A 144,179-nucleotide genomic window follows, 5' to 3' on the forward strand; every position below is an offset into this window, starting at 1 on the left:
TCTGTGCTGTAAATCTGTAACTGCATGGGTACATCTTTAAAAAATCTTTCTTTTAACCAGTTTTTGACTTTTTTTGACCAACTGAAAATTCCAATGCTTAATAATTTTTTTGTTGCACACATGTCTGGTGCTATCCAATAGTATTAAATCAGCCATTGGTTGGAAGAATCTTAATAGCTTATTAAGCACTCAATGAGCATTTAAAGCTGTATTAAACTGAAAATAGCCTTGTTGATTCAACCAATTTCAGTTAACTGCTGTGCTGAATGGACGCAGAAGAACAGAAATTATAGCTGCTTTTCTATTGATCTTTAGCTACCGGCTCATACACCAGGTGTCCTGCAGTCAGATGAACATAAAACTACTGCTAATTGTTTTTTAGGACCAGCAGCCAGGAAGATTTTTTTTTAAACTGTATCTTCCTAAATGCCATCAGTTGCCATGAGACCAGGTGGTAACATCATGGCCCACACCTGTGCCAGCATTGTCTTGGAATATCATGTAAGCAGTACTTTATTCTGGCCAGTCTGGGCCTGCACGGTACAGCCCGTTTATAGGAACACCTGTACATTCCGCTCACTCTCCCTATGTACCTGAGCTGCAAATTAAAAACAGCTTTACAGAGCATTCACGCTACAAGTTTAGAAAAGCTGTTTGGGCTTTGCACCAACATTATTGTTGGATGTCGTTAAATTTGTGAAGTATAAATTGGGTGTCAAGGCCCAAATTGAGTACGAAGTGAAGTGAGATTATCTCTTCCTTGGCCCCTCACTCGATTCATATTGCCGTTACACTAGAAACTGCATTTTCTGCTTTACAGCAACACTATAGTTACAGTGTGAATACATCATTAGGTATTAACTAAATACATGGATAATTTTGTAAAGTAGGTTCAGATAACTATTTTAGATTGTGGATGGCCACTGTACAGGAACCCCTTTTTAAAGCTCCCTTTGTTGTGAAAGCAGCAGTTTCTAGTTAAATTAGTGTCAGTACTGATAATGAGCTAATGTGAATCTGGTAGTCCAGTAATAAACTACCCAACTTCTGGTAGCAGTTGCTGTGTTGAGCTTCTGCTCTGACGATGCATGTGTTGGCTCCACTATGTCATGGACGTGACAGAACACAGGGTTAACAGAAATAAGGTTCCAAATAACCAAACCTGAAAGTTCAAAACACTTGCAAAGCAATTGCTACCTGCCCTTGGTCTCAATGATAATTTTCCAGCCCATAAATGTTAGTTTTTTTGGGAGGGGGGAAGGGTATGTGTTTTCAAAAGCAAGGAAGAGGTGAGGTGAGGCGAGGTAGTCATTTAACTTTTGGGAACATTACCAAATAGTGAAAATTCCATATCAGGATATTCTCGGCTCCTGTTGTTGGCACAGGGTTGTGGATAAGGAGCTGATGCATGGAGTGTGGAAAGGTGCATATCTCTTTGGGGTGGCAGAAGCAGAGTGAAAAGTGTGTCTCGGGTAGTGTTTCATTGCTGAACTCATCAGTCATGCCATACACACAGTTGAAAACTGCATTTTTGTAGTTGTATGACAACAACTTTCTATTGTGACTTCTTTAAAGTGTTTTTTCCCCCTTTGTCTGAAGCTTAGTTTTCACCAGTTCTAATTTTTATTTTTCCTAAATTAGCTGCTGGTTTGAATCCAAACAACAGTCTTTAATGTAGCAAAGCAGCCCAAGGCACTTCAAAGAGCGCTGGCAATCAAAATTTGACACCGAGCCACAGGGTGATCATCAGGGCAGATGATCAAAAGCTTGGTCAAAAAGTTAGGTTTTAAGGAGCATCACAAAGGAGGAGGTTTAGGGAGGGAATTCCAGAGCTTAGGATCTAGGCAGCTGAAAGCACAGCTGCCAAAGGTGGAACGATTAAAATTGGGGAAGCCCAAGAGGCCAGAATTGGAGCGCAGAGATCTCAAAGGCTTGTGGGGCTGGAGGTTACAGAGATAGGGAGGAAAGAGCCTATGGAGGAATTTGAAAACAAGGATGAGAATTTGAAAATTGAGCCGTTGTTGGACCGGGAGTCAATATGAGCACAGGGGTGATGGGTGAATGGGACTTGCTGCGAGTTAGAAAATGAGCAGCAGTGTTGGAGGGGCTCATGTTTATGTAGGGTGGAAGATGAGAGACTGGAAAGGAGAGCATTAAACACAAGAGCAATAACATTTCAATGTTACATCAAAGTCTCGACTCTTGTGTCCTCATGTTCATTTAAAGAACTTATACAGTACCTGCTTCTGGTTAACAAAGCAGGCAGGCACTAACCTGAAGTGTCTGGTTCTTTCAGTTGGTAGCAGTCTCATCTCTAAATCAGAAGGGTGTAGGCTCATCCCCTCTTCAGGACTTGAATGTGTAATCTAGGCTGAAATTTCAGTGCAGTACAAAGGGAGTGCTGCATTGCATGGTTATGGGGAAAAAGCTGGGGTGTGGGACTAAATTGGGCAGTTCTTTCAACGATCTGGCATAGGCACAACAGGCCGAATGACCTCCTCCTATGCTGTAAGATTCTATGATTGTTAGAGGTGTCTTTCAATGAAATGGTAAATGAGGCTCCATCAGCTTGTTTGGCCAGTTGGGATGAACATAAAAGATCCCATGACATTATTCAAAGAGGAGGATGGAGGCCAACACCTCCCTCCAAATAATCATCAAAAAACACATGAACTGGTCATTCGTTTCATTTTCTATTTGTTGGGATTGTGCTATGTACAAATTGCCTGCAGTGTTTGTCTATATAATAGTGTTGTATGGATTTGCCGAAGATGTTAAGATGCCGCACAAGAGATTTGTGTTACGGAAATTAAGGCAGGTGGCAATAAGGAATATATCCATATGGATAGAGTAATAGCTAGGGGAAAGAAAGCAAAGAGTGAGGGTCAATAGATGTTTTTCACTTTGGCAGGATCAAGGTTGTAATTTGTCCCTGAGGTTTGTGATGGGCCTCCTTTGTTTTCCATTCAAGTAAATAATTTTGACATAGGCGCAATAGAAGTGATATCAAATGCTTGCTGATATTAAATGAGGAAAAGGAAACTGTGAGGAAGAATGAAAGAAATTACAGGACACAGACAAGTTAGTAGAGTGGGAAGATGGAGTCTGGATGCAGAGAAATGAGAATTAGTACATTTTGGGAACAAACAGTGAGTGGAAGTATACCCTATCAGCGAGATTTAATGGTGCAGATATGTAGATCCTTTAAACGGTGGGTGTACTAGTAGAAAAGAACACAAAGGGCAACTGGGGTTCTGGGTTTTATACATGTGGCATTGAATATAAAAGCAAGAGAGTGATGCAGAATGTATACAGGGCGTTGGTCAGAGTGCTAATACAAAAGGCCACAAAACGACAAGATTGGAATCTGGGTTTCACAGGCTCGCCTGTATCTTCAGTAAATTACCAATATTCATGCGAGTCCTGATGGTGAGTGTCAACAAGCTAGTTACAGTTCAACCCAATGCTATCCTCACCAGCTATCTACACACATGCACATCCTGCAGGGTTGCTGGACAGCAATCAGAAGCAGAAACCTTAATTTCTCCTCCCTAACTCAACGATGAGGCCAATTGTAATTTTCTGTTGTTGGCCTTCTGAGATCAGCTAATTCAGCACAAACCAGTGACTGAACTTGGGACCTTCTGTGGTCTATATGGCTCAGCTACTCACTAGATAAAGTTACTATGCTGTTGGAGGAAGGGCCATCATTTGCAAAATTATTTTCCAAATCACCAACCATAAAATAGTAGCTAACTTGATGGGAAAAAAAAACACACACAAAACCCCACTTAGGTTTTTTTTTATTATCCTCTGCTCTGTGAACATTTAATAGTACAAAATGTGGACCTTTAGAAAACTCTTCTTAAACTTGCAGTACTTCTTCCCGGACCGTTTGCTAATCTACACTAATAAAGTCTAGAAAGTGCATTGTCGTAGTTTTAATACCTTCAATTTTTTTTCACCGGTTTTAAATATTCTGATTGAGCATTTACAGTTTTAGTGGACACTGTACTTCTTAATTAGGTGACTTCCTCTTGAAGAGGAATGTTGTTGCCTTAAAATGGGTCACTTTCCTGATAGAGTTGTAGGTTAAACAAAATCTTACTGGTTAATTTTACAGCTTATGTGTGCTATATTGCTAAACAAAGTGCAGTGATCTGTGCTTACAGTGCAAGTTTTCCCCTTCAAAATGAATACCATGCCTATAATCATTTAGGAAATTTAAAACAATTTTACTTTTTTTGGTGTCAATCGGTAAATTTAGCATAACGTACTAATCATCAAATTAAGTCTCCATATTTAAGCCAGTTAAGAGTGATAATAGAAAAATCACAATTTTACAATTCAATAAGACATAGTTCTTTTACATTTATACAAAATTTCACTGTAGTTCCATAGTATAAGGAAATGTGCTGTTCAGGCCTTAACCAAGGGATATGCATTTGGTAACATGCAACTGTTGCAAAAAAACCTCAAATAAAACCGCATTACTTTATTAATAGAAATATTACAAAATGCAACAAGAATCAACTGAAACCTCATATTACTGCACAATATATACTTTTAAAAATCTGTATAGTATTTAACTGAACCAGTGACGGGCACTGTGTAGTATTGTGGAACAGCATTGTGGGAATGCCAAGGACAGTTACTCTAAAGCTCAACTAAAGTACATAAAATTTCTCACAGATCACTATTTCACAGCTAACCCTAACCCTTTCTGAGAAAGGTAATAAGGATAACATGTGACAGCCAGAGAAATAAAGCATTTGTCAGTGTTCCTAAAAGATCCACCCCTATTTTCCAAATATATATAAAATATATGGTATTGCCTATTCACTCAATCTTAAAATTAAATTCAACATAAATTAAATTTAACACAAAATAGTTGCCAAAGTGTGAACCTGGAATAAATGGCTAAAGTCAATCTGGTACCTTATATCAAAATGTCCCACATTAGATCAGCTGTAATAATTAATGACATTTTGTAAATCCAGTTCAATAAATCCAACAGCATCAACCTACAGTATACAATGTTGCCCAATAGCCTAGTCAATCTCCAGTAGTGTATCAGAGTGTGAGGCTTATAAACTGTCCCAAACAAAGTATTTCATCACACTGTAAATCAGATACTTGGGATTTCATTAACTGCACAAAAGACAACCGTACACATTTTAAAACATGATTTGCTTCTGAAGAGTAGAGTACAGCATATTACTCAACTATAAAGCAAGTACTAATACAGGGGGAAAAAACTTTCTTCAACTTGTTTATCAAAAGCAGCAACTGCTTTCTTTGTAAGTTGTGACTTTATGAAAGATACATATCAGATCTCTTTGTATTAATGAAAAAAACATGGACAAGCTAATTAAGGTATGTTAACTCTCTCTCTACACACACATTTTATATATACATACATAGTACAAGGATGAAATGTATAAAATATAGAATACATAGTCCTTTACTTTCAAAAAATTATGGTTTTCAAATAAAAAGGCAAAGATATGGAGAAGAGTTAGTAAGCAATCTATTGCAGTTCAAAATCAAACTTAACACTGCTTTTTCTATTTTCCCTTATTAAATACTGCAGCAGGTGTAAGGTGAAAACTTCCATCACACTTGGGTTGAGCTGCCTAGAACAATTTTTACAAATTCATTTTCAGATTAATTTTTGCAGCGATCCCGAATCTTTTTACTATGTTACTGTGATTTTATTTTGTGCGTGTCACCTGCTGTTCTATGAATACAAATGCAACCTGATTAAAATTTTCATCTTCAATCTCAATATTCATGCTTCCGATTCCTTTTTCTTCTTCCCATCATCCCCTGTGTCACTGTCTTCCGACTGGCTACTGCCACCCAATGTCAGAAACTGGCCCTCACCACCGGTCTGGTTTGGTCGACTAGAAGCAGCTATTAGTCGGCTTTGTTCCTCTAAATCCTGAAAACAATATTGTTTCCATGCGATCAGTTTGACATTTATATAAAGTGGGGTATTTCTTTTTAAAAATGGTGTTTTGGTGCAAATGTGGAAACTCACATTTTACGAGGCTTTCAATTATTAACTAACTTGATCACGTTGGTAACAAAAAGATAACAGCTAAAAACAATCCAATGCTGTAGCTAACTTTATGATTTAATGCCTGTGAATAATATAAACTGATAATTAGCTGCCATATTTTTTTTTACATTTGTTGCACTCTGCAAATATAATAAGTGGGTTACTGACACGACACACTTTGTTCTGAAGCCATCTATAAAAGTGCAGATCAGTTCAAACCAGTATTAACGAGGTGCCCAAAGATATGTTACCAACCAAACTAAATGAGATCCAAGGTACTAAAAAGAATGATTTGAGTGTACGTTGAGTTGGTTTCTTTTTACCTTTTCAATCTGTTTTTGTTTATTAAGTTCCTTCAGTTGTCTTTCCTTTTCTCGATCAAGCTCTTTCTGTTTATCTGTGGTTTGACGATCCTAACCCAATAGATAACAAAGCATTTATTGCACTGTAAACAAGTTTGTAGATCTACAAGTGAGTTAAAGCAGGCAATCCAGACTTTTTTGGCCTAGATATTTGATAGCGTGTGCCCGTTTTTCAGGCGTCCAAGCCTCCAATATGGCAGGCAGGAAGCATGCAATCATTACACGCTGCAAGTACGACACCCACCATATTGGTAACAAAAAAAGGCATACAATGCACGTGCCTGAAACATGCCCTTTACATATTCAAATAAGGGTCTGTTTGAGGCTCCTTCAGCAATATTTTTTTGCCCTTTGGTAGATGGCGCTGGCTGTATTCAGTAAAAGCAGGTCTACAATTGGAAAACAAGTGATCCTTAAAGGCTGCCACCAAAAAAGTTTTAAATATTTACCTGAATGTAGAGTGGGGAGGTGTAGGAGTGCTACTCCCAACTCCACTACAGTCCTGCAGACCGTTACAGGCCACCAGTTGCCCCCCCTGTAGACTGTAAAGTTTAAAATATAAATGGATGACAGTTTGCTGCCATCACACTTACCTTTTCTAGCGTAGTGAGGTCATTAAACTGCTTCTTGTACTGGATGGGGGAGGGGTCGGGCAGAACCCTGTAGGTTAGGGAGTTGCCACTCACTGCCTATGTTGGCAGGTCTTTTGCCACCCACTCCCACAATTCCATCTATCTTAATTTCAGTCAGAACCATATTTATGTCAGTCTGAGAAGTCTGCTGCTCTCTTCTTACTTATATCTTTTGGAGCCGTGTGTTCACCTGCCTACATGCTGGTTCTATTTTAAGAACATTTCAGCTTTAAATAGTGCAGCTATGTACTTTAAAGTGCTTCCTCTGACCACTGCTCCACCAACCTCCGTATGGATTTTCCAAACCTCCCAAGCGCATCTTACCATTTGCTGACAGGACTTGTGACTTTGTCCTACCGAACAATATTTAAAGGAGCTGATCCTGTAGTTTCTGGCAGGGTCAACATCGGGGCCTTTAGGTAGGTGGTCCTGCCCCTGCTGCATTTCCTCAGTGGATTATGGGACTCAAAACTTCGGAGCTCTCGAGTTTATTATTCATATACTAGTTTCGAGCAGTATTAACCTTTTCCTGTATTTTGTGCATTCTGTATATTTGCTATATGTTATTGTATGTTCATTTTTAAAATGCAGCTTGTACATAATGGAAATTTCTTTGCCTTACCATTTCTGAATGGAAAGCAATCTGTTTGGCCAGTCCAACAGAATCACAGATCTAGAAAGAAAAGAAACAATATTCACAACGACTGAAATACACTGTTTTAATTTACAACTAAGAATTTATTTTAAAAATCAATTGTGTCACATTGTAAAACTGCGGTGTATCTAATACTACTTTTATTACTACAACTTCCATTTATATAACGCCTTTAAAGTAGAGAAACTTCCCACGGTCAAAATTCCGTTTGAGGGTTGAACAGGATACCAAGACTGTGAAAGATCTGGTCCAGCCGGGGAAGAGGACAGAATCAATGGCGAAGGGAGGGAATTTGTGCTGAGGGCCAAAGGCAATGGCTTTGGTATTCCCAATGTTTAGCTGAAAGAAACAGTGGCTCATCAAAGACTAGATGTTGGAGAAGCAAGCGGAAAGCACAGGAGTGGAGCGGTCAAGAGAGGCAGAGATGGGGGTCATTAGCTGGCCCCACATTTGCAGAAGAAGAGGAGGCCATTTGGGACTCTTAAGGTGATTGTATGGAGGGTAAGCAGAGAAGCCATTGCTGGAGATTCTCTGACTTGATTGGATATGTAAGAGGGGAACCAACTGAGGGCAGTCCCATCAAGCTGGACAACAGAAGAGAGACGTTGGAGAAGGATGGCATGGTTGACTGTGTTGAATGGGTTGAGGAGGGATAATACACTACAGTTACAGTCAGAGAGAATGTTATTCATGACTTTGGGTGGGGCTGGTCTGTTGCTGTGTGGGGGGTGGGGAGGCAGAAACATCATTGGATATAATTCAAATAGAGTTGCAGGAGAGATGAGGAAGAATGTGGGAGGCGGCAACATGTTCAAGGAGAGGAAAGGAAGCTTGGAGATGGGATAGTTAGCTAGGTCAAAGGGTTTGAGGGTGTTTGTTTTGAGAGGGCGATGACAGTACTTTCGTAAGGGAGGGGGACAATGCCTGAGGAGAGGGAACAATTTACACCATTCGCAATCATGGAAACGAAGAAGGGAAGTTCGGTGGTCAGTTTGGTAAGAGAGAGATGTTGGTGCGTCTATCCTCCCAGGGGATTTGCAGAATCTTGCGGAGACATCGTTGGTGTTATTTCTACAGCAATTTGAGGTGTCTGCTGTATATGGTCTACGTCTCTGAGCCAGACAAGAGGACGGGTATCACTACAGCCCTGTAGACCATAAGCTTAGTGCCAGATTTAATGGCCTGATCATTGAACACGCTCTTCCTCAGGCGACCTAAGGCTGCACTGGAGGCGGTATTGGATCTCATTGTCGATGTCTTCCCTTGCTGATAGTAGGCTCCCGAGGTATGGAAAATGGTCCACGTTGTCCAAGGCCGCGCCGTGGATTTTGATGACCGGGGGGCAGTGCTGTGTGGCGGGGTCAGGTTGGTAGAGGACTTTTGCTTTATGGATGTTTAGTGTAAGGCCCATGCTTTCGTATGCCACGGTGAAGATGTTGACGATCATTGTTCTCGATCAGGCCAACATCCCCAGATTCGAAGCACTGACCACACTCGACCAGCTCCGTTGGGTGGGCCACATTGTCCACATGCCCGACAAGACTCCCAAAGCAAGTGCTCTACTCGAAACTCCTACATGGCAAGCGAGCCTCAGGTGGACAGAGGAAACGTTTCAAGGGCACCCTCAAGGCCTCCTTGATAAAGTGCAACATCCCCACCGACACCTGGGAATCCCTGGCCAAAGACCGCCTTAAGTGGAGGAAGAACATCCGGGAGGGCGCTGAGCACCTCGAGTCTCATGGCCGAGAGCATGCAGAAACCAAGCGCAGGCAGCGGAAGGAGCGTGCGGAAAACAAGACTCCCCGCTCACCCTTTCCTTCAATGACTGTCTGTCCCACCTGTGACAGAGACTGTAATTCCCGTATTGGACTGTACAGTCACCTGAGAACTCACTTTTAGAGTGGAAGCAAGTCTTCCTCGATTTCGAGGGACTGCCTATGAAGAAGAGAGAGAGAGAAAGAGGAGTGAGGATCAGTTCAGCGCTAGGATAGGAGGGGTAATAGGAGATCGGTTTTGCTTGGTGAGAGAAAAAGGAAGTCGAAAGCACCAGAGGCAACTGATGTTTGTAAGCCTTGGACTTGGAGGGAGCGAAGTTGGGGCTGTACTAGGGGGAGGGGCGAACAAAGACCCGGATGGGAGACGAACTGTTGCTGGGGGTACGGCATCAAAGATGGAGATGAGGAAGTGATACAGAAAATCAACAGCTACAGAGGTATTGTGGTGAATCAACAGTTGGGAATCCAGGATACAAGAAAGTGTTCAAGGTGGTCTTGTTGACAATCAAAGACAAGAAGGTGGTCATGAATATGGGTAGCAGAGTTTTTATTAAGGAAGTGGTTTAGAGAGGACAGAGATGCAATTAATTCGGAGAGGAGACTAGAGCGATTGAGATTGAAGTTACTGAGGTTGAAGTGCAGAAGGAGGAGGAAAGAAGATTGATATCTCTGGGTGGGGGGGAGGCAACAAGAATTTTAAAAGGAGCAGCTAGAGGTATGGGCCAGGGTGAAGGTGCTTGAAAAACGAGGTGTCAAAGGAGTAGGGGCAACAGCAAAAGTATGACTTGGTGATGAGGGCCATGCTACCACTGCAGTTTAGGAAGGGCAGATGGTGGAAAATGTAGATGGGCCGGGGGCTTATATAAAGGGGCAAGTTGTCATCATTGTGAGCTAAATTTCAGTGAAAGCCAGGATATCAATACAATCATTCACAAAGTCCTGGCTGGCAAGGGTCTTGAGTGAATGGACATACTGGACAGAAATGTAGAGGGACAGTGATTATTGATCTGGTGGTGGGTGGTATGAATGGCACAGGAAGCAGGTCGGGGAGGTTAGCCCCCAATAGGTGTGTTGAGCAGGAAGGGCACAGAGAGGATGATGGAACAGGTGTGATTAACAGGCAGCAACTGGTGCCACACAAATGCAGAGAGCGGCACAGGGGGCAGTCAGTGGCTTACACAGGGTGATTCAATCCTGTTACAGTGGTAGGAGAGAATGAAGGTTGAGGAGTAGAGATGGGGGAGGGTGTTTGCGAGAGGAGAAATTAATATTTACAGGTCATGATTGGGTAAAGCAGAGAGGTTGTTGGAGCAGAGATTGGCATGAGACAGGCTGGAAAAGAGGAAGATAGGATTTTAAAATGTGTACTTGTATGGGCACAAAGGAAATTCTGGGTTACATAGGCATAGTGGAAATCAAATGAGACATATAGCAATCATAACCAGAGGGCAGGAAGGAGATATTCTATGGTCATACAACATATAAATCAAAAAACTAAGATCCAGTGATCTGATTGAATATGATTAGAATTGAAATTTGGTTTCACTGTCCAGTTGATATTGATTTGCTTTAAAGCAGAATAGGAAACACTATCACAAGGAATGTTCCTTCATACCTTTTCTCCCTCATTATTTGATTCAAACACATAGCAGACTGAGATTGGTCGTCCTTCTATCCTGTTTCCTCCTGTATGCAGCACAAACCCGAAGAGACGTTTGTTCTCTTTGTGAGTTGCACAAAGAACCACATTTTGCAAAGGGAACTGCAACAAAAAAAATCATAAGAATCAGGAGACCCAGTGAAGGCTTTGCAATGCAGGAGTAATGGGACTTCATCATACAGTAGAAACAAAAACAGAAATATCTTGGATATAAAACTTTTTTTTTATAAACTAGACATGAGCAAGCTTGAAAATAGTAACAGATTCATAAAACATCTTTCCCCAAAAATATTGAAAGTGACACTTAATTTTAGTACCTACCCTTAATCGTGTGACTTGAGTTTGAGGGTCAATCAACCTAAAATGTAAAGCAAACTGTAATCAGCCACATACATACTTTAATTTTTCAAACACAGCAAACAGTTCTGAGAACCAACAAAAAAGAACTTACTTCAAACAGTCACAGGTCACTAGTAAATGTGATTCGGTCATCCGAAAAATATTGTGTATGGCACGAGCTGCAAGGATCTGACGCATTGTTTCATAAATGACATCTGAGGTTTCATCTGTTTTTACTTCCATTGAACCAAGGAATCTCACGATAAACAACTGATGAAGAATAGATTCTGCAGCAGATATTAGAATAAAAACATCAGTCTGTTTTAATTGGTACAATTTATTTTTTGTTTTCTTTGTACATACATGGAATCATAAAGGATAAAACTAAAGGATATAGAATCAGTGACCAGCATCAAGTCATGTTAGGTCAGCAGCTGTAATCGGAGCCAAATGCATTACAGAGCCCGAACTACACTATCCCAAAAAGAATAGTGTGGACAGAGATTGGTAATGTATTACTGAGAAATACCAATCAATTATACCAGTGACATTTTAATTCACCGCATACTTTATTCTTATGACAAGAGAGTCGACTCTGCCAACCTTGAATTGTAATAGGTTAAAACACAATAGTCACTATCAAACTCATCACAAATAGAAATGTGTCTTAATCTACCTAAATGCTGTTAAACAAGTATACTCTAAATATGAACAGAGAAACTGTGACAATGGTAAACCGTAGAAATGCTTAAACATGATTCTTAGTTCTTACTGTTAAATGATGTGTAATGGGTAACCTGATTAGCACTAAATGTTAGATCTTGCAAACACACCAGTAACTAAATAACCTTTACACAGCAAAAAATGGCCATTCCAATGTATCTGTGGGATGATCCAGGCAGATGAGATGTGAATTTTCTAAAGCTTATCACGGAGTTCAATGAGGGGACGAACACTAACATTTTCAATAGTATAATTCTGATGTGTTTACATGCTTGTCCTTTTTTGCCGCACAAACATTCACCTTACCTTCAGATTCCTCTGATTTTAGCTCCCCAGATTCTCCAAATGGATTTGTTCGTCTAATGGAGGAATAACAAATGGCAAGGTGTTTGATTATTTTTAAATAAACCATTTTTTCTTCCTCTATTTCTGTCAGGTTCGGTTCCCTACTTTCCCTGAAGGCACATTTCTATGCCCACCACTTGAGGACATTTCCCCAATCTTCATTTGTGAGCCTAAATAGTGAGTAGCTGCAGGCTGGTCAACTGCAGAGGGCATCACAACAGATCTTATCCTCATCCAAAATTCACACGTTCACTTCAAGTTGAGATTGCCAGAGATCATGAGGTCAAATGTAGTGCCCCTAAGATTAGCTAACTCAGCTCAGCTTGAAGATCAAACCCGAGACCTTTGTTATCTGTTTGGCTGAGCTACTCCCTGCATGAAGAAGCTGGACTATACGAGAAACATTTCAAACCCAACAACAGAATGGAACTCTCAATATAGAAAGCATGAAGAATCCAGTGTGAAAAGCTTCCCTTGTGCCATGTGTCAAAGTATGGTTATTCCGGGAGGTTCTTAGTCCAATGCAGTAGTTGAAACATCCTGAACTAATCATGTTTCCACAATAAACAAGTAAGAAACATTTTCAAATTAAATACAAAGCCTTCAGCCGACTGAGCAGAATTACCCATTTATTTTTGATCTGCAAAAGTTCACCAACACTCAGTACATCTTGCATGTTTCTCTTACCTGGTACCTTGTCCTGAAGTCTTTGCTTGGTTAGACAGGTCCTCACTGACAGGGGAAATAATGTCAAACTGAATGGGTGTGTCTGGGGCAACTATTGAATCCAATGACGTTGCAGAAAGGGCGGCAGATTCGGATCCAAGGGAGCTGGAACTGTTAGTCCGAGAGGGGTGAGGTCTGCTGTGGCTGTTTGATGAAAATTGGTACAAAAAAAAAAGTTGGATTTTTTTTCCCCAGGTCGGTGGAAACAAATATGCATTTTGTTTGTGTTACATTCTCAACTTTTAAAAATAGTACCTAGGACACAATGCAGTAGGTGAAACTTGCCGATTGCTTGGCTTGATGCAGATGTGTGCCCATATTCCTGACAGGCTGTTACCTGGTCTCAGCTGTAATATTGTGACGAGGCTGCAAATGAGCCTCTTCTAGTAATTTAGAATCATAGGCCTGGAAATTGCCCTTCGCCCTGATTGGGCGGGGGGTAACCTTCTGGGACCGGGACATCCTGCGCCTGCCCGGAAGTCCCACCCCGACACGTAATTGGGCAGCCCTGCCTTCCTTTGAGGGGCGCTGCCGGGATGGGAGCGTGTGGAGGCCAGCGCTACGTGGATGCTCCACATAGCGCTAATGCACTACAACACCCCTCAACTTCCATTAAAGGGGAGGGCTGCTGCGCATGCTGCAGGCCCTTTGGTGGTCACCACTGGGCCTCTAGGGACATGATCGACCGGGCCAGCAGCCCAGCACCCAAAACGGAGTGCCGGGCTGCACGATGGCGGCCCGGTCGACGCAAAGGCCACCAATGATGAACGACAAATAAAGGAGGCGGCCCAGGACGCTAAAGGCCTCCTCTTTGAGAGACAACCTGGGGTCAGAAGTATCTAAGCCTTCGTGGAGTGCATATATACATCCTGTGAAGCTCCAAGGGTCCCATATAAATCCACATTTACCCATGAATTTACAAGTATCTCAAGCTACTTAAATAAACATATCTTCATGTATGCATAAGGCAAGTGGAAGTAGAAATTAAGCCTCTTCAGAATCCAGTTTCTGAATGAAACATTTATTGCCGTGTTCTATTGGAGAAAAGTTGTCGCAAAGCTGGCGATAACATCCGTCCAGGGCGAGCACCCACCAAACGTCCGGGGAAATTTCCCCGAAGGCAGTAGCACCCCCTCCCCCAGGCAAAAACGCCATTGTGCCCCGCTAGCACTCCCCGGAGACGCTAACAGGGCGATAAAAAGGGGCAATTTCGCCCCATAGAATCTTTTTTTAACCGCAGAGAAGAAAACTATTGGTTCCATCATCCCTGTGCTGACTCTTCTATCCACTTAGTTCCATTCCCTTGCTGCTTCACCCCACCCTTTCAAATACTTAAAAGTTAGGGTAGATTCCACTTCCACCACTATTCTGTTACGGCATGCCATGTCCTTACAACCCTCTACCTGTCTCTTCAATGGTTTGTCTTGTTTGAATTCCGTGGTCATGGTGGTTTGGAAGTTATTACTTTTAGTGCTATTGCCTCATTGTTTATTGGTGACTATTTTTCCTTAATAGAACACGGCAATAAATGTTTCATTCAGAAACTGGATTCTGAAGAGGCTTAATTTCTACTTCCACTTGCCTTATGCTTGCATGAAGATATGTTTATTTCAGTAGCTTGAGATACTTGTAAATTCATGGGTAAATGTGGATTTATATGGGACCCTTGGAGCTTCACAGGATGTATATATGCACTCCACAAAGGCGTAGCTATTTCTGGCTTAGTACTACACCAGGCAGGGCCTTTCCCGATTAAGCCATTAGGGGAGTCATACAATAATCTTTTGAACTCCGTCAACTCTTATATTACAATGCTTGTAATATACCATTCACAATATCTGCAGGTGAAATACCACACTCAATAGTGGCCAAAGTGGTTAAAAAAAACTGGTTACAAATCATACATGTTTATTTATATCAATTAAAGTACAATTTAGAAGTTTCAGAAACAGTTAAATCTGTGATTATTTTTCTCCAATAGAACACGGCAATAAATGTTTCATTCAGAAATTGGATTCTGAAGAGGCTTCATTTCTACTTACACTTGCCTTATGCTTTCATGCCTTTGTTGAAAAGAAGGAGAGGGTGTGACAGCCTCCAAAGCAGTCTGGTTTACTCGTGCAGCCAATTCCTGTAATAGGAACAAAGAATACTTTATTGTTTTATCCTTGAATGTTGCATATTTTCATAACTGCAAGCTCACCGATAACAGTGGACAATGGCAAGTGATGCCAGTAGGCAGCAGAATAACTACTGTATGCCAATAACACAGAACAAAGGAGAGAAAAAAGCAGGTGTAAAGATTATTTGCTTTTATAGTATTCAGTGACAAAGGTATAATAGTCGCTGCTAATTTCACATTATACAGCCAACCACAAACCTCAGGTTACAGAAATGATCAAGTGTTAAACAATGCTTGAAGCTAAATACTTTATAATTTGCTTTCAGCCATTTCTGTTGTCACTGGATCAACAAATGACTGCTGTGGCACTCAATTGTGTCAACATTCCTATACTATTTAATGCGATTTAATTTGTTTTAATGCACAAAGCAAATTATCCAATCGATAGGTCTATAACTGTGCTACCTTAGTAATTAATTATCCTGCTGATTATTGAAACTCTTCATTATATAGTCAGCACTTAGGGTTGTTTAGTAGCCCACTCAGCACCCTGATAAACTCATTTAATTTGCATTTTACAGCCAAAAGTCATTCGTCCCAAAAGGGCTAAAATATACCATTTGTGTGGAATGACGAAACAATCTTTTTGTGGTATAGGATACGAGCAAACTCAGTTGTATGTTCAATACTGCATCACATCCACATCAAATGGCTCCTTTTCCTTAATATTTTTATTGCTTTACATTTAGCAAAACTTGGCTTTCCTTCAATTATCTATTATGGGTCAACCTGCACTAATAATATTCCTGCTTGGACACAGATCAATTGCTGTTAGGTACGTAACAGTTTATTTTATATGGCATTCGCATTGGGAAAAGTCCTTTCAGACAGATGAAGCAGAATACTCCCAGAATAGTTTGGATTTCTGTTCTTTTAATCATTTTAATCTCATCAGGGTGACTGATATTAATGCTCTGAAAGGAAACACTTTTCCATATTTAGCAACCATTAGCAACACTGAGCATTCCTAAAATCAGCTGCATCACAAGCTGGATGCAATGCAGAGCTCCCTCTGCTTGCTGCAATGTGCCTTTACCCCAACTACAAAAGCACAGTATAATTGGTTTAGGTTCTGATTGTTTGCAGCACAATAGGAAACAAGACTGTAATTGTAAAAAAAAAAGACAAATCTGACCTCCCCAAAACCTAATGGCTCACTGGGTAAATGCATAACCCGGTGGTGTGCTGAGCCATATTGACCACGAAGATTTGAGGTTTGAGTGCAAGTTTTTAAGCTCATCTCAGAAATGCCAGTGGCAAAGCACTACAACTTGCCTTGGCACCCTTGGTCTAAAGAAAGGAAACAATCCTTTTGTTTCAAAAGGAAACATCCCCAGCATTGAAACACTGACCACATTTGATCAGCTCCGCTGGGCAGGCCACATTGTCCACATGCCAGACACGAGACTCCCAAAGCAAGCGCGCTACTCGGAACTCCTCCACGGCAAATGAGCCAAAGGTGGGCAGAGGAAATGTTACAAGGACACCCTCAAAGCCCCTGATAAAGTGCAATATCCCCACCGACACCTATGAGTCCCTGGTCAAAGACCGCCCTAAGTGGAGGAAGTGCATCCGGGAGGGCGCTGAGCACCTCGAGTCTTATCGACGAGAGCGTGCAGAAATCAAGCGCAGGCAGCGGAAAGGATGTGCGGCAAATCTGTCCCACCTGTGACGGGGACTGTGGCTCTCGCATTGGACTGTTCAGCCACCTAAGGACTCATTCTAAGAGTGGAAGCAAGTCTTCCTCGATTCCGAGGGACTGCCTATGATGATGATGATGACTATTCAGTGCCACCTGCTGGAAGATCCTCAAATGTGGATCCCTGATGCAGATATGGATATGATGCCTCTCAGATGAAGAATGGCCACCTGGGCGAGTAGCAGAGGGTTTTCAGGAGAGGAAAGGGGCAAAACAGGTGAATAAATTGGTAACTTTTTCCAGACTGGATAACAGAAAGGAAGGAAATGGAATAGAATCATAGAAACGTACAGCACAGAAGGAAGCCATATGGCCCCTTCTGCCTATGCTGGCTCTTTGAAAGAGTAGTCATGCTTAGTCTTACACAATAGTCCCTCTAATTTTTTGGGAGGGGCCGTGCAGCCCATTAAAAAATATGCACATGCACGGTTTTTGCATTTAAAAGCCGATGAGGTGGCTACGCGGAAGGTCCAGGAGCTGTTTGGCCTCTTAAAGCGGGGGTCCTGCACCCCTGCTTTTTTCTGTAGCCCTGTAAGTTCCTCATCCTAAAGTACCTCCAACTCCCTTTTCAAATTATTAATGCAATCAGCTTCCACCACATTTTCAGGTTGAGTGTCCCAGATCCTGACAACTATCTGAGTGAAAACATTTCTTATCTTCTCACCTCTAGGGGGCCAAAATTGAGCCCCGCCCCAAACGGGGCACACTTACCGACCTTTGAAGTCCGCCGAAATTCAGCACTGGGCGGGGCGGTGTTCCGTGCGGGTGCGGGGCGGAAGTGGCCTTCGGTCGGGTCGGCCGCCCCGCCCAGTCACAGCGTATTGCGCTGATGCGTCACAACGTCCCTCCCCTTCAGTTAAAGTGGAGAGCCGCTGCGAACTCTGCATACTTTTAAGTTGGGTTCACTGGGCCACCAGGGAGGGTTTCGGCCAGGCCAGTGGCCTGGCAACCACGAGGGGGTGCCGGGCCGCCATGGGCATCATTGTCAACCCGACCTAGCCGTCGGCCAACAAATAAAATAAAATGGCGTCCGCGGCAGTGCGCCACCCCCTTTAAGGGCGGACGTGCCGCCCAGGTACACACAGCTTCCCGCAGGGGAAAGCTGTCAGTGGCACCGACCAGCGGCGGTGTCGCTACTGCGGGGCAATTTCCCACACGGGGCGAAAAGGGGAGCGCCATCAGTTGGGGGAGGCCGTGAATGCCCGACGGGGCGGGAGCACAGTTGGAGCGATAGCGATTACCGCTGGAAAACCCAGGTAGGGCGATTTCAAAAAAAGTCTTTACTCCGCACTGACTAGGCGGAGTGTCATTACCGACCCGTGACTGCCTCTTCGGCTCTTAAAAAAGGGGCAATTTCAGCCCTCAGATCTTTTGCCAGCGATTTTAAATCTATGACCTCTTGTTCACTGACCCATTCACCAGATTACAATGGTAAGTAAAATTCATTTAATGAACTTTGTAAACATAACAGTTGTGACTTATTCCATCTATCTGTGTATTTTTGGTGTTCACTGATGAGAATATTACCTCACAGTTTCTATTATGCTACAGTTCCCCATAATACTGTTTTACACACACTTCTCACGTTTCCTTTTTTTTTAAAAAAAAGCTCATCTCCATATGAATTTGCTAAAATGGAAGTTTCCCAATAAAGAGCCATTTCTCAATAAACTCCAGTTTCTGCAGATTTTGAAATAGTTGTATCGGAATTATAGATCTGAATTAACAAAAGTAATGTTACGTAAATTGGAAGGAGATCCTGTGGCTTTATGAAATTTAACATCGTAACGCATGCTTTGAACTCAGAGCCTAATGGAACTTATTGATTCTTTCATTTAATAGGAAATTATCAGTCACGGTAACATGCAGTCTTACTTCTGGGTTCTCGCTGAGGTAGATACGTTTGGAAATGTTATTGATTGTTGTAATCCACTGCAAAAAAAAAAGCAATATTTTTATAATATGCATTATCTAGAAAATAACAAAGCACAGTATATTCTCTTCCCATAAGAATATAAGAAATAGGAGCAGGAGCAGGCCATTCAGCCCCTTGATCCTACTCCACCATTCAATAAGATCATGGCTGATCATCTATCTCAACTCCACTTTTCTGCGCTATCCCCATATCCTTTGATTTCCTTAATATCTAAAAATCAATCGATCTCTGTCTTGAATATACACACGCCTGAGCCATCACAGCCCCCGGGGTAGAGAATTCCAAAGACTCACCACCCTGAGTGATGAAATGTCTCCTCATCTCAGTCCTAAATGGCCGACCCTTATTCTGACACTGTGTTCTAGATGCCCCAGCCAGGGAAAACATCCTCTTTACATCTACCCTGTCTAGCCCTGTAAGAATTGTGTATGTTTCAATGAGATCACCTCTCAGTCTTCTGAGCACCAGAGAATTTATGCCTAGTCTACTCCCATCACACAACATGGACAGTCAGATATTCATGAAGACAACTCTTTAAAAAAAATATTTCCTATTACATGGATATTGTGCATCAACTGCTAAAATAAGCACATCTGTGTATTGGCTACTAACATAATGGTGGAATCAATATATGGCCCAGGAGACCGAAAAGGCAACTCAAAATGTTACTATTTATCAATTGTTTATTATATCAAAGTAAATAGCAGTGAGACAAGCTTAGAGCTTTAGATCTTAAGAACTCAGTGGAGCTCTCACTCATGGGGCCATCAACAGAACATCCTGATGGTTTTACATGGGTAACTGATCTCCTGTGGTGCTGTTTACAGTATGTTGGATAGAATGTTTTATAAGGACTAGGTATTGCACAATATTACTCTGCAGGCAAGATAAGTTCACTTTAAGTTCACAAAGTCTACTTATTGAGTAAACAAAGCCTCAGGTCATTCAGTTTAATTGTTGTTTGGTCAAGTAAATTTGCAAATTGGAAAGTGTCAGTTTCAGGGTTTGATTTAGAAGTGTACAGCATTTTGGAGTTTTCTCTATTTGTAACAAAGCGTGATGTCTGTGTGCACTGGTATACTGTTTTTAACACAGGGATATAGGTTTTGTATATGATTAACACACTGCAGTGTGTCATAAAGCATTATAACCGTAAGTGGTTCTGATAACATAATAGACTCCATGAGCAAAATTTGAACAATTTTTCAATGTTATCTTCACCTTTTTCCTTATTACTTCATCCATTATTTCCTTGGAACATAGTACAGGCTGCTTTGCTTTATAGTGCATACAATATCTTACATTTTTACTTTTGCTGGTATTAGCTTATTATCAATAAGCTACTAGCTCCCACGATTAATAATGATTTTTTTTATAAGTGATAAGGAGAGTATCACAGTATACACACACATATGCTATTGTAGGATTATATTTAAACAGTCATATCATCAAAAATACTCATACTGAGAAAGACTATCTTCAAACCGTACCTCTTCACACTCGTTTTTACTCTCTGCTTGTAAAATAACAGCTCTGGAATATTAGAAAGCAAGATCAGTTATTTTTTCCCAAATGGTTAAACATTTTTAAAAAGTGTGAGAATGTGTTAAATCATTTCATACAGCAATACAGTAAAAGGCTGAATTATCACAACCATGAGCTTTAGAGACAGCAGTACTTGATGTTAAAAAAAATCTCTAACCATCCTTTCCTACATGTTGTAAATTATTGGTTCTGGAAAAAGATACTTCTGCAAATTTGTTTTCATCTCATCACCATACCCCCTTAATGCTCCTCTGGTGACTTTGTGGCAGAGGCTGGTGTAATCTAAGCTATACAGAACAGGTGGCCCAAAGTTCAGTTCTCAGTCTGTACAGGTAAAACGCCCCGAATCCAGAATTCTAAAAACTGGAATTGTCTGAAAACCGGACATTTTTTACAAAAGCGCATTTCAGATCGAGTAGTCCGGAATCCAGAATCGTTGTCCAATAACCGGACATTTTTTTACAAAAGCGCATTTCAGATTGAGCAGTCCGGAATCTGGAATCATTGTCCGAAAACTGGACATTTTTTACAAAAGCGCATTTCAGATCGAATAGTCCAGCATACGATCGGTCCGAGCCTTGCCGAATGACCCTCGATCCTGACCCACATGTGCCCCGACCCGACGCAAGTACTCCCTCGACCCGGCCCGACTGGACTCATGCGCTGTTTTAATGTCTGACCCGAAATCTAGAAAAATCCGAAAACCGGCACGCCCTCAGCCCTGAGGTTGCCGGATTCGGGACGTTGTACCTGTACTAGGTAATTGACCTTGGCCAGGGCTGCATTTTGCTGCCACAATTGGCCTCAGCATTCTTGGGTTAGGAGAGAAAAATAACCCAGGATTCCTAATTCTGATCAACATCCAAGTCTGATTTTAACCCAACCCACCTCGCGGGACAGAGTGGGTTGGATGCTCATTTTACACACCAACCAATTTTCTCTTCAATGACTTCAAGGGAGAGTAAAATTAGACAGGGTGCAAAATGGAAACCCAACTTAAACCCGCTCCATTTCCCAGGCAGGTTGGGTTAAAATTGGGGCTCCACCAGTTACTCCTACTGGGAAGTGCTCATGTAGACATTTTATGAGAAAAGGATTCGTCCTTTAGAGATGCCATAGGAAGAAACTGCAGTCCCCACTATATCTGGCATCTCACACCACATTCCGTTAACTCGCTCAATCCCTCAAGCACCAACTTAGAAATAACCATTCTAGGTTGTTCATGAGAAGTAGATAGAATTGCTTGCTGTAGCAAACATTAATATCTGTGACTTACTTAATGCATCTATGCACAGCTGATTTTCAAATGTTTGTGTTATCCCAGTAGCAGCCTGGAATGTCAGTGACCGTGTGGTACATGGTTTGGAGGTGGGCTGTAAGTCCACTTGTAGCATGTGCCATTATTTAGTAACAGCTTCCTTAGTACAGCAAAGTCTCTGCAGGGACTGGTCCTTTGACAAACACAGGTATGTGCAACTCTGCCTGTATATTCTGGTGTGGGAGTAATGCTAGCTGGGTGCCGAACACCACTGCTCCCCCATTCAATAAGATCATGGCTGATCTGATCTTGGGCTCAGTTCCACTTCCCTGCCCGCTCCCCATAACCCTTATCGCTCAAAAATCTGTCTCTCTTCACTTTCTTCTCTTCTTCTGATCAGCAGATACAGGGGAAACTAATGGGAAATGCATTCTGTCCTGTGTGAAATGATGGTGATGGTGGTGGGGGAACGTCTTACAGCAAATGGGTCAACGGCAAATGTTAAGGCAGTTGGCAACAGAAAAACAACTATAAAAAACAAGTAAGAAATAAACTTTAAACTGATGCTGTCAAAGTTGATATTATGTGTATCAGATTCATTCAGGCATCATATCAGGAAAAGGCTTATGCAATCTTAGCCCAGATAACCCCGCAAAGTATTTCTCACTAATATCTGGGGACTGGTGTTCAAGTTGGTAGAATTGTCCCATAGACTAATCAAGTAACAGCTTGACAATGTTGAAGATTGTCCCCAAAAAAGAATAAATCTAATCTAGCCAATTTACGCCCTTCAAGTCTCCCCCAATTATCTGTATAGTGCCATTAAGTGACATCATTCACCAATAGCCTGCTTATCTATGCTCGGTTGGGATTCAACCAGAAGCACAATGTTCCAAAACTCATCGCAGCTCTGCTCCACACATGGAAAAAAAAGCTGAATGCCAGAGGAGAGGCAAGAGGCTGTCTTTGATATCAAGGCAGCATTCAACGAAGTGTTGCACTCTGACGTGCAAGTAAAATGGAGGTAAAATGGAGTCAAAAAGTAAATGTTTCAGTGGCTGGAGTTATACCTGACACAAAGCAAAATGGTCATGGTTGTTGTAGACCAGGGATGGGCAATTATTTGAGCTGGAGGGCCACTTAACAAGTTTTGGTGAACTGTTGAGGGCTGCCCAACAATGTTCCCCCGATAGCGTGTTCCTGTGCAGGCCGATCCACAGCTCCTGCCGCTGGAATAATGGCCGGCCGCGCAGCAAATTTAAAGGGACCATGTGTGAAAAAAATTAGAGGGTACATTGCAGAAACATAAACATTGCATAAACATAATTTCAGATAGCAGTCAGATGCTATTTTGCATATGCAACATGTATTCGATACTGCTTACATAAGAACATAAGAAATAGGAGCAGGAGTAGGCCATTTGGCCCCTCGAGCCTGCTTTGTCATTCAATAAGATCATGGTTGATCTGATCTTGGGCTCAGCTCCACTTCCCTGCCCGCTCCGCAGAACCCTTCACTCCCTTATCGCTCAAAAATCTATCTCCATCTTAAATATGTCCAATGACCGTGCCTCCACAGCTCTCTGGGGCAGAGAATTCCATAGATTTACAACCCTCAGAAGAAATTCCTCCTCATCTCAGTTTTAAATGGACAGCCCCTTCTTCTGAAACTATGGCCCTTGGTTCTAGATTCCCCAATGAGGGGAAACATTCTCTCTGCATCTACCTTGTCGAGCCCCCTCAATATACGTTTCAATAAGTTCACCTCTCAGTCTTCTAAACGCCAATGAGTATAGGCCCAACCTACTCAACCTTTCTTCATAAGTCAACCTCTTCATCTCAGGAATCAACTTAGTGAACCCTTCTCTGAACTGCCTCCAATGCAAGTAAATAAGGAGATTAAAGCTGTACACAATACTCTAGGTGTGGCCTCACCAATAACCTGTATAGTTGTAGCAGGACTTCTAAGCTTTTATATTCCATCCCCTTTGCAATAAAGGCCAACATTCCATTTGCCTTCCTGATTACTTGCTGTACCTGCATACTAACTTTTTGTGTTTCATGCACCCCCATGTCCCTCTGTACTGCAGCATTTTGTAATTTCTCTCCATTTAAATAATAATTTGCTTTTTTATTTTTTTCTGCCAAAGTGAATAACCTCACACTTTCCCACATTATACTCCATCTGCCAATTTTTAGCCCACTCACTTAGCCTGTCTATATCTCTTTGAAGATTTTTTGTGTCCCCCTCACAACTTGCTTTCCCACCCATCTTTGTATCATCAGCAAACTTAGCTACATTACACTTGATCCCTTCCATCAAATCATTAATATAGATTGTAAATAGTTGAGGCTCCAGCACCAATCCCTGTGGCACCCCACTAGTTACCGTTTGCCAGCCAGAAAAAGATCCATTTATCCTGACTCTGGCTAACAAACAGAAAACAATCCTCTATCCATGCTAATATTTTACCCCCAACCCAATGAACTTTTATCTTTTGCAGTAACCTTTTATGTGGCACCTTCTGGCAATCTTAAAACACCACATCCACTGGTTCCCCCTTATCTACCCTGCTCGCTGCATCCTCAAAGAACTCCAGCAGATTTGTCAAACATGATTTCCCTTTCATAAAACCATGCTGACTCTGCTTGATTGTATTATGTTTTTCCAAATGTCCTGCTACTGCTTCCTTAATAATGGAATCCAGCATTTTCCCAACAAAAGATTTTACGCTAACTGGTCTATAGTTTCCTGCTTTCTGTCTGCCTCCTTTTTTAAATAAGGGTGTTACATTTGCAGTTTTTCAATCCTCTGGGCCCTCACTAGAATCCATGGAATTTTGGTAAATTGCAACCAATGCATCCACTATCTCTGCAGCCACTTCTTTTAAGACCCTAGGATGCAAGTCATCAGGTCCAGGGGACTTGTCCACCTTTAGTCCCATTATTTTACCGAGTACTTTTTCTTTAGTGGTAGTGATAGCGATTGCTTTAAGTTCCTCCCTCCCAATAGCCCCTTGATTATCCATTCTTGGGATGTTTTTAGTGTCTTCACTGTGAAGACCAATACAAAATATTTGTTCAAAGTCTCTGCCATTTCCCTGTTTCCCATTATTAATTCCCCAGTCTCATCCTCTAAGGGACCAACATTTACTTTAGCTCTTCTCTTCCTTTTTATGTATCTGTAGAAACTCTCACTATTTGTTTTTTTTATTTCTTGCTAGTTAACTTTCATAATCTATCTTCCCTCTCTTTATTATTTTTTTAGTCGTCCTTCGCTGGTTTTTAAAAGTTTACCAACCCTTTGGCCTCCCACTAATCTTGGCTACTTTGTATGCCAATGTTTTCAATTTGATACCATCCTTTACTTCCTGAGTTAGCCACATATGGTTCTCCCTTCTCTTTAAGGGCTAGACTTTCCTGAGTCCCTCAACGCCTGATTGCCCGCTCAGAAAAACCGCTAACGTTTGGTGAGTAACGCTGGCAAGAATTTCCACTTTTATGTTAAAACTAATTGCCCGGCGAGGAAATGGGCGTTGCACCTTCATTCTCGGCGGTTTTCGGGAAACTAAGTAAAACAAGCAGTTTAGTCCAAGGCTGCGGTTGGGCTTAGGGAGGGGAGAAACTTTTTTAAAACATAGCAATTTAAAAAAAAATTTAAAAAGCATTCCCAAGACACTTTTACACCTAATCGTCATTTTAAAATTTAAAATAAATAAATAAAGAACCCTTAACTTACCTTTCTTTGCAGAGTACTCACCTACCGCCCTGTTTAAGCAGCTTTTACAGGGCGGTTCCCTCGGCGATCTGGACGGGCTTCCGTCAAGGCTAAACTTACGATCTGGTGATTTTCTCGGCGTTGCATGTCGGCAGTTTGGTCCCGGCGGGCGTTTTCAGATTTGGGCGATACCACTAAAAAACTAAGGGGGAAACTTTCGCCGGGTGGAAAAACAGCTGTACCGCCGAGAAAATCACCGCGAACCAGCCGAAAATGATAGGAGAGTCTAGCCCAAAGTCTTTCCTTCTCACTGGAATATATTTTTGTTGAGAGTTATGAAATATCTCCTTAAATGTCTGCCACTGCATATCAACCGTCTACACTTTAATCTATTTTCCCAGTATACTCTAGCCAACTCTGCCTTCATACCTTTGTCATCTCCATTATTTAAGATCAGGACACTGATCCAACTTTCTCACCATCCAACTGAATTTGAAATTCAACCATGTTATGGTCACTCATTCCTAGAGGATCCTTTACTATGAGATCATTTATTAATCCTGTCTCATTACACAGTAACAGATCTAAGACAGCCTGCTCCCTGGTTAGTTCCGCAATGTACTGTTCAAGGAAACCATCCCGGATACACTCTATGAACTCTTCCTCAAGGCTACTTTGGCCAATTTGATTTGTTCAATTAATATGAAGATTAAAATCGTCCATGATTATTGCCGTTCCTTTATTACAAGCCTCCATTATTTTTTGATTTATACTCCGTGCAACAATGTAGCTACTGTTAGGGGGGGCTATAGACTATGCTCACCAGTGACTTCTCCCCCTTATTATTTCTTATCTCCACCCAAACTGATTCTACATCTTGATCTTCTGAGCCAATATCATTCCTCAATACTGCACTGATCTCAACCTTTATTAACAGAGCTACCCCATCTCCTTTTCCTTTCTGTCTATCCTTCCGAATTGTCAAATACTTCTGAATATTCAGTTCTCAGCCTTGGTCACCTTGCAACCATGTCTCTGTAATGGCTATCAGATCATACCCATTTATATCTATTTGTACCGTCAACTCATCTATCTTGTTCCGAACGATGCGTGCTTTCAGATAATGAGCTTTTAATTGGTTTTTTACCATTTTTCCCTGCTTTGACCTCACTTTCTGATGCACTTCCTGTCACATTCTGGTTCTCATTTCCCCCACTGCTACCCGGCTCCATTGCCTTCTCCTTGCTCCTTGACCTTTTAAATTTCCACTCACGTGAACTCTCTTCCCCCCCCCATCCCCCACCCCCCACTATTTAGTTTAAAGCCCTCTCTACAGCCCTAGTTATTCGATTCGCCAGGACACTAGTCCCAGCATGGTTCAAGTGAAGCCCATCCCAACGGAACAGCTCCCTTGCTCCCTCTTGCCCCAGTACTGGTGCCAGTGCACCATGAACCAAAACCCATTTCTCCCACACCAGTCTTTGAGCCACGTGTTCATCTCTCTGATCTTATTTACCCTATGTAAATTTGCTTGTGGCTCAGGTAGTAATCCAGAGATTATTACCTTTGTGGTTCTGCTTTTTAATTAGCCCCTAGCTGCTCATACTCCCTCAGCAGAACCTCTTTCTTTGTTCTACCTATGTCGTTGAAACCTATGTGGACCATGACAACTGGATCTTCCCCCTCCCATTCTAAGTTCCTCTCCAGCCCAGATGTCCTTAACCCTGGCACTGGGCAGGCAACACAGCCTTCGGGACTCACGCTCTCGGCTGCAGAAAACAGTATCTATCCCCCTTAGAAATGAATCAAAGATAAAAGTTGGAAATGTTGTGGTATCTTCTGGTCTATGTAAATCAGTGCTGTGAAATAGAGTTGTATCAGCATCAATTTTGCATCTCAGTCATCCTTATGCCCCTCTGCAATGATTACTAATGCCGTCCCAATTGGTGCCAGATGAGAACTCCCCTGCCGTCATACTTTGGATACCGGGAGAGGAAAGATGCAGCGCCAGTCACTTTCTTTGATAAAGGATTTGTGGAGATGAGCAGCCATGACTCCACTCTCAAATGGATAGGGCATATTCGAGTACGCAGTGCATTCTGGGTATGGACATCCACTATTGGGGCCCAGAATCACGGAACGGATCCTTTTAAGATTGGGCCAGGGAAAATTGCTTTTGCGAATTATTAATTTGAATTACTAATTGATTACTATGTTTTTTTCCTAAAGTCCACATCCTACACCTACTGCATTTTCCCTATCTATCATGTTTGTTATCTCTTCAAAGAATGCTGTGAAGTTTGTCAAGCACGATTGTCCCGATGATGGCTATTTCTAACCTTTTTCTCTTTAGATAAGTGACAATTCCATCCTTAATTAAAAACTATTTAAAAAAAAGAAATTCCCTACCACAGATGTTAAGACAACTGACCTGTAATTATCTTGAATTACTCAGACCCCCACCTTTTTGGGTACTAAATTAACCATTCACCAGACCTCCAGTACACATCCGCACTCAGTAGAGCCCTGAAATATAATTGGTAGAGCCTCTACAATGTCTTCCCTCATCTCCCTTGGGATCCTAGGATGTATCCTATCAGACCCTGGTGCTTTGTCTTCCTTTAGCTTAACTAATATCAACCATTTTCCAAAATATGAACAGTATTTCTAAGATAAATGACAATACATTGCTTGAAGTTTTACGCAAGCAGTTAAACTCGTCATAAATTTGGGTCTCACTTACTTTTTCCCATCAAAGGCAGTGATTTGAAAGCAGTATCTTCGGTCTTCACAATCCACAGCCATAACGGTGCAATTGTCCAAGTCCATGACAAGACCTCCTGCAACATCCCCGCGAGCTTGCCGCATCAGGTTCCCACCCTGGGTAAAGTAGTAATGTCTTTCCCAAGTAGACGATACTAACCTGGTTTTACTGGAACCCAAATAAGGCAGATTATTAAAAGTACAACTGTCTGTTGCCTTGTATTTTTTAAACAGTTAGTATGACACCATATTGACACGACCACAGATTAGTTTGCAACCAACTTCACAATGGTCCTTTCTGGGGCTGCAAGCTTAAATGCACCACAGTTTTGTTTCACCTCTCGTTGTTTCCACGGCTAATTTTAGAAAAATTCACCCTAATGCAAATAATGCTAACAGAGTTAACCACTTGAAACACCTTAATGCACTGAATTAAGATATAGCACCACATTTATCATGTATAAACAGGAAACTCTGGTATAGTTCAAAGGATTGCCAAACTGCAAAGCGTATATAAAACTGCATCCACAAAAAAGTTAGAAAATGCATGGATTTTTTTTTTAGAAGGGGAAAAAGAAAGTGGATGAAAAGTCTACTGGAATGGATCAAACAATCAAGTAAATAACAGGCAGTGATCAAGGATTGAAAGAAGGTCGTCTGCTTGGGCTTGTGTGACACATGTTTCTTGAGTTAAGAAATATTGAGGCAAAGCAGAGGAAGCTTTACTCAATATCTTGTTATACCTCACTTGGGAATGCTTGATACAGATAATTGGTGCCAAAAGTGTTCTATTCTTCAGCACTATGTAACTTGCAGTTAACTCATTATAACATCAGAACACTGTGTTCTATCCACCCCAGGAAGACAGTGATTTAGAAAGCATAAGGAACATGCAGGAAGAATTTAAAGATCAGAGATACTGAGAGTGGAAACTCAAGGAGATTGGATGCAATGGAAGGTATAATGGAAAAAAAATCTAGCAAATCTTAGAATCCTGGAGGATACAGTTCATAATTTTAGCAGTCTATGACCTTTCACACATCCATATAATATACAACAATGGCAGAGGAAGATTGCTGCTCAGTGTGTAATTCAAAAAGCAACATATTAGGTCAAATTCCAATGTAGTACTACAGCAAAATTGTACCACAGCAAAATTGTACCACAGGAGACCTGAAGAAGTCCTACAAGAAATAGTTATGTCATTTTATGGTGAGCTGACAAATAAGACTGAAAAGAGACAAAGAATTGAGGGTTTTAACAACCTATGAGGTCTGGCTGTTTAAAGTAAACCAATCTTCCCTGAAGAGGTTAGAATAATCAACTGAGCAACTGCAAATTCGATATTATTATTTAAAGAAGCACTGTCGGAGGATAGAGTTGAAGTTGAAAATGAGAGACAGAAAGAAAAGTAAATATAAAGTGGTCTAAGAAATAGATGATGATAATAGATAAAATACACATTGTATTCTCATTGCTGCAGTTGAGATTATGTGAATTTATGGTTTACTAATGTCCTTTAGGGAAGGAAATCCGCCGTTCTTACCAAAGATGCCGTCTGGCCAATATATGACTTCAGTGTGGTTGACTCTTTACTGCCCTCTGAAATGGCCTAGAAAGCCACTCAGTTGTAACAAACCTCTACAAGAAAGAAGAAGAATAAAACCGGAAGGACTACCCAGCATCGACCTCTGCACCGGCTTCGGACACGACAACGGCACACCCAGCCCACTTGACCCTGCAAAGCCCTCCTCAATAACATCTGGGGACTTGTGCCACAATTAGGAGAGCTGTCCCACAGACTAGTGAAGAAATAGACCGACATAGTCATACTCACAGAATTATACCTTTCAGCCAATGTCCCAGATTCCTCCATTACCATCCCTGGGTATGCCCTGTCGCACCAGCAGGACAGATCCACCCGAGCTGGCGGCACAGTGGCATACAGGAGGGAGGGAATGGCCCTGGGAGTTCTCTACATTGATTCCGGACCACATGAAGTCTCATGGCTTCAGGTCAAGTATGGGAAAGGAAACCTCCTGCTGATTGACACCTACCGCCCTCCCTCAGCTGATGAATCAGTACTCCTCCATGTTGAAGGGTGGAAGATGCCTGTGCGTGAGTTCTTTTAATGTGGGGTGGCCGTTGCACACCGGCTACCACACGAGCTTAGCAGAGCGAGGTCTTGGTCCAGTGACAAGGGGGTCCAAGACGACTGGAGACCTGGCTCTACTGTCCGAGTCTAGTTGCCTATGGTGGGATGCGAGCCGTAAGCTCAGCGCTGAGCAGCGCCTTTCGGTGAGATGGTTAGAGATCAGAGGTGTGGAGAGTGGAGAGATTTGAGGTAGTGCTTCTCTCTTTCAGGTATTTAGCTCCTGGCTGAGGGCAGGCATTGAGATAGCCGGAGTTCCACTTCGTGGAAGGTGGAGAGGTCAGAATGGCGGCCGCCATTTTGCGCACCATGTGCTCGCCAGGGGCTCAGCAGTTGAGTGGAGCCAGCGACCGGAGAAAGGCTAGAACGACGCCGGAGGGAGGAAGGAAGGCCATGAAGTCCTGGCTTTCCTTCCTCCATGTTGAACACCACTTGGAAGAAGCATTGAGGGTAGCAAGGGCACAGAATGTGTCTGAGTGGAGGACTTCAATGTCCATCACCAAGAGTGGCTCGGTAGCACCACTACTGACCAAGCTGGCCGAGTCCTGAAAGACATAGCTGCCAGACTGGGCCTGCAGCAGGTGGTGAGAGAACCAACACGAGGGAAAAACTTACTTGATCTCGTCCTCACCAATCTACCTGTCGCAGATGTATCTGTCCATGACAGTATTGGTAGCAGTGATCACCGCACAGTCACTGCAGAGAATAAGTCCCATCTTCACACTGAGGGCACCCTCTATCGTGCTGTGTGGCATTACCACGATGCTAAATGGGATAGAATTAGAACAGGTCTAGCAGCTCAAAACTGGGCTTCCATGAGATGCTGTGGGCCATCAGCAGCAGCAGAATTGTACTCCACCACCATCTGTAATCTCACGGCCCGGCATATCGCTCACTCTACCATTACTATCGATGGAGCAGCGTGCGGCAGCCCTGTTGGGAAATCGGTGTGGTCCCGGCCTGCAAGACCATCAGCAGGCCGGGACCATTAGAGGGAGCAGCGTGCGGCGGCCCGGCCCAGAAATCGCCACGGTCTCGGCCTGCAAGACCATTAGCAGGCCGGGGCCATTAGAGGGAGTAGTGTGCGGTGGCATACCACTGCAGGGAGCAGCGCGTGCTGCTGCAGGAGGGCGACGGCTGCTTGCAGTGCGGGCAGGTACAGAAGGAGCGGTGAGGTCGGGGCGAAGGAGTGGCAAGAGTTCGTAGAGGGATGTGATCGGGGCCCAGGAGAGGCAAGAGTTTGGGGCCCAGAAGAGGCGAGGGCCCAGGGGCAGCACGGGCCAGTCCACACTGCGATATGTGTGCGCACTAAGTCCGTGCAGCAGAGCTGGTCTCCAGTCATCGTGGTTAATCCTTGCCACTGGACCAAGACCTAGCTCTGTCAAGCCCGTGTGGTGGCTGGTGTGCAACAGCCACCATACGTTAAAAAAATCCACGCACAGGCATCTTCCACCCTTCAAGATGTAGTTCGGGATCCAAAATATTAGGTCCTTCATTGAAACACCTGTGAACTCATCCCTTTTCGACGTGAAAGCAAGTCATCCTCGTTTTGAGGGACTGCCTATGATGATGATGACCATCAAGCCAGGGGACCAATCCTGCTTCAATGAGGAGTGCAGAAGAGTATGCCAGGAACAGCACCAGGCATACCTAAAATTGAGGTACCAACCTGGGGAAATTGAAACACAGGACTACATGCATACTCAGCAGCAGAAGCGGCATGCTTTAAACAGCTAAACGATCCCAGAATCAACGGATAAGATCAAAGCTCTGTAGTCCTACCACATCCAATCGAAAATGGTGGTGAACAATTAAACTAACGGGAGAAGGAGGCTTCATGAATATCCCAATCCTCAATGATGGTGGAGACCAGCTCGCAAGTGCAAAAGACAAGGCTGAAGCATTTGCAAACATCTTCAGCCAGAAGTGCTGAGTGGATGATCCATATCGGCCTCCTCCTGAGGTTCCCACCATCACAGAAGCCAGTCTTCAGCCAATTCGATTCACTCCACATGATATCAAGAAGCGGCTGAGTGCACTGGATACAGCAAAGGCTATGGGCCCCGACAACATCCCGGCTGTCGTGCTGAAGACGTGCCCCAGAACAAGCCACGCCTCTAGTCAAGCTGGTCCAGTACAGCTACAACACTGGCATCTACCCGACAATTTGGAAAACTGCCCAGGTATGTCCTGTCCACAAGAAGTAGGACAAATCCAATCTGGCCAATTACCACCCCATCAGTCTACTCTCAATCATCAGCAAATGACGGAAGGTGTCGTCGACAGTGCTATTAAACAGCATTTACTCACAAATAACCTGCTCACCGATGCTCAGTTTGGGTTCTGCCAGGACCACTCGGTTCCAGACCTTATTACAGCCTTGGTCCAAACATGGACAAAAGAGCTGAATTCTGAAGGTGAGCTGCGAGTGACTGCCCTTGACATAAAGGCAGCATTTGACAGAGTGTGGCATCAACAAGCCTAGTAAAACTGAAGTCAATGGGAATCAGGTGGAAAACTCACCACTGGTTGGAGTCATACCTAGCACAAAAGAAGATGGTTGTGGTTATTGGAGGTCAATCATCCCAGCCCCAGGTCATCACTGCAGGAGTTCGTCAGGGCAGTGTCCTTGGCCCAACCATCCTCAGCTGCTTCATCAATGACCTTCCCTCTATCATGTCAGAAGTGGGGATGTTCCATTCGCAGCTCCTCAGAAAATGAAGCAGTCCATGCCTGCGGCAGCAAGACCTGGACGGCATTCAGGATTGGGCTGATAAGTGGCAAGTAACATTCGCGCCACACAAGTTCCAGGCATCTCCAACAAGCTAACCAACTCCCCTTAATATTCAATGGCATAACCATCGCCGAATCCCCCACCATCAACATCCTGGGGAGGGTCACCATTGAGCAGAAACTTAACTGGACCAGCCACATAAATACTGTGACTGCAAGAGCAGGTCAGAGTCTGGGTATTCTGCGACGAGTGTCTCACCTCCTGACTCCCCAAAGCCTTTCCACCATCTACAAGGCACAAGTCAGGAGTGTAATGGAATACTCTCCACTTGCCTGGATGAGTGCAGCTCCAACAACACTCCAAGAAGCTCGACACCATCCAGGACAAAGCAGTCTGCTTGATTGGCACCTCATCCACCACCTTCAACAGTCACTCCTTCCACCACTGGCACATCGTTGCCGCAGTGTACCATGTATAAGATGCACTGCAGCAACTCACCATGGCTTCTTCGGCAGCAACTCCCAAACCAGCGACCTCTACCACCTAGAAGGACAAAGTCAGCAGGCGTATTTGATCACCATCACCTGCAAGTTCCCCTCCAAGTTACACACCATCCAAACTTGGAAATATATTGCTGTTCCTTCATCGTTGCTGGGTCAAAGTCCTGGAACTCCCTCCCTAACAGCACTGTGAGAGTACCTTCACCACAAGGACTGCAGCGGTTCAAGAAGACAACTCACCACCACCTTCTTAAGAGCAATTAGGGATGGACAATAAATGCTTGCCAGTGACGGCCACATCCCGAATGAATTTTAAAAACAGCAATCAAAAATTATCCGATGTACCAGAAAAATCAGATGTACTGATTGTGGTTAAAAAGAAATCAACTCAGGCTATAGATGTTAAAACACTAAGCAGATGGCAAGGAAGAATTTAACTGACATGCACAATTACACAAGACAAAATGGGATGTGATTATTCAACTGAAATGCAATTAAGCATGTCACCAGTAAAGATGAAGCAACTAAGTGCAGCAGTTCTTTATCTTCAATGGCTATCTACAAAGGACAAATGAGAAACTCTTTTAATGATTGTTGCAAAAATGCAAGTTCTCTTATTATTGAGGTAAGTTTTAGTACAACCTAATGTAAGAGACAAATAAAATTGAAACTGTTCTGTTAGTTAGAGGTAAAAGGGTCTGTTTAACCTTGCCTCCAATTTTTCTATTCTTGCTTCGAGGGAGGAAAGGGGAGTGGGGGGTTATTCAACAGTGAGGGTCAACTCATCTGAACCTAATCCTTTGCTTACCTGCTGTCCAGCCTGTGAACTCAAATTCTTGTATCAGACTGCTGCTGTGCCCGAGACATACTAATTAATCAAAGGAGCAATCAACGATTGCTTTAATTAAGAAAAAAAATAACCCATGTGGGAGTATATAGCCAAAAAAAGAACTGAATAAGTAACTGTTTAGATAGTTGCTTGAAAAATAATAAATAGAAAATTATCAAGAGTTAAATTATACTAGGTGGCTCATGTGGGAAAAACAAACACTGGCACAAACTCGATGGGCCAAACGACCTGTTTCTAGCATTTTCTGTTTTTATTTCAGATTTACAGCATCCGCAATATTTTGCTTTTGTGACCTGTTTCTATGTTGTTCTATGAATCCAAATTATTATCTGCTTGGCCACAGCTTCCTGGGTGTCTGTCAATATCTTCAGTTTGTTTAAAGTGAAATCCAATTCTAGCCATGGTTTCCATTGGTAACTTCATGTGATGGGATACCTATATGTATAATTGCTTTACAAATTGTGACTGTTCATTCTCGAGAACCCAAGAAAGAAAATTCGACGATAATGTTTTGGCACTTACTTTCTTGTATTCATATAACCAGTTTTTCTCGTTAGATTTCGGTTGATGTTAAACATTTTGGTGTCTGGGTCAGGCAGATACAATGAATCACTGGCTACTTCCAGGTCCTGAATGGTCTGATGCATGGTTTCCAGTTCAGTCTCCATTTCCCTACGGACACTAGAACAGAGACAAATAGAATGATTTTATTCTTTCACAAATATTTTAAACATGGATGTTTCTTAATGGTAGGGACTGTATCTAATATCCATACCAAATTACAGTCTTTAGTCATCCTGTTTTTAAAAATCCAGGTCACAATGGCAAATCTAACATTATTTGGATCAATAAATGATACATTGTAGTGTGACAAGATATCCTTTCTGTTACAAAGGTTTTCCAGAAATAATCTGCCCAATAATGTTTCAAATGTGGATTATTTAAATCACGTAAGCATCACAAAACTCCAGATGCAGTTACTTTTCTTCAGATAGAATCTAATTTTTTTGTTCTTTCTCTGCTCCTTGCTAGAGTACGGCTTCAAGGAAACCTCTTGCCCTTTGGAACGCACCAAATGACCATTCATGCACGAACCTTGGCTGGTTTTTCGACAGCAGAGGTAATCACAGTTTAGCCCAACCCACACCCAGGGGTCGTTGGAAAGCCTAATTGACCCCTCCCAAACCCAGAGAGAATGAGATCAACAAACTCGGTGCAAAAAAGACCCTCCTTGTCTGTATCACTCAGCTACACAGTGTTAACCAGCAGGGGTTTTTGCAAATCTAATTTTCATACTGCAAATACAGAGCTGAGTTATTATAATTCCCATTTTTAGTAACTCAAATCCAACTTTTATTAGCCAGCTGAAAGGGACATAACAAATATTAAGATTGGTTAAGTTACAAATTTATAACTGGAGCAGTTGCAAAGGCCAATTACTACTTACCCTTGCACACTGGTGCCAATATTGGTCAGAAATTCTTCCCACTGTTGAGTCATATGTTCAGAGCCCATCTTAAAGAAGTTTATCTGAAAGATACCAATTACCATTAAATTAGTGTAGCTAAGGAAAACCATCCAGCCACAGATTTGTATAATGATTTCTCTTTGTTTTATTGCATTATTAACATCTTGAAACAAGAACTTTACACTATCCTTTCATCCTGAAGCTGACTCAAATCTATCCTGGACTAATGAATGGATGTCTCCTTTATTGCTAGTGTTGAGTTGTACATAAAGTCAAGCAGTCCTGGGGTATGGAAACCCACAGCCTAAATCTAGCCACGATCATTGTGGCAAAATTAGCAATTTTGATCAGTTAACAAGGTGCAGTGTCGGGTGTTCTTCAGGCTGCAACTAAGGAATGCTGTTATATTGCAGTGTAGAGATTTTTCAACCTCTGTCTCACGCTATACATGACCAAGACATGCTCAATTGTGACACTAGGTGCAATAAGCATGACTGTTCTGTCCATCTGTACTGACTCCTTAATTGCATTTTTTAAGTGAAAGCACAAACCGACAAGAAATTTAACATTCTATTTGGAAAGTTAAGAACTTAAATAGGAACATGTATGAAAATAATTTTTAATGTCATGGTATTCTCAATGTGTGCTGTACCAACAGACCTGCGCTTGAATATAGCCTAGAAGAGGTTCTAGCAGAGCAATCTTTTTCTTGTACTGTAATGTGTTCAGTGCACAAAAATAGTGCATCATGGTCTGGTGCTGCTTCTTTCTGGATGTGTACAGATCTTCAGTTGCCTCTATTTTCATCTGTTCGGAAAATAGATAAAAAAATAAGCCTCGTTATTTTTAAACTTAACACATTGTCTAGACGCAGAATTAACTGTGCGAGTATTTTAAGATTTTATTGATACATTGCACTACAGTTGGTATAGTCAGATATCATAATGTTTTTCAATTAGTGATCCTAGGAATATAAAAATGTGGCTGCCATAAATGATGCAACTGAACATGGAAAATGCATTTTCTTTTTGAAATGGAACACCAAAGCGAGTACTCGAACCTTTTCATTTTCCCTCCGCTTAGATAGTCTACTGTATTTGTTAATAGCCATGTCATGATCTGTGGGACAGATAAATAGATCAGGATATTTCAGCTACATATAGATATATACACACACTTTATACAATAGAAAGTTGTAAATAAAAGTAAAAAGCCGCAATCAGTTTCATATTCAGGAATTACACAAGCTATTCAGTTAAATAATGTCTTATAGTGGTGTCCACAACAGTAATTTTCACATTTTATCAACTTTATACCAAACATAGTTCATCACTATGTATAAAAATCTAAATTTCCTGTCCTCTTTTCCCAATCCCATTGTAACAGCTGCACAATGGCCCAAATCAGCTATGATTGCTTATTGAGCAGACAGATTTTGGTAACCATTAGAAGGCTGAAACAAAGTAACTTTTATCATAGCAGTTTAGAATCATAGAAGTTTACAGCACAGAATGAGGCCATTCAGCCCATCATGTTTGTGCCGGCCAAAAGAGAGCTATCCAGCCTAATCCCGCTTTCCAGCCCTTGGTTCATAGTCTTGTAGTTTAAATGTGATGAGAGTTTCTGCCTCTACCACCCTTTCAATCAGTGAGTTCCAGAAGAAAAAAAAATTCTTCTCAACTTCCCTCTAATTTTTCTACCAATTACTTTAAATGCATGCCCCCTGGTTACTAACCTCTCTGCTAAGGGAAATAGGCCTTTCCAATCCACTCTATCTGTTCCTCTCATAATTTTATACACCTCAGTTAAATCTCCCCTCAACCTCATCTGATCCAAAGGAAACAACCCCAGCCTAGCCAATCTTTCCTCATAGCTAAAATTATTCAGTTCTCGTAAATCTCCTCTGTATCCTCTCTTCGGAGAGGCGAGAGTTCGGGCGGCAGTTCAGAGAGGTCTATAAAGGCCAGCGAGACCACGAGTCCGGGGAGTTCGGAGAGGTGGGAGTTCGGGCGGCAGTTCAGAGAGGCCTATAAAGGCCAGCCGGTGCAGTTGCAGTAGGGAGAGAAGGCAAAAAAGTAGAAAGAAATCGAAAGGTGACGTCACAGCCAAGGGGGTAAGTGATTGGCTGATGATTAGTAAGTAGTTTTTCTTTTTCTTTTCTATATCAGTAAGTAACCTTTAGTATTACTGTTGCCAATTTAAGTTTATCTAATGGTTAAGTCATGGCAGGACAGCTCGGACACGTGTTATGCTCCTCCTGTACTATGTGGGAAGTCAGGGACACTTCCAGTGTCCCTGACGACTACGTGTGCGGGAAGTGCATCCACTTGCAGCTCCTGACGGATCGCATTGCGGCACTGGAGCTGTGGGTGGATGAACTCTGGAGCATCCATGATGCTGAGAATGACGTGAATAGCACGTTTAGAGAGTTGGTCTTACCACAGGTAAAGGGTACACAGCCAGATAGGGAATGGATGACCAACAGGAAGAGCAGTGCAAGGAAGGTAGTTCAGGGGTCCCCTGCGGTCATCCCCCTGCAAAACAGATACACCGCTTTGGGTACTGTTGAGGAGGATGACTCATCAGGGGAGAGCAGCAACAGCCAAGTTCATGGCACCATGTGTGGCTCTGCTGCACAGGAGGGCAGGAAAAAGATTGGGAGAGCTATAGTGATAGGGGATTCAATTGTAAGGGGAACAGATCGACGTTTCTGCGGCCGCAACAGAGACTCCAGGATGGTATGTTGCCTCCTTGGTGCAAGGGCGAAAGATGTCTCAGTGCAGGTGCAGGGCATTCTGAAAAGGGAGGGTGGGCAGCCAGTTGTCGTGGTACCAACGATATAGGTAAAAATACGGGATGAGGTCTGACGAGACGAATTTAGAGAGCTAGGAGCTAAATTAAAAAGTAGGACCTCAAAAGTAGTAATCTCAGGATTGCTACCAGTGTCACGTGCTAGTCAGAGTAGGAATCGCAGGATAGCTCAGATGAATACGTGGCTTGAGGAGTGGTGCACAAGGGAGGGATTCAAATTCCTGGGACATTGGAACCGGTTCTGGGGGAGGTGGGACCAGTATAAACCGGACGGTCTGTATCTGTGCAGGACCGGAACCAATGTCCTAGGGGGAGTGTTTGTTAGTGCTGTTGGGGAGGAGTTAAACTAATATGGCAGGGGGATGGGAACCTATGCAGGGAGACAGAGGAAATAGAATGGGGGCAGAAGCAAAAGATAGAAAGAAGAAAAGTAAAAGTGGAGGGCAGAGAAACCTAAGGCAAGAAGCAAAAAGGGCCACGTTACACCAAAATTCTAAAGGGGCAAAGTGTGCTAGAAAGACAAGCCTGAAGGCTTTGTGCCTCAATGCTAGGAGTATTCAGAATAAGGTGGACGAATTAACTGCGCAGACAGAAACATAGAAACATAGAAAATAGGTGCAGTAGTAGGCCATTCGGCCATTCGAGCCTGCACCACCATTCAATAAGATCATGGCTGATCATTCCTTCAGTACCCCTTTCCTGCTTTCTCTCCATACGCCTTGATCCCCTTAGCCATAAGGGCCATATCTAACTCCCTCTTGAATATATCCAATGAACTGGCATCAACAACTCTCTGTGATAGGGAATTCCACAGGTTAACAACTCTCTGAGTGAAGAAGTTTCTCCTCATCTCAGTCCTAAATGGCCTACCCCTTATCCTAAGACTGTGTCCCCTGGTTCTGGACTTCCCCAACATCGGGAACAATCTACTCGCATCTAACCTGTCCCGTCTCATCAGAATCTTATACGTTTCTATGAGATCCCCTCTCATTCTTCTAAACTCCAGTGTATAAAGGCCCAGTTGATCCAGTCTCTCCTCATATGTCAGTCCAGCCATCCCGGGAATCAGTCTGGTGAACCTTCGCTGCACTCCCTCAATAGCAAGAACGTCCTTCCTCAGATTAGGAGACCAAAACTGAACACAATATTCCAGGTGAGGCATCACCAAGGCCCTGTACAACTGCAGTAAGAGCTCCCTGCTCCTATACTCAAATCCCCTAGCTATGAAGGCCAACATACCATTTGCCTTCTTTACCGCCTGCTATACCTGTATGCCCACTTTCAATAACTGATGTAGCATGACACCCAGATCACGTTGCACCTCCCCTTTTCCGAATCTGCCACCATTCAGATAATATTCTGTCTTCGCGTTTTTGCCCCCAAAATGGATAACCTCACATTTATCCACATTATACTGCATCTGCCATGCATTTGCCCACTCACCTAACCTGTCCAAGTCACCCTGCAGTCTGAGCATCCCCCTCGCAGCTCACACAGCCACCCAGTTTAGTGTCATCTGCAAACTTGGAGATATTACACTCAATTCCTTCATCCAAATCATTGATGTATATTGTAAAGAGCTGGGTCTTGCAGCACTCCACTAGTCACGGCCTGCCATTCTGAAAAGGACCCATTTATCTCGACTCTTTGCTTCTTGTCTGCCAACCAGTTCTCTATCCACGTCAGTATATTACCCCCAATACCATGTGCTTTGATTTTGCACACCAATCTCTTGTGTGGGACCTTGTCAAAAGCCTTTTGAAAGTCCAAATACACCACATCAACTGGTTCTCCCTTGTCCACTCTACTAGTTACATCCTCAAAAAATTCCAGAAGATTTGTCAAGCATGATTTCCCCTTCATAAATCCATGCTGACTTGGACTGATCCTGTCACTGCTTTCCAAATGCGCTGCTACTTCATCCTTAATAATTGATTCCAACATTTTCCCCACTACTGATGTTAGGCTAACCGGTCTATAATTACCCACTTTCTCCCTCCCTTTTTAAAAAGTAGTATTACATTAGCTACCCTCCAGTCAATAGGAACTGATCCAGAATTGATAGAATGTTGGAAAATGATCACCAATGCATCCACTATTTCTAGGGCCACTTCCTTAAGTACTCTGGGATGCAGACTATCAGGTCCCAGGGATTTATCGGCCTTCAAGCCCATCAATTTCCCTAACACAATTTCCCGTCTAATAAGGATATCCTTCAGTTCCTCCTTCTCACCAGACCCTCGGTGCCCTAGTACTTCCAGAAGGTTATTTGTGTCTTCCTTCGTGAAGACAGAACCAAAGTATTTGTCAATTGGTCTGCCATTTCTTTGTTCCCCATTATAAATTCACCTGAATCCTGATAGCAGTTAAAGGGTATGATGTAATTGGCATCACGGAGACATGGCACCAGGGTGACCAAGGCTGTGAACTCAACATCCAGGAGTATTTAACATTTAGGAAGGATAGACAGAAAGGAAAAGGAGGCGGGATGGCATTGCTGGTTAAAGAGGAAGTTAATGCAATTGTAAGAAAGGACATTAGCTTGGATGATGTGGAATCGGTATGGGTGGAGCTACGGAATACCAAGGGGCAGAAAACGATAGTGGGAGTTGTGTACTGACCAACAAACAGCAGTAGTGAGGTTGGGGACAGCATCAAACAAGAAATTACGGATGCATGCAATAAAGGTACATCAGTTATCATGGGTGACTTTAATCTACATATTGATTGGGCTAACCAAACTGGTAGCAATGCAGTGGAGGAGGATTTCCTGGATTGTATTAGGGATGGTTTTCGAGACCCTTGGCTCCAAGTTTCGTCCCGTGGCGAAAACGTCACACCTCCGAGCTGGGCGCCTGTTTTTCGCGCCGAAAACTGCGCCTAAAAAAAAGTCCGATATTCTCGAGCTCCTTGGAGCTCGATATCTGCTTGGCGCGGCGTGCTCTTCGCAGCAGGAGGCGGAGCCTAACACTCGCGCCAATTTTCTAAGTAGCGGGGGCGTGTACAATTTAAATTAGCCTTCGTGGTGCCGGCAACCGTGCACGTGCGCGTTGGAGCGTGCGCGCACGCGCAGTCTCACACAAACATTGGCACTCGGCCATTTTTAAAAATACTGCAGAAAAAGTGAAGATTTGTTGCTTGGACCCCTGCAAAGGCTTGTAATTTAATTTTTTTTGATATTTCTGTGTGTGAGGGAGTGCTTTTAGCAGCACTGCTGAATAAATCACCTGCTGAAATCAGTGAGTTCAGCTTTTCACTGCTAAACTTGCAGAACCGGTGCTGCATTGGTGCATGCAAATTAAGGACTGTGTGTTTGGAGAAATAAGAGTGCCAATTCAACTTTGCAATGGATCAACATCCACCAAGAACAAAGATGGCAAACCATTGCATAATACGTGGTGTTGACAATGCAACACCCATTCTGCAAATTTAAATATAAAACTGTCGATGTGGCTGCCTCTCCCTGTCCAAATGGCCTCAGTCCCCCTCACAGCTCGAAGGCTGCTGCTGTATCTTCGGCTGCCGTCGAGCCACTGACGCCGCCCCTAAAGCGTGGCCGAATGGCCTCAAGCACCATGAAGAGCTGCGTGTGTCAGGTGTTGATTCTTCGGCTGCCGGCCAGCCACTGACGCCGCTGATATCCTATGGCCGAATGGCCTCACGTCGGTCCGCTGCTGATTCTTCGGCTGCCGGCCAGCCACTGACATCTCATGGCTGAATGGCCTCGGGTCCGTCCGGTGCTGCTTCTTTGCGGCCAGCCACGAAGAGAATGAAGGCCTGCCTCAAGCACTGCAGCTCAGCTCGAAGCTTGCTGCCGCTGCCGTCGAGACACTGACACCACACCGCTGCCTGTCTCCAACATGAAAGGTCTGCCTGAAGCACAGCAGCTCGAAGGCTGATGCTATTTCACACAGGTAGGAACATGGTTTATTTAATCTTTTCTTTGCTTATAAATTTTTATTCAGGTTGGAGTTATTTGTATAATATTTGTATAAGTATAACTAAGGATTGATTGTAGAATTTAATGACTTCCCTTCCCCCCCTCCTCGTTCCCTACGCCTAGTTTGTAACCTACGCCTGATTTTCTAAAGTGTAGACAAGGTTTTTTCGAGCGTACAAAAATCTTCACTTACTCCATTCTAAGTTAGTTTGGAGTAAGTTTTCACTCACGAAACTTTGAAATCAGGCGTAAGTGGCCGGACACGCCCCCTTTTGAAAAAAAAATTCTGTTCCAAAGTGAAACTGTTCTAACTGACTAGAACTGGAGCAAACTAAATGACGAGAATTCCGATTTCTAAGATACTCCGTTCTACACCAGTTGCTCCTAAAAATCAGGAGCAAATCACGTGGAAACTTGGGGCCAATATGTCTAGAAAGGAGCTGGCCATCCTGGACTGGGTGATGTGCAATGAGAAAGGACTAATTAGCAATCTTGTTGTGCGAGGCCCCTTGGGGAAGAGTGACCATAACATAATAGAATTCTTTATTAAGATGGAGAGTGACACAGTTAATTCAGAAACTAGGGTCCTGAACTTAAGGAAAGGTAACTTTGATGGTTTGAGGCATGAATTGGCTAGAATACACTGGCAAATGATACTTAAAGGGTTGACGGTGGATAGGCAATGGCAAACATTTAAAGATCACATGGATGAACTTCAGCAATTGTACATCTCTGTCTGGAGAAAAATAAAACGGGGAAGGTGGCTCAACCGTGGCTAACAAGGGAAATTAAGGATAGTGTTAAAGCCAAGGAAGAGGCATATAAATTGGCCAGAAAAAGCAACAAACCTGAGGACTGGGAGAAATGTTGAATTCAACAGAGGAGGACAAAGGGTTTAATTAAGAGGGGGAAAATAGAGTACGAGAAGAAGCTTACCAGGAACATAAAAACTAACTGCAAAAACCTCTATAGATATGTGAAGAGAAAAAGATTAGTGAAGACAAACGTAGGTCCCTTGCAGTCGGATTCATGTGAATTTATAATGGGGAACAAAGAAGTGGCAGACCAGTTGAACAAATACTTTGGTTCTGTCTTCACGAAGGAAGACAAAAATAACCTTCCGGAAGTACAAGGGGATCGAGGGTCTGGTGAGAAGGAGGAACTGAAGGATATCCTTATTCGGCGGGAAACTGTGTTAGGAAATTGATGGGATTGAAGGCCGATAAATCCCTGGGGCCTGATAGTCTGCATCCCAGAGTGCTTAAGAAATGGCCCTAGAAATAGTGGATGCATTGGTGATCATTTTCCAACAATCTATTGATTCTGGATCAGTTCCTATGGACTGGAGGGTAGCTAATGTAACACCACTTTTTAAAAAGGGAGGGAGAAAGTGGGTAATTATAGACCGGTTAATCTAACATCAGTAGTGGGGAAAATGTTGGAATCAATTATTAAGGATGAAATAGCAGCGCATTTGGAAAGCAGCAACAGAATCGGTCCAAGTCAGCATGGATTTATGAAGGGGAAATCATGCTTGACAAATCTTCTGGAATTTTTTGAGGATGTAACTAATAGAGTGGACAAGGGAGAACCAGTGGATATGGTGTATTTGGACTTTCAATAGGCTTTTGACAAGGTCCCACACAAGAGATTGGTGTGCAAAATCAAAGCACATGGTATTGAGGGTAATATATTGACGTGGATAGAGAACTGGTTGGCAGACAAGAAGCAGAGAGAGTCGAGATAAATGGGTCCTTTTCAGAATGGCAGGCAGTGACTAGTGGAGTGCCGCAGGGCTCAGTGCTGGGACCCTAGCTCTTTACAATATACATCAATGATTTGGATGAAGGAATTGAGTGTAATATCTCCAAGTTTGCAGATGACACTAAACTGGGTGGCTATGAGGGGGACGCTAGGAGGCTGCAGGGTGACTTGGACAGGTTAGGAGTGGGCAAATGCATGGCAGATGCAGTATAATGTGGATAAATATGAGGTTATCCACTTTGGGGGCAAAAACATGAAGACAAAATATTATCTGAATGGTGGCAGATTAGGAAATGGGGAGGTGCAACGTGACTTGGGTGTCATGGTTCTTCAGTCATTGAAAGTTGGCATACAGGTACAGCAGGCGGTAAAGGCGGCAAATGGTATGTTGGCCTTCATAGCTAGGAGATTTGAGTATAGGAGCAGGGAGCTCTTACTGCAGTTGTACAGGGCCTTGGTGATGCCTCACCTGGAATATTGTGTTCAGTTTTGGTCTCCCAATCTGAGGAAGGACGTTCTTGCTATTGAGGGAGTGCAGCGAAGGTTCACCAGACTGATTCCCGGGATGGCAGGACTGACATAAGAGGAGAGACTGGATCAACTGAGCCTTTATACACTGGAGTTTAGAAGGCTGAGAGGGGATCTCATAGAAACAGATAAGATTCTGATGGGACGGGACAGGTTAGATGCGGGTAGAATGTTCCCGATGTTGGGAACTCCAGAACCAGGGGACACAGTCTTAGGATAAGGGGTAGGCCATTTAGGATTGAGATTAGGAGAAACTTCTTCACTCAGAGAGTTGTTAACCTGTGGAATTCCCTACCGCAGAGAGTTGTTGATGCCAGTTCATTGGATATATTCAAGAGGGAGTTAGATATGGCCCTTACGGCTAACGGGATCAAGGGGTATGGAGAGAAAACAGGAAAGGGATACTGAGGAAATAATCAGCCATGATCTTATTGAATGGTGGTGCAGGCTCGAAGGGCCGAATGGCCTGTTCCTGCACCTATTTTTTATGTTTCTTGTGCAATCACATGTTTCCTGCAATGTGATGACCAGAACTGTACGCAGTTTTCTAGCTGTGGCCTAACCACTGTTTTATATTGCATTTAGTAGAGAGGTAGGACCACCTCTTCCAAACACACAGATCCAGTGCAGCCTGCATGAACCCCAAAGTAAACGTGATAGATTTTCTAAGGCTCGCAGTTTAGAAGACCTGAATCTTCTGAGCTACCCGATTTAGCAATTCTAGAAAGCTTACTTTGGGGATTTCCTAGCTGTGTAAGGCCTGTGTTTCAGGAGTCAGTCCCTCAAATCCCATTGCATTCAATACAAAGCAGCTCAAGACCCTCAGTCACATATTATTCTCAATTAAAATGATTCTGTAGAAAGTCACGTGTATCGTTTTCAATATCTGTGATGATTATCAAAATTCCCATCATCTTGTGATGTAAATATTACTGAAATTCTGTGAAAAAAATGCATGTCAATTAATGGGTTCTAATCAAGAACAGTTTGAGTGACTATCATTGAATTGAAGTTGAGCAGGCCTCTGGTAAATGTGTGTCTACAGTACAAGACTACTTGTATATTTGGCTCAAATTGGCATGAAAGAGTTCGTCTTACTCAGACGACAAAAAATACAGTAAATAAAAGTCGTATTAGTGGATGTTCTGAGATCTGTTGGGACAACATTAGAAGGACCGTTATCCTACATGTCAATGTGAAGTTTCTAATGTTGATGCTGGGTACAAATAATGAAAAAGAACATTCTTCACCATACTTTTATTAAACTGACATGTTGGTAAATGAAATGATACTCACCATTACTTGCAATATCAAAGACTTCATTTAGGGTTAGCATTTCTGAAAATAAATGAAAATGTTGAGTAAAAGAAATTGGTCATAATTTGATTGATTTTATGTTATTCACATTCAGTAATTGTCAGTTGGCTTTATGGTAGCACTCTCGTCTCAATTAGAAGGTCATGGGTTCAAGCCCCATGCTAGAGATTGATCATGATTCAGTGCAGCACTGAGGGTGTGCTGTATTGTTGGAGGTGCCATCTTTCAGATGAGACGTTAAACAGGTCCCAACCTGTTTGTTCGCTCTCCCTGCATCTTCGACAAGATTCATCCCTCAATGAAACTTTTTTTAGAGTCTACCTGCAAAACATAAAACATGTATCCGTGCCACCCGACCTGGATGACACACCAGACATTTACAAGGCCTTTTTTTTTGGCACTAAAATCAAATTTTTCCTTTTTCCAGTGCCCCCTATATACCAGTATAACAGATTAACAGCTGATTGCTGTTTATGGAACCTTGTTGTGTGAAAATTGGCTACCATGTTTGCTCACTTAACAATGAGTATATATAAAAATAAATAATTGGGTGTAGATTTTTTTTGGGATGTCCTAAAGATGTGAAAAATGCTATATAAATGCATGTGTTTCGTCTCTTTCCTTATTTTTTCCCACTTTGTTCTTTCATAAGAGTACACATTTGATAACCTAACAAAACATACATTCAATGTGCAGAAACATAGGCTATTTTTAAACATTCGCAAGTCGGTATTTGTTTTAAAACATGACTACACAAGGGCAGGAGATAACCGCACTATAAAATACTGTAGGTGCAATTTTCATACCTTTTAAATCCTTTTCCTTAAACTGTGTAATGGGGAACATCATGGCATCGGCTAATTGTGTTGAAAGTACAGCGTGGCAGGAACTGAGCTAGAAGACAACAGGAAATTTCATTCTCGAGAAAAAATAATCTGAAGTCTTTTAAATTTAGGTCTCGGTATAATCTTCCATACTGGCAAAACAGAGCATTAGAAACTTTGAAACAAACTGGAGTTCATGGACAACCTGGGGTTATCTTAACTGTTGAATCCTAGACCACCCTCAATGGTTCACTGACTTTATTCAGATACTAGCCAAGGCATACAGATTTGTTTAATCTCTGGTCTGTGCTAAATTAGCTGATACCATCTGGAGTGTCAGTACGATGTTACAATTTGCCTCATTTAGGGAAGGGAATATCTGCTAGGGTTTCTGTTGCTGCTTTCTATCAACTACTTCCTCCAGAATATGGTTGTATGGACATCGGGTGAGAACAGCTGTGCTGCTCCCTATAGCCACACAGCAAGCTGACACGCTCTACGGATCAAACATTTAGAATGACCACTGACCTGAAACACTGCACAATGCCCAGAATCTGTGGAACTAAAAGGAGAGCAGAAAATTGGCAGTAGGAAGGGAAAGAAACAAAAATTTAAAAAATTTGGATCTTTCCATATTAGGGACCAGCTGCAAAAGAAAACACTGCTACGAAGACTCATTCCTATTGTTCTACATTTTACATGACTACACTAAAGTAGAAGTTGCTCTGTTTAAATCCTATGCCTTTCTGAAACTCAAATGAGGATTCCATAATGAATCTTAGAATTTTAGTTGCACCATTTAAGGTAAGCTTATAATGTTAAAAAGATAAAAGAAGAAATACTGCTTGCTGGTCAATTGCATGCAGATATGATTAAATGCAGAAGCTTTTTTTCCTGAATTCAATCTAGTGTGAATTTATTAACTTGAAATTATATATTTTTATAAAAATGCACAACACAGAAATTGAGCATCCCACTGTCACAGGGCATACTAAAAATATGAACAGGCAATCTGAGCAGGAGTAGGAAGGTAGTGCAGGAGTCCCCTGCGGTCATCTCCCTCCAAAACAGATATACCACTTTGGGTGCTGTTGGAGGAGATGGCTCATCAGAGGAAGGCAGCAGCAGCCAAGTTCATGGCACCATGGGTGGCTCTGCTGCACAGGAGGGCAGGAAAAAGAGTGGGAGAGCTATAGTGGTAGGGGATTCTATTGTAAGGGGAATAGACAGGCGTTTCTGCGGCCGCAATCGAGACTCCAGGATTATATGTTGCCTCCCTGGTGCAAGGGTCAAGGATGTCTCGGAGCGGCTGCAGGGCATTCTGGAGGGGGAGGATGAACAGCCAGTTGTCGTGGTGCATATAGGTACCAACAATATAGGTAAAAAACGGGATGAGGTTCTACAGGCTGAATTTAGGGAGCTAGGAGTTCAAATTAAAAAGTAGGACCTCAAAGGTAGTAATCTCAAGATTGCTACCAGTGCCACGTGCTAGTCAGAGTAGAAATAGCAGGATAGTTAAGATGAATATGTGGCTTGAGGAATAGTGTAAGAGGGAGGAATTCAAATTGCTGGGACATTGGAACCGGTTCTGGGGGAGAGGATGGGACCAGTACAAACCAGACGTTCTGCACCTGGGCAGGACTGGAACCGATGTCCAAGGGGGAGTGTTTGCTAGTGCTGTTGGGGAGGGTTTAAACTAATATGGCAGGGGGGTGGGAATCTATGCAGGGAGACAGAGGGAAGCAAAATGGGGGCAGAAGCAAAAGGTAGAAAGGAGATAAGTAAAAGTGGAGGGCAGAGAAATCAAAGGCAAAAGTCAAAATGGGCCACATTACAACATAATTCTAAAAGGACAAAGAGTGATAAAAAAAACAAGCCTGAAGGCTCTGTGTCTCAATGCGAGGAGCATTCATAAGGTGGATGAATTAATTGCGCAGACAGCTGTTAACGGATATGATGTAATTGGGTTATGGAGACATGGCTCCAGGGTGGCCAAGGCTGGGAACGCAACATTCAGGGGTATTCAATATTCAGGAAGGATAGACAGAAAGGAAAAGGAGGTGGGGTAACGTTGCTGGTTAAAGAGGAGATTAACGCAATAGTAAGGAAGGACATTAGCTTGGATGATGTGGAATCTGTATGGGTAGAGCTGCGGAATACCAAAGGGCAGAAAATGCTAGTGGGAGTTGTGTACAGACCACCAAACAGTAGTAGTGAGGTTGGGGATGGCATCAAACAGGAAATTAGGGATGCGTGTAATAAAGGTACAGCAGTTATCATGGGTGACTTTAATCTACATATAGATTGGGCTGACTAAACTGGTAGCAATACGGTGGAGGATTTCCTGGAGTGTATAAGGGATAGTTTTCTAAACCAATATGTCGAGGAACCAACTAGAGAGCTGACCATCCTAGACTGGGTATTGTGTAATGAGAGAGGATTAATTAGCAATCTTGTTGTGCGATGCCCCTTGGGGAAGAATGACCATGATATGGTAGAATTCTTCATTAAGATGGAGAGTGACACAGTTAAGTCAGAGGCTAGGGTCCTGAACTTAAAGAAAGGTAACTTCGATGGTATGGGACATGAATTAGCTAGGATAGACTGGTGAATGATACTTAAAGGGTTGATGGTGGATAGGCAATGGCAAACATTTAAAGATCACATGGATGAACTTCAACAATTGTACATCCCTGTCTGGCGTAAAAATGAAACGAGGAAGGTGGCTCAACCGTGGCTAACAAGGGAAATTAGGGATAGTGTTAAATCCAAGAAAGAGGCATATAAATTGGCCAGAAAAAGCAGCAAACCTGAGGACTGGGAGAAATTTAGAATTCAGCAGAGGAGGACAAAAGATTTAATTAGGAGGGGGGAAATAGAGTATGAGAGTAAGCTTGCCGGGAACATAAAAACTGACTGCAAAAGCTTCTATAGATATGCGAAGAGAAAAAGATTAGCGAAGAAAAATGTAGATCCCTTGCAGTCAGAATCAGGTGAATTTATAATGGGGAACAAAGAAATGGCAGACCAACTGAACAAATACTTTGGTTCTGTCTTCACTAAGGAAGACGCAAATAACCTTCCGGAAATACTAGGGGACCGAGGGTCTAGTGAGAAGGAGGAACGGAAGGAAATCCTTATTGGTCAGGAAATTGTGTTAGGGAAATTGATGGGATTGAAGGCCGATAAATCCCCAGGGCCTGATAGTCTGCATCCAGAGTACTTAAGGAAGTGGCCCTCGAAATAGTGGATGCATTGGTGATCATTTTCCAACATTCTATAGACTCTGGATAAGTTCCTATGGACTGGACTAATGTAACACCACTTTTTTTAAAAAGGAGGGAGAGAGAAAACGGAATTATAGACCGGTTAGCCTGACATCGGTAGTGAGGAAAATGTTGGAATCAATTATTAAAGATGTAATAGCAGCGCATTTGGAAAGCAGTGACAGGATCGGTCCAAGTCAGGATGGATTTATGAAAGGGAAAACATGCTTGACAAATCTTCTAGAATTTTTGGAGGATGTAACTAGCAGAGTGGACAAGGGAGAACCAGTGGATGTGGTGTATTTGGACTTTCAAAAGGCTTTTGACAAGGTCCCATACAAGAGATTAGTGTGCAAAATGAAAGCACATGGTATTGGGGGTAATGTATTGACGTGGATAGAGAACTAGTTGGCAGACAGGAAGCAAAGAGACAGAATAAATGGGTCCTTTTCAGAATGGCAGGCAGTTTTGACTAGTGGGGTACCGCAAGGTTCAGTGCTGGGATACCAGCTATTTACAATGTACATTAATGATTTAGACAAAGCAATTAAATGTAATATCTCCAAGTTTGCAGATGACACTAAGCTGGCTGGCAGTGTGAGCTGTGAGGAGGATGCTAAGAGGCTACAGGGTGACTTACAGTCAGAATCAAATGAGTGGGCAAATGCATGGCAGATGCAGTATAATGTAGATAAATGTGAGGTTATCCACTTTGGTGGAAAAAACAGGAAGGCAGAATATTATCTGAATGGCGGCAGATTAGGAAAAGGAGAGGTGCAACGAGACCTGGGTGTCATGGTACATCAGTCATTGAAAGTTGGCATGTAGGTACAGCAGGCGGTGAAGAAGGCAAATGGCATGTTGGCCTTCATAGCGAGAGGAATTGAGTATAGGAGCAGGGAGATCTTACTGCAGTTGTACAGGGCCTTGGTGAGGCCACACCTTGAATATTGTGCACAGTTTTGGTCTCCTAATCTGAGGAAGGACATTCTTGCTATTGAGGGAGTGCAGCGAAGGTTCACCAGACTGATTCCCGGGATGACAGGACTGACATATGAAGAAAGATTGGATCGACTAGGCTTATATTCATTGGAATTTAGAAGAATGAGAGGGGATCTCATAGAAACATATAAAATTCTGACGGATTGGACAGGTTAGATGCAGGAAGAATGTTCCCGATGTTGGGGAAGTCCAGAACCAGAGGTCACAGTCTAAAGATAAGAGGTAAGCCATTTAGGGCCGAGATGAGGAGAAACTTCTTCACGCAAGAGAATTGTGAACTTGTGGAATTCTCTACCACAGAAAGTTGTTGAGGCCAGTTCGTTAGATATATTCAAAAGGGAGTTAGATGTGGCCCTTATGGCTAAAGGGATCAAGGGGTATGGAGAGAAAGCAGAAATGGGGTACTGAAGTTGCATGATCAGCCATGATCATATTGAATGGTGGTGCAGGCTCGAAGGGCCGAATGGCCTACTCCTGCACCTATTTTCTATGTTTCTATGATGGCTTGGCACCTCCACCACAGCTAGTAAGGGGCTAGGTCATGTTCTGCATCAAATACTCAAGCATCTTTGCTAGGAGGTATGGTACCGTTTCAGAATATCCCATTTTTAATTGGTATCTCACTTTCTAAACCTTTAGAGATGAAGCTGTGAAATCTGAGAACAATATTTCTTTATAAAAAAGGAAAGTCAATGTCAGCAAAATCAGACTTTTAACAGATATGAGCTGTTTTATGCTATTCCATTAATGCTGAATAGCTTGGTTAATGTAACCAAGCGATATTTTGAGCCTTAATCTAAGTTACTACTTGAAATAATGGTGCAGAAATTGTAGTTGGTGGCTTCAAACCTGAAAAAAAATCTATCAATTTATCTGGAATGTTCCGGGATGTTAGACTTGTGGTCCTGGGCCTCTACGTGTAGGCCTGTGTAAAGGCCCAGGGACGTAGGCATTTTGCAAGCGTCCCTGGGATCATGTGGGCTGGCCCAACCAATCAAAGTAGGGGTATTCCCGTTCATACTTATGGTGATTCCCAGAACTCACCACAAGTATGAACGGGAATACCCCATAAAATACACAAACATTTCAAATATATTTTTTAAAGATCACATATTTAAAATTAATCAAAATTGAATTTAATTAATTATATAAAACAAAAATGTAATTACATTTTTTTAAAAAAATATTTTTAAAGATCTAAAAATGTTTAAATTATTGGAAAACAAAGTATTGGAAAACAAAGTATTTTTCTGTTCTTTAAAAGTCTCATGCTTTTATCAGGCGTAAGAATTTCACAGGCATTCGTTGGGCAAAAGTTGAGCAAATAGCCCAACTCTCCGCCAGTGAATGCCCATTTCTGTTAGATTCGTACGATCTGTCAAGTGCAGTGCATACCTAAACCCGGAACTTGCAGGGCTCCTATGGGTGCATGCTCACCTCGTATGCGAATTCACCCCCTACATTTTTATAAAAATACACAACACAGAAATTGAGCATCCCTCTGCCATAGGACATATTAAAAATATGAACAGACTATCTGTTGGCTTGGTGTCTCCACCTAAGTGGCTAGGTCAGGTTTTGCTTGAGTATTTGACACGGTATTTGTTTCTCTCTCCACAGATGCTGCTTGATCTGCTGAGTATTTCCAGCATTTTCTGTTCCTATTTAATTTAATACTTACTTCATCTATTACTTGAGCAAACTGCTGCAATGTGGATGTCATGACCTCATCATCACCACCTAGGGGAAAACGCTATCAAAAAACAAAAAGAAAAGTTAACCAGGAACAAGCACTATTTACTTGTTAGGCAGCAAATAAGTGCACTTGGGTAAAAAGCAACTACATTTTGTTCGCTATATTTCATTATTTTCCCCTTCATTTAATTGGTTTTATTATCCTATCCAACTGGCTAGTATTCACATCTTGATTGTCGTATCAGTAGGCTATTCAACTCTGTACTTGACCACACTATGACATTGCTTTTGCTTAAATGAGAACAATGGCATGCGAGGAAAGGAAGTCATTCAGTGAGAAATTCTGTATTTGAGTGCTCTGACCACTGGAATAAGACAGCAGAGATGTGGATAAATGGAGGGAACTCTAATGGAATTCCATTTAATAAATTGTCATATAATTAGGGGGTAAAAATAGGCCTTGATATTTTCACGTGTGTGTTAGGGCCGTCATGATCATTAAAACTATTTGTAAAGGCATTTACAAAATTATCAGGAAGTGTATACTAGTTGATTTATATTAAAAAACTGATGTTACGAAGTCTGATTTGAGATTTTCTCCATGTTGCACAAAATTCTGTGCCTGCCGGTGACTTGCTCCAGTCTTTCTCAATACCGCACTGTAATTAACCTTTTAGGATGTACAGGAGTCTGGCTCTGGTTCACCAATCGCTAGTTTCTCCTTACTATCAGAACGCACCCCTAATGGGTGATCAACTGGTCTTAAAGTCAGGGACCTATCTAGACAAGAACTGCTGGAATGTCCACGCACATCACTCTGCCAGAGTTGCGGCAGCATTGTCAAAGCCTGGGACTAAGTTGGCTGCTCACCCTCTTAGCATCTCCCTCCTGCATTTTACATGCACCATTCTCCAACTAAGAGGAGAAAGGATTTCACTGATAGATGACAGTTTATCCAGTGAACAGCTGAGCCATACAGACTAGGAAGGTTGCAGGCTTTGATCCCTGGTCTGTGTTAATTACTCCTGTGGGGCTAGGGGTGCTATAAATAGCCTCAGTATCTTTAGGCAGGGGAATATTGGATAACACAAATATTGGGCTTGTTTCTGCTGCCACTCCATGTTTAAATGGAAACACTCCCTATTGAAAGTTACACATGAATAATGGCTCTTTGGGAAAGGTACTGGAAGGGGCTTGGTGTCTGTTGAACTGTACCCCAGCAACAACTTCAAAAATTAGCAAGAACAAAAATCAAAAAAAATTTGAAATGGGACACGGTTGCATTTCAAATCTTGACTTTACAATTGGCTTTTATTGTGTAGCCAAAGTGCCCAAAAAAACTAGATAAGAACTAGAACGGTGTGGTTATACTTGTTTACATAAGCTTTCTCCACTACTGAACCAAAATATTTTTTGATGTAAAAATGTTGAGGTAAGCAGAGACAGAAAGGAATACAGACAAGCTGTTAAACGAGTGAGTAAATATGAAGCAATCAGCAGATCCCAAATGCAAATTAACTTGTTCAATATGCATACACAAAATGTACCTGCTTTACTTTAAACCTAGAATTCCCAATTCTCTACCTACATTGAGAGAACGAGCACCTTTTTCAATGCAAGAAACAGTGCAGAATGGGTAAAGTTAACATCCATTTTTTAGAGGTGCATGTGCAGTCTAGAATCCTCACAAGTATCTAGCTGATGGTGTCTGCATCTAATAAGGAAATCAATGTAACAGAGAACTGAACCTGTTGAAAATGCTTTTGAGTTATTTTAAATTTAATGCTGTTGTATTTTAATATCCCATTATCTATGACCACTTAGATTAACGTAAGTATTTAATAGCTCTAAGCTGTGTCATAGCAGGAGCTGGTTCTAGTACATCTTCAGTGTAATGAATGCTTCCCTCCAGGTTCTAGATTAGTGACACGATTGGGTGTTTCCAAGCACAAGTCATTGACTGCACTGTAATTGGTTATAGTTAATTACCCTGAAAACCATCAAAGCTTACAGCACTTTCAGTCCATCATGTCTGTGCTGGGTCTTTTCTAGAAAAATCTAAAACCTAATCCCACTGCTCCATGTTCTCCCCATAGTTCTGTATCTTCCGCCTCAAAAATGTATTCAAACTTTCCCTTAAAAGACACAGTGGTACTGCCTCAACCACTCCCTGTGGCAAAGCATTCCATGGTTCAACAACTCGGTAAAGAAATTTCTGAACCTCTCTCGTCGCTATCAATTTCAAATCGATCACCCACATCACTGATTTTCCAATCAGAAGAATGTTTTTTTTCCTATGCACCGCATCAAAACCCTTCATAATTTTAAGAACCTCAAATAAATCTGCATTTAGCTTTTTCTGCTCCAGTGGAATGAATCTTTCCCTGTTCACTTTTCTCATAGCTATAGTATGATAACTGCATCATCATTCTGGTGAATCTATGTTTTAATGTTCTTTCTATAAATTATAACCCAACAAAGATATCTTGTATATCAGTAACTCTCAAGATCGCTCTCCCAAGTTCTGCTGCTTTGGCTTTCTTCAATTTATTTTTACCTGTTTCTCGTATTCCTTGAGCAGTTTGGAGGTTAAGTGTGTCGCTGTGCTCAATTCATTCTGCAAAAGAAAACACAGATCAAATTAAGCTTCAGTCTTTTTCTCCCCTCCACTCTTGAAAGTGCTGACTCTTGCTGGGGTATAAATTTCACAGGGACAGGCAGTCTTCTGATACCTCACCTAATTTCCCAACACTCACATGTGTTTTCCACTCCTGCACTTGCCAGCCAGTGCTTTTTTTGCTAATTCACAATAATGGATGGAAAATCTTGGACTGGCGAGCACAGAAGCACAAAACCCTAGCCCAAGTGTCACCAGCTTTATTTAACTGTGCAAAGCACCATAGCTGAGTCTTGTCAACATTCAACAGAGTGCATGTTTTTCACTGGGGACCCATAGCTGATCTTTTTTCTTGCTATATCCAAGGCTAATTGCAGCACCTTAAATGTTGTACTCGCTGAGATCAGCTAGCTCAGCACAGACTAGATTCAAACCAGATGTTTTTCCAGTCTGTATAGCTTAGTAATGACTTTTTCAACTTTACATCACTGTGGAAGCTTTAAACTTAATGAGAAAGCCAGTGATCAACAATTTTCGCAGTGCAGTTCTCTTCAGATCATCGGAATCCAAATTCTCTTTACAGGTAGTAAATATTTTCATGTGGTTATTCACCATTCCCTGCCTCTTCTCGCGCTATTACTTTTACTAGTATTTTTATTAGTACTTCTCCCTACTATGTTATAGGACACCACCTGGATTTTTCCTCACAAGATATTCAGAGCAAGAGTAAAATCACACAAGCAATTATGTACATGATAATTCAATGCAGCACACTGACTGGGCTGTATTGTTTCAACTGTGTTTATTTCAACTCCATTTCTCAATAATTAAAACCAAGGATCATAAGCCTTGGCAACAAAATGTTGCTGGATAGCAAAATGCAAAAACCCATTTTGTTGCCAGATAGAATATGTTAATTAAAAAAAAGTTGGAGCTGCCAGAGATGTTGGACATATAACTAAGTATACATGACCAAACATTTCACTAAAATACTTGCTACAAAGCTTTAATAAAGGCACTTGTGCTGTTCAGTTTGCACTGTTGCAGCATGTTTTCTGCTTTTCAGAAAGGCAAAACATGCAGCTGAATAAATGGAGGTTTGGGTTTTGTCTTTGGAAGCGAGACCACCTAAAGGCTTTTATTAAAATGTTAAAAATCTCTCAGATTGGCTGGTTCCTCCATTACAATTGTAATGTTACTAGACCTACCTGATGTGCCAACTTTATCCTAACATTTAAAATATTATTGGCATTTGGAAAGTCACAAGTAATACACTACAAGTGCATTTAAGTTCATCTGCACGGAGCTATTTTTTCCGATTCCACCATGATCTGAAGCGGGCATATAACTGTGTCCATTTCTATTACTGACAGTACCTACAGTATAACTGTATCATTCATACCACTGTAAACATTTGGTATTGAATTTTACATTGAGTTACAATGTGCCTACAGCACAGAAACAGGCCAACTGGTCTCCGCCAGTGTTTGTGCTCCATATGAGCCTCCTCCCAACCCATTTCTCTAAGAGGCAGTAATGGAGCGGCTAGGCCTTACCGACCAGGGGCAGACAGATGGGCCGACCCTTCCTATGTTGCCCCCGGGCCAGGAGCAGCAAGAACAAGTTTTCGCGCCACCCGTTGGGCACGCACCGAACCCATACCGACTGGCGGCGACCCCCTTTCCGACCCCCATGGGATGTTGCCCCACGGGTCAGTGTCACTGACAGCTTTCCCCTGCAGAAAGCTGTGTGGCTGGGCGGCGCGTCCGCCTTTAAAGAGGAGGGCGCATTCAGGCGCCTCCATTTTATTTTAATTGTCAGCCAACTGAGTTCGGCCCGACAATAGTGGCCACAGGTTCGGCCGGGCTGCCAACAACAGCCCAGCGCTCCCTCTTGGGTTCCGGGCCGCTAGCACAGCCGAAACCCTCCCTGGTGGTCCAGTGGGCCTAACTAAACCCCAGGCAGAGCTCGCAGCGGCCCTCCTCTTTAACTGAAGGGGAGGGACGTTGTGATGAGTCAGCACGACGCAGCATGTCCGTGTCCCGCAGACGTCATCATCGCGCACTGATGACTCCTTGCGTCAGCCGACCCAACTCACTGGCACTTCTGCCCCGACCGGAAAAAAATACAAGACCTGAATATTGGTCGATCCTCCGCCCCATGGATTGGGGCAGAGAAAAATCTTAAAGAATGGTGAGTGCACCTACACTTAGTCAGGGGACAATTTCGGCCCCGATAATGTTAGTTATTATATTCACTTGTGTATTCTATTAATTTTTATTTTGCTTCAAACAACACACAATATTGCACAGGTTATTGATAAGTGCATACTGACTTCCCTAGTTCAAGTGGGCTGCATGCACTCGTGAAGTGCTTTTAGGCATTTGTATTTTGAGTTTAGAAATTTAAATGACCTAGCCTTGCTCAGTGAATAACTGAGCCACACAGACCAGGATGGTTCTAATAAGATCAACTTCTGTGCCAAGTTAGTCAATCGCAGCTGAGGTGGTTGCAGTGGCACTAGAATTGATCTCCTTGCCCCTGTTCCAGAGGGGAACATCTGCCAGTGTGTGGCCATCAGGTGACGCCAGATTGTCAACAAAAATTGTCGGGGTTCACGCATGAATATCCATTTTGGTGAGGCACCAGAGGATGACTAGCATCATACCCTAGCAAGGAGTTGATGCCTTCAGGATGAGAGGATAAATCTATCCTGGTGTATCCCCAATGACACAATGGGTAAAGGCACATCATAGTATTATGTAATAATCTAAACAAAATGGAAAGGTCCTAGGTCTGATGCTTGGTGTGTATTGATTACTGATCAACCAAATAATTCAACTGGCTTCAATTTTGCCTCGCTAGAGAGAAAAATTCAGGTTCTTACTCCTGATCACTGATGGCGACCATCAACTGATGATGAATGGGCATCCTAGCTGTGCCAACTCCTGTCCACGTAGCACTTTCTACCACAGATTATTCAATGGACTAGGAGCTGATTTCTCCACTTCTGCGTCCAGGGATGTTGGAGTCAATAGTTACACTGCTGTTGTTACCCAAACTGAGGTTAGATTACTTCTCAGTCCAGTTAGGTTCTGAGCTATGTAGTACATTGGTCAACTGTGCCACCACTCTCTGGAAATCCCTCTCTAAACTCCTCCGCCTCTTTGTTCTTCCCGCCCACCTCCCTTCTCCTTTAAGACCTTGCTTAAAACCCACCTCTTTGACCAAGCTTTTGATCATTTGGCTTGACATCTATTTTTCCCTCTGAAGCCCTTTGGGATGTTTGTGCCACATTAAAAGGCACAAAATAAATGCGTTGTTGTTTATGTTGCTCTTGTGCCGATATTATTAGTTCTGCACATTTTGTGTACATTTGTCAGCAAGTGGGTAGATGGGACATCTAACGGCTGAAGAAAAATCAAACACTTCGCCACTCCCCAGGAAACCCATCTGCTACTGAGCAGTCCATTATCCTTAATTTTAGGGAATTAATGAGGGTTTTATAGTCTGCTCTGTCATGAATATGGGGGTGGATAATGAGTAGATGTAACAAGAAGAAAAGAAAACGAAAGAAAGGAGACTGTAGGTTTGGAATCGGGTTAGAACATCCCAAAATTCAAGATATTTGATTTTGCAAATAGTGATTGTACAAAGGAGTAATTTAATGGAATGTAAACTTGTAACTGTTTGCCATTCTATTTGAGTACCGATATACACATTTCATTCTCTGCTGATCTTCTGTAACTGATGACCTAGTCAGATAACTTGGAATTATACCTGTGCATCGTAAATCCGCTTCATGGCTTTGTAAAGTTGGCTGGTATAATTTGAAACGGCAGCAGCATCTTCTTCAAACACACCTAGCAGTGAGCGTGTCTGTCCAAAAATTAATAAAAAGGTAAGTTTGCCAAATGAACAAATTTTGTCTTTTGAAGCTTTTACTCATATAGGTTAACACTAATGCACTTAATGTATCCCTATCACATGCCATAGTAACAATGCAAGTAAACCATACATGCACCATCTATAGTAGAACAAGGCTCTGCAGGGATTTAAAGGTGAGGACCAGGATCTTAGTAAAAACTACTACCAGCTAATTCTTCAGCTCCAAAAATGGATTAATTCACATCTTTTCTTTAAATTGAAGGCAGTATTGCACTGTCAAATGTGCCATCTTTCTCAGGTGGACGTTAAAGATCCCATGGCACTATTTCAAAGAAGAATAGGGGAGTTATCCCCGGTGTTTCGGCCAATATTTATTCCTCAATCAACATAACAAAAACAGATTATCTGGTCATTATTACATGGCTGTTTGTGGGAGCTTGCTGTGCACAAATTGTCTGCTACGTTTCCCATATTACAACAGTGACTACACTCCAAAAGTACTTATTTTGCTGTAAAGTGCTTTGAGATGTCCGGTGGTCGTGAAAGGCACCATAAGAACATAAGAATTAGGAACAGGAGTAGGCCATCTAGCCCCTCGAGCCTGCTCCGCCATTCAACAAGATCATGGCTGATCTGGCCGTGGACTCAGCTCCACTTACCCGCCCGCTCCCCGTAACCCTTAATTCCCTTATTGGTTAAAAATCTATCTATCTGTGACTTGAATACATTCAATGAGCTAGCCTCAATTGCTTCCTTGGGCAGAAAATTCCACAGATTCACAACCCTCTGGGAGAAGAAATTCCTTCTCAACTCAGTTTTAAATTGGCTCCCCCGTATTTTGAGGCTGTGCCCCCAAGTTCTAGTCTCCCCTACCAGTGGAAACAACCTCTCTGCCTCTATCTTGTCTATCCCTTTCATTATTTTAAATGTTTCTATAAGATCACCCCTCATCCTTCTGAACTCCAACGAGTAAAGACCCAGTTTACTCAATCTATCATCATAAGGTAACCCCCTCATCTCCGGAATCAGCCTAGTGAATCGTCTCTGTACCCCCTCCAAAGCCAGTATATCCTTCCTTAAGTAAGGTGACCAAAACTGCACGCAGTACTCCAGGTGCGGCCTCACCAATACCCTATACAGTTGCAGCAGGACCTCCCTGCTTTTGTACTCCATCCCTCTCGCAATGAAGGCCAACATTCCATTCGCTTTCCTGATTACCTGCTGCACCTGCAAACTAACTTTTTGGGATTAGGTCCCTCTGCACCTCAGCATGTTGTAATTTCTCCCCATTCAAATAATATTCCCTTTTACTGTTTTTTTTCCCCCAAGGTGGATGACCTCACCCTTTCCGACATTGTATTCCATCTGCCAAACCATAGCCCATTCGCTTAACCTATCCAAATCTCTTTGCAGCCTCTCTGTGTCCTCTACACAACCCGCTTTCCCACTAATCTTTGTGTCATCTGCAAATTTTGTTACACTACACTGTCCCCTCTTCCAGGTCATCTATGTATATTGTAAACAGTTGTGGTCCCAGCACCGATCCCTGTGGCACACCACTAACCACCGATTTCCAACCTATAAATCCAATTGTTTCTTTCTTTCTTTCTTTCCTTTCCTTTTTTTTCTTCCATTCACTCCATGCCTCAAAGTGCCAGTAGCCCCAAATATAACAGCACACAGCAGCAGCATTTTCTGATCTCTCAGCTCACCAGTAAAGCTAAAATGTTTTGCTGGCCTATAGGGCCACTCCAACACTTACTGCTAATGGAAGCAGTTCAGTAATTGTGGAAATGGTATAATATGGCTCAATCCTAAACTGCATAGGAGAAAGACATTCTAAATTAATGTCATATCTAATAATGTAACTGAGAAACTCAATGAGCTACATTGCAATGGAATATTACAGTCATGTTACACTTTTGTCAAGTTATTGTATGTGACAGACTGTAGACGCAGCAAATTCTGCTTGTGCAGGAAACTCACAGTGTGCCTTACCCAAATACTTTAACATGTACATACTATCTGCAAGAAATAGTCATCCAAGGGTGAGGCTTGTGAATGAATGTTCGTTAATAACATTGCACTAAGTGTGCGGTGGCTCACAGCTCAAACAGTCAGGTGATTATCAGAAAAAACTGGTAATCAAGAAAGCCCAAATATATTCTATAAGGAATCAGAACAGTGGGGCACTGGTTATCTTAACAATTAGGCGAATACTGTAGTTAGGCAAAATTCAGATAACAGCTAGTAATCTCAATCCCGAAATCCATTTTCAGCAATGAAAGAAAATAACAAACTTACATTTACATAGCACTTTTCATAGCCTCATGATGTCCCACAGCACTTCACAACCAATGGAGCACTTTTGAAGTGTAGTCACTGTTTTAATACTGGGAAACACACCAGCCAATTTGTGCACAGCAAGTGTCCCACATACAGCGATAAAATGACTGACCAATCTTGTGTGTGTTTCTTTTTAGTGCTGTTGGTGCCATAAGATCTTTTGCGTCCATCTCGGGGGTGGGGGGGTGGGAGAGAGACCTGGTCTCAACTTAACACTCCATCTGAAAGGCAGATCCTCCAACAGTGCAACACTCCCTCAGTACTACACTGAAATGTCAGACTAAATTATGTTCTTAAGTCCCTAGAGAGGGACTTGAAACCACTCCTCTGACTCGGTTGAGCCCACTGAGCCAATGTTGGCACTTAATCAAAATTGATGCACAGGGCGAACTGTAAAATCTGATCAGTTTAGTTATTTGGTCCAAAAGTTAATTTGGATTAACTTTCCCAGTATAGATAGATTCTCTTATGAATATATGTAAACATAAAAATAAATACATATGGTCAGTCGGTGTAAGGTAAATAAATGCATACTGTCTTTGGAAATCAATTAGTGTGCAGCGACTGAATCAGGAGTTTTAAAAAGCTAAACTTTCGATGAATATTAGCAGCCAAGAAGTCCTGCTCCCTGACAAAACTTCACTCCATAGATGATGACTAAATTAATCTCAGCATCGGCACAATCATATCAATAAATCTTAGTGGAGTAACATGTTCATTCCACATATACACCCAGCCCTGTAAGCACTGGGAAATTAAATGTGCAACAGATTCATAAAATATGTTTTTGAATTTGAATACTGGAAAATTTAATAAAAGTATGCATGTTGAGAGCAGGTAGAAAGTGCTAGAGCAGTTGGTTTTGCACCAATTCCTCAGCGGGCTTATCCAGTGAATTACTGAGCAACACAGACCAGTCAGATTCCATGTTTGATCTCTGATCTGTACTGAGCTAGCTAATCTCAGCCAGGGTGCCAATGAGGGCACTATAATTGGTTTCAACTGCCCTAGGTTAGGGAGGAAAAATTGGCTCTGTTCCTGCGCCCAATAGTTATCCAGTAACCCCTGTGCACGCGTGGAGCAATAATAGAAATGCTGGACACACTCAGCAGGTCAGTCAGCACCAGTAGAGAACAAACACGTTAATATTTCATGTGTGGGCCCTTTATCAGAACTGGGTGCACACATGGATGCTGGGCAAGGACAGGACAACCCTTGGATGTGATGCTTTCCTTCCTCCCCTACCCTTGGAAAAATTGCTTGTTGACATACTATGTCTGGATCCTCGCATGAATGAAGGTACTTGGGCAAGATACCCTAACATAGACTGGGTAAATAAAGAGTAACGGGCGAGGAGGGTGAAGAATTCCTAGAATGTGTACCGGAGAACTTCCTTAAAACGGGGAATGAAGCAGTGCTGGATCCAGTTCTGGAGAATGAAGTAGGGCAAGTGAGGTGTGTTGCAGTGGACATCTGGGTAATAGTGATCATGATATAATTAGGTTTAATGTAGTTATGGAAAGGGGGGAAAAAAAATCAAAGGTGAAAATACCGAAATGGAAGAGAGTCAGTTTCAGTGATTTGAGGTGGGATCGAGCATAGGTGGACTGGAAAAAAGGATAGGCCTGGGAAACACTAAATGAGCAATGACAGGCTTTCATGGCGATGATACTTCAGGTGCAAGCCAAGCATATTTCCATCAGGAGGAAAGATAGGGCATCTGAAGCTAGAGCTCCCTGGATGACAAAGGAAATAGAGGTTAAAATAAAATATTAAAAGGAGGTTTATGACAAACGTCAGGTACAGAATACAATAGAAAATCAGGCACAATACAGAGTGCAGGGAGAAACAGAAAAGGATATAAGAAGGACAAAGAGAGAGTACGAGAAAAGATTAGCAGGTAACATAAAAGGGAATCCAAAAATCTTTTATAAACATAGAAAAAGTAAAAGGATCGTTAAAGGAATGGTTGGGTTGATTAGGGACAAAAAGGAAATATTCTCATGAAGGCAGAGGGCATGACTGAGGTATTGAATGGGTACTTTGCATCTGTCTTCACAAAAGAGAAGGATGAAGTTAATGCTGCAGATGAGATGGGGGAGTAGAGATATTGGATAGGATAAAAATAGATAGAAGAGGTGCTAAATAGGTTGGCATCGCCCAAAGTTAACAATCACCTAGTCCAGATGGGATGCATCCTAGGTTGCTGAGGGAAGGTAGGGTGCTGATAGAAGAAGCTCTGACCACAATCTTTCAATCTTCCTTGGATATGGGTGTGATGTCAGAGGACTAGAGGATTGCAAATGTTATACCCTTGTTTAAAAAAGGAGGGGGAGATAAACCTGGTAACTACAGGCCAGTCAGTCTAATATAAATGGTGGGAAAACTATTGGAGACCAATGTCAAGGACAAAATTAATTCTCACTTGGAGAAACATGGGCAATAGGGGACAGCCAGCACGGATTTGTTAAAGGCAAATCTTGTCTAACTAACTTGATTGAGTTCTTTGATGTAGTAACAGAGCGATCTGACGAAGGTAGTGCAGTAGATGTTGTAAATATGGACTTTCAAAAGACATTTGATAAGGTACCATATAACAGACTTGTTTGGAAAATAGAAGCACATGGGTTAAAGGGATGGTAGTAACTTGGGTATGTAATTGATTAAGGGATAGGAGACGGAGAGTAATGGTGAACAGATGTTTTTCTGACTGGAGAGAAGTGTGCAGTGAGGTCTCCAGGGGTCGGTATTAGGATCACTGGTTTTCTTTTACATATAAATGACCTGGACTTGGGTACAGGGATTGCAATTTTGAAGGTCGCAGATAATACAACATTTGGCAATGTAGTGAATAGTAGTAGACTTCAGGAGGACCCAGACAGACTGGTGAAATGGGCAGGCACATGGCAGATGCAACTTACTGCAGATAAGCGTGAAGTGGGCCACCTTGGGAGAAACAACATAGAGAGATAGCATAATCTAAATGATACTATTTTGAGGGGGGAAGAGGTACAAGTGCAGAGCAACCTGGGGGTACATATTCACAAATCCTTGAAGGTGGCAGGGCAAGTTCAGAATGCAGTTATCAAAGTGTAATGGATTCTCTGCTTTGTAAATCGAGTACAAAAACAAGGAAGTTATGCTAAACCTTTACAAATCACTGGTTAGGCCTCAGCTGGAGTATTGTGTACAGTTCTGGGCACCACACTTTAGGAAGGATGTCAAGGCCTTGGGGAGATTGGAGGAGGTTTACCAGATGATACCAAGAATGAGGGACTTCAGTAATGTGGCGAGATTGGAGAAGCTGGGATTGTTCTCTGCAGAGAAGGTTAAGGAATGACCCAAGGGAGGTATTCAAAATGATGAGAGGTTTTGATGGAGAAAATGAGAAGAAACTGTTTCCTCTGGCAAGTGGGCCGATAACCAGAGACTGTAGATTTAAAATAGTTGGCAAAAGAATTAGAGGGGAAATGAGAAATGATTTCACACAGAGGGTTGCTTTGATCTGGAACACTTTACCTGAAAGGTGGTGGAATCAGATTTCACAGGAACTTTCAAAATGCAATTAGACATGTATTTGAAAAGAACTCATTTGCAGGGTTAGAGAGAGAAAGCTGGCGTGTGGGACTAAATTAGACAGCTCTTTCAAAGAGCCGACACAGGCAAGGTGAGCCGAATGGCCCCCTTCTGCGCTGCAAGATTCTCTGATTTTATACTGGATGGTACCCAACATAAGAACATAAGAAATAGGAGCAGAAGTAGGCCATTCGGCCCCTCGAGCCTGATCCGCCATTTAATACGATCACGGCTGATCTGATCACGGACTCAGGTCCACTTCCCTGCACACACCCCATAATGCCTTATCGGTTAAGAAACTGTCTATCTCTGTCTTAAATTTATTCAATGACCCAGCTTCCGCAGCTCTGAGGCAGCAAATTCCACAGATCCACAACCCTCAGAAAAGAAATTCCTCCTCTTCTCAGTTTTAAATGGACGGCCCCTTATTCTAAGATTATCCTAGTTCTAGTCTCCCCTACATCCTCTCTGCATCCACCTTGTCAAGCCCCCCCCCATAATCTTATACGTTTCGATATGATCACCTCTCATTCTTCTGAATTCCAATGAGTAGAGGCCCAACCTACTCAACCTTTCCTCATAAGTCAACCCCCTCATCTCTGGAATCAGCTAGTGAACTTTCTCTGAACTGCCTCCAAAGCAAGTATATCCTTTCTTAAATATGGAAACCAAAACTGTACGCAGTATTCCAGTTGTGGCCTCACCATTACCCTATATAACTGTAGCAAGACTTCCTTTCTTTTATACTCCATCCCCTTTACAATAAAGGTCAATGAAATCTTGAGATCCTGATCATTTGCTGTACCCGCATACTAATCTTGTGTGTTTCATGCACCAGGACCCCAGGTGCCACTGTACTCCAGCACTTTGCAATTTTTCTCCATTTAATAATAACTTGCTCTTTGTGATTTTTTTTCTGCCAAAGTGCATGACCTCACACTTTCCAACATTATACTCCATCTGCCAATTTTTTGTCCACTCACTTAGCCTGTCTATGTCCTTTTGCATGTTTTTTGTGTCCTCCTCATACATTGCTGTTCCTCCCATCTTTGTATCATCAGCAAACTTGGCTACGTTACACTTGGTCCCTTTATCCAAGTCGTTAATATAGATTGTAAATAGTTGGGGTCCCAGCACTGAGTCCCGTTACTGATTGCCAACCGGAAAATTACCCATTTATCCCGACTCTCCGTTTTCTGTTAGTTAGCCAATCCTCTATCCATGCTAATATATTTCCCCCAACCTCGTGAACTTTTATCTTGTGCAGTAACCTTTTATGTGGCACCTTGTCAAATGCCTTCTGGAAGTCCAAATACATCACATCCACTGGTTCCCCTTTATCCACCCTCTTCATTACATCCTCAAAGAATTCCAGCAAATTTGTCAAACATGACTTCCCCTTCATAAATCCATGCTGACTCTGCCTGACAGAATTATGCTTTTCCAAATGTCCTGCTACTGCTTCTTTAATAATGGACACCAACATTTTCCCAATGACTGATGTTATTAACTGGTCTATAGTTTCCTGCTTTTTGTCTGCCTCCTTTTTTAAATAGAGGCGTTACATTTGCAGTTTTCCAATCCGCTGGGACCTCCCCAGAATCCAGGGAATTTTGGTAAATTACAACCAATGCATCCACTATCCCTGCCGCTACTTCTCTTAAGACCCTAGGATGCAAGCCATCAGGTCCAGGAGATTTATCTGCCTTTAGTCCCATTATCTTACTGAGTACCACCTCCTCCACCACCACCACCAGCAAAGGCTCCATGTCTTGAGAGAAAATTGCAGATTTTTGAAAAATATAGTAACAAAAAGTAATGTTTTAAGATTATTCAAAATACTACACAACAACTACACTAGTCAATAGTTCATGCATCTGAACTGCCTGATGATAAACTGAAGCCTTCCTTAGAATACAAATACGTAATTCTACTGTTGCTTACTACAGAAAGACAGATTTGTATTTATATAGCACCATTAATTATCGCAGGATGTCCCGGAGTGCTTTACGGCCAATGAAGGACTTTTTGAAGTGTAGTCACTGTTATGATGTGGGAAATGCGGCAGCCAATTTGCGCACAGCATGGTGCCAGAAACAGCAATGAGACATATGACCAGATAATCTGTTTTTGGTGATGTTGATTGAGGGAACACCCGGCTCTCCTGCCATGGGATATTTCAGGTCCACCTGAGAGAGCAGACGCGGCCTCGGTTTAATGTCTCATCCGAAAGACTGGGGTGTCAGCCGGGATCCCCAGAGTGGGACTTGAACCTTCGGACTCGGAGACGAGAGTGCTGCCACTGAGCCACGGCTGACCATGGCAGTAATAAACTTTAGTAAATCTTGTAGTACACTAAACAGGGAAAAAAAAAGGCTGCAGAATCGTCCAGAGATCGTTTAGGTAAATGTTTGCTTTAGATGTATTGAGTAAGGTGCAAGCGCCACTAAACTAGTCCGAAGTCTCAGTGATGGTGACAAACACTAATCCCAGTAAAATGTCACCCCAGGCATTGTTGCCCGTCAGTCACAAAACAATCAGCTCACCCCGAGTCTAACATTGTTTACTGGTTGATGGGCCGGTGCCCGGGCTGCTCCCAGTCTAACAGCTCGGGAAAGTGCCTGCTGCATCGACACCCACAAGTGGCGGCCGTCCGCCTAGGCCGGAGCGCGGCTTGACGGCCGACTCCTATCTCTCTGCTTGTACCTGCGGACTGTCTTCCAGCGTCTCCTCGATCGGCAGCTTCTCGATCCCCGGCATCTCTCCAACCTCGGCACAAATCACGACCGTTCGCTGCAAGTACGAGGCGCCGAAGCATCGAGGGTTGGAACGTCACAACGTCACCCACCCCAGGCAGCGGAAACCGCGCCCCCATTGGCTCTGTGGCTGCGCTAATACGGTCAGCCGATTGGCAGATCCCAGTGTCACTCAAAGTTGACTTCCGGCCCAGGTGTGAATGGAGGCCCCGCGGGTCAACGGCCGCAGAGTAGGCCGCTTTGTTTTTCTGTGGACACCCATCATTATGCGTAAGTGTCGCAAACCTCTGCACAAGTTGAATTTGCACGCCCCTTACAGAGCGTATTCTCTCAATGTGGGGGTATCCACCCGCCCCTCCCCATTTGCCCACCTCTGGAAAGTTTAGGTGCAAATGGAAAGAGGTCAAACCTTGGGCATGAAGTGTGTGCAGTGGTTTTGCTGGAGTTTATCCAGTTAAAACCGCCAACCTCATTAGCGCAGATAAACTTGCTGCTGTAGTCATCATCATAGGCAGTCCCTCGGAATCGAGGAAGACTTGCTTCCACTCTAAAAGTGAGTTCTCAGGTGACTGAGAATTACAGTCTCTGTCACAGGTGGGGCAGACAGTGGTTGAAGGAAAGGGTGGGTCTGGTTTGCTGCATGCTCCTGCCACTGTCTGTGCTTGTTTTCTGCATGCACTCAGCGACGCGACTCTAGGTGCTCAGCGCTCTCCGGATACTCTTCCTACACTTTGGGTGGTCTTGGGCCAAGGATTCCCAGGTGCCGGTGGGGATGTTACACTCTATCAAGGAGGCTTTGAGGGTGTCCTTGAAGTGTTTCCTCTGCCCACCTGGGGCTTGCTTGCCGTGTAGGAGTTACAAGTAGAGCACTTGCTTTGGGAGTCTCGTGTCGGGCATGCGGACGATGTGGACCGCCTAAAGGAGCTGGTCGAGTGTGGTCAGTGCTTCGATGTTTGCCTGAGCTAGAACACTGATGTTGGTGCGTCTGTCCTCTCGGTGGATTTGTAGGATTTTGCAGAGGCAGCGCTGGTGGTACTTCTGGCACTATAGTATGTCCAGGATCACCCTACCTGTTGGTGCACTGATTTGTACAGCTATTTGGAGCCCTAGCAGGCTGGGGCCATTAGAGGGAGCAGCGGCGTGCCACTTCAGGGAGCAGCGCGTGCTGCTGCAGGAGGGCAACGGCTGATTGCAGTGCAGCAGGATCAGCGAGATCGGGGCGAAGGAGCGGCAAGAGTTCATAGAGGGATGTGATCGGGGCCCAGAAGAGGCGAGGGCCCAGGGGCAGCACGGGCCAGCCCACACTGATATGTGTGCACACTAGGTCCGTGCAGCAGAGATGGTCTCCAGTTGTCTTGGTTAATCCTTACCACTGGAGCAAGACCTAGCTCTGTCAAGCCCATGTGGTGGCTGGTGTGCAACAGCCACTACACGCTAAAAAAATCCATGCCCAGGCATCTTCCACCCTTCGCGATTTAGTTCGGGATCTGGAATATTAGGTCCTTCATTGAAACACCTGTGAACTCATCCCTTTTTGTCGTGGAAGCAAGTCATCCTTGTTTCGAGGGACTGCCTATGATGAGCAGGGAGAACCCTTAGCGGTGTGTCTATTCCTCCAAGCCCTGTCTAATACAAGCCCGTTGGTCAGTCATCAACAGTGGCCTGTGGAATATGGACATACTTGGCTCAATTATCAGGTTACAAAGTCTGTAACGAATAATCGCTTATCCTTGTATCTCAGTGTCTTGCATTTTATTTTGGAGCCAACTCAACCCCAGAGAGATCCTGTTTATCTTTGTTTCTCCTCTCCTCCTCCGGTCCCCCTCTCCCTCCCCCCAAGAGGATAGTCCCTGGTCAGTTATCCAACAGCTGACAAGTGTGGTTTTGAGTCTGTGTTGTGTGAACGGCAGGTACCAACATCAACTTATATTTATATAGTGCCTAAAATGTCCCAAGGAGCTTCACAGGAGAGTTGACACCAAACCAAATAACGAGATCAAAAGCTTGGTCAAAGAGGTAGATTTTAAGATGCATCTTCAATCAGGAGGGGCAGAAAGACTTAGTGAGGGAATTCCAGATCTTAGGGCCTAGGCAGCTGAAGGTATGCCCGCCGATGGTCGAGTGATTAAAATCGGGGGGTGTGCAAGAGTCCACAATTGGAGAAGCACAGATGAGTTGTAGTGCTGGAGGAGATTAGAGATTGGGAGGGGAGAGGCCATGGACGGATTTGAAAACAAGAATGAGAATTTTAAAATTACTAGAACTCTTCCTACATGGCATGATGAGCATCAAAATGAACACACCATATCCCATCAAATGATGATTCCAATAGCTGGCGTTAGAGCTTCAGCAAACTATTTTGTGGGTATCTTGATTATTATTTATTTTGCAGGCTAAGGGAAAAAAGGTGTTTGATGGTTTCAATGCTGTGTAAGGTAATAGGGTGCACAGGGTAATAGCTTTAGGTATATAGGCCCCAAGTTTCGCCATGATTTGCTCCTGATTTTTAGGAGCAACTGGTGTAGAACGGAGTATCTTAGAAATCGGAATTCTCGCCATTTAGTTTGCTCCAGTTCTAGTCAGTTAGAACAGTTTCACTTTGGAACAGAATTTTTTTTTCAAAAGGGGGCGTGTCCGGCCACTTACGCCTGTTTTCAAAGTTTTGTCAGTGAAAACTTACTCCAAACTAACTTAGAATGGAGTAAGTGAAGATTTTTGTACGCTCGAAAAAACCTTGTCTACACTTTTGAAAATCAGGCGTAGGTTACAAACTGGGCGTAGGGAACGAGGTGGGGGGGGGAGGGAAGTCATTAAATTCTACAATCAATCCTTAGTTATACTTATACAAATATTATACAAATAAATCCAACCTGAATAAAAAATTTATAAGCAAAGAAAAGATTAAATAAACCATGTACCTACCTGTGTGAAATAGCAGCAGCCTTCGAGCTGCTATGCTTCAGGCAGGCCTTTCATGTTGGAGACAGGCAGGGGTGTGGCGTCAGTGTCTCAACGGCAGCGGCAGCAAGCTGCGAGCTGAGCTGCGGTGCTTGAGGCAGGCCTTCATTCTCTTCGTGGCTGGCCGTGAAGAAGCAACACCCGGACGGTCTTGAGGCCATTCGGCCATGGGATAGCAGCAGCGTCAGTGGCTGGCCAGCAGCCAGCCGAAGAATCAGCAGCGGACCGACGTGAGGCCATTCGGCCATGAGATAGCAGCGGCATTAGTGGCTAGCCGGCAGCCAAAGAATCAGCAGCGGACGGACGTGAGACCATTCGGCCATAGGATATCAGTGGCGTCAGTGGCTGGCCGGCAGCCGAAGAATCAACACCTGACACACGCAGCTCTTTATGGTGCTTGAGGCCATTCGGCCACGCTTTAGGGGCGGCGTCAGTGGCTCGACGGCAGCCGAAGATACAGCAGCAGCCTTCGAGCTGTGAGGGGGACTGAGGCCATTGATCCATTGCAAAGTTGAATTGGCACTCATTTCTCCAAACACACAGTCCTTAATTTGCATGCACCAATGCAGCACCGGTTCTGCAAGTTTAGCAGTGAAAAGCTGAACTCACTGATTTCAGCAGTGCTGCTAAAAGCACTCCCTCACATACAGAAATATAAAAAAAATTAAATTACAAGCCTTTGCAGGGATCCAAGAAACAAATCTTCACTTTTTCTGCAGTCCTTTTAAAAATGGCCGAGTGCCAATGTTTGTTTGAGACTGCGCGGGTTGCCGGCACCACGAAGGCTAAATTAAATTGTACCCGCCCCCTGCTACTTAGAAAATCGGCACGAGTGTTAGGCTCCGCCCTCTGCTGCGAAGAGCGCGCTGCGCCAAGCAGACATCAAGCTCCAAGGAGGTGCGCTGTTTTCGCCGCGGGACGAAACTTGGGGCCATAGTTCCCACTGTCCTGCAGTTGACAATGAGTTGTATGTACTTTGACATAAAAACAGAAAATTCTGGAAATACTCAGCAGATCAGGCAGCATCTGTGGAGAGAGAGAGAAACAGAGTTAACATTTCAGGTCGATGACCTTTCATCAGAACTTTTTAACTCTAGTGATATTTGAGTACTAATTTATAATTAATTAGAGAGAACAGGGTAAAACATTAACCAGATTCTATTGTCAAGTCTGTTGTGCACTCTTACTCTTGCCCAATAACTACTTACACAGAATCAGATGCATTAGAACTTGCATTTATATACTGCTTTATATGTCCTGTAGACATCCCAAATGATTTCACATCAATTAATTATTTTTGAAGTGAAGTCACTCTTGTGTTTTATGCACAAGCAACAGCCACTTTACGCACAGCAATCTGGTTTAATCGGTTTTGGTGGTCTTAGTCAAACGATGAATCTTCGCCATTGGGACTCTTTCAGAAAAAGTGCTGTGGCATCTTTATGTCCACTCGATTGAAAGACAGGCCTAGCTTAACGCTCGATCCTCCAACAATGTAACATTTCTTCAGTACTGTCAGCCTAGATTATCTGTTCAAATCCTGGAGAACTTGAGCTCAATCTTTGAATTCACAGGTGGAAGTGCTACTATTGAGCCACCCTGACAATTGTTTAACTTAGATTGTGAATTTTAGTTTGTGAGCTGGTCATCAGTGGCTGCAATCCTCTGCTTTGCAGCCACTGAACTGTTAAACAAATTTAAGATTCCAAACAATACATGTTTACCTTCTCATATTAATATAATAGAATTTGGTTGTAAAATGATTTACCCTGTTCCTAACTAAGTTGCTATTATAAATCAGTACTTAAGTGTCACTATATAAGCAGGGAAATACTAATACTGTTATCAGAATCTGCTCTATTGTCATGGGCTAAAGCAGTATTATTGCCTTGAACACAATTAATTGACGGGCCCATTTTCAAAAGAATTAAGGGCATAAAGCAAGAGGATCTTAAGAATTCAATTCTTCTTGCATTTCAGCCAGAGCTCCCACTCCTGATTGTTATCTGTTCATTTCAGCCAGAGCTCCCACTCCTAAATTGTTATCTCTTTTGCCTTGTGCTGGAAGACCAAATCCTAGGATCTCGGATGTTGGCTTAGCTTGCTTGTACCTCTTTCTGCCACCCGCAAGGTCAAACAGCCTGCTGACACTCTTTGTTCTTGTGCGTGCAAAATAGCCATTTGGGTATGGTATTGCAGGACATCTCGGGTAAGTACTCCAGTATGGAATTTTTTGTTCAAAAACAATGGGAGAAAAGTATGTGGTGGTGGGGAAGTTGGGGCATGTGTCGTTGATAGAGCTGTACATGGACCGGTTTTTCTGTTGTGACTGCCTGTGTTCCATACTATAAATGGGATAGGTTTTGCAACAGGAGCATCCTGAAAGACCATTACAAAACTCTTTCTTTTACCTGTCCTGCAATATAAATATACAATTGATTGCACAAAGAAGGTGTTGTTTCTACTGTGGGGGGGGAAAATGGATAAATTTTACAATGAAACAGTGCACTAAATATCTGACTAACAAATTCATTGAAAAATCACCGTTTACAAAGAAATAAAATACTATGGGCCAGAATTTGCGGTGGGTAATAACAGTGAACCAACAGCTTTCACCGTTATTCTCTCTTTGAAACTGACTGCAAAAATCAGGATGTAGCACTTGTACGTCTAAATGTGGAAATCCTGAGGTTGCGATCAGTTATTCACTGCTCCGACACTGGCTGCTCTGTTACACACACACACACACACACACACACACACACACACACACACACACCTCCCCGCCCCTCCCCCTCTCCCAAATAGCTGGCAATCAGTGAACTGACAAAAACTTGGGACTTTCCCTCAGTAATGTCGCTGCTAATAACCCCATTAATTAAGCCTACATGGAATAGGTGTATCGAGGGTTTTAACACCATATTTGCAAATGTTACATCTTAAAAAGGATGTAAGGATAAACCCAGCAACTACAGGCCAGTTAATTTAACCTCAGTATAAGGAAGCTTTTAGAAATGATAATCCGAGACAAAATTAAGTTACTTGGACCAGTGTAGATTAATTAAGGAAAGCCAGCACTGATTTGTTAAAGGCATTTCATGTTTAACTAACTTGATTGAGTTTTCTAATGAGGTAACAGAGGGTTGATGAGGGCAATGTGGTTGTTGTGGTGTACATGGATGTCCAAAAGGCATTTGATAAAGTGTCACATAATAAGCTTGCCAGCAAAGTTGAAGCCCATGGAATAAAAGGGACAGTGACAGCATGGATACGAAATTGGCTAAGTGACAGAAAACGGAGAGTAGTGGCTGTTTATCGAAACGGAGAAAGGTGCACAGTGGGGTTCCCCAGGGGTTGGTACTAGGACCACTGCTTTTCTTGATATATATTAATGACTTGAACATGGGTGTACAGGGCACAATTTCAAAATTTGCAGATGAGACAAAACTTGGAAGTATAGTGAACAATGAGGCGGATAGTGACAAACTTCAAGAGGACATACAGGTTGGTGGAATGGTCGGACACGTAGCAGATGAAATTTAACGCAAAAAAGTGCGAAGTGATACATTGTGGTAGGAAGAACGAGGGGTATAGTTGTACCTCTCCAGTGCGGCACTCTTGGGACCTGACCAGTGCCAGACCGCGGTAGGTCACGCTGACTCTAGCGTTGTCAGCAGTACCCTAATAAAACAGATTGTCTGGTGATTGTCACGTTGCTGTTTGTGGGAGTTTGCTTGTGTGCAGGTTGGCTGCCGTGTTTCTTGCATTACAACAGTGACTACACTCCAAGACTACTTTATTGGCTGTGGTCGTGAAAGGCGCTATATAAATTCAAGTCTTTCTTTTCTAATCTGCTCTGTAATTCAGCACAGAAGAATCCAGAAGTGTTTGCTTCAGACAGTTAGTGTATAATTGGAGTAACCAATGGAAGGTACTTGACCAGAAGGAGGTGGCGATGGCCGATGACCAGTGTAAGGGAGTTGATCGCAATGTAGGTGATGATGGTCTATGATGAGTGCCGCACTAGGTCCGTGCAGCAGAGCAGGTCTCCAGTTGTCTTGGGTAATCCTTGCCACTGGACCAAGACCTAGCTCTGTCAAGCCCGTGTGGTGGTGGCTGGTGTGTAACGGCCACCACACGTTAAAAAAATCCACGCACAGGCATCTTCCACCCTTGAGGTTGTAATTCGGGTTCTTCTTTCGAAACGCCTGTGAACTCATCCTTTTTTTGGTGTGGAAGCAAGTCATCCTTGTTTCGAGGGACCGCCTATTATGAGACTTACCAGGTGCTGCTGCACATGCACTGTGCAGAAGCCTACTGCACAGCATTTCTCAGGCCCAGATTCGGCGCCTTAGTCAGCCGCCATGCTCCTCACTCCCTCTCCGCATCTACCCGACCAAGGAGGGAACACTAGAGGCAGCGGGGAGAAGAGGAGCAACGAGCCCAAGGACACAGTGCCGGGAATGATGCCGGAGCAAAGCGTCCCAGACTAGAGAGGTACAATCTGTCTATGTGTACAAATCGTTGAAAGTATCAGGGCAGGTTGAGAAAGCAGTTTTTTTTTTAAAAACAAGCATACAGCATCCTGGGCTTCATAAATAGAGGCATCCAGTATAAAAGCAAGGAAGTTATAATGAACCTTTATAGAACACTGGTTCAGCCCCAACTGGCGTATTGTGTCCGATTCTGGGCACTGCACTTTAGTTAGGATGTGAAGGCCTTAGAGAGGGTGCAGAAAACATTTACAAGAATGATTCCAGGGATGAAGGACTTCAGTTAAGTGGATAGACTGGAGAATCTGGGCTTGTTCTCCTTAAAGCAATGAAGGTTGAGAGGAGATTTGATTGAGGTGCTCAAAATCATGAGGGTTGAGATAGAGTAGAAGAGAGAAACTATTCTCATTGGCAGAAGAGTCAAGAATCAGAGCACATAGATTTAAGGTGATTGGCAGAAGAACCAAAGGCGACAGGAGGAAAAAACTTTTTTCTGCAGCGAGTGGTTAGGATCTGGAATGCACTGCCTGAAAGGGTGGTGGAGGCAGATTCAATCATGGCTTTCAAAAGGGAATTGGATAAGTACCTGAAGGAAAACAAATTGCAGGACTACAGAGAAAGAGCCGGGGAAGTTGGGACTTGCTGAGGTGCTCTTGCAGAGAGCTGGCACGGGCTCGATGGGCTGAATGGCCACCTCCTGTGCTGTAACCATTCCATTGACTGCTAAACAAATGTTAATTTCTCCATTATGATTTAGTAAAATTTTAAACTTGTTCATCATGTTCTACCTTACCCTCATGTGAGAGTTGCAATCTTTGTTTCACTCTAACCTTTTTTAAAAGGTCCGATAAAAGCAGCTTCTCGTTTCCTTGAGAATTCGGCAATGTGATTTGCTGCTTAGACAGTTAGTTGACGTCACACCAGCATTGCACTAGTGACTCCCAATACAGAGCTCTGAAATCAAATGAACGTCTCAAAAGGCAAACTTCTCAAGATCTCTGTGGGCAGGCGAACGCCATTGCTTTGCCGTTGACCACAATTACGGGCCTATGTAACCATCACAATCACTTAGTAGATTAATAGAAACACAATCCAATTGGCATGAAGAAAGCTGATATACTCAAAGCCCATGCTTCTAAAATTAAAAGCAATTTGCATTTATATTTGCCTTTAATGTAGTAAAATGTCCCAACGCGGTTCACTGGAGCATAATCAGACAAAGATTGCCACCGAGCCAATGATGGAGACGTTGGGACAGACGACACAAAGCTTGGTCAAAGGGGTAGGTTTTAAGGAAAATCTTAGAAGAGAGAGAGAGAGAGTTGGAGAGGTTTAAGGAAGTAATTCTAGAGCTTAAGGCTGAGACGGCTGAAGATACGGCCACCAATGGTGGGGCAAAGGAAGTAGGAATGCCCAAGAGGTCAGAGTTGAAGGAATCCAATGTTCCTGGAGGGTTCTAGGCCTAGAAGAGGTTACAGAGATGAGGAGGGACGAGGCCACGGAGGGCAGAAGAGTTTTGGGGGAGCTTATTTTTATGGAGGGTGGAAGATGGGAGGGCGGCCAGGAGAGCATTGGAATAGTCGAGTCGAGAGCAATGTTTCCCCCAATTTTAAATTTGGGTGCGCGGTCCGTTTTAATGAGCTGCATGGTCCATTCAAAGTTTCGCGGATGCGTGAAATTTTAGATTGGAAAAGCAGGTCCCGCGCAGCCCGGAACCGGCAGACAGCCACACCGCTTAGAGGGGACATTGGTCTGGAGGTAACAAAGGCATGGATGAGGGTTTCAGCAGCAGATGGCCAGGGGCAGAGACGGACAATATTACGGAGGAGGAAGTAGTTGGTCTTTGTGAGGAGAGGTTAGGGAGTTGGAAGCTCAGATCAGGGTCAAATAGGATGCTGAGGTTGCAAATGATCTGATTCATGCCTGACACCATGGCCAAGACGGGGATGGAAGTCAAAATGCTTCTACATGATTATTGGACCCATGCATCTCAATGATCTGAGAACAGACTTAAATTGTCTGATCTATTGTTTATATTAAAATGCCACCGCGTTTTGTACTGGAGTAGGAGAGCTGTTTGAACGGCAAATTAAACCATTGTATAAGACACTTAACTGATTCCAGTTTTCCATAGATATTATTGTACCAGGACTGTACTATTTTAATTTTGGAAAAAGCTTTATAACATCCTTCTGCAATCTCATTTATTTCCCAGGTTCTAAGATCGTATGTCTAGCTTGATGGTCAACTTCAGCACATTGGCAGCAGTGAGATTTTTTTTTAAATGGTTAGATTGATTACAAATCCACTAAAGTACACGTTATTTGGCAAACCTCGAAAGCAATAAACAGGTCATTCCTCTGTTACTGCTGGCTAAAAAAGAAGATATAGTCAAAGGAAGGGTGACCAAAACTTGGCCAAAGAGGTGGGTCTTAAAGGTGGAGGGGGAAGGGTTTATTTAGAGGGGGAATTCCAAAGCGTGAGAGCATAGGTGGCTGAAAGCATGGTTGCCAGTGGTAGGGTGAAGCGAGGCTGCCCCGACCTGTGTGAGAACACCACCGCGGGGCGGGGCTATAAATAGAGCAGGAGCACTGGGCCCTGGAACATCGTGGGTGAAGGTGCAGCGAATGAGGGTACGGGGCCCAGAAGAGCCGAGGGTCCAGGAGCAGCACGGACTTGCCCGCACTGTGATATGTGTGCGCACTACGTCCGTGCAGCAGAGTAGGTCTCCAGTCGTCCTGGTTCAACTCTTGCCACTGGATAAAGGCTTAGCTCTGTCGAGCCCGTGTGGTGGCTGATGTGCAACAGTCACCACACGTTAAAAAAATCCACGCACAGGCATCTTCCACCACCTCAATTGGAGTTCAGGACTGGAACATCGGGTCCTTCATTGAAACGTCTGTGAACTCTTGTGGAAGCAAGTCACCCTCGTTCGAGGGACCGCCTATGATGATGATGAAGCAAGGTGAGTATGCACAAGTGGCCAGAGACAGGAGCGTTTGGGTGGTGATGGTGGGACAGAAGTAGAAGATGTTATGGAGGTGAAAGTAGGCAGTCTTTGTGATGGAGAAAATATGGAGTCGGAAACTGAGGTTGCAAACTGTCTGGTTCAGCCTGAGTCAGTGGCTTGAGAAGAGGGTTAGAGTCAGTGGCAAGTGTATAAACTTTATTACAGGATTCAAAGATAATGGCTTTGGCTTTCCCAATGTTCAGTTGGAGGAAATTGTAGCTCATCCAAGACAATGTCAGGCAGCAATTTGACAACACTGAGGCAATGCCGGGGTCAAGAGAAGTAGAGCTGGGTGTCATCAGCGACATGTGGAAGGTGGGGAGCGATGGTGGCTCTGGGGAGTGCAGCCAGAGCTAAGTCCATGGCACCATGGGTGGCTCAGCTGCATGGGGGGTGGGGGAGGTGAAAAGAATGGAATAGCTATAGTGGTAGGGGATTCGCTAGTCAGGGGAGTAGACAGGTGTTTCTGCAGCCGCAGACGTGACTCCAGGATGGTATGTTGCCTCCCTGGTACCAGGGTCAAGGATGTCACTGAGCGGCTGCAGGGCATTCTGGGGGGAGAGGGTGAACAGCCAGAGGTCGTGGTCCACATCGGTACCAATGACAAAGGTAGGAAGAGGGATGAGGTCCTGAAGGCAGAGTTTAGGCAGCTAGGAGAGAGATTAAAAAGCAGGACCTCAAAAGTAGTAATCTCCGGATTACTCCCAGTGCCACGAGCTAATGAGTACAGAAATAGGAGGATAGAGCAGATGAATAAGTGGCTGGAGAGATGGTGCAGGCAGAAGGGCTTTAGTTTCCTGATGCATTGGGACTGCTTCTGGGGGAGGTGGGACCTGTAAAAGCCGGACGGATTGCACCTCAACAGAGCTGGGACCAATATCCTCGCTGTTGGGGAGGGTTTAAACTAGCTTGGCAGGGGGATGAGAACCTGAAAATAGATTCAGTAGGGAAGGGAGCAAAGCTGGAATTCGAAAGCAAAAATAAAGACAATGAGTTTGAAGGAGAGCGGAAACAAGCAGGTAAAAAAACAAACTTAAAGGCACTTTGTCTAAATGCATATAGCTTTTGTAACAAAATACATGAGTTGACGGCACAAATAGATACAAATGGGGATGATCTGATAGCCATGACAGAGACGTGGTTGCAAGGTGACCAGGACTGGGAATTAAATATTCAGGGGTACTTGACAATCCGGAAGGACAGACAGAAAGGAAAAGGAGGTGGGGTAGTTCTATTGATAAAGGATGGAATCACTGCAATAGTAAGAAACGATATTGGCTCAAATAATAAGTTGAAATAGTTTGGGTGGTGATAAGGAACAATAAGGGGAAAGACACTGGTGGGTGTAGTCTAAAGGCCCCCTAACAGTAGCAACTCTGTTGGTCAGAGCACAAACCAGGGAATAGTGGGGGCTTGTAAAAAGAGAACAGCAATAATCATGGGTGATTTTAACCTCCATATTGATTGGAAAAATCAAATTGGTCAGGATAGCCTTGAGGAAGAGTTCATAGAGTCTTGAAGGGATGGGTTCCTTCAGCAGTATGTAACGGAACCAACCAGGGGGTAGGCTGTCTTAGATCTGGTCCTGTGTAATGAGACAGGATTAATAAACAATTTCCTAGTAAAGGATCCCCTCGGAATGAGCGATCATAACATGATTGAATTTCAAATTCAGATGAAGGGTGAGAAAGTTGGATCCCTAACCAGCGTACTAAGCATAAATAAAGGAGACTATGAAGGTATGAGGGCAGAGTTGGATAAAGTGGACTGGGAAAATAGACTAAAGTATAGGACGGCTGATGAACAGTGGTGTGCATTTAAGGAGATATTTCACAACACTCAAGAATGGCTAACTAAAGAAATAAAGGACGGTATCCAATTTAAAAATAAGGGCATACAAAGTGGCCAAAACTAGTGGGAGGACAGAAGACTGGGAAACATTTAAAAGCCAGCAAAGAACGACTAAAAATCTGATTTAAGAAAGGGAAGATAGACTATGAAAGTAAACTAGCACAAAATATAAAAACGCATAGCAAGAGTTTCTATAGGTATATAAAAAGGAAAAGGGTAGCTAAAGTAAATGTTGGTCCCCTAGAGGACGAGACCGGGGAATTAGTAATGGGGAACACGGAGATGGCAGAAACTCTGAACAAATATTTTGTATCAGTCTTTACGGTAGAGGACATTAACAATATTCCTACAGTGGATAGTCAAGGGGCTATGGGGGGGAGGAACTTAACACAATCACAATCACTAAGGAGGTGGTACTCAGTAAGATAATGGGACTAAATGGGAACTAAATCCCCTGGACCTGATGGCTTGCATCCCAGAGTCTTAAGAGAAGTAGCAGCAGGGATTGTGGATGCCTTGGTTGTAATTTACCAAATTTCCATGGACTCTGGGAAGGTCCCAGCAGATTGGAAAACTGTAAGTGTAACGCCCCTATTTAAAAAAAAAAGGAGCCAGACAAAAAGCAGGAAACTATAGACCAGTTAGCCTAACATCTGTGGTTGGGAAAATGTTGGAGTCCATTATTAAAGAAGCAGTAGCAGGACATTTGGAAAAGCATAATTCGGTCAGGCAGAGTCAGCAGGGATTTATGAAGGGGAAGTCATGTTTGACAAATTTGCTGGAATTCTTTGAGGATGTAACAAAGAGGGTGGATAAAGGGGAACCAGTGGATGTGGTGTATTTGGACTGCCAGAAGGCATTTGACAAGGTGCCACATAAAAAGTTACTGCACAAGACAAACGGTCATGGGGTTGGGGGTAATATATTAGCATGGATAGAGGATTGGCTAACTAACAGAGAACAGAGAGTCAGGATAAATGGTTCATTCTCTGGTTGGCAACCAGTAACTAGTGGGGTGCCACAGGGATCATTGCTGGAACCCCAACTATTTACAATCTACATTAACGACTTGGATGAAGGAACTGAGTGTAACGTAGCCAAGTTTGCTGGCGATACAAAGATGGGAGGAAAAGCAATGTGTGAGGAGGGCACAAAAAATATGCAAAAGGACATAGACAGGCTAAGTGAGTGGGGAAAAAAATTGGTATATGGAGTATGATGTTGGAAAGTGTGAGGTCATGCGCTTTGGCAGAAAAAATCAAAGAGCAAGTTATTATTTAAATGGAGAAAGATTGCAAAGTGCCGCAGAACAGCAGGACCCGGGGATACTTGTGCATGAAACACAAAAGAATGGTATGCAGGTACAGCAAGTGATCAGAAAGGCCAATGCTATCTTGGCCTTTATTATAAAGGGGATGGAGTATAAAACCGAGAAATCTTGCTAGAGCTATACAAGGTATTGGTGAGGTCACACCTGAAATACTTAGGAAAGGATATACTTGTTTTGAAGGCAGTTCAGAGCAGGTTCACTCAGTTGATTGCGGGGGTTGACTTATGAGGAACGGTTGAGTAGGTTGCGCCTCTACTCATTGGAATTCAGAAGAATGAGAGGTGATCTTATCGAAACGTATAAGATTATGAGGGGGCTTCAAAAGTTGGATGCAGAGAAGATGTTTCCATTGATGGGGGAGACTAGAACTAGAGGACATGACCTTAGAATAAGGGGCCGCCAATATAAAACTGAGATGAGGAGAAATTTCTTCTGAGGGTTGTAAATCTGGAATTCGCTGCCTCACAGAGCTGTGGAAGCTGGGACATTGAATACATTTAATACAGAAATAGACAGTTTCTTAAACGATAAGGGGTTATGGGGAGCGGGCGGGGAAGTGGTGCTGAGTCCATGATCAGATCAGCCATGATCTTATTGAATGGCGGAGCAGGCTCAACGGGCCGTATGGCTTACTCTTGTTCCTATTTCTTATGATCTTATGTTCTAACCCATGTCTGCAAGTAATGTTGCTAAGGAGCAGCATGAGGGCGGAGGGGACCAAAGATGGGTCTTGGTGGGGGTGGATCTGGGGGTAACTGGACAGAAAGAGAAGCCATTGCTGGAAACGTTGGTCCCTTGCAGTCAGACTCAGATGAATTTATAATGGGAACAAAGAAATGGCAGACCAATTGAACAAATACTTTGGTTCTGTCTTCACTAAGGAAGACACAAATAACCTTCCAGAAATACTAGGGGACCGAGGATCGAGTGAGAAGGAGGAACTGAAGGAAATCCTTTTTAGTCAGGAATTTGTGTTAGGGAAATTGATGGGATTGAAGGCCGATAAATTCCCAGGCCTGATAGTCTGCATCCCAGAGTACTTAAGGAAGTGGCCCTAGAAATAGTGGATGCATTGGTGATCATTTTCCAACAGTCTATCGACTCTGGATCAGTTCCTATGGACTAGAGGGTAGCTAATGTAACACCACTTCTTAAAAAAAGGAGGGAGAGAGAAAATGTGGAATTATAGACCGGTTAGCCTAACATCAGTAGTGGGGAAAATGTTGGAATCAATTACTAACGATGAAATAGCAGCGCTTTTGGAAAGCAGTGACCGGATCGGTCCAAGTCAGCATGGATTTATGAAAGGGACATCCTACTTGACAAATCTTCTTGAATTTTTTGAGGATGTAATTAGTAGAGTAGACAAAGGAGAACTTTCAAAAGGCTTTTGACAAGGTCCCACACAAGAGATTGGTGTGCAAAATTAAAGCACATGGTATTGGGGGGTAATGTATTGACGTGGATAGAGAACTGGTTGGCAGGCAGGAAGCAGAGAGTCGGGATAAACGGGTCCTTTTCAGAATGGCAGGCAGTGACTAGTGGGGTGCTGCAGGGCTCCCAGTTATTTACAATATACACCACTGATTTAGATGAAGGAATTGAGTGTAATATCTCCAAGTTTGCAGATGACACTAAGCTGGGTGGCGGTGTGAGCTGTGAGGAGGATGCTAAGAGACTGCAGGGTGACTTGGACAGGTTAGGTGAGTGGGCAAATGCATGGCAGATGCAGTATAATGTGGATAAATGTGAGGTTATCCACTTTGGTGGCAAAAGCATGAAGGCAGAATATTATCTGAATGCCGGCAGATTAGGAAAAGGGGAGGTGCAACGAGACCTGGGTGTCATGGTACATCAGTCATTGAAAGTTGGCATGCAGGTACAGCAGGCGGTGAAGGCAAATAGCATGTTGGCCTTCATAGGGGATTTGAGTATAGGAGCAGGGAGGTCTTTCTCCAAGATGCTCCTTAAAGCATAGGGCTCAATTTTCCCGGGTCATTATTTTTCGCAGTTTGGCCAAAAAAATTTCCTCCTAGATTGGCATATCTGGCCATTCCCGAAAAACCTTCCGGTGAGTTAGCAGGATGCAGCGCACGTTGACAAATTAGTGCTGAAAGACACCATTGTTTTTAAGATTTTGGAGGGAGTCAAGAACACTCTAAAAATCAATAATAAAGTACAACTTTTTTTTTTATCTGTCAATGTAGTAAATGGAAGTTTTTTGGATTTCAGAAGTTTTCATTTTTTTTCTTATTTGCATGCCACCACCGAACGTCTTCAAGCAGAGCTGGAGGGCCGTAGCTTTTGCTGGCAAAATCAGCTCGGACACAGGCTTGGAGCTCGGTTGGAAAACAAGCCCGGGGTGGGGGGGGAAAAGAGAGGATGTTGCCGACCGATTGGAAGGTTTATGCACTGAGCCCGGGGAGCGAGGTGCCGATCGGAAGGCTTCTGAAGACTGCAATGAATTGGGGGGGAGGGGGCGGCGGAGAGGGAGAGTGAAGGGGAGCAGTCACAAGACTGCAATTAGATGGGGGGGGGGGGGGAGGGGGTGGAAGACGAGAACTTTTAATAATCAAACAAATAATGGAAATTATTCAGTTTTAATGTAAAATATATTTTATTCAAAAGTTTAACAGTTTGTACTTGACTTTAATAAAATTATTTTTGTATCAAACCTTAAAGTTTTCAGTTACGATCGCTTATAAACTTTAAGATCACTTACAAATTTTAAGATCACTTACGAATAAACGTGTAAATTTACATAACTTACAAAAAACTTTTGAGAACAGTAACAATAATAATAACCAACAGCAGCAGCAAAGAAAGGTTGCACCCATTTCTCCTCCCCCTTATTCTAAGACCGCCCGCCATGTTTGTTCTTGCTGACTCCACCACCCCTGCCCACAGGCAGTGGTGCAGTGTTTCTGGAGTTGGTACCAAGCTTATTCTCTCAAGATCTCCAGTAGTGCGCACCTGTTGTGGGTGGGGGGGGGGGTAGGCGGCAGCAATGTGGGGGGCCCGGCTTGGGGCTCTTCAGAGGCTGGTGTGGGGATTGAAGTGAGTGGCAGTTGATTCTGTCAATGGTTTGCAGCAGCTATCTCCAACATACCGTCCCTCATGTGCCCTGACAGTGTCTCAACTACCTGCAACATTCCCTCCCTCGTGTTTAGTGACTGTGTTTGCACTATCTCTGACATTCCCTCCCTCATGGTCACTGACAGCGCATCAGCTACCTCTGACATTCCCTCCCTCATGGTCACTATTCTCTCACTGATGGTCTCAGACATCGTTCCCATTTCTCGTGTCACTGCTGTTACTTCTCCCGCCAGTCCCGCAACCTCGTCACTCACCCCACTGATGGTGTCCAGGAGTGATTGGATAAAGTCAGTGCTCTCCGCACTCAATGACATCATGTGAACCACAGCCGTTGGATCCTGCATCTCAGGAGAGCGTGATTGATCTCTTCTTCCCCTCCTCTCCACGGGTGTGGCTCGCACCCCACCACTGGGACCCGTAAGCTCAGAAGGTGGGGCCCTGTGTGTGCCTCGCTGCACGCCCTCACTGGGACCCGCAGGCTCGGAATGTGGGGCCCTGGGTGTGCCTCACTGCACGCCCTCACTGGGACCCGCAGGCTCGGAAGGTGGGGCCCTGGGTGTGCCTCGCTGCACCCCCTCACTGGGACCCACAGCCTCGGACATTCAGAAACCATGGAATGTCCCACCAGCACTCAAACCACTAGTCACGGAAGGGGCTGTCACCACAATGAGCGGCGGCACCTCCAAAGTCAGTAAAACAGTGGGGGCTTCATCCAGCTCCATCCCCTACCCCTCCCCCTCACCCACATATTCTTGGTCTGGAGGGTTGGATTGGAAGATGTTATTCTGTTCAGGCTGGTCCTCGTCTGAATTTTCTTCTACATTGTCAGGGTCGGCCTCAAGTTCTGCAAAATATAACACAGACAAATGGTTAGCAGCAGAGGAGGGGGCAGGATGTCTGGCATGAGTCGGCTCACAGCGCAGGCCAGGCAGCAGGCTGATTTGAAGGACCACGATGAATAATAGCACATTGCATCAACCGAAATGTAGCTGACGGAGACATCCCCAGGAACCAAAGCATAGCTAGCCCGCGCAGTACTTAACATTTAGCAAAGCCAGAATGTGGAATTTGCAGGACTTGCGCTCTCCCTCAATTTGTGGACCCAGCTTGTGCAGTGGTGATTGCCTTTCTCCAGGCAGGACCCATCAAAGCAGTGATCCCCCTCTTCCAAGGGTGTCAATGGCTGCAGATTTGCTGGGCTGCCTCCTATTTGGGTTGTTTCTCCTTTGTTGTGTGCCACTTTCCTCTGTAAAGATGAAAACATAACTTTCGAGCGGGTGTCTTTTTGCTGGGTGGGACATATTCAGCTCGTCACATTTACAATTGCAATTGCATTGAATAAATGAAAATATTACTTACACTAACTAATTGACCAAGGTCCTGCCACTTTTTACACTGGCTTCCAGATCTCTGGGTGGTCACCACTGCGCAGTAATCTCCTGCGAGTTGGTTCCACCGTTTCTTCATTTCTTTGGGTGGAACTTTTATGTGATGTCAGCTGGTGTCCCGCACCTGCCATCACAGTAAATAATGCCTCCATTTCATCCTGCAAGAAATTTTTGGTCCTTGCACCGCGTTGAATCTTGTACTGCTGCAGCTCCAATTTTTCCAATGCTCTCACACAGCACTCCTTCTCACACACAACTGGCTCTTCAAAAATGGCCGATTGCCAACTTGGAGCTGTACCGCTCACGCGCGTCCATTGCCACGACGTCAAAAACTGAACTTTTTTCCCCGCGCATGCGCAGAATGTGCGGCATCGTTTTTTCGGCGCAGACAATAGGCTCCACCCCCCAAGGCAACTGGACACGCTGCACATGCCAAATTTGAATTATAGATCAGGGAAACTTTGGCAAAATATTTCCGCCTAGAAAAACCGGCGTAACTGGCAAAACGCCAGAAAACGGGCTTGGGCAAAATTGAGCCCATACTTCTTAAACCAAGCTTTGGTCACCTGTCCTAATATCCCCTTCTTTGGCTCAGTGTAAGTTTTTGTCTGATTACGCTCCTATGAAGCACCTTGAGATATTTTGCTATGTTAAAGGTGCTTTGTAAATGCTAGTTGTTTTTGCCTGTCAGTATTTACAGCAGACCTATTATTTTTGATCTGCTGGTATATGGCTAAGCCTTGAATGTAATGATAGACTTTTCAAGAAAGACAGACAGACAGGAGTTCGGGGAGTCAGAGAGGTGGGAGTCCAGGGAGCAGAGTCGGCGGAGACCTATAAAAGGCCCACACTCGAGGAGTCGGAGAGGCGGGAGTCCAGGGAGCAGAGTCGGTGGAGACCTATGAAAGGCCCACACTCGTAGTCCAGAGAGTCGGAGAGGCGGGAGTCCAGGGAGCAGAGTCGGCGGAGACCTATAAAAGGCCCACACTCGAGGAGTCGGAGAGGTGGGAGTCCAGGGAGCAGAGTCGGTGGAGACCTATGAAAGGCCCACACTCGAGGAGTCGGAGAGGTGGGAGTCCAGGGAGCAGAGTCGGTGGAGACCTATGAAAGGCCCACGCTCGAGGAGTTCGGGGAGTCGGAGAGGCCGGCCGGTGCAGCTGCAGCAGGGTGAGAAGGCAAAAAGAAGTAGTAAGAAATCGAAAGATGACATCACAGCCAAGGGGGTAAGTGATTGGTAAGTAGTTTTTCTTTTTCTTTTCTATATATTTAACCTTTAGTATTGTTGCCAATTTAAGTTAATCTAAAGGTTAAGACATGGCAGGAGAGCTCGGACACGTGTTATGCTCCTCCTGTACTATGTGGGAAGTCAGGGACGCTTCCAGTGTCCTTGACGACTACGTGTGCGGGAAGTGTATCTGCCTGCTCCTGACAGACCGCATTAACATAGAAACGTAGAAAAATAGGTGCAGGAGGAAGCCATTTGGCCTTTCGAGCATGCACCGCCATTCAATAAGATCATGGCTGATCATTCCCTCAGTACCCCTTTCCTGCTTTCTCTCCATACCCTTTGATCCCCTTAGCTGTAAGGGCCATATCCATCTCCCTCTTGAATATATCCAGTGAACTGGCATCAACTCCTCTCTGCGGCAGGGAATTCCACAGGTTAACAACTCTGAGTGTAGAAGTTTCTCCTCATCTCAGTCCAAAATGGCCTACCCCTTATCCTAAGACTTATGTCCCCTGGTTCTGAACTTCCCCAACATCGGGAACATTCTTCCCGCATCTAACCTGTCCAGTCCCGTCAGAATCTTATATGTTTCTATGAGATCCCCTCTCATCCTTCTAAACTCCAGTGAATAAAGACCCAGTTGATAAGTTTCTCCTCGTATGACAGCCCAGCCATCCCTGGAATCAGTCTGGTGAACCTTTGCTGCACTCCCTCAATAGCAAGAACGTCCTTCCTCAGACTGGGAGACCAAAACTGAACACAATATTCCAGGTGAGGCCTCACTAAGACCCTGTAAAACTGCAGTAAGACCTCCCTGCTTCTATATTCAAATCCCCTAGCTATGAAGGCCAACATACCATTTGCCGCCTTTACCGCCTGCTGTACCTGCGTGCCCACTTTCAGTGACTGATGAACCATGTCACCCAGGTCTCATTGCACTCCCCTTTTCCTAGTCTGCTGCCATTCAGATAATATTCTGCCTTCGTGTTTTTGCCCCCAAAATGGATAACCTCACATTTATCCACATTATACTGCATCTGCCATGCATTTGCCCAATCACCTAACGTGTCCAAGTCACCCTGCAGCCTCTTGGCGTCCTCCTCACAGCTCACACCGCCACCCAGTTTAGTGTCATCTGCAAACTTGGAGATATTACACTCTATTCCTTCATCCAAATCGTTAATGTATATTGTAAACAGCTGGGGTCCCAGCACTGAGCCCTGCGGCACTCCACTAGTCACTGCTTGCCATTCTGAAAAGGACCCGTTTATCCCAACTCTCTGCTTCCTGTCTGCCAACCAGTTCCCTATCCACGTCAGTATATTACCCCCAATACCATGTGCTTTGATTTTGCACACCAATCTCTTGTGCGGGACCTTGTCAAAAGCCTTTTGAAAGTCCAAATACACCCCATCCACTGGTTCTACCTTGTCCACTCTGCTAGTTACATCCTCACAAAATTCCAGAAGATTCGTCAAGCATGATTTCCCTTTCATAGATCCATGCTGACTTGATCCGATCCTGTCACCGCTTTCCAAATGCACTGCTATTTCGTCCTTCATGATCAATTCCAACATTTTCCCCACTACTGATGTCAAGCAAGCCGTTCTATAATTACCCATTTTCTCTCTCCCTCCTTTTTTAAAAAGTGGTGTTATATTAGCTACCCTCCAGTCTATGGGAACTGATCCAGTGTCGATAGACTGTTGGAAAATGATCACCAATGCATCCACTATTTCTAGGGCCACTTCCTTCAGCACTCTGGGATGCAGATGATCAGGCCCTGGGGATTTATCGGCCTTCAATCCCATCAATTTCCTGAACACAATTTCCTGCCTAATAAGGATATCCTTCAATTCCTCCTTCTCACTAGACCCACTGTCCCCTAGTACCTTCAGAAGGTTATTTGTATCTTCCTTCGTGAAGACACAACCGAAGTATTGGTTCAATTGTGCTACCATTTCTTTGTTCCCCATTATAAATTCACCTGAATCCGACTGCAAGGGACCTACATTTGTCTTCACTAATCTTTTTCTCTTCACATATTTATAGAAGCCTTTGCAGTCAGTTTTTATGTTCCCTGCAAGCTTCCTCTCATACTCTATTTTCCCCCTCTTAATTAAACCCTTGGTTCTCCTCTGTTGAATTCTAAATTTCTCCCAGTCCTCAGGTTTGTTGCTTTTTCTAGCCAATTTATATGCCTCTTCCTTGGCTTTAACACTATCCTTAATTTCCTTCGTTAGCCATGGTTGAGCCACCTTCCCAGTTTTATTTTTACTCCGGACAGGGATGTACATTTCCTGTAGTTCATCCATGTGATCTTTAAATGTTTGCCATTGCTTATCCACCGTCAACCCTTTTAATATCGTTCGCCAGTCTATTCTAGCCAATTCACGCCTCATACCGCCGAAGTTACCTTTCCTTAAGTTCAGGACCCTAGTTTCCAATAAATCCCCAGGGCCTGATAGTCTGCATCCCAGAGTACTTAAGGAAGTGGCCCTAGAAAAAGTGGATGCATTGGTGATCATTTTCCAACAGTCTATTGACTCTGGATCAGTTCCTATGGACTGGAGGGTAGCTAATGTAACACCACTTTTTAAAAAAGGAGGGAGAGAGAAAACAGGTAATTATTGACCGGTTAGCCTGACATCAGTAGTGGAGAAAATGTTGGAAACAATCATTTAAGGATGAAATAGCAGCACATTTGGAAAGCAGTGACGGGATCGGTCCAAGTCAGCATGGATTCATGAAAGGGAAATCATGCTTGACGAATCTTCTGGAATTTTTTGAGGATGTAACTAGCAGAGTGTACAAAGGAGAACCAGTGGATGTGGTTTACTTGGACTTTCAAAAGGCTTTTGACAAGGTCCCGCACAAGAGATTGGTGTGCAAAGTCAAAGCTCATGGTATTGGGGGTAATGTACTGATGTGAATAGAGAACTGGTTGGCAGACAGGAAGCAGAGAGTCGGGATAAACGGGTCCTTTTTCAGAATGGCAGGCAGTGACTAGTGAAGTGCCAAAGGGCTCGATGCTGGGACCCCAGCTCTCTACAATATACATTAACGATTTAGATGAAGGAATAGAGTGTAATATCTCCAAGTTTGCAGATGACACTAAACTGGGTGACTCTGTGAGTTGCGAGGGGGATGCTCAGAGGCTGCAGGGTGACTTGGACAGGTTAGGTGAGTCGGCAAATGCATGGCAGATGCAGTATAATGTGGATAAATGTGAGGTTATCCATTTTGGGGGCAAAAACACGAAGACAGAATATTATCTGAATGACGGCAGATTAGGAAAAGAGGAGGTGCAACGAGACCTGGGTGTCATGGTTCATTAGTCATTGAAGGTTGGCATGCAGGTACAACAGGTGCTGAAGGCAAATGGTATGTTGGCATTCATAGCTAGGGGATTTGAGTCTAGGAGCAGGGAGGTCTTACTGCAGTTGTACAGGGCCTTAGTGAGGCCTCACCTGGAATATTGTGTTCAGTTTTAGTCTCCTAATCTGAGGAAGGACGTTCTTACTATTAAGGGAGTGCAGTGAAGGTTCACCAGTCTAATTCTAGGGATGGCTGGGCTGTCATATGAGGAGAGACTGGATCAACTGGGCCTTTATTCACTGGTGTTTAGAAGGATGAGAGGGGATCTCAAAGAAACATATAAGATTCTGATGGGACTGGACAGGTTAGATGCAGGTAGAATATTCCCGATGTTGGGGAAGTCCAGAACCAGGGGACACAGTCTAAGGATAAGGGGTAGGCCATTTAGGACTGAGATGAGGAGAACCTTCTTCACTCAGAGTTGTTAACCTGTGAATTCCCTGCCGCAGACAGTTGATGCCAGTTCATTGGATATATTCAAGAGGGAGTTAGATATGGCCCTTACGGCTAAAGGGATCAAAGGGTATGGAGAGAAAGCAGGAAAGGGGTACTGAGGGAATGATCAGCCATGATCTTATTGAAGAACCTTGGAAAATAGGTGCAGGAGCAGGCCATTCAGCCCTTCGAGCCTGCACCGCCATTCAATGAGTTCATGGCTGAACATGCAACTTCAGTACCCCCTTCCTGCTTTCTCGCCATACCCCTTGATTCCCCGAGTAGTAAGGACTTCATCTAACTCCCTTTTGAATATATTTAGTGAATTGGCCTCAACTACTTTCTGTGGTAGAGAATTCCACAGGTTCACCACTCTCTGGGTGAAGAAGTTTCTCCTCATCTCGGTCCTAAATGGCTTACCCCTTATCCTTAGACTGTGATCCCTGGTTCTGGACTTCCCCAACATTGGGAACATTCTTCCTGCATCTAACCTGTCTAAACCCGTCAGAATTTTAAACGTTTCTATGAGGTCCCCTCTCATTCTTCTGAACTCCAGTGAATACAAGCCCAGTTGATCCAGTCTTTCTTGATAGGTCAGTCCCACCATCCCAGGAATCAGTCTGGTGAATCTTCGCTGCACTCCCTCAATATCAAGAATGTCCTTCCTCAAGTTAGGAGACCAAAACTGTACACAATACTCTAGGTGTGGCCTCACCAAGGCCCTGTACAACTGTAGCAACACCTCCCTGCCCCTGTACTCAAATCCCCTCGCTATGAAGGCCAACATGCCATATGCTTTCTTAACCGCCTGCTGTACGTGCATGCCAACCTTCAATGACTGATGTACCATGACACCCAGGTCTCGTTGCACCTCCCCTTTTCCTAATCTGTCACCATTCAGATAATAGTCTGTCTCTCTGTTTTTACCACCAAAGTGGATAACCTCACATTTATCCACATTATACTTCATCTGCCATGCATTTGCCCACTCACCTAACCTATCCAAGTCACTCTGCAGCCTCATAGCATTCTCCTCGCAGCTCACACTGCACCCAACTTAGTGTCATCCGCAAATTTGGAGATACTACATTTAATCCCCTCGTCTAAATCATTAATGTACAGTGTAAACTGCTGGGACCCCAGCACAGAACCTTGCGGTACCCCACTAGTCACTGCCTGCCATTCTGAAAAGTACCCATTTACTCCTACTCTTTGCTTCCTGTCTGACAACCAGTTCTCAATCCACGTCAGCACACTACCCCCAATCCCATGTGCTTTAACTTTGCACATTAATCTCTTGTGTGGGACCTTGTCGAAAGCCTTCTGAAAGTCGAAATATACCACATCAACTGGTTCTCCCTTGTCCACTCTACTGGAAACATCCTCAAAAAATTCCAGAAGGTTTGTCAAGCATGATTTCCCTTTCACAAATCCATGCTGACTTGGACCTATCATGTCACCATTTTCCAAATGCACTGCTATGACATCCTCAATAATTGATTCCATCATTTTACCCACGACTGAGGTCAGGCTGACCGGTCTATAATTCCCTGTTTTTTCTCTCCCTCCTTTTTTTAAAAAGTGGGGTTACATTGGCTACCCTCCACTCCATAGGAACTGATCCAGAGTCAATGGAATGTTGGAAAATGACTGTCAATGCATCCGCTATTTCCAAGGCCACCTCCTTAAGTACTCTGGGATGCAGTCCATCAAGCCCTGGGGATTTATCGGCCTTCAATCCCATCAATTTCCCCAACACAATTTCCCGACTGATAAAGATTTCCCTCAGTTCCTCCTCCTTACTAGACCCTCTGACCCCTTTTATATCCGGAAGGTTGTTTGTGTCCTCCTCAGTGAATACCGAACGAAAGTACTTGTTCAATTGGTCTGCCATTTCTTTGTTCCCCGTTATGACTTCCCCTGATTCTGACTGCAGGGGACCAACATTTGTCTTTACTAACCTTTTTCTCTTTACATACCGATAGAAACTTTTGCAATCCGCCTTAATGTTCCCTGCAAGCTTCTTCTCGTACTCCATTTTCCCTGCCCTAATCAAACCCTTTGTCCTCCTCTGCTGAGTTCTAAATTTCTCCCAGTCCCCGGGTTTGCTGCTATTTCTGGCCAATTTGTATGCCACTTCCTTGGCTTTAATACTATCCCTGATTTCCCTTGATAGCCACGGTTGAGCCACCTTCCCTTTTTTATTTTTACGCCAGACAGGAATGTACAATTGTTGTAGTTCATCCATGCGGTCTCTAAATGTCTGCCATTGCCCATCCACAGTCAACCCCTTAAGTATCATTCGCCAATCTATCCTAGCCAATTCACGCCTCATACCTTCAAAGTTACCCTTCTTTAAGTTCTGGACCATGGTCTCTGAATTAACTGTTTCATTCTCCATCCTAATGCAGAATTCCACCATATTATGGTCACTCTTCCCCAAGGGGCCTCGCACAACGAGATTGCTAATTAATCCTCTCTCATTACACAACACCCAGTCTAAGATGGCCTTCCCCCCCCGAGTTCGTTCCTCGACATATTGGTCTAGAAAACCATCCCTTATGCACTCCAGGAAATCCTCCTCCACCATATTGCTTCCAGTTTGGCTTGCCCAATCTATGTGCATATTAAAGTCACCCATTATAACTGCTGCACCTTTATTGCATGCACCCCTAATTTCCTGTTTGATACCCTCCCTAACATCACTACTACTGTTTGGATGTCTGTACACAACTCCCACTAACGTTTTTTGCCCTTTGGTGTTCTGCAGCTCTACTACCCATATAGATTCCACATCATCCAAGCTAATGTCCTTCCTAACTATTGCATTAATCTCCTCTTTAACCAGCAATGCTACCCCACCTCCTTTTCCTTTTATTCTATCCTTCCTGAATGTTGAATACCCCTGGATGTTGAGTTCCCAGCCCTGATCATCCTGGAGCCACGTCTCCGTAATCCCAATCACATCATATTTGAACATCTATTTGCACAGTTAATTCATCCACCTTATTGCGATACTCCTTGCATTAAGACACAAAGCCTTCAGGCTTGTTTTTTTAACACCCTTTGTCCTTTTAGAATTTTGCTGTACAGTGGCCCTTTTTGTTCTTTGCCTTGGGTTTCTCTGCCCTCCACTTTTCCTCATCTCCTTTCTGTCTTTTGCTTTTGCCTCCTTTTTGTCTCCCTCTGTCTCCCTGCATTGGTTCCCATCCCCCTGCCATATTAGTTTAACTCCTCCCCAACAGCACTCGCAAACACTCCCCCTAGGACATTGGTTCAGGTGCAGACCGTCCGGTTTGTACTGGTCCCACCTCCCCCAGAACCGGTTCCAATGCCCCAGGAATTTGAATCCCTCCCTGCTGCACCACTGCTCAAGCCACGTATTCATCTGCGCTATCCTGCGATTCCTACTCTGACTAGCACGTGGCACTGGTAGCAATCCCGAGATTACTACTTTTGAGGTCCTACTTTTTAATCTATGTTTCTACATTTATATAGCACCTTTCATGACCACTGCACATCTCAAACAGCCAATGAAATACTTTTGGAGTGTAGTCACTGTTGTAATGTGCGAACATGGTGGGCCACCCCAACCTGCGAGAGAACACCACCACAGGTCGGGAGTATAAAGAGCTGGGGCATGCCACTGCAGCTTCCAGCGGGAGCTGACAAGTGTGCGACGGCTTCGAGGTGGGTGGCTGGGTGACATCATCAGGACCCAGGTCGTCGTTTGCAGCGTGGGTAGGAGCATCGGCAGAGCCCTGGTAAAGCAGAGGAGCGGGAAGGTCATGGCAGACTTGCGACGAGTGATCGGGGCGGAGGAGTGACGGCGGTTCGGTGAATGTTTGGTGTGGAGGTGCGAGTGTTTTTGTGGCAGAGGTGCGGCGAGAGATCGTGGCGGAGATGCGGCAAATGTGGTTTGGGGCCCAGAAGAGCCAAGGACCATGGGGCAGCACGGGCCAGCCCACACTGTGCGCACTAGATCCGTGCAGTAGAGCAGGTCTCCAGTCATCCTGGTTAACCCTCGCCACTGGATAAAGGCCTCGCTCTGTCAAGCCCGTGTGGTGGCTGACGTGCAACGGTCGTCACATGTTTTTTTTTAAATCCGCGCACAGGCATCTTCCACCCCCACAATTGGAGTTCAGGACTGGAACATCGGGTCCTTCATTGAAACATCTGTGAACTCGTAGAAGCAAGCCATCCTCGTTCGAGGGACCGCCTATGATGATGATGAATGTGGGAAACACGGCAGCCAATTTGCACACAGCAATGTGATAATGACCAGATAAACTGTTTTTATGTTGATTGAGAGATAAATATTGGCCATAATATCCCTGCCCTTCTTCGAAATAGTGCCACAGGATCTTTTACGTCCATCTGAGAGAGCAGACGGGGCCTTGGTTTAACGTCTCATCTGAAAGATGGCACCTCCATGAGTGCAGCACTGCCTCAGTTCTGCACTACAGTGTCAGTCAAGATGTTTTATGTGCACAAGTCCCTGGAGTGGGACTTGAACCCACAACCTTCTGACTCGGTGGCGAGCGTGCAACCCATTGAGTGACAGCTGACACTTGAAGCCAAACAGTTGTGCCAACCACACATGCAGTTGCTTCAAAATGGTGGTAGACGCTTGGAGTATCACAAGTGCTTATTCCGCAAGAGTGAGTCAGAAGGAGTTGGACTATTTGACATTGGTTAACAGTCGGCATTTTCTAACAGGAAGCACTAGATAGCGAATAGGAACCCCCGTTTGATTGCCTTTCTCACTCGGCAGTTACAACCCTCCAGATCCCTCAATTGTGATGTACCAACTCGACAGGGACTGTTAATCCGTGTGACTCAGTACCACGAAGGTTGTGCTTTAACCCTCCAAGCCATTGAAAGATATTTGTGTGTCAGTTTCGAACGAGAGAGCATTGTACAAATGTTTTCGCTCCTGTGATTCAAGAAATTACTTGGAAGGAAAGCATAGCTAGGCTCAACAGATACTTGTTGGGCGCTTTCAGTCTGCGATGGAAAACCTCGGTCTAACCTCGTGCTACAAGGTGGCGGTAGAAGACTGTTTGGGCGGCGCTGAAGTGTAATTGTGCTGAACTCGATAGCAAATGGGAGAGTTGTGCTTGCAGTGAACCGATACGTTTGCAGTAACTCCATTCGCGGAGAAAGGCGAAAATGAACTAGATTAATTACAACAGTCTGATGTGAGGTATAAAGTTTGCACTCTGCAAAGAGGGTTGAAAACTGGGAAGTTCAATTTTTTTTAAAAATATTGACTTCCAGGAAACCAAACTCGGCAAATCTCTTGGCATTCGTTTCTCTGCAAATGATTTAGAACATCGAATTTGTTTCTCGGATTTAAGTTATGTTAATTACGCCATCATTCGTTAATTTCCTAAACACTACAAAAAGTTAACTCGGGGAGAGATTATGGCAATTCTGGAATCCCCGAATCACTTAATATTTAAACGGAGTAAATAAACAGCGCCGTTCTGTATTTAAAGTCAGGCGGCGATTGTTGCAGCAAACTAATCCGGGCAGATGCAGAACAATTACAGAGTTTGAACAACATTCGCAGCGTGCCTTCTGCCCTGTACTTTTGTTTTCTCGTCATTCCGAATGCAACATTACACATGCATATAAAAATATCAGAATATTCATCAGGATTATCCTAATAGTATTAAGAGCTTACTTTGCTCCTGTGAAAGACATTCGCCTAAATGAGATTACCCTTTGGATGTAGAATGTGCTGCTTCTCTCCTATTTTGCAATCAGAACTGAAAATTGATTTTCTTCCTCGGTGCTGCTTTAAACTAAGTAAACTGCCACAATGTAGATTTTAAAGGATTTGGAAGGAAGTTGTGTTGGCTGGTTTGGAGAGATAACACTGCCTCCTCCCTCTGGGTGGCCTCCTCCTTGCTCCCATTAGGTGCTAATTACTTGCCAACAATTAAACAATTATCGCCTCATGCTGCCATGTGGGGGGTTCTTCATTCAGATGCTAAAACTTTCTAACTGCACAGTTTTAATTAATGACGTCGAAAATCTCTACTAATATGTGGGACAGGAGCGGGCTGGGCCGAATTGGGATTGTAAGTGGAGGGAGGAGAATGGCCAGTGTTGGGCCCTGTGCTGGTGAGCTGAAAGCCCACTCTCCACTTGCAGCAACTTGGAAGGCGTCAGCGAGAAAAGCGTCAAAATGTTCATTCACTGTTGAAAGTATTCTGGGGCTGGAGAGGAGTGAGGAGACGGCTCGTATTCTAGCCCCCCATCGCCCATGGGCTGATGTGCTTAACATTACAGGTAAAGTTTGTGCACAACAGTGGTCATAAGTTATTCCAAACACTGATTTGTTTGTTTGTACAGCTTGTACAGTCGATGTAAATATTATATTCTGAAGCTGCCTGTATAATGCATTATATAAATACAAGCTGTCTTCTGTGCGTTAGATTCCTGCAATCCCTTTATACTCCCGATTTCCTCTGAGCTATATAAATACAAGTTGTTATTGAACAGTTCAGTACTTGGACTCACTTTGTTGCGTCAATAGGCAAAAAGGAGCAGCGCACATTTATTGTAATCTTTTGGAGGCGCTGAGCATATTTTTTCCCTCTTAGCTTTTCCAGGGAGCTCGTGTCCAGACTCCGGGAGATCCTGTGATCCGTCCACTCCAGCCAAGGAAGGCAAGGGCAGCGAGCGCGACATATGTTGTCCCGAGTCAGACGGGCGGAGCGAGGAGCGCTTCTCTTACCGCCCCAACTGCTGCTGGTTCCGAGGCAGAAGACCCAGGACTGCTTTCAGCAGGAGCCAGGTAATTTGCGGAGATTCCCTAAAATACACTGCACCAAAGGACCTCGGCTTTAATCATAAAAGACACGCAACTTGCGTTTATTCACAATCAAAATCCTTGTGGGTTTCTAATAAAACTCTCAACTATAATTTGTTTTTGAGAAGTGTATTTAATTACAGACTCCGGGGTTTACATCCGTTATCTATGCATTTGTGTTGCATCCCCTACTCTCTCGGTCTTTAATAGTCATGAGTTGGAAAATAACCAAAACATCTTGTCATTTTATGTATAATTTTGAGCAAGGACTCCCAATTATTGTAACTAGCTGGTATGTTTGACACGAGGCAGCTCTATTGAAGAGAACTGACCTACAGTGAACACTCGGCGTTAGCAAAGCAAAATAAGGCTTGAAGTGCATGTTGCGCTCAGTGGGTGAGAGCAAATTAAAAAGCGTTTACAACTTTCACCTAACAAGCGTTGCTGCATCCTCTCCTGCAATGTTTAAGGAACTGTACACCAGCTCAGAAAAGTAGCAAGGAGGGTGAAGTTTAGGAGTGGGTGGTGGGGGAAGAGAAAGGAGGAAACCAAAATGGGACTTCATAGCCAGTTTCTGTCCGGCAACATTCTATTTGGTTATTGTCAGTACCACCTAGTCTAATCCTCCACCCCGGCTTGTTCTCCTTACTGTTTTATGTCTCCCCCCACCCCCCCCTCAACTATTCAATAGTATTCATGCATTCTGCTTCAACAATGTGCCAGAGAATCTCTTTCAACCACCATTTGTCATGAATTTTTTTCTCCAGCCTTCCCATTCATTTTTCTTTACCTTAAATTTGTTCCTAAACATGATTGGATTCAATATTAAATAAAGGTCTGGATTGATGCATTTTATTTGAATCACTTTCTCAGATTGAAGTATTGGAAGAAGAATTTCAGCTGAACTGTTACCCAGGGATTGATGTTCGTGAAGAACTTGCTCAGAAACTGGCTCTGGATGAAGACCGAATTCAGGTAAAGATCTGAAAAATACAATATTAATAGACTCAAAGCAGAACAGTTTTTAAAAAAAAAAAGATTTTCTTTTAATTTAAAAAGCTCTCGTTTTAATATTTCAGATCTGGTTCCAGAATCGTCGTGCAAAGCTGAAAAGATCTCGTCGTGAATCTCAGTTTTTGATGGTGAAAAATGCACTAATAAGTTCAGGTGTACAAAAACAGAAAACAGACTCGCAGCTATAGGAATTTGGTTACCAACGAGCCCCAAATATTCATTTTGGCCATTCCTTGATGCTTGAGGGAGGCTGCAGCTTTGATTCTATGTGCTGAGTTAGTGATTACAACTAGGGCAGCAGTAAGGGTGTTACAGTTCAGCATCCCTGGGTTAGGGACAGGATTACTTGGCCATGGATCTTGTACCTGATTGCAGTTGAGTGACTCCTGCTGGAAATGCTCATGTATGACTACCAGACAAGAGCAGAATTAGGCTGTTGCAATGCTTTACAGCTGAATAGCTCTGCTATTGTCCAGGCTTAGATCTGAATAATATCCCTGTGGCAGTTGTCAATGTCTGGCATTGTGCTCTAGCAAAGGAGATGACTGCTTTAAAGAAGGAAGTAAAATCAATTTTATAATTTCAAACAAAACTGGAAGAAGGAAAACCGATTAGCTGATCATGTATCTCACTGCTGTTTATGGGATCTTACTGTGCATGCATTGGCTGTCACATTTCCCTTCATTACAACAGTGACTACACTTCAAATGTACAGTGCTTTGGGAAAACCTGAGGTTGTGAAAGGTGCTATATAAATGCAAGTCTTTTAACATAACTACTATTCAAATTATACTCATTTATACTAACAGTTGTTTCTCTACCCTTCTGTTCCGGGGCCATGTTGCTGAAACGTCTGCAGAATTTATAAATAGTTTCTATATTTAAAAGTTCAGTCTAGTCCTTTTATTCTGTTCACAGTGGGAGGTTGGTGGGTGGATGGTGAGTATATAACTCTAGCAATTGGCAATAGTGTATTATACTAAAGAATCTGCCCTTTGGTGTTGTTTAATACTTTAAATGACCTTTAACAGCCACAAAGACTAAAGAGCAAAAACTATTTGTTTCTGTCGAGAAAACCTGAATAGCATTTTGGTGGAACTAGTAGTTTAATTGTATTTCCTGGATAGTTTGTGTATGGTAGAATAGAATCTAAGATTTTTGGATAAGAATTATTAAATGTGCAGCTTCACCATTTACATAATTTAAGATTAGAAAGTAATGTAAAAGTACTTTGTTCCATTTGCAACAGTTCTAGATGGTATGAATAGTATTACAAAGCAAGTTTAAAAAAAGTTCTTGGCTTCTGTCTGTATAACTGTGTATGTAATACCAAGTATTGCTTGTCAAAACATTTGTGTGATGCAAATCTTGTACTTATTTTGGTCTTTTGAGCATATTTAAAATAAAGGATATTGCAGCAACTTGCATCACAGTACCAGTAGTGGCCAGATTAATTTCCATAAGCAAAATGCTTCTACCTGTTGTGGCAGCACAAGCAATGGGAGTAGTTACCTGGTGCTGCTATGCTATGGAGAGATCCTGCTTGTAGCACTATTATGGGATTTCATTCTTCCTTTATGCAGTATGTTCTAGGAATGTTAAGTAACCAGTTTATATCAATGCTGAAAAACTTTCCAGAGAATTTGTGCTAAACAATTTGTTTTAAAGATTCAGTGATGGGGCTTTCCAATAGCTATTTTCATAAATGCAAGATGTTTATTTCTTGGCCAAAATACTAGGCTTTTAAAAGGGAAATGTAGGTTGCTACAAGCAGATTACTGCTTCCCATTGATGTAGTTAATAAAGGATTCAGGCTGTGTCCTTCTAAGGCATACATGCCAGAAGGACTCAGGGTTGATTCCCAGCGTGTGCTGACTGAGATTACTTTTATTTGGTTGGATACTACAATTGACCTTTGTGCTCTGGGAGGGGGAGAGGAGGAGAAATCCTCTGGGGTTCCTGCACCTGATTGCTATCCAATTACTCCGGCTGCAGAGTCCACTTATTTGGTGTTGAGTGAAGACAGGATTAGGCTCGTGTGCGATGCCCTCAATGATGAAATAACCTGCTGCTCTACACACTCTAGGCTCACCACATGTAGAATTGCAAAATATTGATGGCCAGGTGGTACTCTTGTAACTTTACCCCAGCATGAGTTTCCTTTTTCAGGGTAGGGAGAAAGTTGCTCCCATTGCCCACCCTTGCTGTCAAATGGCCTGACTGACCAGTTGTGGATGTCAAATTTCCTCCAATTAAATATTGGGAAGAATGACGCTATTGTTTTTGGCCTCTGTGATAAATTAAACTCTCCACAATTTCATTCTCTTTTCCAGCCACTCTTTCACACAGCCCTCTTCATGCTGACATCCTGATCAATTCAGTTGCATTTCAGACCCTACATCCTATCCATCATGTTGCTCATCTCCACAGCTGCTGAAAACCTTATCTACACTTTTACCACCTTTTGGAATAGATTTATCCTATGTCTCCCATCTTCCCAAAGTTCCAACTTATTCAAAACAGAAATGCCTATATCTAGTCCTGTACTAAGTTCTGCTTGCCCATCACTTCCATCTCTTGAAGATCACCAGCTGTGTTCCCACCCCCACACCCCACCCCCAATTCGACAAGAAAAAAAAATTAATAAAAAATCCTTCTTGTCTTGAAATTCCTCCTAACTCCTTCAGCTATGCCTCACCCTCTACTTTTCAATCCTCCAACTCAACTTGTATGCATTTCTCCCTGCTCTTTCCGTTACTGGTAGCAGAGCCTTTAGCTACCTTTTGGTTCTGTGCTCTGAAAGTCCATCTCTCTCTCCCTTCCATTTTCAAAAGTCACCTTGAAACCCATCTTTTCAATTAAGCCTTTGATCATCACTCGACTTTCTCACCAAAGCATCAATTTATTGCTTTTTAGCATGCTCAAATACAGCATTTCTATATTAAAGATGCTGATATACAGAGTGTGCAAGTTGTACCTAATATTTTGCTTCCCTAAAACATTTTATGCTGGGGGAGGAGGGAGGGAGGGGGGGGGCGGGGAGACGGGTGGAAGAGAAAGAATACTGCTGCTTCCCCTGGCCCCAGTTTTTCCTATTTTATACTTCTCTCCTATTGAAATATCCTTTACCCAAATGACCAAATCCAGCTATTGAGTGGCAGCAGGCAATTTGATTCTACAAGTTGTTAACTGATGTCAGCTAGGGCAGCAGTTAGTACTACTATTCATCTCGGTGCCCCTGGGCAAGGGAGGTAGGTGGGGGGGAGGAGGGTGGAAATCGGGATGTCACTTTTTCAACAGGGGTCACAAGAATGGGGGCTTTCTTAACTGAGGTTTTTTCACCCTCTATAGCTTGAGGCATTGAGATCAATTGTAGTGCCCTGTTAGATCAGTTAACTTACAGTTACAATTAACTGCTTCAACGGAGGGTTTTATTTTATATTGGACCATTGAAAGAGCTGGCACAATATTTTTTTGTTTTAAGCACTTTGCCATGTAGCAGATAGTTATTTTTGTGCTCTGAGGGCTTGGTAGGTAAATGCATTTTTATTTTGTAACTTAACTATTTAATCAAAACATATACATGGTATATGCAGTTCTGATCTGTATTCACTCTGGTGTATCAGCTGATGGAGCTGTGGAAACCATACTTGACCTCCACACCCTGGTTTGCAGGCGGGGTGGGGGGGAGACACAGACACAATCAATATTTCCACTTCTCTGCAGAAAATGAATGTCTGGTGAGAATGGGATCAAAGTCTACTGGGGTGCTGCATATGATTGAATAGCTTGCTGTTACCTGCTGACTGCACACACATGGAGGTACTGGAAGGTATTTTAAACGGGGTGCAGGAGCAGAGACCTGAGAGTGTACATACACAAGTCTTTGAAGGTGGCAAGACAGGTTGAGAAGGCTGTTTTTTTTTAAAAAGCATATGGGATTCTTGTCTTTATTAATAGATTACAAAAGTAAGGAAGTTATGCTAAACCTTTATACACGTCGGATGAGATTAGGCCTCAGCTGTAGTAGTATGTTCAAATCTGGGCACCACATTTTTTTTTAGGAAAGCGTTGGTAATCAGAGGTGATTGGTAAAAGAACCAGAGGTGGCATGAGGAAACATTTTTTTTGCACAATTAGTGTCATCTAGAATGCACTGCCTGAAAGGTTAGTGGAAGCAGATTCAATAGTAACATTCAAAATGGAAAATAATTAAAGGGCTTATGGGGAAAGAACAAGAGAATGGGATTAATTGGTTAGTTCTACCAAAGAGGCACAATGGGCTAAATGGCCGCCTCTGTGCTGTATCATTCTATGACTCTGAACAGGAATCTGAGAAGAGGGATGAAATCAGGAACTTGGGTGCAGAGTTTCTGGTCTGTGCTATCGGTAACCACATTCATACTAATATTAAGTGGCAGGAACTTCTATATCGTCCATATCTTAATTCCTGACAAGCAGCTCAATAGCACGGCAATAGTTGTGGAATTAAAGATGGTAGTGGAGAGGTAAAGCTGGATATTACTGGCATGCATTTCAAAGCTGTTTGCTCACTAATTGCAAACCTAGGTAGAAACTTGTGGCTGAGTCATTTATGTGTGTTCTGATTCGTGGCAATCCAGAAACGTCCCTGTCTCTCATTTATTACAGTATCTGTTTTAACTGGCATGAGACAAATTCAGTTTCCTGATTGCAGCTAGCTGTACCAGACCTGAGCTCGAAGGTGGTAATGGTTATTGAACCCATTTAACATTTGTTGTCCTGAAGGCACATATCATCACCTCTACAAACGGAACCAATTGCAAGTAAATCCATGGTATTGTCCATCTAAATACTGACCATATAGTTCACAATAGGAGATCAGCCTAATCCAGTCAGGGCTAATACCTCTTTAACTTTTCCATTATCAGACAAATGTCTCCATGGGACTAATTTGTTCCCCATAATGCAACCCTCACAAAGAAATTAACACAGGAATAGTTTCAACAATAGGGACTAGCTTAGATAACAAGTTCTGGACTGGCGATGGGAAGCAGCAGGATACCACTTCAAGCTGTATGAAGCAGCACCACCATCTACTATACTTAGTGGATCTTTGCAGTCTTATAACAGCTAAGAGTGTTGCCCTTCGTTTTTCTCAATAGCTGAAACTGTTTTTGATTAGATGTGTAGCTTTGTGTTCAGCAGTAAAGGAAGATTAAGCATGTGGCTACATGTAGGTCTCTGAAAGTTTACAGCCTGTGCTGCAAAGCCCCAATGGGGTTAAGATGAATGAATGCTCATTGTGTTGTGAGCACTTGCCAAAATATATTGTGTATTGAAGTATTCTTAAATTGAAAATTTTCAAAAGTATAATTTGGCAGCTTCCTCCTATTGCTTAGTGGGCAGAGGCACCAACTAGTATAGCATTAAGCCATTCAGACCACAAGGCTTCAAGTCGAATTCTTAGTTTGTGCACGGCAGTTGATCTCCAGGACACCACATAGAATACTATAATTGACCTCACTGCCCCTGGACTGGGGAAGAGGAACTCAGCCAGATTGCTGCTATTTTTATCCAGTCCAGCTGGATCGTATGCATGTGTGGGATATTGGGTGCAGACAGAATCTGGTCTGCTGTGATGCTTATTGTCTAGATTCACATAAAGGCCAACCACATGGGTGAGGTTGCCAGTGAGTTGCTGGCATCCAGGAACTGTACCTGTGAGTTTGTGCTCTTCAGGAGAAGAGGGGATAACACTGGCCAAGAATGTAGTACTCTCCATTTGAAGATTTGATTATTCTGAATTGCTGTCATTTGAGAGGTAGTCAGTGGCGGATTAAAATAACCAGCAAAATAAATGTACTTACTGCAACATTTCCCCATAGTAAATATATAAAAATGTTAATTTTATATATTTATAATTGACATTTCCCAAAAAAGAAACAAAGCGTCTCCAGATTTAAAAAAAAAAGAAATATAAAGTAAAAAGCAATCAACAAAACATATCTGTGGGCCATGAGGTATTTAGTCTGTTGTGTTTTTTAATTGAAACTTTTACTGACCTGTCAACAGTGATAGTTCTTGGATCAGTGGAAGGTCATGGGTTTTAATTCCTGCTCCAGAAATTCAAGCATATAATCTAGGCTGGCACTTGTGGTGCACTGTCGGAGGTGTTGCCTTCCAGATGAACCAATAAATTGTGGTCCCATCTGTTGTCTCAGGTGGACTAAAAGATTCCATGGCACTATTCAAAGAGGAGCGCTCCCGGTGTCCTGGCCAATATTTATCCCTCAACCAACATCAATAAAACCGATTATCTGATTCTTTATTTTACTGCTGTTTATAGAACCTTGCTGAGTGAAAATTGGCTGCTGCACTTCCGACATTACCACAATGACTACACTTCAAAAGTACTTAGTTGTCTGTAAAGTGCTTTGTGACGTCCTGAGGACATGAAAGGCACTATTTAAAAGTGCAAGCTTTTTTCTTTCTTTACATGCAGAGGGTGTTGATATGAATCAAATAATTTCATGTGTAAAAGGTCTATGCTTTGCTAGTCAAAACTGATATCTCATTACTGCTTGAGTAAATAAATTTACGCCTGTGACTATAAATCTGTCCAGAGGATTTGTTTCACTTTAAGATTGGGCCTTAGGAGGGAAGGTTCCAAATATGTAAACAACAGCATTTATGCAAAAATCGTACACATTTCAATTTGCTGGAAACATGAAGAAACCACATTAAACTGCATAATGCACAAAAGAAATGTTGCCTTTGAGGTACAATTAAAATGCATTGGATGTTATGACAATGGCTGAGATTTTTTTAAAGTCTGTAAAGCTTTTGCACTTCTGGGACTTTTCCCAAGTGACCATTATTTTGTGTGACCCTGAAGGGGGAATTTTGGCAAGTTATTTGCTTGCAGGTGGCAGCACAATTGAGCCCAAATCCTCACCCACACACTTCCAGCAGAGGTCATTGGATAGTAATCAAGAGAGGAATTGCTGGCAGAGTAATATGCCAATGTAACGAGTAGTAAAATAGAACCAATAGTTTTAGTTTTTTTTAAAGCTGGAACGACCCCAAAAATGCTCGGGCAGCACTTATGGACAGAACAGAGGTTTTCAGCAAATCTGCATTTTGTTTCGCTGATGGAAAGAAAACCGCATTGTGATCAGAAAATACAGCATATGAAACTGCAGGAAGTGTACTCAGAATATGTGTTTGGGGCCTTGAAGAGGGGTGAGAGGAGGTAATGCATCTCCTGCACTTGTATGGGAAGGAGAACATGTGTAGGTAGAGGGAAAGGTCTCTTTGGGCAATAAAGAGAGGAGGGAAGTTGTGTTTGGTAGGATTGGAAAGGTGGTGGGGGGGAGGGGAAAGAGTTCATTTTGAAGGTGATCTGTTGAATGTGAAGGTTGGTGGAATGGGAGATGAGGTCAAGGGAGATGCTCACACTAGTCTTGGGGAAGGGGCAAGGGCGGAGCATGGGAAATGAGACAGACCTGTTTTACCATGGTGGAGTGAAACCTATTTCTGTCACAACCTCAAAGAACTCTTAACAGTTGTTCAGTATTAGAACAAGTTCAGCCAGGCAGGTGAGGATGGTGGATGGGGCCTGGTTGGGCCGCTGTTTGAGGAAGAAGCAGAAGCTGTACAGGCTGCCCAGAAGATGGATGGAGGTGCAGATTAACTTGTCTTTTCTCTTTCAGATGTGCATCTCAAACTTTTACTGTTTTTAAAACATTTAATATACATGAGGTTAGAAATTATTTTTGAAGTAAGAGTGAACGCATAATCCATTTGTATGGATCTCCACTATTTTAATGAGGCATTAATCTTATTGAAAATAACTGCTCAATCTGATTTACTGTGACAGCCTCCCGTTCTGCCCATCAACTGATCTAATTGGTCGACAGCCTCCAAGCCCAGTAGGAACAAAAGCTGATGTTTCTTCTAAAATGCTGATGGCAGCTTAAAATGTTGTTTGGCATGTATGGTAGAGGGAGATACTCTGTATATTGGATACATTACACTCGGTCCTTTCATGTAAGTCATTAATATACCTGGGGCATGCTTGATGCTGACACTGGAAAAGTGAAAAGTCTATTCCCAAACATTAACATCCCTTACCTTCCCCGATGGCTCACTGAACGTTATCCAGTGAGTAGCTAATGCCCAGCCTGTGCTGAGTTATCTTGATTGATTGGCCTCAGTGCCCCTGGGTTAGGAAGCGGAAAATGAAGGGTTGCATCTCCTGATTGCTATACAATGATCATTGTTGGAATGCATGGGTTTGGATGTTGAATGATAGGATTGGGCTCGCCTATGATACCCTTATGGTTAGATAACACATGAATAATGGCCACATGTACGGAGCTGCACTTCAACAAGAAGTCAATGTCTTAGCGGGCAGGGGAGAAAAATGGCAGAAAGGCAAGAGGATAAGTATTTTTAAATTTTACATCAGTTTATTATGTGAGTATTGCAGTGTAAATGTCTTAAATTTTTTTCATTACAATTGTAAAACGGCATTTTCTAAATAAATTTAGATTTTGTACTGCATCAAGCTTTACACATGCACCTTGTAACTCCATTTCCTGCGGAAATACAAAGCATTTTAAAAAATCAGGTGAAGATTTAAGTGGAATGTATCAATGTACAATGCTTTGCTAACTAATGTGTTCAGGCTCAAAGGGCAAAGATATCTTCAATCTTCAAGGTGTATCAAAGTCATAACCCAATTCTTTACAATGGGGCCGATTTTAACTCACCAAAATCAGCTTTATTGGGGTGCTGGGGGTGGTAGATTGACCATCCTGTTAAAATGGCAGCGACTGGACCGTCCACATTAACGGGCCTATTAATGGGTGTCCGTAGCACCCATCTGTTTTGGGCATTGGGGACCTTTAATGTGCAAACCAGGGTCCTATGATGTGCATGGGACCCTGATTGCCATTTTGGGACAGAACTGGACAGATTATGTGACATGCACACTCCGGACAGTTTTACTAATAACACTACCAAAGATTCCCCCAAAAGGGAAGTTTTACATTATTTTTGTTGGACGAGCTGGAGCCGGAGTGCTCCTCCATGCCCCAAAAATAAACTGGGCCCCAGCTGCCCAGAGTTCCCTCTCGATTGCAACATCCCCCATATCTTATCATAAGACCTCCTGATATTACACCAACCCGAATTTGGCGACCAGCAACGGGATGCCACTTGTATGGCTATGGTCTCTCCACTGCTGGAATGGCCATTCGGCCGACACACTCCACTGGGCAGACATCCACCTCAATGTGTTATTTTCACTACACCGAACACACACAGGAAGCCCCCCAAAGTTTCAACTTTTAGTACTGTGCTTTCTAACACCAAAAAGGGCTGCCTGTCCATTACAAGACACAGGTTGGATAGGATGCCATGGGTAATGTTCTAAGGTTTGTTAATGACGACAATTCATAAAGAAAACCATAACCTCAATAATTAATGTCTCGGTGCTTAGGGTACAGAAATGAGTGCATAAAATGGATTTTTAAATTGAAAATGAATTGATTTTTGCAAATATATTTTTGTCTCTGCTACCTGGGGGTTGAGCGTCACCTGGAGCGGAGAAAGGAGAGTTTGATGAGAAGGATTGTATACTGGCAATAAAACCCACCAGCTTCCTTTGAAATTCTTAGAAGGAAGATCTGATGGGCTCTGTAAGGAGCAAGCGATCCTCGTGGCCAGATTCTCCTTTATGTGCTTCACCCCAGGCAATGCTTAATAGCAGGCAGTCCAGACAACCCACTCAAAAAAACAGACTGGTTCAAACTGGCCAGCTCGCTACCCTAGCACCAGTTTCACATCTTAGGAAAATGAGTATACAATTCAATCCCTCGAGTATGTTCCACGCCATTCTATTCGATCATGGCTGATCTATACCTCAATTCCATTTATCCACCTTTTCTCCATATCCCTTGGTAGCCTTACCTAACTGAAATCTATCCATCTCCGTCTTGAAAATGTCAATTGACCCAAAGCTCCAGATTTCCAGAGTGTGATTTCACTCCGAACTGGCCTCGCTCTAATTTTAATATTCTGCTCCCTTGGATATTTACACTAGCTGATCCAAAGTCTGCCTTTTTGGGCATGCATACAGAAAATGTCAGTTAAAAGTAGGTGGTGAAATTGGACATGGACGGGCGGAATTGCTTTTGCTGCCCATTATACCACACGCCCGATATACCACTCACCCGATATTCAGTGTTACTGTCGTCAATGGATCCCCACAGATGCTGCCTGACCTGCTGAGTATTTCCAGCATTTTCTGTTTTTATTTCAGTGGAACTAAATATGGGGCAGGACGTATAACTGGTGACCTATGCAACACCACCTGTTTTGTGACCCATCCATGACCAATTTCTCCCCAATAATCTAATGAAATTTCGTAGTAAATTGCTAGTACTCATTTCTGCTACTAGAGGCCACTGGTGGGTAGCTCAGTGCACTTAGCTGAATATGTTCAGCTCAGTGTTTTGGTGTTCTTAAATCCAGGGCCTGTTTGTCCAAGAATATTTAAAGATTTCTGAGATATAGATTGTCCAATATCATAAAGAAAGTAGTGGAATGTGAGTTAATATGTAGGACATGTCCCATAACATTGATTAATTATTTTGTTTTTATGTTTTATGTCAGTGTAAAATATGAATGGAAGTGGGTAAAATATTTTGTATATAATATCTTCATATACTGCACACAGCAATTTAACTCAACCTGTTCATTAGAAATTTCCATACGATGTGGTAAATAGAAATTTCAGGGAAAAATCTTGCTGAATCTCCCAAATTGCAAGTAATCCCAATAAAAACAAAGAATTAGTACCTAATGAGTAACTGAATCTGGGATTTTGAGGTCATTAACAGTTATCTCTGGTTTGTATCAGAAGATCCACAACTGATCTGTGTATGTCTCTGGAAGAGATCTGAAAAAATAAACTTTTGAATTCCTTGGGGTTTCACATTTCATTCAATTCAGTGAGTAACAAAAGGTCTCAAATGGAATTCTTCACACTTGGTCACTTCTAGATGAGGCCCTTATTGTTCTGAATGCTTTTAACAAAGGTGCCAGAAGGGTTGGTCAGCCAATCTCCTGTGTCAGTCCTGCTAAAGAGTCATTCATAGGCAGTCCCTCAAAATTGAGGAAGACTTACTTCCACTCTAAAAGTGAGTTCTTGGGTGACTGAACAGGAATTACAGTCTCTGTCACAGATGGGACAGGCAGTCATTGAAGGAAAGGGTGGGTGGGGAGTCTGGTTTGCTGCACGCTCCTTCCGTTGCCTGCGCTTGGTTTCTGCATGCTCTCAGCGACGAGACTCGGCCCTCTCGGATGCACTTCTTCCACTTAGGGCGGTCTTTGGCCAGGGACTCCAAGGTGTCGACGGGAATGTTGCATTTTTTCAAGAGTCTTTGAGGGTGTCCTTGAAACATTTCCTCTGCCCACCTTGGGCTCGGTTACTGTCTAGGAGTTCAGAGTAGAGCGCTTGCTTTGGGAGTCTTGTGTCAGGCATGCGAACAGTGTGGCCCGCTCAACGGAGCTGGTCGAGTGTGGTCAGTGCTTCAATGCTGGGGATGTTGGCCTGATCGAGGACGCTAACGTTGGTCCGTCTGTCCTCTCGGGATTTGCAGGATTTGTGGAGACATCGTTGGTGGTATTTCTCCAGCAATTTGAGGTGTCTACTGTATATGGTCCACATCTCTGAGCCTGCTAAAGAAAGGAATTGGACACACCAACAAATTTGGGGCAAGTATTAAACAATAAAACAGAACTAAGTAAATTGAATTCTCTGACTCCTCCAGTTTCTCACGGTCAACATTAAACACTACATTTTATTTTGTATACCTTGTGTTCACAATTAAGCCTCTGCCTCTGTTATTAAAAAAGAAGGGCCCTGACATTCCGCACCATTTTTATAGCATTAAACCAGGGCAAGTACTTTTGCAGGCCAGAAAATTGGGGTGGGGTGGGACGTGTTTCTGGCATTTTCCAACCCAAAATCAACCCCCCTCGAGTTTCCAAACACAATTTGGTCCTTGCTGTGATCCACCTGCCAAGTTCCCAGCCAACTAATAAAGACAAATGTAAATGACGCCAATGCCACTGAAGCTCCAAGTGTCCTGGTTTTAACACTCACAGTACACTCTGCATAAATTAGACTGAGCAAAAGATGCAGCTTTTGTCAGGATCAACTGAGATTGGTGGAAGTGAGAAGATTTTAGCCTGAAGATTGCGGAAAATTTAAGTGATGATTTGTGCAACTGGTAATTCGGTAGCAATTTCTTTTGGCTTCCACAACCTTGGACTTGTTTCTGACAGCCAGGAGATTTTGCCCCTTCTGCCACCTCCCATAGTGAAGAGCAGGTATGGCATTCACTATGGGCATAGCTTTGAATGCCATTATCACACTGACGAAGAATAGAGCAAAGCAGAGTCAATGCCACTTTTAATAGGCACAATTTATCTCCTTATCTCATTGGACTCTGATTAGGTCTCGGTTTCTGTGTGAAGGCCACAACTCTGAACTTGGACTTCACACATCAAAACCGGGTGGCACAGACTGACCTGAACCAAACCGAGAGATACCACAAAGGTAAGCGGGTGTTTGGGGCACTTCTCACAGGGCACTTCGTCCTAAACTTAACTCAGAACTAAAAGAAGGATAACTTTGAAGGTATGAGGCATGAATTGGCTAGGATAGATTGGCGAATGATACTGAAGGGGTTGACTGTGGATGGGCAATGGCAGACATTTAGAGACCGCATGGATGAACTACAACAATTGTACATTCCTGTCTGGCGTAAAAATAAAAAAGGGAAGGTGGCTCAACCGTGGCTATCAAGGGAAATCAGGGATAGTATTAAAGCCAAGGAAGTAGCATACAAATTGGCCAGAAATAGCAGCGAACCCGGGGACTGGGAGAAATTTAGAACTCAGCAGAGGAGGACAAAGGGTTTGATTAGGGCAGGGAAAATGGAGTACGAGAAGAAGCTTGCAGGGAACACTAAGACGGATTGCAAAAGTTTCTATAGATATGTAAAGAGAAAAAGGTTAGTAAAGACAAACGTAGGTCCCCTGCAGTCAGAATCTGGGGAAGTCATAACGGGGAACAAAGAAATGGCGGACCAATTGAACAAGTACTTTGGTTCGGTATTCACTGAGAAGGACACAAACAACCTTCCGGATATAAAAGGGGTCGGAGGGTCTAGTAAGGAGGAGGAACTGAGGGAAATCCTTATTAGTCGGGAAATTGTGTTGGGGAAATTGATGGGATTGAAGGCCGATAAATCCCCAGGGCCTGATGGACTGCATCCCAGAGTACTTAAGGAGGTGGCCTTGGAAATAGTGGATGCATTGACAGTCATTTTCCAACATTCCATTGACTCTGGATCAGTTCCTATGGAGTGGAGGGTAGCCAATGTAACCCCACTTTTTAAAAAAGGAGGGAGAGAGATAACAGGGAATTATAGACCGGTCAGCCTGACATCGGTAGTGGGTAAAATGATGGAATCAATTATTAAGGATGTCATAGCAGTGCATTTGGAAAGAGGTGATATGATAGTTCCAAGTCAGCATGGATTTGTGAAAGGGAAATCATGCTTGACAAATCTTCTGGAATTTTTTGAGGATGTTTCCAGTAGAGTGGACAAGGGAGAACCAGTTGATGTGGTATATTTGGACTTTCAGAAGGCTTTCGACAAGGTCCCACACAAGAGATTAATGTGCAAAGTTAAAGCACATAGATTGGGGGTAGTGTGCTGACATGGATTGAGAACTGGTTGTCAAACAGGAAGCAAAGAGTAGGAGTAAATGGGTACTTTTCAGAATGGCAGGCAGTGACTAGTGGGGTACCGCAAGGTTCTGTGCTGGGGCCCCAGCTGTTTACACTGTACATTAATGATTTAGACGAGGGGATTAAATGTAGTATCTCCAAATTTGCGGATGACACTAAGTTGGGTGGCAGTGTGAGCTGCGAGGAGGATGCTATGAGGCTGCAGAGCGACTTGGATAGGTTAGGTGAGTGGGCAAATGCATGGCAGATGAAGTATAATGTGGATAAATGTGAGGTTATCCACTTTGGTGGTAAAAACAGAGAGACAGACTATTATCTGAATGGTGACAGATTAGGAAAAGGGGAGGTGCAACGAGACCTGGGTGTCATGGTACATCAGTCATTGAAGGTTGGCATGTAGGTACGGCAGGCGGTTAAAAAAGCAAATGGCATGTTGGCCTTCATAGCGAGGGGATTTGAGTACAGGGGCAGGGAGGTGTTGCTACAGTTGTACAGGGCCTTGGTGAGGCCACACCTGGAGTATTGTGTACAGTTTTGGTCTCCTAACCTGAGGAAGGACATTCTTGCTATTGCGGGAGTGCAGCGAAGGTTCACCAGACTGATTCCCGGGATGGCGGGACTGACCTATCAAGAAAGACTGGATCAACTGGGCTTGTATTCACTGGAGTTCAGAAGAATGAGAGGGGACCTCATAGAAACGTTTAAAATTCTGATGGGGTTAGACAGGTTAGATGCAGGAAGAATGTTCCCAATGTTGGGGAAGTCCAGAACCAGGGGACACAGTCTAAGGATAAGGGGTAAGCCATTTAGGACCGAGATGAGGAGGAATTTCTTCACCCAGAGAGTGGTGAACCTGTGGAATTCTCTATCACAGAAAGTTGTTGAGGCCAATTCACTAAATATATTCAAAAAGGAGTTAGATGAAGTCCTTACTACTAGGGGAATCAGGGGGTATGGTGAGAAAGCAGGAATGGGGTACTGAAGTTGCATGTTCAGCCATGAACTCATTGAATGGCGGTGCAGGCGAGAAGGGCCGAATGGCCTACTCCTGCACCTATTTTCTATGTTTCAGCATAAACATTTCTAACCTACTTCCTAGACTCGAGACTCAATAATGGAGAGTTTTCATAGAAATTACAGCATAGAAAGAGGCCATTTGGCCCCGTGTCAGTGCTCTCTCCTGTAACCCCTTTCCCCCAGATCGTTTTATATTCCTCCTTTTCAAATATTAATCACATTCCATTTTAAATGATGCTCTAGTCTCTACCTCATTAACTATTTCTGATGTAACATCCCATGGTCTAATAGCCCTCAGTTTAAGAACCTTGATTTTTCCGGGGGGAATCCTCACTCTCTGTCCCCTTGTTAACCAGTCACTCACCAGTGACATCAATCTTTCGTTATCTACCCACAATACATTCTCCAGCTTTTATTGGCTGTTCTTCTCTCGGTGCCTCTCCCACTCAGCATGTTGCAACTCTCGGCTGTGCAGCTACTGCTGGTCCCCATGCATACCCCATTTCTCTGTCTCTCTCTTCCCCCACCCCCCCTCCTGCCCGAGCCCAATCTTCCCTCCCCCCAGTTACCACCCTACCTCCCCCCATCCACAGACTCCCAGTCTTACTCTCTTCCCCATTCTCCTATTCTCCGTTCCCCAATATCTTTCTCTTCTCCCAGTCCTTCTCTCCCATCCCCTGATCCACAATTTTTCTCTCTTTCCCCCCCCCCCCCCCCACCCCCATTTCTCTCCCCTCCCGAGTCCACCTTCTCTTGCCCCCACCCCCCGGACACATGAGTCAGTCCCGGTTCTCTGCGGCAGCAGGGAGGTGTCTCAGACCTGGAGGTCTCTCTGTGATGGAAGCTGGTAACATCAGGGAGTACAGAGTTGGAAACCCCAGTTATCATAGGCTCAAGATGGCAGCAAAATGTAACTGTGGCAGTCCTTACAATAAAATGTTATGGCTCAGTGAGAATAGCTGAACTGCAGAGATCGGGAGGACCTAAGTTTCTGCTTAGTTAGCTGATCTCTGTCAGGTTCTTTACATCTAGCACCCTTGGGCATGAGGAGGAGAAATTGGCCACGGTTTCTGCTCTTGGTACAGCAGGAACTGCTGTGTGTGGACGCGATTAGCAAACGCGGCACATACCAGGAATTGAGTGTGGGATTTTTCTGATTTGTATGCCTCAGTGCCACAATAGGCAGTGCAATTATATACAATTACTGGGGAAATCAGACCCAAAATCTAAACCATTTTTTTTGTCATGCACAGCAATGGATGATTCTGTCTAGCCTTAGGGAGACTAATTATCTGGGGACAAACAACAACCAAAGAATGGTGGAGAATAACACAGATGGTGGTCAGGAAAAGGCTACACTAATTCAAGCACTGAATTGTCAATTGAAGAGACACATGAATCCCTCTTGTTTGTCCTGGATGTCCCTTAGCTGAACTGTTGTGGGTTGGCATGCCCACATTAATTTCTTGGCTTAAAAGTGTAGTAAATTAACTGGCACACAAAATGGCCAACAGCCTAGACAGATGATAGTTGATTTTACAATTGAACTGAAGAGGATTAATTAATTATTGTTAAATATGTGGCCACAAAGTTTAATTTTACTGTCCTATGTAATTTTTATTGGTGCATATTGTGCATTTTATGTCTGCAGAAGTTTACAGTAAAATTCTACAACTGTTGTTCCACACAAACTGTAGCACATATTTTCTGCTGTGGGTCAGGACATATTTTATAGCGTAGGTGAGGACATAGAATCAAATATTTTTCAGTTTCAACTGTTCAGCACACCCACACAGCACATTTTTTTTGCAGGACACAGGGTTGTGTGGGTGTGTATTGTAACAGTGGTGTTAACATATACACAAGGCTTTACGCTTCTTAAAATTATTTGTTTATAATTTGTTTTATTAGCAGTTCATATATAGAGTACTTAATGACCGCAAAGTACAAACGCAATAATGCTGAACTGGAAAATATTCTGTTATGATGTGCTCGATCACCAGGCAGATTAAATTGTCTGGAATCCACTGGAGAAAAAAACCTTGTTTGCCCAATTTAGATTAATTTCAGTTTGGATTCAATTTGATTTACAAAATAAAGGCAGCACACATATGCAAGGGAGCAAAAGTAGCTGATGCCATTTTGTATGTCTTACCACAAAGTATCCACTTGATGAGTGCTGGAGACACACCAAAGCGGCTCTTGTGCTCACCTGAGATTCCCTTCCCTGAACCAACCAACTCTACAGGGGTAGCACGAGAGGGAAACAGCTGGGATTGTATCTGGAGGATTATAAGCAGCCTCCTTCTTCATTGCCACAATTGGACTCCTCTAATGGGTAAAATATTGCTTTGTGCATCACTAAGCCATAAAGACTGGAAGATATGTGTTAGCTGATCACGGTGGTTTGGCTGCTGCAATTGATACGAGAGGTTAAAAATTAGCCAGGTTCTTGCTATGCAGTCCCCCCTGCTGGAAGTATGTGTGTGTGATTGTTGAGAACTGGATCAGATATAGCTATCAGTGATGCTCTCCAATTTGCCAACACTCACTAGGATTCAGGTATTTAAGATGCGCAGGGAGGTTTTTTTGTAGGTATTGGGCTAGGTGACACCACTCAGGGATGGGTTTTGTTGGTGACTGGATGTAAACTTTCCCCTCACGCATTATTGTAAAGGGACAGAAGTTCAGACTGGATATGGTTACTACCTTTATAAAGTAGAACTCAAACTGGTTTGTTGTTTGCCCCTCCGTTGGCCTCCATAAAATGAGACTGCACATGATCTTCATAGGCAGCTTGTCTGTTCTCTGGAAAGGTTCTTTGACTGGTAGCAAAAGATTTGAAGCAAAACTCCAGTTTGACAAGCGATTCAATTCTGTACTATAGACTGAGGTTCCAGAGGGCCGTTTGAACCTATAGAGCTATACTACTGGAAGATGCAAAAAACAATTTTCTTAATGGCATCCATTTGATTTTAGGGCACTATTTGAGTGGATGGCAATGGGACAATGGACAGAGATCCATTACAACAATTCTCCACCCACTTTAGCATCCACCCCATTTCCCATCATAATTTTTGGCACTGGAGAATTGCCAGGTTGGGGTTAGAAATGGGGTGGTAATGATTTAGTGTGGTGATGTCATATGTCTCATTCTCTGTAATTTTGCCTTATTTGTGCTGAGTCAGATTCCTGAATCATATTCCTGCCCAATAAAACAGGCATCCAGGGTTGATACATGCTCCAAAAACACTAGCATCACTGTTTACAGGTGTAATTAAAAGCTTATTTCTCAATCATTTTGGTTGTTTTCTTTTTTCGTTTCTGCAAATTACTCTTTCACCTACATTTCTCACCCCTCCCTCCCATCCTGGATAGGACACACTAGCTTTTCCATTAGTAATCCCCCTATCTTTGCTTCTTGGAAGAAGAGGAGGAAGAACGAGAGAGAGATGCCAGGCTGGTCAGGCTGCATTGGAGGCACATGGGACTCACCTGTTGGTACCTGCCTGTATACAGGCAGTGGTGTTCCTACCTCTAGTTGTACAAGGAACAGTGCTTGTGTTCATAGAAAAAAGGCCGTTTCCATAAGCAAACTGACCCTGTTAGCCACCAAACCCCACACTCTTATACATGCTGTGAATGGGATAGCATGTCCAGGATTAACAAGTACTTGCACAATACAGTGATGGCATATAATTCTGAAGTAAGGGTACCATAGCAGAAGACCAGGAGGGTTTGGGGCAAAAGAGTCAACGGGGAGAAAGTAGGACAGCAGGAACTTAAGGAAGTGTAGGAGAGCACAAATCACCCTTTGCAAGTCTGGTACCGTCTGATCCCTTGTATAATTTTCACCTCTAATAGATACACCTATCTGTTTGACAATTACATCTTTACATTTTCTGTATTTGTAAGGAATCAAGAAAGCGTTTTGTTATGTCCTCGCCCGTCTCTGCTCTTGCTTCAGCTCATCTGCTGCTGATGCCCTCATCTATGCCTTTATTACCTCTAGACTTGACTATTCCAACTCACCCCTGGCTGGCCTCCCACATTCTACTCTACGTAAACTAAAGGTGATCCAAAACATGTCCTAACTCGTACCAAGTCCCGCTCACCCATCACCCCTGTGCTCACTGACCAACATTGGCTCCTGGTTAAGCAACACCTTGATTTCAAAATTCTCATCCTTATTTTCAAATCCCTCCATGACCTCGCCCCTCCCTATCTCTGTAATCTCCTCTAGCCCCACAACCACCCCCCCCCCCCCACCCAGATGTCTGCGCTCCTCTAATTCTTCCCTCTTGAGCATCCCTGATTACAATCGCTCAATCATTGGTGGCCGTGTCTTCTGTTGCCTAGCCCCCAAGCTCTGGAACTCCCTCCCTAAACCTCTCCGCCTCTCTACCTCTCTGTCCTCCTTCAAGACACTCCTTAAAACATAGCTCTTTGACCAAGCTTTTGGTCACCTGCGCTAATTTCTACTTATGTGGCTCGGTGTCAAATTTTTTATCTCATAATACTCCTGAGCAGTGCCTTGAGACCTTTCACTACGTTAAAGGTGCTATATAAGTACAAGTTGTTGTTGAGACCCATTATGGTTGTGGTTGTTGAAGGTCAATCATCTCAGCCCCAGGACATCGTGGAGGAGTTCCTCAGGTCAGTGTCCTAGGCCCAACCATTTTCAGCTGTTTCATCAATGACCTTCCCTCCATCGTAAGGTCAGAAGTGGGGATGTTTGCTGATAATTGCATAGTGTTTAGTTCACAACCCCTCAGATAATGAAGCAATCCGTGCCTGCATGCAGCAAGACCTGGATGACATTCAGGCTTGGGCTGCTAAGTGGCAAGTAATATTCATGCCACACAAGTGCCAGGCAATGACTATCTCCAACAAATGAGAGTCTCACCACCACCCCTTGACAGTCAATGGCATTACCATCGCTGAATCCCCCCACCATCAACATCCTAAGGATCACCATTGACCAGAAACTTTAACTGGTCCAGCCACATAAATACTGTGGCAACAAGAGCAGGTCAGAGGCTGGATATTCTGCGATGAGTGTCTCACCTCCTGAATCCCCAAAACCTTTCCACTATCGTCTTTCAAATGAGACGTTAAATCGAGGTCCCGTCTGCTCTCTCAAGTGGACGTAAAAGATCCCATGGCACTATTTCGAAGAAGAGCAAGGGAGTTATCCCTGGTGCCCTGGCCAATATTTATCCCTCAATCAACGTTAAAAAAAACATTATCTGGTCATTATCACATTGCTGTTTGTGGAGGCTTGCTTGTGCTCAAATTGGCTACTGCGTTTCCTACATTACAACATTAAATACACTCCAAAAGTATTTAATTGGCTGTAATGCGCTTTGAGATGTCCGGTGGTCGTGAAAGGCACTATATAAATCCAAGTCTTTGTTTTTACAAGGCACAAGTCAAGAGTGTGATGGAATACTCTCCACCTGCCTGGATGAGTGCAGCTACAACAGCACTCAAGAAGATCGACACCATCCAGACAAAGCAGCCCGCTTGATTGGCACCCCATCCACCACCTTAAACATTCACTCCCTCCACCAACAGTGCACAGTGGCTGCAGTATGTACCATTTACAAGATGGTTTGCAGCAACTCGCCAAATCTTCTTCGGCAGCACCTCCCAAATCTGTGACCTCTACCTTGTCAGAAAGACAAGGGCATACCATCCTGACTTGGAAATACCATCTTGACTTGGCCATTCCTTCATCATCGCTGGGTCAAAATCCTGGAACTCCCTCCCTAACAGCACTATGGGAGTACCTTCACCACAAGGACTGCAGCGATTCAAGAAGGCGGCTCACCACCACCTTCTCAAGGGCAATTAGGGATGGGCAATAAAAGCTGGCTTTGCCAGTGACGCCCACATCCCAGGAATTAATTAAAAAAAAATATTGTCATGGGTAGTAGGTAGATCAAGGGTTGGCTACCCTGCTGGTACTGAGTTCAGCAACTGTATCGTGAGGTCTCCTGCATGTTTCACATCACCATCTGTGTTGTCCGTGAGCATAATTTCCTCTAATAAATCTATAAGCAAATATTCTCTAGAACTCTCATTCACTGACATGGGCAACAGCTCCAAGATTGCCTATAGCAGCATATGAGGATGGACAGCACAGGAAGGATGGTTCAAAGCAGCAGTTTTTTGTGGAGTTGGTTGGGGTTGCCTTTACCCTCCAGGATGATTTTTGAGCAATTGGAAAATTGGATGGCAGAGAGGGAGAGGAAATGGTGCTTTGAGATGGCCAAGCCAGGTCTGACAGTGGACAACTAGACTAATCCCATGCTGTGTACTCAAACCTGCAGCCTTTGGTATTTAAGGCCACAGAGCTGTAAAGTGTAGCAGATCACAAAGGATCTAGCTGGGATAAGGATATCATATGCATGAAACAAAGTAGCTATTTGGCATATCAAGAGAGGTGATGAATTATATTGGACAGAACTGCTTTAGCTGAAAATTTACCACTCCCCCCGCCCCAATCCCCCCACAGAAAAAATGTCACATGCATTTAGTCTTTTCTGTGGCTACTTTTATGCAGTTTAATCACCTTGGCTGCTCTCCCATCACCAACCAAATAATTAGTCTGGGATACATTGCAGATATTTCCTTTCTTTCTGACACTGTTAGTAATGTAATATCTGTGAGTGAATAGAGCTGTCACATCTATTCACTGACAGCTCTGGCACGGTTTAACATAATGTCTGCTCCAGGTTATTAACATCCATCACTCCTTATCATTTACATTCTCTGGGAGGGAATGCTCTCAATTACATCTTTTGTATCTGTTGCTTTCATCTTTTGAAATAATGCTAGAGAATGCTATCAAATGTGCTAAAGCCGTACTTTGCAGACTTGGAGTCTTTTGTTCACTGTTAATCTTTATTTGAATCATTTTAATGGTTGTTGAAGACCTCTCTAAATGATGTAATTTGCCCAGTAGCCCTGTCAGTCGGGCATCTTCTTCCCAATTAGATTACGACATGTTCCAAGACCCAAGGCATTTTGTCATTCAAGCTGGGCTTCTACTGTTGAGAATAGGTTCTGTCAGTCTCTGGCTAAGTCTTTCACTCACCTCAGACAGAGGGAAGTGCTAATGAAGGTTAGCTCGCCCAGTTGCAAGCATAGCTCCTAATAGCTGATGAAATGGTAGCACTGACATTGGCCACAGAGAGATCTATGGCAGAGATTTCTCCACGCTCCCAGATGAAATATAAAAACAGATAGTAAGAGTTTTTACAGGTACATAAAAACAAAACAAGTGGCTAAAGTAAAGGTTGGTCCCCTAGAGGATGAGACTGGGGAATTAATAATGGGGAACAGGGAAATGGCAGAGACTTTGTATACAAGTATTTTGTATCGGTCTTCACAGTGGAAGACACTAAAAACATCCCAATAGTGGATAATCAAGGGACTATAGGGAGGATAATCAGTATCACTAAAGAAGTAGTACTCGGTAAAATAATGGGACTAAAGGCGGACAAGTCCCCTGAATCTGATGACTTGCATCCTAGGGTCCTAAAAGAAGTGGCTGCAGAGATAGTGGATGCATTGGTTGTAATCTCCCAAAATTCCCTGGATTCTGGGGAGGTCTCAGCGGATTGGAAAACTTCCAATGTAGCGCCTCTATTTAAAAAAGGAAGCAGATAGAAAACAGGAAACTGTAGACCAGTTGGCCTAACATCTGTCATTGGGAAATGCTGGAGTCCATTATTAAGGAAGCAGTGGCAGGACATTTGAAAAAGCATAATTCAAACAAGCAAAGTCAGCATGGTTTTATGAAAGGGAAATCATGTTTGACAAATTTGCTGGAGTTCTTTGAGGATGTAATGAGCAGGGTGGATAAGGGGGAACCAGTGGATGTGGTGTATTAAGATTTCCAGAAGGCATTCGATAAGGTGCCACATAAAAGATTACTGCACAAGATAAAAGTTCACAGGGTTGGGAATAATATATTAGCATGGATAGAGGATTGGCTAACTATCAGAAAACAGAGAGTCAGGATAAACGGGTCATTTTCCAGTTGGAAAACAGTTACTAATGGGGTGCCACAGAGATTGGTGCTGGGGCCTCAACTATTTACATTCTATATTAATGACATGTATGAATGGGCTGAGTGTAATGTAACCAAGTTTGCTGATGATACAAAGATGAGAGAGAAAGAAAATTGTGAGGAGGACACAAAAAAATCTGCAAAGGGATATAGACAGGCTAAGCATGTGGGCAAAGAATTTGCAGATGGAGTATAATGTGGGAAAATGTGAGGTTAGCCACTTTGGCAGAAAAAATAGAAAAGCAAATTATAATTTAAATGGAGAAAGATTGCAAAGTGCTGCAGTACAGAGGGACCTGGGGGACCTTGTGCATGAAACACAAAAAGTTAGTATGCAGGTACAGCAAGTAATCAGGAAGGCAAATGGAATGTTGGCCTTTATTGCAAGGGGGATAGAGTATAAAAGCAGAGAAGTCCTGCTACAACTGTACAGGGTATTGGTGAGGTCACACCTAGAGTACTGCGTACAGTTTTGGTCTCCGTATTTAAGGAAGGATATACTTGCATTGGAGGCTGTTCAGAGAAGGTTCACTAGGTAGATTCTGAAGATGAGGGGTTTGACTTGGGTTGAGATAGGTTGAGTAGGTTGGGCCTATACTCATTGGAGTTCAGATGAATGAGAGGTGATCATATCGATGTCATATCTGTACTTTTGGGATCACTAGCCACTAGATGGCGTCACTGTTGGGGGCCATTGGGCTGCAGGCACTTGTGTGCAACCCAAGTATAAAAGGCCAGCCATTTTGTATATTAGTCACTTTGGGCCTTAATAAAGCAGAGCCAAGGTCATACCTCTTGGAGTTAAACAGTACTTAGTCTAACAGTTATTGCATACACAACATTTGGCGACGATGCAACAAGAACCTTTGCATGCAAAAATGAGCAGAATTGGATTGTTGGAGCGATTCGTGGAAGGAGAAGATTGGGCAGACTTTGTGAGCCGTCTGAGCCAGTTCTTCGAGGCCAACAAAATGGAGGAGGTCGGCGAAGTAGATCGGCACCAGGCGGTGTTCCTTACGGTCTGCGGTCCAAAAGTTTATGGTCTGATAAAGAATCTACTCTTGCCTGTGAGTCCAACAGAGACGACGTATGAAGAATTGTGTACACTGGTACAGGACCAACTTAAGCCAGACAAAGGCATCACCATCTCGAGATACAGATTTTACACGCACGTTCGCTCAGAGGGCCAGAATGCGGTGGAATTTGTTGCCAACCTGAGACATCTAGCGGGACCATGTAAGTTCGGGGCTGTGTTAGCAGACATATTGCGGGACCTCTTTGTAATTAGCATCAACCACGAAGTGATCCTGCGAACACGACTAGACGTTGGACTTGAACAGGGCCATCACAATCGCTCAGTCATGCATGACGACGGATAGAAGTCTAAAGCAGATATCAGTGAAAAATCAAAACTCGGCAAATACTGTAAATATGATTGATTCGGCGTTTGGCAGAGTGGCACATGGCAGGGCCTACCCGACTGCGTACGCAAAACCTGTGGCTGCCCAAAGTCCGCCAGCGGGAATGCATCGATTTCTCTGCATTGGCGTTGTGGGGGAAATCATTGGCACCAGCAGTGCCGATTTAAGTAATATAGTTGCAAAGGCTGTCTGAGAGTGGGGCATCTCCAGCGCCAGTGTCCACAGATGAGCAAGCATGCTGCAACATACCACATGGAGGGTGATGGTCAGACTAGCACGGATCCGGATACGTAATCCGAGATATCAGAGGAGGAAGTGTATGGACTGTACTCATTCCTAACTAAGAGCAAACCGATAATGATCAACGTGAAATTTAATGGGGTGCCGGTATCAGTGGAACTGGACACGGGGGCTGGCCCATTCATTAATGAGCCAGAGGGTATTCGGCAAGCTGTGGGATACTAAGGCTGTGAGGCCTAGGCTGAGTCCAGTCAATGCCAAGTTGCGCACGTACACCAAAGAACTCATAACGGTGATTGGCAGTGCCACAATTAAAGTGTCATATGATGGTGCGGTTCACGAGTTACCGCTATGGATTGTCCCAGGCAATGGCTCAACGCTGTTCAGCAGGAACTGCTTGAAAAAATCAGATGCGATTGGAACGACATCAAGGCTTTGTCCTCGGAGAAAGATACATGTTCCCAAGTACTGAGCAAGTTCCCTTCGCTGTTCGAACCAGGCATCGGCAACTTCACGGGAGCCAATGTGCAGATCCACATGGACTCGGATGCAAGACCTGTCCCTCATAAAGCTCAGGCAATTCCGTATATGACGCGGGAGATGGTCGAAATTGAACTGGACAGACTCCAGCAAGAAGGGATCATATCACCGGTTGAATTTAATGAATGGGCCAGCCCCATTGTTCCTGTGCTGAAAAGTGATGGCACAGTCAGAATCTGTGGAGACTACAAGGCTACGATCAACAGGGTTTCGAAACAGGATCAGTACCCATTACCGAAGGCGGATGACTTGTTTGCAACGCTAGCCGGGGGGGAAGTCGTTCACCAAACTGGACTTGACGTCGGCCTACCTGACACAGGAGCTGGTCGAGACATCGAAGAGACTTACGTGCATTAACACGCATAAAGGACTGTTTATTTATCACAGGTACCCTTTTGGAATTCGCTCGGCTGCAGCAATATTTCAGAGGAACATGGAGAGTCTACTGAAGTCCATTTTCAGAACCGTTGTGTTCCAAGATAACATCCTGATCACAGGTCGTGACTCTGAGGAACATCTGAACAACCTGGAAGAGGTTCTACATCGTCTGGACAATATGGGACTCAGATTGAAATGCTTGAAGTGTGTCTTCATGGCACCAGAAGTTGAATTCCTGGGGAGGAAAATTGCTGCTGACAGCATCAGGCCCATGGACGCGAAAACCAAGACCGTCAAGAATGCACCCAAGCCGCAGAATGTGACGGAGCTGCATTCGTTCTGGGGTCTACTCAACTACTTCAGTAACTTCCAACCTAAATTGAGCACCTTATTAGAACCACTGCACATTCTGCTAAGAAAAGGCGACAATTGGGTGTGGGATGCGTCTCACTACAGAGCTTTTGAGAAAGCCACTAATCTGCTTTGCTCTAACATGCTGTTGGTACATTATGACCCATGAAAACATTTAGTATTGGCCTGTGATGCTTTGTCATATGGAATTGGTTGCGTACTCCAACAAGCTAATGAGTCGGGTAAACAACCAGTCGCGTATGCTTCAAAAAGTTTGTCTAAGGCGGAAAGAGCCTACAGCATGGTAGAGAAAGAAGCACTAGCTCGTGTGTATGGGGTTATAAAGATGCATCAGTATCTGTTTGGTCTTCGGTTTGAATTGGAGACAGATCACAAGCCGCTCATTTCACTGTTCTCTGAAAACAAAGGTATCAATATCAATGCTTCATCCCGCATCCAGAGGTGGGCGCTGACATTATCCGCTTATGATTATGTAATTCGCCATAGACCTGGCACCGAGAATGGTGCCGATGCTTTGAGTGTCTGCCGTTGCCCACACCGGAGGTGGAAACACCACAACCGGCGGATCTATTGTTAGTTATGGACGCTTTTGAGAGTGAAGGAACCCCTGTCAGGGCTCAACAAGTTAAGACCTGGACCAGCCAGGACCCGATTTTATTGGTGGTGAAGAGTTGCATTCTCAAAGGTGATTGGTCTGCCATACCCAAGCAAATGTGTGAAGAGACCAAACCTTACATTCGTCGCAAAGACGAACTGTCTATTCAGTCGGATTGTATACTGTGGGGCAATCGTATTGTTATGCCCAAGAAAGGAAGAGAGAAATTTGTACGTGAGCTACATTGCACACATCCCAGCATTGTAATGATGAAAGCCATCGCCAGGTCTCATGTATGGTCATCATCATAGGCAGTCTCTCGGAACTCCCAAAGTGAGTTCTTTAATGGCTGAACAGTCTGATACGAGAGCCACAGACCCTGTTGCAGGTGGGATAGACATTCGTCGAGGGAAGGGATCAGTGGGGCTGGTTTGGCGCATGCTCCTTCCGCTGCCTGCGCTTGCCTCTTCACGCTCTTTGTGTTGAGACTCGAAGAGCTCAACGCCCTCCCGGATGCACTTTCTCCACTTCGGGCGGTCTTCGGCCAGTGTCTCCCAGGTGTCAGTGCTGATGTCGCACTTTACCAAGGAAGTTTTGAGGGTGTCCTTATAATGTTTCCGCTGTCCTCCTTTGGCTCGTTTACCATGAAGGAGCTCCGCATAAAGCATTTGCTTAGGGAGTCTCGTATCTGGCATGCGAACTGTGTGGCCTGCCCAGCGAAGCTGATCGGGTGTGGTCATTGCTTCAATACTGGGGATGTTAGCCTGGTCAAGGACACTGATGTTGGTGCGCCTGTCCTCCCAGGGGATTTGCAGGATCTTGCGGAGACATCGTTCATGATATATCTCCAGCAACTTGAGGTGCTATCTGTACATCGCCCATGCCTCAGATCCATACAGGAGGGCGGGTATTACTATAGCCCTATAAACCATGAGCTTGGTGGTAGATTTGAGGGCCTGGTCTTCAAACACTCTTTTCCTCAGACGGCTGAAGGCTGCACTGGCACACTGGAGGCGATGTTGAATCTCCGCATCAACGTCTGCTTTTGTTGATAAGAGGCTCCCGAGATATGGGAAATGGTCCACGTTGTCGAGAGCCACGCCGTGAATCTTGATGATTGGAGGACAGTGCTGTGCGGCGGTGACAGGCTGGTGGAGGACCTTTGTCTTACGGATGTTAAGTGCAAGACCCTTTCATATGCCTCAGTGAATACATTGACTATATCCTGGAATTCAGCCTCTAATGTGCGTAGGCGCAGGCGTCGTCCGCATACTGCAGCTCAACGACAGAGTTGGGGTGATCTTGGACCTGGCCTGGAGGCGGTGTAGGTTAAACAGTATGGTGGCCCTGAGCTGGAATCATGTGAGCATCAGTGCAACACTTGTATGCAGCTCAGCAAAGCACCAGCGAAATTTTTTTTTTTAAATTATCCAGTTTCTTTCCAGATCAACTCTAACGCCAAAGATCACTTTGCGCCAATATATTTGATCTTAGGCCAAAAGGCCGAGAGGCGAAGTTGCACCGTTCCTGGAAATATTGCAATACCAGGTCGGTGCATGGAGTGGACGGGGCAAGCCCCTGATCCAGCTCCCTGTCCAAAAATCAATTCAATATCATGTCCCCATAGGGGATATTAAACTGATAAGAACAGAAGCACCAGCGAAATTGCTGAGTCTGTGGTCGTGGCCATCCAAACCATGGTCCAGGATTCACATAGACTTTGCAGGTCCCTTCCTGGGGAAGATGTTTTTAGTTGTGGTGGATGCATATTCGAAGTGGATAGAGTGTATAATCATGTCATCCAGCACATCCACAGCTACCAATGAGAATCTCAGTGTCATGTTCGCGACACATGGTCTGCCTGACATCGTTGTTAGTGACAACGGATCGTGCTTCATCAGTCAGGAGTTTCAAGAGTTCATGAAACTCAATAGTATCAAACATGTAAAGTCAGCACTGTTCAAACCTGCATCCAATGGGCAAGCAGAACGTGCTGTCCAAATCATAAAGCAGAGTATGAAGCAAGTAACCCAAGGGTCACTGCAGACCCGCCTGTCATGCATACTGTTTAGTTACAGGATAAGACCACATAGACTTACCGGGGTCTTTCTGCTGAACTAATGATGAAGAGAGGTCTTAAGACCAAGCTATCTCTTGTACACCCTGACTTGAATAATCATGTTGAATATAGAAGACAAAGTCAGCAAGGGTATCACGATCGCACAGCTGTGTCACGCGATATTTCTGTAAATGATCCTGTATATGTTCTGAATTATGGTCAGGGTCCCAAGTGGATCGCTGGTACTGTCATGGCCAAGGAGGGCAACAGAGTATTTATTGTCAAGCTCAAAAATGGGCAAACATGCAGGAAACATATGGATCAGACAAAGCTGCGGCACACAGACGATCCGGAACAGTCAGAGGAAGAGACAGAGACAATCGACGACCAACCAACCTACCCCCAGTCATCAGAGGACTCAGTGGTCATCAGTGAATCGGGACTTTCAATCAGTGACATGTTCAATGAAAATGGACTTTCAATCCCTGACATGGCCATTGCCACTCCCACCAGGTCAGCCACCTAGCCACCAGTCACAACAGACTCTGAACACTCGCCCAAGGCTGGAGTTGAACTGAGACGGTCAACCCGGGAGCATAAAACACCGGACCGTCTTAATTTGTAAAAGGCTGTTAATATCTCAGAGGGGGGTATTGTCATGTCTGTAATTTTGGGATCACTAGCCGCTAGATAGCGTCACTGTTGGAAACCATTGGGCTGCACGCACGTGTGTGCAGCCCAAGTATAAAAGGCCAGCCATTTTGTATATTAGTCACTTTGGGCCTGAATAAAGCAGAGCCAAGGTCATACTCTTGGAGTTAAACAGTACTCAGTCTAACAGTTATTGCATTCACAACAATCGAAACATATAAGATAATGAGGGGACTTGACAAGGTGGATGTTGCCACTCATAGGGGAAACTAAAACTAGGAGGCATAGTCTCAGAATAAGGGGCCGCCCATTTAAAACTGAGATGAGGAGGAATTTCTTCTCTCAGAGGGTTGGAAATCTTGGTATTCTCTGCTCCAGAGAGCTGTGGTGGCTGGATCATTGAATATATTTAAGGTGGAGATGGACAGATTTTTGAGCGATAAGAGAATAAAGAGTTATGGGGAGCGGGCAGAGAAGTGGAGCTGAGTCCATGATCAGATCAGCCATGATCTTATTAAATGGCGGAGCGGGCTCGAGGGGTCAAATAGCCTACTCCTGCTCCTATTTCTTATGTTCTTATGTTCTTAAATAGCATACGTGGTGACTCATGAGAGGCTAATAATAAAGAATTGAAGATGAATGTTTTATTAAGAAACCAGTAAGGTGATTCTTTGACCAACATTGTTAGAATCAAAATAAAATGAGTTCATTATTATCAAATTTGATGAAGTAAAAGAGCGTTCTCTTGATGTTCTGGCGAATATTTAGCCCTCAACCAGTATCATTAAAACGGATTATCTGGTCATTTATCTTATTGTTGTTTGTGGGACCTTGCTGTGTGAAATTTGGCTTCTACATTTCCCTATATTATAACAGTGTCTACACTTCAAAAAGTAATTCATTGGCTGTGAAGCACATTGCGACATCCTGAGGTCACGAAAGGCGCTATAGAAATGCAAGGGGGCGAACTTGCCCCACACCCCGTTTGGGGCGCGAAGTATAGGTAAGTGACACGGAATTTGGGTCTTTAACTCTGAAAGATATCCGGGGCACTATCGGAGGAGCTCTGCATCTCCACGGGCCTGCAGAGGGGCGGAAGTAGGGCGATGTGAGTCAGCGTGACGCAGACGGGCCGCGTCACGCTGATGCGTCACAACATCCCTCCCCTTCAATTAAAGGGGAGGGCCGCTGCGCACTCTACAGTCCCTTTGGTAGCCGCCAGCCACCAGGGATGCCATCGACTGAGCCAACAGCCCAGCACCCAAAACGGAGTGCTGGGCTGCGGGATGGTAGCCCAGTCGAGGCGAGGCCGCCATTGTTGGGCCAGCAGAAGAGTCGTCCGACAGCAAAATATGGCAGCCCATGGTGCAAACGACCGCCCTTTAAGAGGGGCCCCGGCGCTGCTATCCTCGCCATCCATGGGGCAATTTCCCCCACGGGCACAAAGGGGTTGGTGCGCACGGTGATGACATCATTGCTGTGCATGCGCCTGCCCGGGGCTTAAATCGCGGGGCGCGGCACTAAAGGCACAATACCCTCTAAAGCTCCAGAGCAATTACCCCGGAGGCTCTATCGACTCCTTTCCCTGGGCGATAACCTCGTTGCACCCAATTAGCGCCCCCCGGAGGCACTAAAGGGCAGTTTTGCCCCCCAAGTTTTTCCTCATCCAGGCCTTTGTTACCTCTAGACTTGACTACTCCAATGCACTCCTGGCTGGTCTCCCACATTCTACCCTACGTAAACTTGAGGTCATCCAAAACTTGGCTGCCCATGTCCTAACTCACACAAAGTCCTGTTCACCCATCATCCCTGTGCTCGCTGACCTACATTGGCTCCTGGTTAAGCAATGCCTCAATTTCAAAATTCTCATCCTTGTTTACAAATCCTTCCATGGCCTCGCCCCTCCATATCTCTGTAATCTCCTTCAGCCCCACAACCCCTCAAGTTGTCTGTGCTCCTCTAATTCTGCTCTCTTCAGCATCCTTGATTATAACTGCTCAACCATTGGTGGCCGTGCCTTCAGCTGCCTAGACCCTAAGCTTTGGAATTCCCTCCCTAAATCTCTCCGCCTTTCTACCTCTCTTTCCTCCTTTAAGACGCTTCTTAGAACTTACCTCTTTGACCAAGCTGTAATTTCTTCTTATGTGACTTGGTGTCCAATTTATTTGTTTTGTCTTATAACACTCCTGTGAAGAGCCTTGAGACGTTTTACTACATTAAAGGTGCTATATAAATACAAGTTGTTATTCTTTCTAATGTATTCAACTAGAGGTTATACAGTACATGGCCACTGGAGGGCAATATGTTTTTAATCCAAGCTACATAACTGATTTGCCACCCAGAGTTCTAATTTTAAAGAGATTATTTTAATGAAATGTTATATTCATCAAGGTGGGAATGGAACACCTTCCAATTTCACATATCTCTTGTCATCATCGAGCATTCCCAGGTCAGGCAGAGCACAGCCAAAAGCAAAAGAAAGCTCCTTCTGTTATGCCTCAGAAACATGCCTTCATTCTAAACTCAGAAGAGCACCCCGTTCCCATTAAACAAACCAGTCATCCTTATGGTGTTTGAGTAAGACTGCCAGGTTTTGTCAAATGGTGCTGAATTGTGGACAGGTTTATGCCGAAGGTCACATTGTGGGCTGAGAGTGCCAAAACTCATTTCACTTGGAAATCCTGTAATTAATGGAGATGAAAAACATTCATCCATCAATCTGGACTGAATCTTAACCCGGTATCGCCAGATCTGGAAATGAAAAGACAGCACCCTCTTTTTGATACATGATTTCTGGACATTTTCTGTGCTTTTATTTAGTCCCTCTGCTTCAGAAGACCCTGAAGATGCCACACGCACCATTGTGAACTGCAATGCTGTTAAATGGTCTTTCAATGTGCTGCGTATGCTAATGGTCGACTCCTCCACTCAAGAATTCACCTTCTGCATATCGTCTGAAACAGTTTACAATGCCTGCACGTAATGATTGATGCTCTGCCAGCATTGTTCATTTAAAGGCAGGGCCCATGAGCTGCATATCCCTAGCTAGTTCAGCCGAGAGGTAATACCTTCTGAGGTTTCGGCTAACAATGTCTTTCTCCTCATGTGCCATATTATGTACTCCTCCTCTGTGCCCTGTGTCCTAATACACTCCGCTCAACCACTAACTCCCAGGATAGATGTCTCTGGGTTAGTTATACTGAGGGATTGAGTGAGTGAATGAGACTCACCCTGGCTGTTCCCCCTGGTACGACCCTCATCTCTGCTTCCTTAAGTCCAAGGGGCGCAGACTCAAACAGGTATGGCGAACAACTGGTTTAACCATTCACTGCCAGATCTGGCTGGACCACATAAAGCCCTATTGGTTCCTGCTCTCATCTGCCAAACCTTCTCACTATTCCAGGATCATCCTGCAATGCAAAGATAACCCCCAGCTTCTTTTCTCTACTGCAAAGCATCTCCTTAAACCCCTCTCCCGTTTCTCCTCCACACTCACATCCAACAGCATGTGCGAGGAGCTCATGGACATCTTTGCCACTAAGATTGAGACCATCTGATCAGCTACCTCTGCCACTTCCCTCCCTTCCCTTAGCCCACCGGGCCAAACTTCCTCTAAGGTTTCCTCCTGCCCAATTCCTGAACTCGCATGTTTCCCCAGTTTCTCTCCTATCTCCCCTCATGCCCTCGCCGAGCTCTTCTTGTCCTTGAGACCCACCTCTTACTCCCTCAACCCTATTCCCACTAAACTGTTGACCACCCAACTTTCTTTCGTGGCTCCCATGTTAGCTGATATTGTTAACGGTTCTGTCTCATCAGATACTGTCCTCTTCTTCAAATCTGCTTTAGAAACATAGAAACATAGAAACATACCCGCTCCTCATTACCCGCTCCTCAAAAAACTAAACCTTGACCCCTCCGTCCTTGCAAACTACCACTCCATCTCTGACCTCCCTATCTTCTCCAAAGTCCTTGAATGTGCTGTCACCTCATAAATCCGTGCCCATCTTTCCCAGATCTTTGAATACCTCCAATCAGGTTTCCACCCCTGCAACAGTACCGAAACAGTTCTTATCAAAGTCACAAATGACATCCTATATGACTAACAACGGCAAACTATCCCTCCTTGTCCTTCTCAACCTGTCTGCAGCCTTTGCATGGTTAACCACTCCATCCTCCTCCAATGCCTCTTCACCATTGTCCAACGAGATTCCATTCTTATTTATCCAATTGTAGCCAGAGAATCACCTGCAATGGCTCTGGCACTATTTGGGGCAGGCATAGATTTAAAGTAATTGGGGGAAGGTATAGAGGAGATCTGAGGGGAAATTTCTTTACCCAGAGGGTGCTGGAGATCTAGAACTCACTGTCTGAAAGGGTGGTAGAGGCAGAAAGCCTCAGTACATTTTAAAAATACTTGGATATGCACTTAAAATGCCGTAGCTTACAGGGCTACGGACCAAGAGCTGGAAAGTGGGATTAGGTTGGATAGCTCTTGGTCGATCAGTGTGGACACGATGGGCTGAAATGGCCTCCTACCGTGCCGTAAATTTCTAAATTCTATAATTCTATTATCTCTGGTGTCCCCCAAGGATCTATCTTTGGCCCCCTCCTATTTCTCATCTACATGCTGCCCCTCAACAACATCATCCGAAAACACAGCATCAGTTTCTACATGTACACTGATGACATCCAGCTCTACCTTACCACTACCTCTCTCGACCCCTTCACTGTCTCTAAATTGTCCAACATCCAGTATTGGATGAGCAGAAATTTCTTCCAACGAACTATTGGGAAGACCAAAGCCATTATCTTCAGTAGCCACCACAAAGTCCGTTCCCTAGCCACTGACTCCATCCTTCTCCCTGGCAACTGTCTGTGGTTCAGACTGTCCGCAATCTTGGTGTCACATTTGACCCCGTGATGATCTTCCAACCACATTTCCGCGCCCTCACTTAGACTGACTATTTCCACCACCGTAACGTTGCCTGTCTTCACCCCTGTCTCAGCTCATCTGCTGCTGAAACCCTCATCCATGCCTTTGTTACCTCTAGACTTGACTATTCCAACGCAATCCTGGCTGGCCTCCCACTTCTACCCTCCGTAAACTTGGGGGTCATCCAGAACTCGGCAGCTCGTGTCCTAACTCACAACAAGTCCTGTTCATCCATCATCCCCGTGCTCACTGACCTATATCGGTTTCCGGTTAAGCAACGCCTCAATTTTAAAATTCTCATCCTTGTTTTCAAACCTCTCCCTGGCCTCACCCCTCCCTATCTCTGTACATAGAAACATAGAAAATAGGTGTAGGAGTAGGCCATTCGGCCCTTCTAGCCTGCACCGCCATTCAATGAGTTCATGGCTGAACATGCAACTTCAGTACCCCCTTCCTGCTTTCTCGCCATACCCCTTGATCCCCCTAGTAGTAAGGACTTCATCTAACTCCCTTTTGAATATATTTAGTGAATTGGCCTCAACAACTTTCTGTGGTAGAGAATTCCACAGGTTCACCAATCTCTGGGTGAAGAAATTTCTCCTCATCTCGGTCCTAAATGGCTTACCCCTTATCCTTAGACTGTGACCCCTGGTTCTGGACTTCCCCAACATTGGGAACATTCTTCCTGTATCTAACCTGTCTAAACCCGTCAGAATTTTAAACGTTTCTATGAGGTTCCCTCTCATTTTTCTGAACTCCAGTGAATAAATGCCCAGTTGATCCTTTCTTGATAGGTCAGTCCCACCATCCCGGGAATCAGTCTGGTGAACCTTCGCGGCACTCCCTCAATAGCAAGAATGTCCTTCCTCAAGTTAGGAGACCAAAACTGTACACAATACTCCAGGTGTGGCCTCACCAAGGCCCTGTACAACTGTAGCAACACCTCCCTGCCCCTGTACTCAAATCCCCTCGCTATGAAGGCCAACATGCCATTTGCTTTTTTAACCGCCTGCTGTACCTGCATGCCAACCTTCAATGACTGATGTACCATGACACCCAGGTCTCGTTGCACCTCCCCTTTTCCTAATCTGTCACCATTCAGATAATAGTCTGTCTCTCTGTTTTTACCACCAAAGTGGATAACCTCACATTTATCCACATTATACTTCATCTGCCATGCATTTGCCCACTCACCTAACCTATCCAAGTCACTCTGCAGCCTCATAGCATCCTCCTCGCAGCTCACACTGCCACCCAACTTAGTGTCATCTGCAAATTTGGAGATACTACATTTAATCCCCTCGTCTAAATCATTAATGTACAGTGTAAACAGCTGGGGCCCCAGCACAGAATCTTGCAGTACCCCACTAGTCACTGCCTGCCATTCTGAAAAGTACTCATTTACTCCTACTCTTTGCTTCCTGTCTGACAACCAGTTCTCAATCCATGTCAGCACACTACCCCCAATCCCATGTGCTTTAACTTTGCACATTAATCTCTTGTGTGGGACCTTGTCGAAAGCCTTCTGAAAGTCCAAATATACCACATCAACTGGTTCTCCCTTGTCCACTCTACTGGAAACATCCTCAAAAAATTCCAGAAGATTTGTCAAGCATGATTTCCCTTTCACAAATCCATGCTGACTTGGACCTATCATGTCAGCTCTTTCCAAATGCGCTGCTATGACATCCTTAATAATTGATTCCATCATTTTACCCACTACTGAGGTCAGGCTGACCGGTCTATAATTCCCTGTTTTCTCTCTCCCTCCTTTTTTAAAAAGTGGGGTTACATTGGCTACCCTCCACTTGATAGGAACTGATCCAGAGTCAATAGAATTTGGAAAATGACTGTCAATGCATCTGCTATTTCCAAGGCCACCTCCTTAAGTACTCTTGGATGCAGTCCATCAGGCCCTGGGGATTTATCGGCCTTCAATCCCATCAATTTCCCCAACACAATTTCCCGACTAATAAGGATTTCCCTCAGTTCCTCCTCCTTACTAGACCCTCTGACCCCTTTTATATCCGGAAGGTTGTTTGTGTCCTTTTTAGTGAATACCGAATGGACCAGGGTGTCGTGGAGAGAGTTGTCCCTTCGGAACGCTGAGAAGGGAGGGGAGGGGAAGATGTGATTGGTGGTAGGATCACGCTGGAGGTGGTGGAAATGACGGAGGATGATCCGCTGAACGTGGAGGCTGGTGGGGTGAAAGGTGAGGACAAGGGGAACCCTGTCGTGGTTCTGAAAGGGAGGTGAAGGGGTGAGAGTAGAGGTGCGGGAAATAGAACGGACACGGTCGAGGGCCATGTTAACCATGGCGGAGGGGAATCCTCGGTTGAGACAAAAGGAAGACATGTCAGAGACACTGACTCCATTCCATTTTCCCAGTTTCTCCGTCTCTGTTGCATCTGCTCTGACAACGCTCGTGCCTCTGACATGTCTTCCTTTTTCCTCAACTAAGGATTCACCATTGCTGTGGTTAACATGGCCCTCGACTGTGGCATTCAGTTGTCTAGGTCCTAAGTTCTGCAATTCCCTCCCTAAACCTCTGCACTTCTCTCTTCCTTAAAACCTAGCTCTTCTAGTCATCCATCCTAATACATTCTTTGGCTTGTTTTCAACTTTTGTCTCGATTACGCTCCTGTGAAGCACATTGGGAGTTTTCCTACTTTAAAGGTGCTATCTAAATGCGAATTGTTGGAACCTCAACAAATTTATCAAAGTAAATTTACTTGGTTAGCACAAATATCACAATAATATTTAATGAGCATTCACAGTTACTTATTTCGACCTGAGATGATGTGTTCTATTGGTAACCCTTCTGCCAGCAGCATTGGGGCTCCCAGGATTAAGCTGCAAGTTTTCCGTAGTGGCCCAGCTGCTAGCAGCATTGGAGAATTCCCTGAGTTAGTCAGGATGTGAGTTCTCTAAACCGCAGTCCAAAATTCACCCTTTTTATAAGTCACTTTCCGTTTTTGTACAGTTAGTTTCAAACATTTGTAGGTTTAACAACAGCTTCATGTCCCATTTATTATGGATGCGTTTATTTGTACTGCCAAAATGGCTGCCTTGTCTCAGATTGGCTCTCCATAATCACATGACCTATTGCTGATTGGTCCCCTTGGAGGATAAGCCACACCCTGAAGTTTCTGTGGAATGTGTAACTGGAACCACCCAGCCCAAATTCTACAAATTGTAATTCGATCCATTTTGACTTCATAAGCCACAGAGGATAGATCTCCCCAAAAGCCACCAAGTTCCAGCCGAAGTCCCTTACCCCAGTGTAAATGCATCCCTCCCCCAGCCGAAGTCCCTTACCACAGCGCAAGTGCATGATCTTACCCCACCCCCACCCACCATAGATGGAGCATTGTGTGTGGGTCACATTGTTAACAGGTTTATTGGGTATGAGGTGTCTACTGTACATGGTCCATGCCTCTGAGCCATACAAGAGGACATGTACAGTATGTACCATACATGTACAGTAGACACCTCAAATCGCTGGAGATATATTACCAACGATGTCTCTGCAAGATTCTACAAATCCCCTGGGAGAACATAACATAAGAACATAAGAATTAGGAACAGGAGTAGGCCATCTAGCCCCTCGAGCCTGCTCCGCCATTCAATAAGATCATGGCTGATCTGGCCGTGGACTCAGCTCCACTTACCCGCCCTCTCCCCGTGACCCTTAATTCTCTTATTGGTTAAAAATCTATCTATCTGTGACTTGAATACATTCAATGAGCTAGCCTCAACTGCTTCCTTGGGCAGAGAATTCCACAGATTCACAACCCTCTGGGAGAAGAAATTCCTTCTCAACTCGGTTTTAAATTGGCTCCCCCGTATTTTGAGGCTGTGCCCCCTAGTTCTAGCCTCCCATACCAGTGGAAACAACCTCTCTGCCTCTATCTTGTCTATCCCTTTCATGATTTTAAATGTTTCTATAAGATCACCACTCATCCTTCTGAACTCCAACGAGTAAAGACCCAGTCTACTCAATCTATCATCATAAGGTAACCCCCTCCTCTCCGGAATCAGCCTAGTGAATCGTCTCTGTACCCCCTCCAAAGCCAGTATATCCTTCCTTAAGTAAGGTGACCAAAACTGCACGCAGTACTCCAGGTGCGGCCTTACCAATACCCTATACAGTTGCAGCAGGACCTCCCTGCTTTTGTACTCCATCCCTCTCGCAATGAAGGCCAACATTCCATTCGCCTTCCTGATTACCTGCTGCACCTGCAAACTAACTTTTTTGGGATTCATGCACAAGGAAGGACGGGGTCCGCATACTGGCACTTTAACAACCGGCTGCTGGAGGACGTGCGGTTCCAGGACTCGTTCCGTCGATTCTGGTCCGACTGGAGAAGGAAGCAGTGGGGCTTCCCCTCCTTGAGGCTATGGTGGGACGTGGGCAAGGCTCACGTCCGCGTCTTCTGTCAAGAGTACGCGAGGGGGTCGACCAAGAGGCGGGCGGCCAGAGTCGGGCGCCTAGAAAAAGAGGTGCTCGACCTGGAAGCCCGTCTCGGTCAAGTCGTCCAGGACCCGGCCCTGCGGACGGTGTACGAAGCGAAGAAGGCCGCGCTGAAGGACCTGCAGCTCGTCGGGTCCCGAGGCGCGTTCGTGAGGTCGCGGATCCGGTTCCTGCGGGATCTGGACCGCGGCTCCCCCTTCTTCTACTCGCTGGAAAAAAGGCAGAGTGTCCGTAAGCAGCTCTTGACGCTGCTGGCCGACGACGGCTCTCTCGTCTCGGATCCGGAGGGCGTCAACAACAGGGCCCGTGAATATTACGGGGCTCTGTTCTCTCCGGATCCGTCCAGCGAGGAAGCGCGTACAGTTTTGTGGGAGGACCTGCCGAAGGTCAGCCCGGAGGGCGCCGAAAATCTGGAAGCTCCGCTAAGCCTGGCGGAGCTGACCGGTGCCCTCGCCCGGCTCTCGAGGGGAAAATCCCCGGGGCTGGACGGGCTGACCGTGGAGTTCCACAGGGCGTTCTGGGACGTCCTGGGGGGCGACTACGCGCGGGTCCTGGGGGAAAGTCTGGCGACCGGGGAGATGCCCCTCTCTTGGCGCAGGGCAGTCATCGTCCTGCTGCCTAAGAAGGGCGATCTCCGCCTCCTTAAGAACTGGCGCCCGGTCTCCCTCCTCAGCACGGACTACAAAATCTTCGCCAGGGCGATGTCTGCTCGCCTTGGTGCCGTGCTGGACCACATGATCCACCCCGACCAGTCATACACGGTCCCGGGCCGGACAATCCACGATAACATCCATCTGGTCCGGGACCTCATCCATTGTTCCCAGGAGGCTGGTCTGTCGGTCGCCTTCCTATCCCTCGACCAGGAGAAGGCGTTCGACAGGGTGGATCACGACTATCTGCTCGGAACTCTGCGCGCTTTCGGGTTCGGGACGCATTTCGTCGCCCGGATCCGACTTTTGTACGCCGCCGCGGAGTGTCTGATTAAGGTTAACGGGTCCTTGACGGCGCCCCTTCGCTTTAGGAGAGGGGTGCGCCAGGGATGCCCCATGTCCGGCCAGTTATACGCCGTTTGCGTGGAGCCTTTCCTGCGCCTCTTGCGGACGAGGTTGACGGGACTGGCTCTGCAAGGGCCGGGCGTGGAGGTCGTCCTCTCGGCTTACGCTGATGACGTGCTCCTCGCGATAGAGGATCCCGCTGACCTGCGGAGGATGCGTGAGTGCCAGGAGATTTACTCGGCCGCGTCCACCGCCAGGATCAACTGGGAGAAATGTTCCGGACTCCTGGTGGGTCAGTGGCGGGTGGACTCCCTGCCGGAGGAGCTCAGGCCTTTTGCCTGGAGCACGACCCATCTCCTCTATCTGGGAGTCTACCTTAGCCCCGACGAGGGAGCCTGGCCGGCGAACTGGCAGGAGCTGGAGGCCAAGGTCGCCGCTCGCCTAGGGCGCTGGACAGGACTGCTCCGAGTGCTGTCCTACAGGGGTCGAGCGCTAGTCATAAACCAGTTGGTGGCCGCAATGCTGTGGTACCGGCTGGTCACTTTGACCCCTCCCCCTGCGTTTGTCGCCAAGATACAGAAGAAGCTGGTGGACTTCTTCTGGAACAACAGGAAGCAATGGGTCTCTGCCGCGGTCTTGAGTCTCCCGCTTGAGGAGGGCGGTCAGTCGTTGGTGTGCGTCAGCGCCCAGCTCGCGACTTTCCGTCTTCAGACCCTGCAGAGATACTTTTACGTCGAGCCCCCTCCTAGGTGGTGCGCTCTGGCGAGGTATTTCTTCCGCCAGCAGCTCGACCTCAATTATGACACGCAGCTCCTGTTTGTGAACTTGGGGGGTGCCAGGACCGCCCTCCGGGAGCTGCCTGTCTTTTACAGGGAACTCATCAGGGTCTGGAACAAAGTCTCCACCAAGCGCAGCTCTCCGCCGGCTGGAGTGGCGGCCGTCCTGCAGGAACCGCTGCTCGGGAATCCGTACCTCCACGGCCGAGGTTTTATGTGGCAGTCGGAAGAGAGGGCTGTGGCTGGTGAGGTGACCAGGGTCAGGGACCTGCTCGATGGCGGAGGAGTGGGCTGGATGGCGCCAGACACGCTGGCGCGGCGCCTAAATTCTGCCAACGTCCGCCACGCGGCCGATGCCATCGAGTCGCTAAAAACAGCTCTGGGCCCTGACTCCGTTAGGTGTATCGAGGAGGCTCAAGCACGTGGGGAGATCCCATCCGAACTGACCCCCGTCCGGACGGAATTCCTCATCGGCGCCAAACCCCGGAACCTCCCTCGGGGGCCGGCGCCTCACAACTTGAGCCGCCTCGGGGAAATCCCCTCCGTGCCTTTCAGTTCCGCGCGGAGGGGTTTCCTGTACGGGCTGCTCCTGCACACCCTCAACTTTGCCATCCTCGCCGGCCATCCGGACACGCCATGGCGTACCATCTTGCCGTCCGGAGGAGGCGGGGGTCCCCGATGGAGGGCACTCTACGCAGGGGTCCTCCCACTATTCATCGGGGACTTGGCCTGGAGGGTGGTGCACGGAGCAGTGCCGTGCAACAAATTTTTAAGCCGGTTCACGGACTCCCAGGCCGCCTGCAATTTCTGCGGTCTGGAGGAGTCCGTGTTCCATGTTTTTATTGAGTGCACAAGGTTGCAGCCCCTGTTCCATTATTTGAAGGGGCTGCTCCTGAAATTCTGGCTGCACTTCAGTCCCACTCTCCTGATCTTTGGGCACCCTGTGCGGAGGGGAGCGGGTAGGTCCGAGGGCCTCCTCGTAGGACTGCTCCTGGGCACGGCCAAGGGTGCCATCAGCCAGTCCAGGCAGCGGGCGGTCGAGGGGGTCGTTCAACCTGACTGCCTGCCTCTCTTCCGCTCTTACATCCGGTCCAGGGTGTCCTTGGAGATGGAGCACGCGGTGTCCACCGGTACGCTCGCGGCCTTCCGCGAGAGGTGGGCACCGGAGGGACTGGAGTGCATCATCACGCCCGGCAACCAAATTTTAATTTGATTTTACGTTTTAAAGTTTAATTTGTTTTAATTGCCGGTGCTTTTAGTGTCCCCCTCTCCTTTTATAGGGGGCACTGGAAAAAGGAAAAATTTGATTTTAGTGCCCAAAAAAAAAACACAAAAAAACCCAAAAAAAAACAAAAAAGGGCCTTGTAAATGTCTTATGTGTGTCATCCAGGTCGGGTGGCACGGATACATGTTTTATGTTTTGCAGGTTAACTCAAAAGAGTTTCATGCACAAGGACCCCCAGGTCCCTCTGCATCTCAGCATGTTGTAATTTCTCCCCATTCAAATAATATTCCCTTTTACTGTTTTTTTTCTCCCAAGGTGGATGACCTCACACTTTCCGACATTGTATTCTATCTGCCAAACCTTCGCCCATTCGCTTAACCTATCCAAATCTCTTTGCAGCCTCTCTGTGTCCTCTACACAACCCGCTTTCCCACTAATCTTTGTGTCATCTGCAAATTTTGTTACACTACACTCTGTCCCCTCTTCCAGGTCATCTATGTATATTGTAAACAGTTGTAGTCCCAGCACCGATCCCTGTGGCACACCACTAACCACCGATTTCCAACCCGAAAAGGACCCATTTATCCCGACTCTGCTTTCTGTTAGCCAGCCAATTCTCTATCCATGCTAATACATTACCTCTGACTCCGCGTACCTCTATCTTCTGCAGTAACCTTTTGTATGGCACCTTATCGAATGCCTTTTGGAAATCTAAATACACCACATCCATCGGTACACTTCTATCCACCATGCTCGTTATATCCTCAAAGAATTCCAGTAAATTAGTTAAGCATGATTTCCCCTTTCTGAATTCATGTTGCGTCTGCTTGATTGCACTATTCCTATCTAGATGTCCCGCTATTTCTTCCTTAATGATAGCTTCAAGCATTTTCCCCACTACAGATGTTAAACTAACCGGCCTATAGTTACCTGCCTTTTGTCTGCCCCCCTTTTTAAACAGAGGCGTTACATTAGCTGCTTTCCAATCCGCTGGTACCTCCCCAGAGTCCAGAGAATTTTGGTAGATTATAACGAATGCATCTGCTATAACTTCCGCCATCTCTTTTAATACCCTGGGATGCATTTCATCAGGACCGGGGACTTGTCTACTTTGAGTCCCATTAGCCTGTCCAGCACTATCCCCCTAGTGATAGTGATTGTCTCAAGGTCCTCCCTTCCCACATTCCCGTGACCAGCAATTTTTGGCATGGTTTTTGTGTCTTCCACTGTGAAGACCGAAGCAAAATAATTGTTTAAGGTCTCAGCCATTTCCACATTTCCCATTATTAAATCCTCCTTCTCATCTTCTAAGGGACCAACATTTACTTTAGTCACTCTTTTCCATTTTATATATCTGTAAAAGCTTGTACTATCTGTTTTTATGTTTTGCGCAAGTTTACCTTCAAAATCTATCTTTCCTTTCTTTATTGCTTTTTTAGTCATTCTTTGCTGTTGTTTAAAATTTTCCCAATCCTCTAGTTTCCCACTAACCTTGGCCACCTTATACGCATTGGTCTTTGATTTGATACTCTCCTTTATTTCCTTGGTTATCCCTTCTCTTACCGCCCTTCTTTTTCTCTGGAATATATTTTTGTTGCGCACTATGAAAGAGCCCCTTAAAAGTCCTCCACTGTTCCTCAATTGTGCCACCGTTTCGCCTGTGTTTCCAGTCTACTTTAGCCAACTCTGCCCTCATCCCAATGTAGTCCCCTTTGTTTAAGCATAGTACGCTTTCTCCCCATTCAAATAATATTCCCTTTTACTGTTTTTTTCCCCAAGGTGGATGACCTCACATTTTCCGACATTGTATTCCATCTGCCAAACCTTAGCCCATTCGCTTAACCTGTCTAAATCTCTTTGCAGCCTCTCTGTGTCCTCTACACAACCCGCTTTCCCACTAATCTTTGTGTCATCTGCAAATTTTGTTGCACTATACTCTGTCCCCTCTTCCAGGTCATCTATGTATATTGTAAACAGTTGTGGTCCCAGCACCGATCCCTGTGGCACACCACTAACCACCGATTTCCAACCCAAAAAGAACCCATTTATCCCGACTCTCTGCTTTCTGTTAGCCAGCCAATTCTCTATCCATGCTAATACATTCCCTCTGATTCTGCATACCTTTATCTTCTGCAGTAACCTTTTGTGTGGCACCTTATCGAATGCCTTTTGGAAATCTAAATACACCACATCCATCGGTACACTTCTATCCACCATGCTCGTTATATCCTCAAAGAATTCCAGTAAATTAGTTAAGCATGATTTCCCCTTTCTGAATTCATGTTGCGTCTGCTTGATTGCACTATTCCTATCTAGATGTCCCGCTATTTCTTCCTTAATGATAGCTTCAAGCATTTTCCCCACTACAGATGTTAAACTAACCGGCCTATAGTTACCTGCCTTTTGTCTGCCCCCTTTTTTAAACAGAGGCGTTACATTAGCTGCTTTCCAATCCGCTGGTACCTCCCCAGAGTCCAGAGAATTTTGGTAGATTATAACGAATGCATCTGCTATAACTTCCGCCATCTCTTTTAATACCCTGGGATGCATTTCATCAGGACCAGGGGACTTGTCTACTTTGAGTCCCATTAGCCTGTCCAGCACTACCCCCATAGTGATAGTGATTATCTCAAGGTCCTCCCTTCCCATATTCCCGTGACCAGCAATTTTTGGCATGGTTTTTGTGTCTTCCACTGTGAAGACCGAAGCAAAATAATTGTTTACGGTCTCAGCCATTTCCACATTTCCCATTATTAAATCCCCCTTCTCATCTTCTAAGGGACCAACATTTGCTTTAGTCACTCTTTTCCGTTTTATATATCGGTAAAAACTTTTACTATCTGTTTCTAGTTTTGCGCAAGTTTGCTTTCGTAATCTATCTTTCCTTTCTTTATTGCTTTCTTAGTCATTCTTTGCTGTCGTTTAAAATTTTCCCAATCTTCTAGTTTCCCACTAACCTTGGCCACCTTATACGCATGGGTTTTTAATTTGATACTCTCCTTTATCTCCTTGGTTATCCACGGCTGGTTATCCCTTCTCTTACCGCCCTTCTTTTTCACTGGAATATATTTTTGTTGAGCACTATGAAAGAGCTCCTTAAAAGTCCTCCACTGTTTCTCAATTGTGCCACCATTTAGTCTGTGTTCCCAGTCTACTTTAGCCAACTCTGCCCTCATCCCACTGTAGTCCCC

The 144,179-nt window shown here is 44.2% G+C and overlaps 2 protein-coding genes and 1 pseudogene across 3 annotated transcripts; 1 reads left to right on the forward strand and 2 right to left on the reverse strand.

Moving 5' to 3' along the window:
- Positions 1–3,785: 3,785 nt before the first annotated feature.
- On the reverse strand, positions 3,786–68,505 carry appl1 (adaptor protein, phosphotyrosine interaction, PH domain and leucine zipper containing 1). Of its 2 annotated transcripts, none has more exons than XM_070895277.1 (22): positions 68,366–68,505; positions 59,630–59,728; positions 55,790–55,849; positions 53,219–53,290; positions 47,252–47,339; positions 46,425–46,466; positions 37,146–37,204; positions 36,746–36,892; positions 36,065–36,147; positions 35,140–35,298; positions 28,362–28,550; positions 20,589–20,631; positions 19,038–19,094; positions 15,330–15,412; positions 13,243–13,425; positions 12,517–12,569; positions 11,600–11,774; positions 11,470–11,506; positions 11,104–11,250; positions 7,681–7,731; positions 6,388–6,477; positions 3,786–5,944 (listed from the first exon to the last, which is right to left on the reverse strand). In XM_070895277.1, exons 1-22 carry the CDS (start codon positions 68,417–68,419, stop codon positions 5,792–5,794), a joined length of 2,124 nt encoding a protein of 707 aa, XP_070751378.1. In that variant the 5' UTR covers positions 68,420–68,505; the 3' UTR covers positions 3,786–5,791. The 2 variants fall into 2 exon arrangements, with proteins under 2 accessions (XP_070751378.1, XP_070751377.1); XM_070895276.1 differs by having other exon boundaries at positions 15,324–15,412.
- Positions 68,506–68,597: 92 nt separating this feature from the next.
- On the forward strand, positions 68,598–100,851 carry hesx1 (HESX homeobox 1). The gene is made up of 4 exons (XM_070894696.1): positions 68,598–68,685; positions 98,197–98,390; positions 99,279–99,380; positions 99,485–100,851. Exons 1-4 carry the CDS (start codon positions 68,616–68,618, stop codon positions 99,605–99,607), a joined length of 489 nt encoding a protein of 162 aa, XP_070750797.1. The 5' UTR covers positions 68,598–68,615; the 3' UTR covers positions 99,608–100,851.
- Positions 100,852–127,386: 26,535 nt separating this feature from the next.
- LOC139277718 (U2 spliceosomal RNA) lies at positions 127,387–127,556 on the reverse strand (annotated as a pseudogene).
- Positions 127,557–144,179: the final 16,623 nt, after the last annotated feature.

This window comes from Pristiophorus japonicus, chromosome 12 (genome assembly GCF_044704955.1).
Source record: "Pristiophorus japonicus isolate sPriJap1 chromosome 12, sPriJap1.hap1, whole genome shotgun sequence".
Lineage (NCBI taxonomy): Eukaryota > Metazoa > Chordata > Chondrichthyes > Pristiophoridae > Pristiophorus > Pristiophorus japonicus.

Bases quoted from the DNA above. Each gene is read 5' to 3' on its own strand.
- hesx1 (XM_070894696.1), top strand. From the start codon at position 68,616: ATGGAGGCCCCGCGGGTCAACGGCCGCAGAGTAGGCCGCTTTGTTTTT. The intron at 68,686-98,196 runs GTAAGTGTCGCA...TTTCCCTCTTAG, and splicing joins GTGGACACCCATCATTATGC to CTTTTCCAGGGAGCTCGTGT. The intron at 99,381-99,484 runs GTAAAGATCTGA...TTAATATTTCAG, and splicing joins TGGATGAAGACCGAATTCAG to ATCTGGTTCCAGAATCGTCG.
- appl1 (XM_070895276.1), bottom strand. From the start codon at position 68,419: ATGCCGGGGATCGAGAAGCTGCCGATCGAGGAGACGCTGGAAGACAGT. The intron at 53,291-55,789 runs GTAAAAATAAAT...GTTTTTTGATAG, and splicing joins TCAAGGAATACGAGAAACAG to CGTTTTCCCCTAGGTGGTGA. The intron at 37,205-46,424 runs GTGAGTATCATT...TCTGTCCCACAG, and splicing joins CTTTGATATTGCAAGTAATG to ATCATGACATGGCTATTAAC.